We start from the raw sequence: 118,147 nt of genomic DNA, 5'->3' as shown, positions 1-118,147 counted from the left end.
GGTCAAAATTCAGGCAACAATATGGGCATGTCATCAATTCACATAGTACCACGTGGCAGATGACAGAATTGCCAAGTGTTCACTTCGAAACATGATCTAAAGGTTGCTTTTGTGGATAGTGTTATTCATGCACGTCTTTTTACCTTTTACATACCTTTATAAACTTTTGTCGATTGATTTTATTCTATTAATTTGATTCGACGATAAAAAATTTTAAAAAAAAAAATGTAAGAAGTAAAAATGGGTAGGTGGATAGCACCACCCTAGTAGAAAGGTGGCCTCCAAATACTAAATAGAATTCCCCTAAACCTAGCAACATTTTTCTTCCCTTGGAGATGGGAAAGAATGTAGCGTTGCCACATGCACAAGCTCATTGATTATGAAAAAGAAAATGTGAAATTAGAGCAAGAATTTTGCAAAAATTAAAATTTAAGTTTTTAAGAAAAAGAGAGAAGTTTGTGTATTAATTGGTTAAATGTATTTAATTTTACGCCTGAGATTTTGAATTTGACGTGTATGACACACACCGCATTGGTTTTGAAAACCAAATGAACATGGCATCGCAAACAAAGGCAAACATGTTGGTTGTCGCTCAACATGTGGTCAGTCTACATATTAAGGATTATCTTCCCACTTCCAATTTCCAACGCAAATATTCAGTAGTGTTTTTCCAATCAACTAAGTAGCTCTTCGTCTAGCCATATTTCTCTTCTCAATATCAGATCTCCTCTGTTCCCTTCCCGGTTTACCAAAACAGTAGAATGCATGGACGAGGGTATCGAATTTTTCAAGGTTGCAACAAAAACACAAGAATTATGCACTGCAAACTGCAAGGTTTTCCACTGCTTCAAAATAAATTCTTTCTGGAACTGGTTCAGGTGCATGGTAGGAACATATTCAACTATTGAGTCATATAACACAAAAATTTGTATAGTTTATCTCATAGCAACGAGCAGCGCAACTGTAACGACCCCTCACTAAAATAATAAAGACAATCACATGTGAGATAATATTACACCTCGGTGAACAGAGAAACTACGACGGAGGATCAACTCTAAAACCGTCGAATGTCTTTCGGGGGCCTAAAGTTGAGAGGGTGGGTTTCTGGAGTGGCATTTTCATCTTGCCTCCACATCTTGATAGTCTTATCGGCTTCACAACTGACCAGCCTCGTACCCGTGATGTCGTATGAAAGAGCATATATACCAGCTTCACTATCCAGCGAGCCTGTAATAAAAGCACATCTAGGGGTTAGCATCCCTTCTTGCTACAATCAACCGCAAAAGTAGGGCGCCAGCAAAATAAACATACCAGGCTGTACAATTGTTTGGGATTGCTGAAAATTGTGACCGCTCTTCCAATCCCAGAACCACATGCTCCCATTATCGCCTTCAATAAAACAAACGCGCAAAAGATTAGAATTACCAAGTTTTATGAAACGAAAATAGGAATCAAAATAGTTTCGGGTCGTTTATTTGTAAAAGAAAATTGAAATTATCCCATATGGCATATTGTCATTGGTAAGCAAATATTGAACTAATATATTCCCCCAACTGTGGGGAGAAATAAAATGTGAACAAACCAAGATCATTCCCTTATTGCCCTTTCATATGTAAAAAATTCATACCTCCAGTGGCCATAACTCCATCCTCGTTGACAGCCATTGCATTGATTATTGTTTTCTGCTGAGAGCTGTCCATACACAAGGAAAATTTTTGGAACGTTGTGATAAAAAAAATTATCCCAAAGAGTTCATATAGTTCATATTAATCAGCAATATACTCAATTCACGATACATTCAGTTTGTCAGAAAAAGGTAACCAACTCTAAATACATACAAGACAGATCACATCCATTGCAATTTCAAAGTGCTACACCACTAATACTTTAAAATGCTAATAGCATGAGTAGAAAGCAACTATAAGGCTTGGCATGCATTTCTCCAGGCCATGAATCTAAATTATATAACACACTTAAGAACTGATGAGAAAACAATAACAAGCACATCCAAGTAGTAACACAAACCACCTCAGCATATGCTTATGACTCAAAATTGTTCAATTGGTGAACCATGTGTAAGTTTTCGGTTTCAATGGATCCATCGCAAGCAAAACAATTCCTATTATGCTCCAGATCAGAGGTTTTGCATTGCATCTTGGCTGACGCTATGGTGCCTGTGCGTTGAGCAGCCTAATTGACTTGCTACAAAGGGAATGTGTGCATAAAAAAGAACAAGAAAAAGGAGCGCAATACCTTATCAAACACAAAGACACATTGGCACAACTATTTATCCATGACAAGTTCATTACCTAGCTAGGCTTAAGCAGAGAAACATACGAACCATCAATCTTAATATCGCTTATCATTCTTCAAATAAAGAATACATCACAGACATATAATAGGAAAGAAGAGCAAATGGTAAATCTATCATTCCAGGAACAACATATATGAAAAGATACGGTTTATTCAAATACTCACAGCATGTTGTGTAAAAACATATATGAAAAGATACCGTTTATTCAAATACTCACAGCATGTTGTGTAAAAATTCGCCTCTTGGGAGGCTGAACTTCTTAATATTATCAGCTGATGCAGATGCAAAACATTGCCTGAAAACCGAACACAATTAGAAAGAGCAAAGCATATAATTTACAAGGGCATAATAACAAACACAACCAGGATTATTCACTACACGTGAAGCACTAAATACATGAATCAGCACATACTCTTTAGGATGCTGGGCCATTGCACGCACAGACTTTTTATGGTGTGTCAGAGTTGACATTGTTTTTCCTGAGACAAATGAAAATTGATACTTGAAAAAGAAGGAAATACCAAAACTGAAATGAGTTTAACTTACAGAACATAAATTACCATATCTAAGGTCCCAGAACTTGATGGTTGTGTCATGAGAGCCAGTAACAACTTGTGGATCCTGCAAACAGTAGACAATAAACTATAAGGAATATTGCCTCTCTTAACAATAAAATGAGAAGTGGCCAGAAAACCGTCAAAAGAGTTTTCTAGCTATCAACCTAAAAAAAAAACCTCAGAGATGTAATGTTTAACACAAAACTAGAAATTCAAAGTGCCAGTGAATTCAATTCACTGCAGCTTATTAATTAACTTCTATAGAAAAGAAATGAGGACTACGGTTTACAGGACTCAAAATATTTAAAAGAATGATGTAACACTGAAGGATACCTAACATAAACATAATACTTTCTCAGGACATGACAATATGAATTGCTAAACATTTGAATGTTTTGCCAGATGGGGAGACCAAGAATTAAACAATGAAAAACCATGACCTTGAATCCCAATCTCTAAAGAAGACACCAATAACAATATAAGCTATCATTATGAATTGTTTGGATCTAAAATATTGTCAGCATGCATACTCCACAATATAGTAAGAACATGGTAAAGAAAACAGAAGAGTTTTCATACTGTTGGTCGAGTAAAAACAGAACAAACTGTGTTGTCATGCCCTGACAACGCATGAACTTGCATCTTGCTTCGAATATCCCAAACCTGAAAGATTTATTGCACCAAAACAAAGGTATTATTAACACAGTACCACTCTGATAAATATTACAACAATCACTTTGCTCAATCCCCAAGAGTGCTTCCTCCACTATAGTATGCAGGATTTGAATTTTAATAGGATAATTACATACCCGGCATACAGAATCACGTCCCCCGGTAAGTAAAACATCAAGAGTGGGATGAAGAGCCAAGCAGTAAACACCACTTAGATGACCATGATATGAACGGATAACCTACACAACAATTTATCTGTTGTAACAACCAGCATTACTTACAGAACACAACCGCAATAAAGATCTCAAAAATATTAAGTAGAAGTATTAACCTTATTCTGTTCAAGATCCCAGCATTTAACTAGTTTGTCATCTCCAGCAGAGAACATATAGGTATGCCTGCTGCTAACCGCAAGGCCTGCAAAAACCCAAGCACTTATTGTTACCAACAGCATCATTAACCACAGCATGGTTAACCAAAATAAACGAACAGCCAAGAGAAACCAACCTCGTATTTGCTCGATGTGTCCTGTCACTGTCAGTTGTAGAGTTCCAGTTGCAACATCCCAAATCTGATAAACCAAAATCAGAAGACAATCCAAAAGAACATGAAATAAACACTCACACGACAAGAAAAGAGAACACAAAATAATAATAAAAAATGACAAGTGATTTTAACTTTCTGCAGAGGAGGAAATGAGAAAACATAGCAAGAAAAAGGGGAAGGAAAACAACTCAGACGGACCAACTCAGACAAATGAAGCATAAAGTTGCATACCTTGATGGTACGGTCTGCTGAGCCAGTGCAGAACCATTTATTACTTGGATCAAAGGCAATAGCTCGTACCCATCCTAAGTGGCCGCTAATGACCTACATAATCAAATGGAACAATTTAACAATGGCTTGTAAGAAACATTATGCATAACCTTTTCCTTTCTTCAGATACGAGACAATAGCATAATGGCAAGTTACAACTCATGTTCAATCATAGAAGGGGTGCAGGTCAATCTTATCAACCCGTTAACCAAGAAAGAGCCAAACAAAGGACAACAAAAATTGAAAGACACACCCATATAACATATATTCCCATGTCGGTTCCTAACATTTCCATCTAATCAGAATCTCCAAGTTACCTAGATGCTATAATCCCAACTACTTTCCCCACTGCTCCTAACTGTCTATCATAAACAACGCATTATACTTACTCTGTAGATTTTCCAAGGAGCATGCCAATCAGGACGTGGCCATCTGCTGGAAATCCTTTCCATCATGGCCGATGTTGAAAACCTATACAAGAGAAAAGTAACAGTTAAAGCAAAAATGGGATATGTTTTCCGTAGTAGTATTATCAGGATTAGAGAAAATGCAACAAGATGGGATACATCATCATGCAGCTTGTAATATTTAGTATATTCAGTTCACCTAAAATATCCCATAAAAAACCTAATAAAAACTTCAATCTAACAACACCATAGAAGCACATCATATGGTACATTAATACGACTTCAACCCCACGTAATACATGCAGATGGTGCAAAATGGTAAGGGCATTCCTAAAACAAAAAGAATTCAACCGTATCAAAGGGATTCAAACCACTGTGAAACTTTACTCTTAAAAAATATCTCTCTCTTTTGAATATTTTAACTGGTCTTTTATATTTCCAAGAACATTTCTAAGAACTTATATGTTTCCCATAACAACCCTAAGACAAAAATTCATAGTAAACTAATTAGATGAAATACTGATAGCTCTCTTATATGGACTACATTCTGAAATAAAAACAAAAACTAAAGCAGGCTGTATTCAGAGAAACTAATTTGACCACAACCCCCTTAAAGCAAATCAGAGGAGGACAAAACTCAAACCTTTCAGATGACCCTGGAGCAGAAACAGCTAAAGTGCCTTTACCCGAAATACCAACAGTATTCCTGAAATAAAGAATATGATTAAACAATTCAGTCCACAATAAAAGGCATCATCATTACAAGAAATCATAATAAACCATTTGCACTCCAGCATCATTAGAACTAAAAAACTGTCAAATTTCACAAATCACTCACATGATTCTCATAAATGGTCCAAATATTTAGCCCAATCACTTTGAAATAAAGAATCTAATAGTTGCAAGCCATAGTCCGAGAGTGTGCAAATATATATGGGAAGAGGGATAAGTTGAAACATGTGCAACATAGAAATACTAAATAAACATGAAAACAGCCATTAATACACCTGCAAGGAAGAAACTACTTACAGTGCCCTTGGTGCAGAAGGACCGACAACCAAAGAGTTTTGAGCTCCTCCCGTCTGCGCATCCTTAGAATCTTCATGACACACATGGTATTAAACCAACAAAATAATTTAGCATGTTACAATTGCAATATAGAATACCCAATTAGGGATAACTTTCCCAAAACAATAAGCTGAACCTTCCCTACTTCTAACTGCTTATTAGAAAGTTCAATTATTAAAAATGATACCTGTAAGGGCAAGGGCATTGGAAGGCCCTTCAGAACCAGTTACTGGTGCACCCGACTCAGCCCGGCGAGGTGGTTTTTGGCTAGGTGTGGGTTGAATTCCTCCATATTCCATGCTTATCTAATAATTCAGATCAAAATTTTAACTCCAATGCAACATTCTTCAAATCAATAACTTCACAAAGCTCATAGTTCACAAAAATGAAAAAATAGAACACAAAAACTAACAATTTCAACTCAGTAATTTCACTAACCTTGTGACTCATGCGAATTCTCTTACTGCAAAGAAAAAAAATAAAAAGAGTAAGCAATAATTAACGCACAAATTAAAATTTAAAAAAACAAAAAAAACCTAAATTCAACTCAATAATTTCACAAACCCTAAAAATTACAGAAATTAAAGGCAACCGCGGTACCTCTCGGGGTCGGGAGGGGGGAGTTCGCCGTGGGCGGGGGAGAAGAGATCGAGGGATCGTTTGAGGGATTTGAGACTGAGCTTCTTCAGCGACTGTGGCTCCACTGGTTCCATCTCCAAGGTGGGCCCGGGCATGATCTTCTTCTTCTATATACTAAGGATACGGCGCGGATTCTTTCTGGCCCCCAAAAGCCCTAGAAGTTGGAGGAAGGGGAAGCGAAGAGAGACCAAGTGCCTGATTAGTTCGATTTACGGTACGGTGTTGTGCTTAGGAGTCCCGCCAAAGACAGCCCTGGGTTCCTGTAGTTCAATATATAACATCAACAACATACAAGCTAATTACATTTTCGGTGGTAACGATTGATATAAGGAGGAAGAGAGAGCTATTTGCGGGACAAACAATAATATAATTCAAATTTATTTTTAATAAGAATCGAACTTATAACATTTTATTTATCAGTAAAAAAAATACATTTAGGCCATTGTAGTAAGTAGCGCATTACTTTGTTTAATGCTATATGATTGTCACGTTATCTAAACTACTTATTGTTAAAATCATGTTTGCCAACCAAAACTTCAAAAAATTATTCATTCAAATTTTCTCACTAAAATTGAACAAAAATAAAAAATATGGACAATCTAGTAAGTACATACAACATAAATTGTACTATTTTTTACATCAACCTCAGAACCATGCAAACATAGCATGCCTTATCTAAAAACTAAACATAAGATAACAAAAAAAATAAAAATATGCCCACCATCATTATCCCATTTGTGATTTTTTTATAATAATTTAAAAATTAATCACACTCTTTAATAACAAAAAATAAAATAAATTATTCACACATACAGTGTGCGTGAATATATTTTAGTTTGACTTATATTTTGTACGATTACAAATTCAGTTTTGTGTTGAAACAATTTTATTCATTTCCATCATTTGATTCACTAATGTTAACAACGAAAGCTTAAACAATCAAAAAACTTATTTGTGAAAACACTGAATGTCACATCCTGGCCCGAGGTCCACCATATCTCAGGCCCGCTCCACCACCGTAGCATGATATTGTCCGCTTTGGGCCCTGACCACACCCTCACGATTTTGTTTCTGGGAACTCACACGAGAACTTCCCAGTGGTTCACCCATTATGGGAGTGCTCTCGCGCACTACTCGTTTAACTTCGGAGTTCCCATGGAACCCGAAGCCAGTGAGCTTCCAAAAGGCCTCATGCTAGGTAGGGATAGAAATATAATATAAGGATCACTCCCCTGGACGATGTGGGATCTTACACTGAAAATATGACCAAAAAGTTATACTAATCATGCTTTTCTACCTTAATTGATAAATGAACCGTTTGCATGATATGCTGTAACAATGGCGCAGCCAAAAATTATTCGGTGGGTGAGCTAAGTTAAAATTATTACTACGAAATCCAATTTTTAATCTTATGTTGCCTACATAAAGTTATATAATAGTAAAAACTTGAATGTAGTAATTTGAAGTAAGAATTTTATGCTATGTTTTCTAGGTTTCTAGCTTCAAAACTTTTAAGTGGATAAAATAAGAAACCATTTGTGGTATGGAAGTTTTAATTTATTACTATTAAATATAATATTGGTTAATGTAATGAGTTTATTTAACATATATCAGCTCTTATTATTCTTAAAAACAGTCTTATTAATAAAAAAAAATTCATTTGTTAAATGAAATATGACAATTAAAAATCATAAACTAACACAAAAATTAATATTTTTAAGCTTGAAGAACCAAACTCTCCCTATGCTATAGCCTAGGGGAGCCTTGTACTTGGCTACGCCCTTGTGCTGGAACAAATAAAGCATTGTACGCTTGTTGGAATTGATATGTTTGAGTACAAAAAGATGTTCGCTATTTGTAGATATTTTGTTAAATTGAAACTTTGATTCATATAAGATATTGAAGTAAACTAGACATGTTTGGCAAAACTTACAAAATGGGGTATAAACTATTTATTGGAATGAACGGCATATGTATGGCTGGTCCTCTCTCACCCAAGGAGGCCGGCCACTCTCCTATTTAAACTTCATCATTCTCCTCAAATTTGACTTCGAATTATCTTGCAAAATTCTATAAAATTATCCCACTTTTCCCTCAAAATACTAACTTTGGCATCGGAGGTTCTTCAGCCAAAGCCCCCCTCCAATTGATTGTGGGCGCGTGAGCCTTTTGGCCTTGACCTAAGGTGTGATTTGTTTTGTAGGTGCAATTTTGTCTAAGATCAAGGAGGAAGAAATCTGCATCCACAATTATGGCGTGACATAAATGGAAGGGAAATCAGGACCATAGAGAATCCCAATGATAAGAACCAATACCAGACTAATTCAACCCCAACTCATTACAATTTAACCCCAATTCATTACAAAAGAAATGCAAATTACACTTTAACTAGCAAAATCACAAAAAATACTGAATTGTTGTTGTTCATCTTCTCCGTTCTTCCATCCTTCATTTATGGAAATCTTGCAACAAGGTTAAGGTTGAATCATAAAAATTACACTTTTTTTGTTGAATAGAGAGTCACAAAATCATAAAAACTAACTCCACAAAAAAAATACAAATTACACTTCAACCCCAATTCATTTCAATTTAACCCCAAAACAATTAGTTTGTGACTAAGTCATTCATAAGAACATAACATATTACACATGCATATATACATTTTTTTTTAACAAACGATATTATCTACATTAAAGGGAGGGGTGGGTTTAGCTTTACAATGAGCTATCAATAATGTGGTTCACATATTTTTTTTGTTATTATAAATAAATGCTTATTCCGTACTAATTTCAAAAATGCGGTAATATACGTGACTTTTTAATCATAAATGTTTAATACCCGTTTTATACAAAAAAACAGTATTATAGGACTGAAAAAGTTCTCCAAATAGAAACCCGTCTCTACCGCCTAGAAAACTCATCACCTCTCCCCTCAGACTTGTGCGTGGCAATATGAGATGATACAGTTGTTGTTGGCAAATAATATGAGGTGATACCAGAGTCATTGTTGGAAACATATTAATTTGCCATTTTTCGTATTTTATGGCCGAACTTTTCAAAGTACTAATGAAAAAAAACTATCGAACTAAACATGTATGTATTGTTCCCTTTATATTAATTATGTATTTTAGTAACTATGGTAATAAGTATTGTGATATTCTTTTTGGGGAGAAGTAGTACTACCTTAACGATCATGGATCAACGAGAACCGGTAAGATAAGGCAAGCACCACCAACAAGAAGAGCGCCACCAAGTTCACCAACAAGAGCATACAAAAACGATATGGGATGAAAGGAAAACTATGTCAGTCTCAAAATGGGTCTCAACCAAGTGGCAATTGGGCCAGCGATTTCAGGATCCCTTGGTCATTCTTGATTTGTTGTGAGCGTGTCAACTCCCGACCTGATGGTTAGGCGAACAAAGATTGTAGTTGCACGTTGGTTTAACTTCTTTCAAAATAATTGTGGGTCAAGGAAAAAATGTGTTTCGAATGACGGTTATCGGTGCCTTGGGTGCAAGGATTTTAGAATATGCGTTAAGTGAACGTTGAGGTGGGTTTTGTCTATGTAGATATAATGAGTGAATGGACAGATGGAAGGGAGTTTGGTGATTGATACGGTGAGATGGAATGTATGAGAAGGTGAATTGCATCAACCCAAATGAACTAGTCAAATAGCTCAATTAATAAGTAACTAAATTATAATACTCGCATTTAAATTACAAAATTTCTATTGTACAAATAAATAAAAATTATTCTATGTGTGAAAAATAATTTATAGAAATTGAAAACTAATTTAAGTATAAAGCTATGTAATGCTAATTTTTAATAGAAAAATAAAATAAAAGCACGCGGAGTGTAGAGAAACTAAAAAGATAAGTTGAATGTGTTCGTCAAAAACCTCTTTCAATAACCTAGAGTTTCCTTTTTTATACTAGGTTAATTAAGGTCTGTTTAGGAAAGGGAGCAAAAAATAAAATAAACTGAAAATGACTTTAACCCCTGAAACTCAAGTTTGTTTACATAAAACCCGACATAGTCTTTTTACCTGAATAAAACCCAATGACTAGACTCCACATAAGCAAATTCATTAATTATATTTGTCTTTACACATTTTGCATTTTTTAGATGCCTAAAACACCCCGAATTACAGTTTTAATGTATACATTAAATTCTATGCAGATTTGAAGAGAGGGATTAATGAAAAAAAATTGTCACATCCCGGGCTTAACTCTACCGTAGCACGATATTATCCGCTTTGGGCCCCGACCACACCCTCACGGTTTTGTTTCTGGGAACTCACACGAGAACTCCCATGAGTGTGGATCCTCTAAGCCTTATATGTATATTCCCATCTCTACCTAGCACGAGGCCTTTTGGGAGCTCATTGGCTTCGGGTTCCGCAGAAACTTCGAAGTTAAGCGAGTAGTGCGTGAGAGCAATCCCATGATGGGTGACCCACTGGGAAATTCTTGTGTGAGTTCCCAGAAACAAAACTGTGAGGGCGTGGTCGAGGAAAGAAATATCATAACAAATTGTATGTTAATGCTTCTGGAAAGAAAAAAAACACTAATGTTATACTTTCCTTAAGATTTCGTAATTGTTTTTCAAATTTGCGTAAAATTTGACAATTTTAATTCAATCTTGTCATTTTCTTACCCAAATGAAAATCTGAAAGGGCAATATAAAATTTGTCCAATAATAATACATGCAAAATAATTTACTTATAAAATTAAAGAAATGTTATTAGATTCAAAAGAAATTTATCTATATTTTATATAATAATATAGATGAATCATTGCACAAATATATATTAGGAATAAAATGTGACAATCCGTCCCTAAATTTATTTTTTTATTTATTTTAATTGAGGGAATTGATGGAAATGCCTTAGGGGGCAAAACGTAATTTTCAAAGGACGTATTTGATCCTTGTATATTTTGTCATGTTTGTTGACATATTTGGATAGTGCTTGACCTCATGAACGCGTAGGTGCAAACCGTTCATGAAATGGAGTTATAACGAAGGAGTTATTAACAAGTGAAGTGGAGGGCAAAATAGATAATTTACCATTTAAGTGGAAGGCTCCAGAAAATTTGGAGTAATGGGATAAGCCACATGTGTGGCTGAGATTGAAAAAGGAAGTGAGAGATGGACGGTTGGGATGAGAAGGAGAGAAGAGAAAGGAGGAATGGAACCGGCCAAGGAGGAAGAAAGGAAAGGAGGGAAAGGAAGGAAGGAAGAAGGAGAGAACCGGCCAAACCTGGTTTCTCCATCCGACCCGCCAACTTGACTCGCTCATATCTCTTTCACACGAACTCCATTTTGGGTGATCTTGGTGTCCATGGAAAGCCCTTGACGAGCCCTACATCTCTGTAGTATTAGATTTCCCAATTTCTTTCCCATTTTTCAATTCAAAGCCACAAAACCCACGACCTTTCCAACGGCTTTAATCTTTTTCCGGTGGCTCCGGTGAGCTTCACCATTGATGACCACTGCCAAAAGACTTCTCTCAACTCCAGGAGCAAGGCCCAAGCCTTGGATGAGGCATCGTAGTTCGTTTTGGTGACAAATCAACAACTACCCAAATCAAGGGTTTTCGGAGGGTTTGAGTCAATTTGGAGAATTTCCCGGCCAAATTAGACTTGGCTACAGGTATAAAAATTGGTCTGCTCATTGAGATCTTCATTCCTATAAATTTTGGTAATTTTTGGAAATAGTTGGATTTTCCGACGAGTTGAGGCGACCGACCGCCACGTGCGGCGGTGCGTGGGCTGAGGTATCCCCTGACCTTCCTAGGCTAAATTTGATACCCCAATTCCATATGTGAAGTCCAATTGATGAAATTTCATTGTTTGAACATAGTTATGATAGAGACCGTCACTTGATCCTTATATGAATTGACAATCCAACCGTTGGATCGTCACCAAACTTTAATACGTTATAATACGTAATATTTGAGGACAATAGGAACTGATGGATCGGGAATCTGACCTACGGATCTTCCCGAACTGAATTTGTAAGCTCGTAAAATAAAACGTCAGCCACCACTTAATTCTAGCAATTGGTAGAGATCCAACCGTTGGATCGTAATGAAATTTTAGTATGATGTTCTAGAAGCATAATGTGGATCTTTGGAAGTTACGGATTGGAAATTTGAGTGTGAATCTTCTGGATTGAGTTACGTAGGATTGTGGACCCTACTGTTAACCTTTGACCGACGGTTGACTTTTGGTCAATGAGTTTCAAATCATTCTAAAATGTCATTGGGGATGTATTTTATGTAAGTTACGTGTTCTATCGATAAGAATTCTGAGACGTTATTTGATAATTGTTCTAGGCAATGATGGTTCGTGACGTCTCGATATTCGTGCTAGAGAATTGTAGCGCTGACTTCAGGTTAGTGGGTCTTTTCCTGTTTATAGTATATATATGATTGATAGTTCCACAAATGCTTTTAAATTGATTTATGCATTTTATGCCATGTCATATATTTTAAATACTATGATATGGTTGAGTTTTAGATTGCATCATGGCATATCCATATGCATATTACCTGTATATAATTGTTGTGAATGCTTGGAAGTGCTAAGGTGAAAGCGGGACGCGCGAGTAAGTTCAGGTGAATTTATGGCGTTATTTGAAATGATTGAGTTATGGCATGACTATATTTATGTTTTATGCAACTCCGACATTGTCGTACATGTTGCAATAATAGGCAAGTCCGACATTGTTGTACATGTTGCAATAATAGGCAACTCCAACACTGTTGTACAGGTTGTAATAATAAGCAACTCCAACACTATCGTACAGGTTGCCTATGAGTTGTACATGTTGCATTAGGCAACTCCGACTTGTGTGTTATCATAGATTAATTTATGAGTAGTATAGGTTGCCTTAGGCAACTTCGACTCGTGTGTCAGCATAGATTGATGAGCACCTGATTTTATTATGATGCTGCTGATATGTAGTGATTTGGAATATTTCTGGATTTACTGTTGATTTGCATTTGATTTCATACTTATACGTAGTATGATTTTCTGGAAACTATGCAGGTTTTACAGTGAGGGGTTACAACGTTTTCAAAAGGTTTTTATGAAAATTACTTTATTTTCAGGCCCACTCACCCTTGTTTTTTTTGCCCCTCCAGGTTTTAATAGCTAAGCTTTCTTATCGAAAAGCATTCATGGCAAATCTTGGTATTAGAGATTACCTTTGATGGTATGATTCTCAATCCACACTACTGTACTTTACTTATGCTCTGACGGCACGTGTGAAATGAGTTCTTTCCCACTCACAACACACTCTTGTATTTAGGCACTTTTAGGTCTAAATTCATTCACATTTTCCACATCACTACTTTATGGCTTCGTCACATTCCAGGTGTCGGCCAGCACAACTCTATTCGGAGTCCTAGTGGACAATTTGGGTCGGGATGTGTCATAAAATGTGCCCAATATATATATATATATATATATATATATATATATATATATAAAATAATGCATGCAAATAATTCACCTACAATATAATTTACCTATTGTTTAATCAAATAAAAAATTAATGTAGCTATTGTTTCATTTTAATGGCGATCATATGTCATGGTTTAGTTTTTACGAAATAATTTAGGCACTGTTTAACTTGACCAAAATAATGTAACTACTATTTTAATTTACCTACAAAATAAATGCTATTTGATTCAAAATTAATTTACTTATATTTTACATATAAATATAGATAAATTATTTTTAACACGCATATATAATAACAAATAAAAAATGTCTAATGTATGTAATAATCTATGTAAACTAATTTACCTACAAGGCTACAACATAAAGAATATTAATTGGTTTGTTTTTTTATCAAACAATATTAATTGCTAATCATAATTAGGGTGAGTAATAATATTTATTGACATAATTAGGGTTTTGTGGTATAAGTTGTAAATATGTTGTAATAATTGGTTACGTATTTGTCTACATGGTAGTCTATTTGAATTTTGGGTTTTATTTGAATATTTACTATTAGGTGGGTTTTTGTTTGGAAAGTAGGAGTTTCAAGGGCCTTTCTCTAAAACACCCTAAAATAAACTAATTAAATTTAATGTTAAATGATGTGTTATATTTTAACTCATCTAGAATGGTTAAGATATAGCAAAATATGGATAAATGCACAACAACTAAATATAAAAACTCGGAATCCGCTATATTCATACCGTGAGACGCATCACAAAATTTGGCATTACCTCTAAGGCTCTAACCATAAAACCACTAGAATTACGGATAATCACCCTGAATGGCATGTTTTGATTGTTTTCCATTGAATCATATTTATCAATTGATGAACATATTCTGGCATTCTATTAGTCGAGATAATTCTATGCACAAACATTCACATATTACATATAGCACACTCAATGACTCAACATTTCTCTTTCTTCGTTAAATGCTGCACACTGCTTAGCTCTTTACATATAACGTAACTAGAAAACAAGGCATAAACATGAAGCATCATCCTTCTTTGCTCTCGCGTACTTGCCTGCTGGTTGATGAATTTGATGCTATAAGGGGATCCAGGCCTGTTTTAGTTTCAAATTATAGCATAATTAGGATGAAAACCCCTTGTAAACCTCAACTTCACACACAGAAAACTGTTTAGTCCTTAACTAATGGATACGTATGATTTATATTACACGGGTTTAATGTGCACACCTTGATTAATCCTGTCTCGGTACCACATAAGATAATGTCGTTTGCTGTGAGTAGGCTGGTGATTCTACTTCCTGCTGAAATTCTTCCCACTTTCTGCTGTGACCCTCTTAACCATATCTGTTTTCGCAAAGCGTTTGTTTCTCAACAAAATTGGACATGCTGAAATTTTCATTTTGGAACATTTTGCGTGCGATAACGGAGTACACTTACCTGAATGCAGTTTGTTGCTGGGCTGCAGTTAAGGTACATGAAGTCTTCCACTATTCCCATTTCCTTTACTCGTTCTCTTTTCCCGGTTTTTAGTGACATTTGAGGTCTGATGTGTCTTCTCCATTCCTGAATATTATACACAGTTTAATCAAGTGAAAGGCTCTCTCTCTCTCTCTGTGGGCTTCCAATTGTAATCCTTACCTTCAAATTTGAACCTTCCACGATCGAACTTGCACTGTAAAGCCAATCTTTGTATGTTACAATTGCAGTGATAGGCCTTTTTTGCAGCTTCCAGAACTTCCTTGCTGCTTTGATCTCTTGTGCCCGGTTGTTCATGATGGAAAACTCCTAAACACAGTGAGATGTCACTTAATGTTGTTTTAACGAGAGCACGAGCGCATGATTTAGTATATACAAGACCTTTAAACTGACCTGTATACTTGAGTCCTTGCACCCTGCAAAAATCTTCCCCTGAACCACTGCCATGCACTTCACCCTTTTACTCTTGCAATTATATTTGGCCTTTCTTGATGCATCAAACACCTGGAAAAAGATACGTCGTTCGTAGCTTGACACTTATTCAGTAATAAGTTTCCAAGGATTTATCAGTAATGTGGCATTGTAAGTACCTTAATTCCATGGCCATTGGTAGTTGCAAATATCATTTGACCGTGCGTATTAAGGTGCTGAACTGGTTTCTTTGCTGCTATCACCTCAATGCACTCCAATTTCCTGTGAACCACTTGCCAGACCTGCAGAAAGAAGTCGCATTTTGCAATTTAATTTATTTTTGTATTGCATACAAAGTGAAGAAACGTAAGTGTCGCTGCTGCAAAAATTTACCATACCCTAATGGTTTTGTCCAGTGATCCGCTTATAAGGCTGTCCCCCGGTTCAACAAGCGAAAAACACGTTACTGCCTTCTTGTGCTCTTTCACGTCCCATACAAGGGTGGCTGATTGCCCCTTGATGTTCCATACCTGTTGGATGAACTCACAGACACGTAAATGATCACGCCATCATATAAAATTATATTCAAAACGTTTGATCGATATAGATTCTTCACCAAGAAATAAGAATATGCATACATTATATGATTACTGAGTGTCTGAAGCACATAATTTTAAAATATCATACCTTAATAGAACCATCTGAGTATCCACTGCAAAGAAATCCCTTGTAATAGATGAGGGCACATACAGCTCCACTGCAACTGACACCGACCTCAAGGATTTGTGTGTGAACACACGAAATACGCTGCTTTACCGTTATAATGATTCCAACAAAGACAATATATAAATCTGTTAGTAATGCTCACTACTTCAAAAAGGAAAAGAAATCGCTGAAATTGCACCGGATAGACTGATGGCAGACTAATCCGAAAGCTCTCGAGTAATTCTGCAGACAAAGTTTGAGTACTTACTGATAAAAATGGCTGAACATAATCAGCTACTTTATGTAATTCTTCCGCCATCCATGTTACACTCGACAAGCGTCTTAGTGATTCTCGCACTCCTTCCGAGAAATGAACTAATTTTTTCATCCCTACATGATCAAACCATTTGAGTTTGCATAGAATGAACTGTGTTCTTCACGTTATGTTACCAATCTGAAATTATAAACATGTGCTACTCGTTGAACGTTCACACTTGACAATCTCGTGCTTTTCAGTTACAAATGAGAAGCATTACCTTTACCAGAAGCATAGTTGTATATGCAGAGACATGCTAGAACTCTTTCTTCTAGCTCCATTCCGGGATGCAAAAATTGCTCAACTCCGCTAAGCAAGATCTCACAAGCGGTAAATTTTACGCTCTCTGGACTCTTCACGATTTCAAATCCAAGCCATGCAACAGTTGTTAGACAATCCCTTGAAACACTCCTTATTGTACTCTTTAGGCCCTTTGCTAACGAATGGAAAACCGGATTCCCAATGTTAATGATGCTTCTGGCAATTTTGCTGCACCATGTGTCTGTTCCAGCATCCTGTAAATTTGTGCAATTTTCTCTATTGGCACATTTTGTATTGATTGATTGTAGTTTATATTATAACAAATTCAAGTTCAAGCCTCACCTCTAAGCAATCATCCGACCAACAAATGTTCTTGATCATATTTCGTTGATACGAGGAAGTCAAGCATGCCTTTTTAACCAACCATCCTATTGTGTATGGTTCCCCTGTCCAAGAATATGTTCCACCGAGATTCGATATAATGAATGCAGATAATTGTTGTGCACCACAGGTTTCTTCAGATGCCACTGACTTGAGAAGAACCTGCACTGCTTCTTCTCTGAATATACTCTTACAAGTGGAGTTATCCTGCAGATATTCATTCGCTGTCAATAGGAGTGTGTGTTGTGTTAGATTCCTACATAGCTTGATGATTTTTGTTCTACTTACTAGTGTATCTAAATGAAGCAGCAAATTTGCTGCCAAAACTTGGTATTCGGGTTCAAATTGTTCGATACACAGCATGAGTGAGTTCATGACGTTCGTGTTTCCTTCGCGTTGTAGCCTCTTCAGCAAGGTAATCGTTGATGACCTGAAAAATTAGAATTTGATGTTGGACAGCCTCATAATTATTTAAAATTTTACATTTCTTGATTTCATTCACAAACTTTAAATGACTTGAATTGTTGTCATAAAATCTATTGGAATTTGAAGAATATTTTCATACCGTGGCATGCAAAGAGCATGATGGAAAAATTCGAGTGCTATGAACTTGGCATGCTTGTTGTTACTTTCCAGAAGCCGGACAAATGGAGCCACAGGAGCTAATTTCGATATATATCTTCGGCTATCTCCCTCATATTGTATGCATTTTACAAGAATAGTTGCCAAGGAGATCAATTCTTCAATGTTGGTGTCTCTTGCAACATCTAGGAGCCCTTCAAGAACATTAGGAGAACTGATTTCAGCCAAGTGCACGTTGTTCGTGGCATGGTCGAATGCAGTTACTAAAATTTCAGTAATCATCAGGCATGCTGTCATTGGAGATGGCAGTGATCCTGACCTACACTTGTAACTATTCGAAGTGCACATGATCCCCGCCAATGTAGGTAAAAGTTCGAAAGTCTTAATTTCTGCAGGAGTTGGATTCATTAAATAAAATAGTACTGCTGCCTCCTGCACATTTCTTTTGAGAGCACTTGCGAGATCAGACAGCTGCAGACCCTTCTTCTTGACATCTTCTATAACCGACTTATTTGCTGCAGCAATGCTGGTTAGTATCGAAATTGATGCCCTTATAACAATGTCCTCTGTCGAACTAGAAATGCCTGCTAGCAATTGATCCAAGATCATGTCTTTCAAGACAGCGCAGTTTTCTCCGTTCTTTTTGCCCAATATTTCGTATATTGTTGTCACTTCTACAACATGATCTTCCTCCCATTTTCCTAATCCTTCCGAGTACAATAATTTTGATATTGCCTTTTCGGTCATATGAAATAGTTCACTTTTGGAGTCTTTTGCAGGGTGTGAACTTACTTCGTGACCACGAAAATTATGCTTTCTTCGTGCACCACTCTGTTGGTGATCCATCTGGTTGATCATACAATGCTGCCGAAAGGTCTTTGATTTTTTATCTCTGTGTTCGAACAGGGTTAAGTTTAAACTTTTGATTGAACTGGCGAATCCACTGGCAAGTAACGCAGAGTTATTTACTTCCAGGACTTCTTTACGCACTGACTCCTGCAGCTTCCTGTACAGTCAGTGCTTGTAAATTAGTACAATATATTGAGTTCGGACATTAAATTTTGGGTGGTGACTTTTACACTCGCGTTTTCTTCTTCTGAAAAAAGAGAAAAACAAAACAAAAAATAGGTAGATTTGAGAGTATGAACTAACCAGTCACAAATTTCTGACCTGGGAAAATCTGCACTACTTCTTGTGGTTGTCAGTGAACATTCGCCGTAATCCATGACCTGCGAAACAAAGAAATTATGAAATCTTAAAACGAAAGCTTACTGGTTTATTGTAGTAACTAAATTTTGTTAAGATAGTAATGTCGTTCGAAGAAAACCTCTGACTCAATGTCATAAGCAGAAAAATCGGAGCATGAACCCACTGAAGTTCGCATATCAGATTGCGAGTCATTCAACATATCGTGGAGTCTTTTGATACTGGAGCCCCTTTGAAGCTTCTCGACATTAAAACTTGTCACTTGATCTAAATCCTTTGCAGTTTTCTCATATTCTTCAAATTCCCGGATGTAGATGGAAAAAGTCTTCATTTCATCTCCCATGCCACCGCCAATATCCTCTCGAGGATCAAAAGGGTGCACCTTTACATGGCATCACAGCAAACAAATTAAACATAATATGCAAAAGGGTTTTTCTGATCCAAACTTCTACAGAAAGTGCGTAAGAGAAAATCTTTCGAACTTGTGTCGCGTGTTGAATTTAGACATTGATATTAGGCTTACCTCCCAGTGCTCAATTGTACTCGAAGAAAACGAGCTGGTAGATTTTTCATGCCTGTTACAAGGAGTGATTATTCAGTTTTAGTTATAATTAAGGCCTTTAACATCCAAATATACTCGAGAAGTACTCACATAGAATATTGAGGCTCAGTGTCACATTCCCACCGAGGAGTCTCTCCGTACAACATGACCTGATAATACATCAGCCAATCTCTCCACACCCTCGCCATCCGCCCTATTGCTTCATCTTCCTCCTGTTCCACGTAGGGAAAATTTGACCCCGCGTTCCCCCTCCCCCTTGTTGCTTGCTTCCCACACTTGGCGGTGCGTGATGGGAAGAGCCTTTCGCAGAGTTCGGGTGCGAATTCTGTTTGAACAAGCCCCGGGGACACCAGCACTGCCTGCAGGAAATGCAGCGCAACCTGCCACTCGTCCTCCTGGAGCTTCCTGACCAATGAGAGGTAAAAGTAAGAGCAGCAGACCAAATACCGGTTGTGAATTCCAGCTGTGACACCGTGCTCGTCGAGCAGCGCGGGAACCTGCAGCATTTGCTCTGCCTTCTTCAGCAGAGCTGCTTTCTCATCCAAACACTTTTCTTGAATTGCGGCTTCGATGCTGTCAATGCCCCAGTAAAAATTCGATAACACAGACTGCTCAGAGAACTCAAAGAATTTGTGTTTTCTAGCAGTGGTAAACTTGGTGGCGCATCTCATCCGGATAGAGTTTCTGGTTTTGGCATTTGATATGAGTTTGTGGATGAAGTTGTTGACCGAAACGACAACCCCCCATATGGATTTCAAGTTCAGTCTCTCTTGATCGTGGGATGAAACCGACCCCAAAACCATTGAAGCAGAAGAAGAGCTGGCTTCCATTTCCAAGTCTGATTTCTTAAGAGAAGAAAGAGTATTGCCTTGGAGGATAAGGGCGGGAGAGATGAATGAGACAACTATAGGCTCTAATTATTCTAGAGTACATTAATGCATGACATACGCCGTAGAGTTTAACGATTTTAGGTGCGCTCAAGAGTTCAAGGAAACTTAACGTCGTTAACGAGTGGATGTGATTCACTTACAAGGCAATGTATGTCGTATACTACACATGGATGTACAATCAAAAGATCGTTGATGAGAGAGAGATTGAATGTTTAGTATATAAATAGTAGTGTCAGTTGAGTCTTTTCTTTTGCTGTCGAGGTTGAAATTTGGATCCATTTTTTTTTTCCCGTGACTTTGATCCAGGAAGTTCCAGCCTCCAATGGACCCCCAAATTTGTTTGCTTGCTGCAGAAGACAAAAAATAGACCGTTGCCACCATTGATGGAGGGAAAGATGATAAAAGAAAACATCATTCTTGTGGTCACCTTTCACACATCCTAAGAAATTTCTTAACCCAAACCGCCCATCCCCTCCCATCTTTGCTTTGCACAAGCAACCTAAACCAAGTTTGATTGTACATAATATTGGTATTATTCTCTCATCGAACTTATACTGTGTGACGAATATTTGTATTGTCAAACTATGAAACTGTATTGTTCATTTAAACGAAAACTATATAACCTGGTTGATAGTCCTATTTTAGAACTTAACAATATAAACACGTTACATTGTTACACAACTTACCAAGAAAACTTCTATAGTATTTAATTATTCGAAAGGGGTACTTTGACGTGTATCTATGTATGACACGAGAAATTGTGAAGACCGTACTGTTGATTAATACGAGAGAACTGAGCTTAAACTTTTTTTAACAATGAGAAGATAAGTATTACGAAACCAGCTTAGAATTTAATAGGAAATTAATAATATAATTGCTAATGGTTTCAGAAGAGTGCAGCAAATTGTACTAATTCTCCGTTGGCGTGAATTGACAATGGTGCACTACGGAATCACAGATAGCATATTGACTTGTCAGAACAGCCGAACAGGCCATGTCATGTGCGCCAGACCATCTGATTCTGATTAACAAACTTTTATTATCTTTTAGGGTACTGCAATGAAGATCAATTATTTAAATTATATATTGTAAATTATATAATGTTGTTGTTGATGAATGAATTATTATTATGTGTTGATTAACATGTTTATTTTCTATTGATGACATATCTAGTGGCGTATCCAAAATTCGAACATTGGAGGGTCCAATGTTAAAGATTTAAGTTTTTTAATAGAAACAGAGCGTGAAGTGCGCAAAAAAATTTCAATTTATTCGTTGAGGAATTTTGTTGATCACTTGGTAGACTTATTGTCGTCAGTCAAACCATGTCGCGCACATATTAACAAATATCGACATATGCTAAAGCGATATGATGAGTGTTTTCAGGAGAATATTTCGAGTGTCATCGATACAATGCTGCCGAGATATGCCTAACAGATGTTACATCAAACACTTGATAGACACAAAAGGGAATCGTACCAAACATCCAAAAGGTTCTCAAAAGACATTTACATGTATATATTTCGAACTCTACGTGAACCCAGGACCACCTTGGTCCAATGTATATCTGCCACTGCATCTGAACACATTACATAATTTACCAATTTAGTCTAAAAAATTAATCTACCTAACATAGCCTATATTTTATTCTTTACTGAATTTCCACTGAGATCGTTTTATTCTGCTGATAGAATGATTAGTTCAGAGACTTGGCCAGGTTAAGATTCCTTTTACTAGTTTAAGCCCTATGAAATCTTGAGAGTTATAGACCTAACTATAACTTTATAGTTTATACTATCAGTTGAATGTGCCGCAGTGACATCTCTCCAGAGATGCATGCATGCAAGTCCTTTGCCTGAATACGGTAAAATATGCTTGTATTAACATGCAAGTGCACGGCAACCATATTCCAAATTTCAATGTCCGCCTAAAATCTGGGTCCTCAATTTCGTATTTGGTGTGATGAAGGCCTGCGTTGTTGAAGCTGTCACGAAAGGGACATGACTCCATGCAGCTGCACAACCCCATCCCCAAGCTACTAGTGAGCGAAATAAGAAACAAATCAAAACAACGAGTAGTTTTACGTAGATCACGCTATTAATCACATCTTTTATAAAGTTGAGAATTGGTTGTATAAGTTAGTTCTACCTTAAATTATATTCTACGAAGATTTCGTGAATTATTTGTCAAATGTTTGCATTAAGTTAACCAATTATTATTTAACAAAAAAAAATGTCTAATCGATTATTAAGTCCGTGATTTATCATATAATTAGTTTAGTTTATATTGAATTGGTGTCTAAGACTAAAAGAGGTCGCTATAGCACAGATTGGATTTGGACACTTTGTCTGTCACGGGCACAACACGTAAATGTTAGCTTCTAAAAAAATAGAAGTTGCAATCACATGCATCTGCCAAATCAACAACTTGGGAATGATGTGATTTTTCTTTATTTTATATTTTACAATATTTGCTCAAAATACACTATTGCATTTCTTTCATCAACATTTCATCAATTTAATCACTTTTCATCTTTCGTTTTCAATCATAGCAAACATAGTGGATCTGTGACTCTTATAAAGTCTTTAAATATGGTAGACCTGAATTTATTCAAGTCACTTCGAGCAGTATGTTCTTCTTTCTGCATTTAAACTGAAATTCGCATTCCTACAGTTTAGATCAATTTGATGTAAAATGTTGATTGTATAAAAAAAAGTCCTTAAATATGCAATTCGATGAATTACATTTCCTACTATACATATGAAACTCATGTGAGCGCAATCACTTTGATTAAAGTTGATATACTCTTCCCTCATGCACACCCGAGTTTGAATTCCACTAATTTCATGCTATCTATCATTAAAACTTCTATACCCAATGTTTGAACTTCTAAAATGTTTCAAGTTCGAATATCTTTTATCTCATTGATTAAGTTCTTTTTATAGTCAAAGCAATGAGGTTTAAGGTTTTCAATGATAGAAGAAGAGTTACGGTCAGTGATTAATTAAGCCCACATGATAACATGATTAACAATTCCTTTCAAGCAATGATCCCAGAAACACATGAAAATATTAATTAGCATTAATCTGTGAATGGTTTTAACTAGCATTATGGAATATTAAGCAGACCACTTACATAAATCATATTTTGTAAAACATATGACACAATTATTAATGATTGAAATGTTATTTAAGTATTCATTAACATTTTTTTTTTTTTTTTGATAACACATCACATATTTTATAAATTTAGTCTTAAAAATTAACATTACTCCTTTTAAAAATATATGTGGCCAGGCAGGGGTGGGCTCTGACCATTTTCAGTTGGACCTAGACTGGACTGTATCAGAAACTTCAGTCTAAAGCCTGGCTCAAATTAAAAAGGTCAGTTGGGGCCATACGAAAAATTAGGAGCACGTAGCTAAGCCAGTGTCATATCAAAGCTCCTGGTTGAAAATGATAAAAGCTATCAAGCTCACTTTATTTAATCAATTTTTTTTAGGTAAATTACATTTTTATTTTTGCAGATTAAGGCACGTAACAATTTGGTCCTTGTCTTTTATTTTTCAAAAGTTTCGAGTTGTAACACTATTGATTATTTTTCTGCCAAACTATCAAGTTAACCATTATTTTTTTTTTGTTACACAGCATTAGATAAGATTACTTTCTACTTTCATATTGATGTTATCGGTCGTTATTCATTTCTTTCTTTTTTTGATCGATTTTTATTTCTATCTATATCTAGAAGTTGAGATTTTATAAGAAAATGTTAATAGTTGTTGTCCTTCGATATGACATCGTTTAACAAAAAAGGGCCTACTAAGTGCCACATTGAGAAAGTAAAGTTAACCGTAACCGTAGACCTTCAAGCCAAAGACCTAACTTTGTGGTTTGCTATTTCATTCGCATTGAGAGTCGGTGCCACCTTTTCACTCGTTATGGTTGCTTTTCTGATCTACGTCTCAAATTTGTGCTTTTGTTCTCTTTGTTTTCAGTTGGTGTCCCTTCTTTTAAGCCCCAATTTTTGAACCCCTATATCTCTATTCTTTCTTTTTCTCCTTCTACACCCACCACCACCGTATCTTTGTCTCGTCTCCCTTTTTTTCATCTCTCTTGTCCGTCCTCTGTTGTGGCCCCCTCCTTCGCCCATTGACAAAGGCTGTTGAGAGTATGAGTTTAAAGAAGGAACTTTGAATATGCTTATAAATAATTGGATTGCTTCTCATATTACCAGTTGATTTTATAGTGAAAGTCCAACTTTCCTCATGATATCAGAGCATATTGTCTCATATGTGAAACCCACGACCACACGTGCTCTCGTATTGTCTAAGTACTAGGCTTGAAAATTCGCCACACGTGAAGGAGTTTGTTGAGAAACCTTGCACATGCTTATATGTCAATGAACTATTATACGTATTGCCAATTGATTTTATGGTAAAACTTCAACTTTCTTTTATTTCTCAACCACTACTCTCCGCTTCTCGGACCAACAGCTGCCTCCATCAAGAATCTTGCTCGATGGTGCATTTTGGCGCCAAGCTGCATTTAAAGTGCAAGTTGCAAGATTTGGTTGGATTATGGAAGCGTGTTTTGCGCTGGTGGTTAGTTCATTTCCATTTTCCGTTCGTGCCTTTGGCTCTTCCGTTTACAGGGTTATCTTTGGTGATTATGGATTTTGGTCGGATGGCTGTGCGGCTGCGATGTACCGGATAGAGGTGCTGCTGGCGTGTTGCTTGCTAGATTTAGGGTTTTCTATTTTGTGTTGTTGTGGGCTGAGGCGAGCTTTACTTTTTCTGTTTATGCGTACTTTTTAGCCTTTGTAATTATCTGGGATGTCTTGTTTGGCTTTTAATGAATGTTTTATTGACAAAAAAAGACGTGGGCAGTGTAATTGGCATTTGATTTTCCAAATATTTGGTGATCCCACTGTCATTATGATGTGGTAGCCCATGCTGCTTTGAACAGTATTTTTTTTTTTTTTAATTCAAGATTATTTTTTGTATTTTGAACAAATTAAATTCAAATATATTAATAATAGCTGCATTTCTGCCTTTGTGGTTAGGGTTTATTTCCAAGTAGTGAAAGCCTAACGTTTGATTTACATTCGACTAGGCAAAACTCTAGTTATGTGAAATGTTATCATAGAGGCGAGTTGAAGGTCCAGCTTCAACAACTCCAACTTGGTAATTATCACATGCACAATCCGTCAGGTGTGTGATGTTATCACAAAATACCTTGATGTTAGTTAGAGTGAAATTAGGATATTTAAACTATTACTTCTCTTTTTCTACGGCCGATGTGGAATTCAACAATGTTCGACTCCTCCATCCACAAATATCGCTCGTATAAAAAAAAAATTTACGTAAAACTTGCAAATCCCAAAGTTCGATGCTCTTAATTCCCATGTTCACTTCTCAGTTCCCAGCACTTTCGTTTGAATGTGACTCCAACATGGCAAGCTGTGTGCCCAATATTTGTGGTTGTGGCTGCAGCCTGCACTAAGCAGGTACCTTCCTAAGTTCCTAGTCCTCCTTCCTTAACGCGTCAATCCTCTTCTATGTCCACAAACGGACTCGGTTTGACAAAAAAACACACATATGTTTTAAACTTTTCACATTTGTCGAACACCATTTATCAGAGTCCGGCGAATAAAATCAAAATAAATCTATTTCTTTTTCTGAGAATTTCTTACCACACAGAAAAATAGTCCAAAACCATGTCCCCTTAACAACTGACCAGAAAAATATGTCCCTTGGCTTTTACGTTATTTTTTCTCTTTGTTTTGGCCAAGTTTCACTTTGACCCATACCGTTTCAAGTTTTGTGATTTTATATTGTAATTTTAGCGCCCAATAACTTAATTTAATCAAACATCTCGATAAAATTATCGTTGCAAACTAAAACTATAGTGACCAAAATAATAACTCGGTCCTTTTATTTTTCTAACAAACTAAGATTTAAAAATAATTCGGTCCTTTTCTTTCTAACCAAAGTACAAAAAGAAAGTTCCATTTGAATTTCGAATGCTGCCCTCCCTTATCATCGTCATCCACCCAAATAAATAAAATTAAAAAAAAATTCAAATTTAGATCTCCGAATCGGAACCCAAATAGCATTCATATAATAACACATCAACTTTCTCGTTCTCCAAGCACTCCTTTCAAAAGCACTTCCTTCACGCTCCTCGCCCAAACGCGTCACAGCCAACCCTATTTTAATCCCTCCAACCCACCAAACCAAAAACACAAAAGTCATACCAGAAAATACAAACACAAAAATGATAGATCAAGAGAGGCCAGCCGGAACTCCCCCTCACGGGATTCTGCTAGCTGTGGTGGTCGTGGCGGTGATCATGGTGCCGTACTTTCTAGGTGACCAAGGAGAGGCCATTACCGAAGGTATCTCCGAGCTTTTGAGCCCGTTGGGTCTTCTCCTTCTCCCCATTATTCTCCTACTCACCATTCAGTTTCTGTCATCGGACAGCGGCTCATTCGTCTCCTCCTTGTTCTCGACCGGGGAGCCCGACACCATCCACAGAGTCAGTGGCTCGCCGGTTGGGGTTGCATTGTTTCTCGTCCTCGTCATATTCCTTCTTTACAATAGGGTTTCGATCTTTGGCGGCGGCGACGACGGGGATGATTAGTTACGGCGTGAATCCGGCCGAGTTTTAATGCTTGTATTTGTGTATTACAGTTAATTATACAGCTTAGAGGGGATGTAGGAGTATTAGTATTGGGGTACGTACTCAAACTTCTTTTCATGTATGAATGAACCTGGCTTGGGGGTGGGGTTGAATTGTAATTAGAGGAAATAACGAGGTGACGAATGGAATTTCAGGTTGATAACATGAGGATATTTTGATCATTTAAAATAGTTGAGGGACAGTGTCGGTGCGAGGAGCGTCTTGCCTGCCATCTTCGCTCCGTACTTTATGGCCTTATTTGTTGAAATTAGTGATTTCTGCACATTCCGTTTTTACTTTATGCACTCTGGTTGAATTTTAGCTTTTGATTTTTATTTAATTTGTTCGATTGCTCAATTAAAAAATCATGTTCAAAAGTGAAAAATGGTGACAGAAATGAGTGATTTCTGCTCATTCCGTTTTTACTTTATGCATTCTGGTTGAATTTTAGCTTTTGATTTTTATTTAATTTGTCCGATTGCTCAATTAAAAAATCATGTTCAAAAGTGAAAAATGGTGACAGAAATTACCTCCCTTATTCATTCTTTCACGCGGGCATGTGGGTGCTTTTTATTTTTTTATTTTTAAGAAATAATAATTTATATTAAGGAAGAGAGAAATGAGCTTAACTTCATAATATACCAGTAATAATGTAATTCATGTTCAAAAGTGAAAAATGGTGGACAAAAATTACCTCCCTTATTCATTCTTTCATGCGGACATGTGGATGCTCTTTATTTATTTATTTTTTAAATAACAAATAATAATTTATATTAAGGAAGAGAGAAATGAGCTTAGCTTTACAATAGACTAATAATAATGTAATTCAAATTCGTTTTTGTGAGAATTGAATCTAAGACTTCTCATTTACAAATGAAAGAGAATATAACTTGACCGTAGTACTAAGTATTTTGCGAATGCTCCTTTTGATTTGATCTAATTTACTTTTAGATGCATTGGGCTCAAGATTGATAATTTTCTTTTTAAGTAATAAGTTTCATTAGTCATGTCATTATATTTATATTTAATAAATTATCTTGTAGTTATATTTGTCAACAATGTATTTATAGGCAGCAACAATGGAGGAAAAGTATCGAAGAGCCAAAGCAAACAAAGAGAGAAAGAGAGGAGGGAAACTTTCAATTGTTTTTTTCATTTCTTTCAATTGTGACCAACCTGTCTTATAAATATCACACTCTTAACTAACTCCACCAATACATTTGTGACACATGGCTATATCCTCCACACACACATATCACACACTTATATCCTAACATTCCCCTTCAATCTTATGGGAGGTACTACCAAGCATAAGATTGTTACAATGAGAACTAAACAAAGGAAAACACAATCCTTTGGTGAAAATATCAGCATGCTGATCTGCAGAATTGACAAACTGCAACATAATGGAGCCTTGCTGAACACGTTCATGAACGAAATGACAATCGATTTCTATATGTTTGGCTTTTGAATGTAAGACAGGATTCGTGGCCAATGCCATGGCAGAGATGTTGTCACAGTGAAGAAGAGGAATATCAGGACACGGAAGATGTAAATCCTGGAGTAACTGCTGTAACCAAACCACCTCTGCAGTGGTGGTCGCCATAGCACGGTATTCAGCTTCAGTGGAGGATCTACTAACAGTATGCTGCTTCTTAGAACTCCATGAGATAGGATTACACCCCAAAAACACGACAAACCCCGTGGTGGACCTCCTGTCATTGGGATCACCCGCCCAATCAGCATCTGTGTAGGCTTTAATATCCAACAGACCAGGTTTAAAACATAAACCAAGAGACATGGAACCTCTGAGATATTGTAAAATTCGTTTAACAGCAACAAAATGACTCTCGAGAGGAGAGTGCATGAACTGGGAAACCTGATTGACTGAATAAGCGATATCCGGTCGAGTAAATGTCAAATATTGAAGGGCCCCAACAATACTCCGATAAAGGCCTGAATCAAGAAAGGGAGGACTGCCATGATTGAGTAGCTTGTGGTTTGGATGACAAGGAGTAGTACAAGGCTTGCTATCCAACATGTTGGTCTTCTTGAGTAAATCAGAAACATGTTTGGATTGATGCATAAATAAACCATGAGTCTGATATTCAATTTGAAGACCGAGGAAATAATGAAGAAGTCCTAAATCCTTCATATCAAATTCACTAGTCAACTGATTTATCACAGCTTGAACTTTAGTCTCATCATCACGACTGAGAATTATATCATCAACATACAATAATAAGACAACCACAGACTGTCCATCATGCTTCACATATAAAGAAGGATCAGCAATATGAAGACTGGAAACCCAAGGTAAGAAGAAACCTGGTAAAACGTTCATTCCAAGCTCGAGGGGCCTGTTTAAGGCCATAGAGAGACCTTTCCAATTTGCACACAAGTTCCGGGTGATCCGGATCAATAAATCCTTTGGGCTGACACATATACACCTCTTCATTAAGAAAACCATGCAGAAACGCGTTTTTAACATCAAGCTGTTTTAATCTCCATCCTTTAGTTGCAGCTAAAGATAACATGAGCTACACTGTGGTTGGCTTAACCATGGGACTTAAGGTTTCATAATAATCAAGACCTGCTTCTTGGGAAAAACCTTTGGCCACCAACCGGGCCTTGTATCGAGCAACTGTACCATCAGGATTGGTTTTGACCTTGTAGATCCATTTACAACCAACCAAATTCTTGTTAGGTGGAAGGGGAACCAACTGCCATGTTTTCTGTTTAACCAAAGCTGCCATTTCTTCTTCCATGGCAGTCCTCCACTCAATAGACTTGGCTGCAGCTGTGAAAGATTGTGGTTCTTTGACAGAAGACACATGAACCTGAGCAAGAATGACCTTTTTCTTGAAAATGCCAGACTTTGACCTGGTTTGCATTGGATGAGTAGGAATCTGAGACACTGAAACAGGTTGTAGTTCGGGGACTTGAGAAACAGTGACATCAGGATGAATGTCAGACTGTTCCACTGATGGTGAACATGTATCCACATAGGAAGAAGTGGAATCAGGGACAAGATCACCATGTCTTGAAGGGGAGGACTGAGTAACATTATGAGTGGCAGACATATGGGGAGGTATAAAATCAATAGGAGGAAAGGGAATAGGAATAAGAGAGGGATGCTGAAAAGTATTAGGATGAGGAACCGGAGAGTGGGACACATGTGATCGTGAACTAGATGAATGCATTGGTACACTGGGAAAATTATCTTCATCAAAGACAACATGCCTAGAGACAATGAGCTTATGATCTTTAACATCATAACAAATATACCCTTTGTAGTGAGCTCATACCCTAAAAATATGCACTGTGTGGTTTTTGGTGCCAGCTTATTTGGTCTATATGGTTTCAAAGTAGGATAGCAAGCACACCCAAACACCTTGAGATGATCAAGGCGAGGTGGAGAGTGATACAATACTTCAAAAGGAGATTGCATTTTCAAGACAGGAGTAGGCATTCGATTAATAAGATAAGTGGCTGTGGCACAAGCATGAAACCAAAATTTAGAGGAAAGGGATGCTTGCTGAAGTAAGGTGATTGCAGTCTCAACTAGGTGTCTATTTTTCCTTTCAGCCAACCCATTCTGTTCAGGAGTGTAAGGACAGGACATTTGATGCAAAATGCCTTTGGTTTTGAGAAACTTTTGAAAAACAGACCCAACAAATTCCCCACCACCATCACTTTGCAACACTTTGATATTAACAGAGAAGAAATTGTGAATGAAAGCATGAAATTGAATGAAAATATCACAAACTGCAGCTTTATTTATCATGGGAAAAATCCATGTATATCGGGTACACTCATCGACAAAGGACACATAATATCTATGACCTTCAATAGACATGACAGGTGCAGGTCCCCACACATCCGTGTGTATGACTTCAAAGGGTACATTGGATTTGGCTGCTACTAATGGAAACGGCAATTTGGTAAACTTGCCTTTCAAACAAGAAATACATGTTTGAGGTATGGAATTACAAGGAAAGGAAATAGCTGACTTACTAAGAGCTAACTGAACTATAGAATTGGTTGGGTGACCCAATCTGCAATGCCAAAGAGTAGCATGCACTTTCTGTCCAAGATATGCTGTAGGTTGAAATCTGGATGGTTTGAACAAGGGAAGAAGGTAAACGGCATTGTTACTCAGTTCGTGGAAGAGTACTTTGTTGGTGACCTTGTCTTGTATACACACAGAAAATTCATCAACAATACAGCGACAGTTATTGTCTTTGCATAACTGATACATAGAAAGTAAATGTTGAGATAGATGCGGAACACAAAGCACGTTGTTTAACTGGAATTTATGAGAATGAGTAGGAATACAAGATTGCCCTATATGAGAAATAGGTAAACCTTCTCCATTAGCTCCAGTGACCAATTCATTAGATGGATATGAAGTAGAGGCTTGCAAATTGGACAACTCGGAGGTCATATGATTGGTTGCACCTGAGTCAAGCAACCAAAACTCTTGTTGTGGTGCAGAGGGAGAAGGATTGGTCCTTGCAGTGAAAGCCATAGGAGACTGAGCTTGTGGTGCCATAGATGAATTGTTCATATACTTGGAATTCATATGTTGCACAGGGTGAATCTGGGAACCAGACAGCTGAAACGGCTGAGAGTACATAGGCTGGGACATACCAGATGCCTGAAACTGCTGAGAGTACAGAGGCGGAGACATTGCTGAATTTCCCCTATCAAAACATGTAGCCGCAGTGTGACCCACTCGATTGCATATTTGACAACCACGTTGAAAGCAATGAAGCGCAGAATAACCCTTTTTGTCACAAATCTGACAGATGAACAAAGGATTATAAGGTTGCACCGAAGATGATTGAGGGCTAACATTGTGAAAATTAGCTTGAGCCTGAACATTTGTGGGAGAAGAACCCTGAAATCTAGCATTAAACTTCGGCCCTTTGCCTTTATTTTTGAAATTATTCCTCCTGAAATTATTATAAGTCCCAGATCCAGTTTGTGATACAAAAGCATACGGTCCTGGAAGAGGCAACTGCTGAAATTGTGTGTACTGAGGTACTTGACCCAGTGGAACCATATTAGTCATTTGAACCAGCTGTGGCATATTAGGCATTGGAGCACCTTGCATCATTTGAGAACCAGAGAGATATTGATAAGTAGAAGAGTTAGTACCAGATGTCCCACCGGACTCATACACAGAACCTGAATTAGTGGCATACATTGCAGTCATCAGTGGCTGTTTAAAGCCCTCTTCAAGTGTTGCTTCTTCAGCCTTTAACTGCGACCTGAGTTCCTTCAAGGAAACAAGGTTTTCTCTCCCTTAAATAACAGCCTTTATAGTATTGTACTCTGGTGGTAAACCTCTCAGAGCAACAATAACAATGTTTTCATCAGACATGTTTACACCAACCGCAGCTAACTGATCTCTACTATCTTTGATCCTTTGAAGATAAAGATCAATAGATTCAGCCCCTTTCTTAATGTTCTGTAAATCAATCTTCAGTTGTACAATATTCGTTCGAGTCATGCTAGAGAATCGTTCTTTCAAATTAACCCACATTTCCTTGGAACTGTGACAGCCGATAACACAGGATAAGGCAGCAGGTGACAAAGTGGCAGTAATGAGAGTCATCAAAGCTCTATCATGAATTTTCCAAACTTTGTAATCATCAGTTAGAGAGGAGGTATCAATCACAGTACCGGTAGCAGTTTCAATTGCATTATGTTGGGCAGGACAGGGAATAGACTCATCAAGAAATCCCATAATGCCATTGCCCTCCAAGAGCAATTCAATTTGAAAGTTCCAAGTAACATAGTTAGAATCATCTAACTTGACCGTAATAGTATTTCCAACACTCGGTATGAGGGAGGAAATGGGGGATTGAGTAAGAGCTAACTGTGCAGACGTCACCATGATTAATCACCAACGAACAATTTTTGCAAGAACCGTAAGAAATCAATACTATCAACAATCTTTGACAAATCAGCAATTAACTAGTCGAGATAAACGATCAACACCACAATCAACAACAAGATTCACAAACATAAGCAAGAAATGAACAATCCTCAAGAAATTAACAACTTCACCGACAATCTTCGACAAATCAACAATCAACGATTCACAACACTGTAATCCACACCAAGATTCTCAAACAGAAGCAAGAAATCAAGAAACGCAACTGATACCTTCAACCAAAACGACAAATGGCAATAGTCTCCAAGAAACCCCAAATGTTAGGGTTTGAGAAGGCAACCGACTGTAACAAGAAGAAAACCGAGAGAACACTATCGAAAGAGCGACGAAAAGCGGAAGCACCGAGATCGGCAAGATCGTCAGACGACGGCGTCAGCCATGACCGGCGATGATACCATGTCAACAATGTATTTATAAGTAGTGTGCAGCAACAATGGAGGAAAAGTATCGAAGAGCCAAAGCAAACAAAGAGAGAAAGAGAGGAGGGAAACTTTCAATTGTTTTTTTCATTTCTTTCAATTGTGACCAACCTGTCTTATAAATACCACACTCTTAACTAACTCCACCAATACATTTGTGACACATGGCTATATCCTCCACACACACATATCACACACTTATATCCTAACAATATTTATGTTTAATAAGTTAAGTAGTGAAGAATTTGGGATGCAATCTTTGTGTATCTATCCTGAAGAAAGTGAAGTGGGAACGTGATACAAAATTAAAAAATGGCGGAGAAATAAGCAAACGATCCTTCCTTCTTTGTATTATATTATAATTAAGCATATGCAGATGCAGATGCAGTGGACCGACATGAATATGTGCAGGGTTTGCAGGGGCCAGGTTTGGCAAATTCAACTATTATAACCTTTTTAGGCCAAATTTGAGTGATGGATTTCCAAGAGACAAGAGATTGATATCAAGTTAGTAATGAACGGATCACAAAATTTTAGATGAGAAAGTGAGATATAGACATTACAAAGTCATGTGATCAAAATTCAGACCCAAAGACCTTGAATGGAATGAATGGTCGATCGCCCCTAAACCGGCAGCTGCCCACTCTTGCCCTAACGTGCGTACCCCTACTTATAAGGATGGCCCGAGCTCATAAAAGAAATCGAGCAAGGAGGTATCTCAATTTCTGACATTGAACATTTGATGAAGTTCTAATGAGCAGTAGCAAGTAGCAACCATGCATTTTCACTCAGGACTAAATTTGTGAAGATATCATGTACTCCCAGACCATCTCCAACCCCTAGGCTAAAAGCTAAATTTTTAGCCCAAAAAATTTAGCTTTTAGCCCAGAAACAGTTTTTCTACGCCAACCCTTTTGACCTAAATTTTTAATTCAAACAACATTCAATAATTTTGACAACCTACTAGACAAAAGACTTTGCACAAGAAAACACTTCAATTTATTACTAGAAAATACCAACATAGTACACTTAAAATTATTACATAAAATAACAACATATCATACTTAAAATTAACACAAGAACACATTAATACACCAACATCATCAACGTTCACCTTTTTGGCGCCATATATGCTCAACCAAATCTTTTGCAGAGTGTGTCATGACCTTGAGGAGCTTGAATTCTATTTAAATGTTTCATATACTCACCCAATGTGACCTTATCCTGTCGGGTCTCATATGTGGTTGCAGCGAGATATTCTACATCTCTTGCCATAGCTCTCACATGTGTTGGTTGGTCATCATCCACATCTTTATCTGAATCTTCTTCAATTTCGATGTACTCATCTTCTACAATCATATTGTGCAAAATTATGCATGTCATCATGATTGAATGGAGGTATTCAGTATGTCACAATCGTGCAACCCCTCTAACAATGGCACATTGAGCTTGTGAGACCCCGAATGCTCTCTCCACATCTTTCTTGTAAGACTCTTGCCTTTGTGAAAATAATTTCTTCTTCGCACTATCGGGATGAGAATAACTTTTGACAAAGGTAGACAAACTAGGATAAATATCACCAGTAGGTAGTAACCTAGCTCATACATATTACCATTTACCTTGTATTGATATTCTGGTGCCCATCATGAAATTAATTTCGAACCTCTCTTGCTCCTTATTCCCTTCTTCCTTCATGGCCAAACACATTCGGGCCGCTTATTCTTGCTAAGAGCTATGGCTTTCGAACAATCTTGCAAATGCGATAGCAATGTGTCCACTCATCGGTTCTTGGGACTTCCCTTTTCTATTTGCTTTCTTTTGCTTATCTCTTCCCGAAGGCCTTGCAATAGAAGAAGTTGGGGTCATTTCATCGACACCTTCATTGACACCTTCATCTCCATCATTTGTCGATGCGACTTCACGTTGAAATAATCTTCCCCATTGTTGGTCTGCATCGGTTGCCCACCTTGGACGATCCTTGAGGACGTCCCAAGCATGATGCAACTTAAAAGGTTGATTTTTTGCTGTTACTCTTGTCCTGTAAATTGCCATTACTTTGTCTCCCTATGCAAAAAATACATAAAAACAATTAATTGCAAAATAATATTATGTACATGACAAATAAAATATCAACAAAAAAACTCACAATTTCTGCGGCGCTCTTTCCACTAGCCATGTCAGTCATGGCTCTCTCCAAGCTTCCCTTCCATAAAGTGCATGCTTTGTTGATAGTCTTCCATTGATTGTAAACACCACCACCTTCCCTCCCGCCTTTGCAATTTTCATGGAACTTTTCAATGATTTTATCCCACAAAACCTTTTTTATTTTGATTCGTGCCAACTGCACCATCTTCGCTAATAGAAACTCATGCCAAGTATAAAGTAACATCTTCCTCACAGGTCCAATTACGACCTCTAATATGCTCTCTTGTCATCTTGAAAAATTTGGAAATGGTAGAAAGAACAATTGGAAGAATTGTAGGAGAAAAGTGAGTTTTGTGTGAATGTTTGAACAAATACATAGGTATTTATAGAGTTTTTGGGTGAATTTTAAGTTAAATATTTTTTTTAATTATTTTAGCCATTGAATTTAAATTTGGGCTGTTATATATATATTTGTTGGGTGAATTTTAAGTTAAATATTTGTTGGATTCAACAAATATATAAATATATATATATATATAAAGTTTGAATCTAGGCTGTTGGATCAACCAACGGCCTGTTGATTCCATCCGTCGGATCAATAGAGTCGTTGGAGCGCCTAGGGAACGTGGCCGACAGGCTGATAGCTCACGCATCGCGTGCGTTTAGCTAGTGGATGGGGGTGGGGGGGGGGGGGGGTGTGGCGCACAAACGCCGGGTTTCAAGTGCACTGGCGGGGTCCACGTTGATTTCTGGGCTAAATTTTGGGTGGAATTTGGCTTGGGTTTGGCTTTTAGCCCAAACATTTAGGTTGGGTTGGGTTGAGTTTTCGGGGGGCGGGGGGAATAAATGTGAAAATTTGGCTTTTAGCCCAGGGTTGGGTTTGGTCTTAGAGATGTTCTTACTCATCCATAGGACACTAGTGACCTTCTGTTTTGATCCCCTGAACAGGTCCAAGGCAAGCAGACTCTTGCGCTATACATGTCACATGCATACTCGGAGGAGGAGGACTCGTCTATGCGGTACACGGAGCCAGGAGTCCGCGACAGTGAGGATTAAACTGTTCTCTAACAACTCTATGACACTGACATAAGACAATAGTGCTAAATCAAAGCAACATAGTTTCCTCCACACTCAAAAAGACGCAAGAAACGATATAAATTCTTCGAAACAACAAATAACCAACAATAAAGGCAGATGCTTAAGTTGCATGGATCGCTACTTGCATACAGACATGCTTTCTATCTGAACCAAATAAAAGGAAACAGTAAACAGCAACTGCATAGTCTGATAAAAAGAATACAAAGAAAACTGTAGGGTTTTAAAGCGGAAATAATCACTATCACAAACCTATTGCTCAACTTTTCATAAACTTTCGTAACTAGTATTGACCTCACAGGTTATTTCAAGAGTTGTGTACACTGTTATTTCTAGCCAAATGATATGCCATTCGGGTGCTGAAAACCCTCGATACCACTATCCTGGACCACATTCCCGAACAGCTGTGTGGCCAGCTAGTAATATCGGAGAGGATATGCAATCCTTGGTCACTTCCAAAGAAGTCGACAGGAGCATTTACAATATCAACCAGCTATACTTTGAGTCCACGTTTGACATGGTCCACTTCAGCCGTATAGCCTCTGCTTAATAAATAGTCAAAATACAGAATGTCGTTAAATGGTTAACTTGAAATATGATACCAAATTACCAACCAACAAAGAAACAAGACACATGGATTCAAATTAACATTTTTGGCCAGGGTTAGAAACAAGGCTGGGAAGGATCTACAGTTCTACACTAAAACGAAAGCACTCAAAGTACCCAAACACGGAAAACTGCTTTTAGTGTTTGGCACTGCAACTTACGTATTGTCCATGAATTATGCTTCAAAAGACTTAAATTTCAAAACTGCACGGTTGCTGAGAAATAAGTAGGGGTCAGTAATTTGTGCTGAATATGAATTTGTGCTGAAAACACACATAGCAGGAAAAGGAAAGAGCAACGTTAAACTCCCGTAGAGGATCATGCAATTCACACAATAGGTCCACAAGGTAAAGCTGCTTAAAAAAGATGAGGATTCAGCACCCGGCTACAAGGCAACTGTTTGAGTTGATAATTCAACCAGTAGGCTGAATTCAGTAAAAGCTAAGGTTAGGACAGTGGAAGACGTGTTCTAATCAAGCAGACAATGAACAAGCAAAAGTTATAGATCTTTCTTTTTTGAAAAATAAAATATCTAACCTTCATGCTACTCCAAGGTTATTCAATTTGTCGCAGTGAGGAGTAGGTAGATTCTTACTCCAGTGACGCCTTTGAAGCTCAACCCGACAGTAGTGTACAAGCACATTTTTGTAATCCTTGATAACGCTGTTCTCTATGTTATCTCGAGCAACACTTCCAACAGGATAACTCTCATCAAATGCTTGCGATTTAACAAAAAACTCCACTCCATATTTCTCTGTCGTCTTGGGAATCTGGTAGTTGTAATTCTTCTGCAACGAGTAGACAGGCTCCGAGAAGGGCAGATATGCTAACAACACAATTACCAAGAATGGTAATATTTGAACAAGAAGCATGATGTTAGGTCCCCCTCCCTGAGACTCCTCCCTCTGATGGCCAGCTGGTCTACTAGTCCTATAAACACGACCTGTCCGAAACATGTCTGATTGACCAAAGAACGCCCTGAATATCTCATCGGGGTCAAAATCATCGTCAAAAAAGTCATTCCCACCTCTCCTCCTCCTCCTCATATTATTGTGCTGCTGGTTGTACTCAAATTCATCAACCAGTCCAGTCTGATCATACTGCCTCCTCGAATCTCCATCACTCAAACACTTGAAGGCCTTGCTCACTATCTTAAAAGCCTCTTCTGAACCAGGAGCCTTGTTCTTATCAGGATGAACTTTCAGTGACAATTTCCTATAAGCCTTCCTAATGTCCTCACCCGAGCAAGTCTTCTCCACGCCAAGAATTGCGTAATAGTCTTTGTTTCTCTTAATCTTCCTAACCAACTGAATATGCTCTTCGGTATAACTAACCTCCCCATTCAAACCGCGGTCCAACTTTTCCACACCGGCCCCCTTCCTAATCTCACTAGAACCCTTCTCATCAACAGAAGATGCGGAAGACCCCGAATTAATCGCCTCACACTTAACCAAAAGTGCATCAACTTGCAAATTCTGATTAAGCCGTTGTGCTATCTTAATAAATTTCAACGCACGCCCTTTGTTGCCAGAAGCAATTGCTTCTTCGGCAATTCGAACACACCTCAAAGCTTCATCCTTATTACCTTCCATTGTCAAAAACCTACTGCTGATTCAACAATTCAAAAAACCCAATGCCCAAAACTCGGTAACAAGAACAAGAGATGCTGGCATGGACGAACCAGCGTTCGAATTGGACAAATCCGAATATCAATTCGAATCCCCAAATGGGGGTTTTCGGTTCCGATTATCCAATCGGTGAATTCAATTTGTCCTAATTTAAAGGAAATAATGCAGATTAAAGATTCTGATGCATACACATTGAAACAAAATTAAGGTCCAAATTGTTGAAATAATTACGGAGACAATTACCTGAGAAATGGATCGGAAACTCGAAAGGTGAGTGCTTGAATGCGTGTGAGAGAGAAGGTTTCCGAGTTTTGGACACGAAGGGACCAACAGCAGAGGACTCAAACAGCGAGTCTCCATTTGATCGCCACCATTGAATGGTCATCGGGCCAATTAGACCACGCCACGTCGGTACTTGGTGCAGAAGAATTTTTCCACTTATTACAAATGTTTTTTCGGTCAGAATTATTATTACAGAGGTTCAGTCGATTGTTTTCTTTCTTTTTTATTTTAATAAAAGGGAGTTTTAACGAATCATTCTTAGTACGGTTCACTTTTAATGTTAATGATATTTTTACTTTAAAAAATCATTCATGGTACTATTCACTTACAAGACATTTTTGTTATTTTGATTAAAACTCAGTTTTCAAGTATTTTTCATTAATTTTCCTTTAATACAATTATATTTGACGGTCGAACATTATATTTAATATCAATGTGATGATTATATTATACTTGTAAACATTAATTTAAAATTATTATCAATTTATTATGAGTGATACATTATGTAGTTTTGCCCATATTTCCACTATTTACCATAAACTAAATATATAATTGTATAAAAAAAAGGTTTTAATTGCCATAGTTTTTTTTTATTTTGAACAATATTTCAATCTCATTTAGATTACGAGAGCAAAATTCAATCTGTGTTGCATAGGAGAGTGTATATTGTTCCTTGTCAAGGTTTTAAAAGGCGTTAGGCGCTAATAGGGTGGCAGGTGCGAGTCTTGCACCTAGACGTTTAGGCAGTGGCCTAGACGGTTTTTTTTTAATTATAATTAAATTTATTATATAACATATAAATAAAGTATATTTATACTTAAAAAAAATACATAATATTGTATTGGGGTTAATTAAAAAATAAAATGACATATAAACTATAGAGTATCAAAACATATTACAAACATGGGGAACAAGTATATAACGAGTGTTCATCCAAATATTTATAAGTCTCTTATAATTTAGTGAAAAAATAAAATGCAAAATGAAACTTATTTATTTTTTTATTTTAGTGAGAGTCGCGACCCGCTAGTGCCTATGTAGAGTGCCTAGGCAGTCCTAAGTTCAATTTCTTAATTTTCAAACGTCTAAGAATTAATCAAGGTATAACAACTCCTCGTATACATATAAAATGACATTTTTACTCTCTTAAATGGTGATAAGTCAGTCTTTTGGGCTTGTGGGATAAACAGGCCAAATTCAGGGTCCATGGCGGAAGGGCATGATGTTTAGCCCTCCTTCAATATCATTTGTATCAAAAAAAAAAAAAACAAAAGAAATGCATAAAACAAGCACGAAATAACAATTTACAAGGCATTCCCCCCTTCGGACCAAACCCTATTTTATTGGTTTTTGCTTCGGTTGCTTACATAAAACAAGCATGAAATAACAACTTTATAATATATAGAAAGTTTATGCTTCTCATAGAAACAAACGATGCAGTTGCGGTAATAAGTATTAGTTATTGAAGGGGTAGCAACAAAGCCATTTTCTGCTCTGGCATCGGCTTACTGATTTACGTCGGGGAAAAAAGAAGTTAAAGAACCGGCATCTTCTGGAAACAGTCGTTGAGGTTGGACCCCGTTTCCTTCCTGGACAAGGTGATGACCGTTGGTTGCTGATGACAGGCTAGAGTTCATGTTCACAGAAAATGGAATGGAGTCTGCAGTCTGTCCAAGTGAAGTTGTTGTATGCCCTGCCCGAAGCCAGTGCATCAAGTCATTTGATCTTCCCATGGAAGCGTGCGCCGCTTGTGAAGGGAAATTGGTTGGCAGCTGCTGCATCATTGGGAAGTTGGGATGAGGGGGATCATTGCTTCCTTGATAAGCGAAACCAAATGGGGATTCATAACTGGTTTGAGCACGCACGAGACACGGAAAAGGTGCATGTAATTAAGATACAAGACGGTATTTAAGAAAAATGAAGGACAATGAACACAATGCAGTTTTCAATATGACTTGGGAGATTTGAGTATATCGATAGCTTACCCGCCCTCAACAACTCGAGGAACCAATGGTGCATTTGGCATGCCAATATAATCAATCCCGGAACTCAAGGTTGCCGATGGATATGAAGACCAATTAGCACCGCCGGTATAGTCACCAGTTGAAAACAAATTGGTACAGCTATCACAAATTAAAGGTTCGGGTCCCCAGTCAATCCGGGAAGGATTCGAAGGAAATACCTCGGTGGGTACGGGAAGGCCAGTCCATTGATTGTAGGTATAAGGATTACCAGAAAAGACCGAATAAGGGTCGAGCAAATCCGCTTCAAAGGGTGGTTCTGAGCCTGTCGTGAAACTAGTTTTATATCAACTGATAATTTGAACTTAAGGTGAAAGCAAAAGAAGATGAACTTACCGTGACGGGTAGGCGATAACCATCCCGTTTCCCTACAAGGTTTGAAACATACATATATAAGGCAAAGATCCAAAGAGGCACTAATCATGTTGTGAAGTTCAGTAAACTGCTTGGAGAGTCGAAACAGTGCTTACCATTCACCATGATGGAAACGGCGTAGCATGGTTCCCTGTTGCCCCTGAAACATCCACAAACGTATTTACGATAAGAAATATTTGTACAAAGAGCATTAAACATCCAAGTATGGTGTGCAATGGACAATGCTACTCACGAAATGGATGAGATTTACAGTCTAACAATATAAATTGGTTTTATCTATTTACAGATTTATAAACTACGCGCATTAGTTATCGCATCTTGTTCTGCAGGGGTGTGCACATCGTATTGTATCTTGGCTCGTACTCGCGATTCACTCAAATTTTACAACTTCTGTGAAGCTTGTTTGATTTGAAAGAAGAGAAAAAAAAAAAAAAAAAAAAAAACAATATTGATAAATGCTGTGATTACTTTTACCATGTCAAGGAACTCTATAGGACTGTCCTCATAATCCATCTCGTCCTCAGATAGGTCGAGCTCACGGTCAGGGCTACGAGATACATAGTACCTCCATTCGCCATTCTCAATTTCGCGACAATTAGGGCATTCCATGACACCCTTTACATTGAATGCAGAACCAATGCAATCTGAAGAGAAAAGCCATAAACCAGCATATGAATGGTAAGCATAAACCAGCACACTACATTTAGACCAAAAGCCATTTGAAATAGCTCCAACCAAGTTTAGTGAGAAAACCAACAACTATTAATTAACTCAATTTAAACACCCTTGAGTTCTAAGGTTTACATCAATGCTTTTGAAACAGCCGATTCTCGAACAACTTAGGCACACAGAATCGCAAAGCAAATTTCGGACAACCCGATTTTTCGAAGTCCTCCAGTGTTTTCCTGATCCACATTTAAACAACACAGATAGCCTTGTTTTTCATGAACACACATTCAGGACATTGACTATTGAACTCGTAGTGTCGGTAGTTCCAGCATCAACACACATCAGGAAATAACAAAACAATAATTGTGAACAAATATTAATTCCATAAGGAAAAATTAGTATCTGGTCCCTAATTACTAATGTTCATTGATTGATCAGTTCCCTAACATTAATGTATTAATTAATTTATATGTCAGTTACATAATTTTTTTGAAATAAAAATTAGTAATTGATTTAGGATCTTAATGCTCACACCCTTGTTAAACTCCTAATTAATTTTCAATTCAAAACATTTCCCCCCCCCCAAAAAAAAAAAAGGATAAGTTTGTACCCATTAATTTTTTATAAAATGATTTTCAAATTTTTAATCTTAAATGTGCCCATTCTTAAATACACATATTTATTACATGTAAAATGTATCATTTTTTAATATAAAATGTACGCATTTTTATATAAAATTCATTCATTGATTAAAGAATGTATCCATTCAAGTTTAATGGAAGAAATTTAATAATGTTATTAAGCCTTTATTTATTTATTATTTTATTTTTATTTTTATTTTTATTTTTTTGTGTTTTTGAAAAATGTACTCATGTTTTGGTACAATAATTTTTTGGTTAGTTTTGATGAACATACCCATGCTTACACACACACACACACACACACACACAATATATATTAGAGAGTATAATTTATTCTTTAATATTTTTAATCTCATACATTATGAATTTTAATTAAAATCTCATTCATATAAAACAACCACAAATTTCAGTTTTTAATTTTAAAATATAATAATCCAAATAGAAATACATTATTACATTAATGTCTTGGATCAAAAATTGAAAACCACCAAAGTTTCAATAAAATAACATTAGTAGTTAGGGACTGCATCTAAGGTCTCCCACTCCATAGTTATATTTACATACACAAGTATATGTGTGTGTATATATATAGCAAATCCCAAAAACTGGAATTTTTAACATGTTGTGCTGACCGCTAAAAGAGGAGTGTCAAAATCGATATCCTATAAATATACAAAGGATACACATACACAACATTAGGAAAATTTTTAGTTAAATAAAAAAAAATTGTTCAAAAGTAAAGGAAATTAAATTAAAGAAAATGATTTTTTTTTGGTCACGCTTTTTTCTCATTTGACACATCACGGTTATTTTTGTTCATTGATTCTTCTTCAAACTCAGCTCGATTGAAATGTCAAAAATAAACTGGGTGTGCATGCGAAAAAAATAGTATGAAAATTAGCTCACCGAGGTGAAACAAGTGAGAGCACTGAAGCTTGACGATAGTGCGGCCACAGTTGTCAGAGACTCCCTCCATGCAGATGGAACATTTCACGGCTGTGGCATCGTCGGATGACAAAACGGACGACGGAGAATCCATTTGCGCTCTTCAAGCACACGAGAAACGGCAGGGAGAAATAGTGTAAAGAGGAGCAAAGAAGCAGAGATGAGCAAAAAGACAGAGATATTTATACGGCCAGAGTACCAAAGTTGAACAAATTTGGGTTTCTCCCGCGTCTGTATATGGTAACTTGTTTTATCAGAGTGGCAGGTGTATCAATGCAAATTAAAAGAGTGTTTGGTTTCCCTGTGGTTGAGTCTATGAGGGTCGTTGAGGCGGTGGAATAGGCGGCTGACACGTGGAGGGGTTTTTGATATGTCGGATGGTGATTGGCTGGTTGATGTTTGGATTTGTAGGCTTGGTGATGTTTGAACATTTTAAAGTTGTATTGATGATGAGTGGGCCAAGGATAATCTGACGGTTGTGATTCAATCTTCGATGTGCTCTAGAAAATACATGGAATTTTTATTTAAAAAATTATGTGTACATGTGAGCGTTACGGTAGTGTAATGCGTTCCACGTAATTGTTATCAGAGTCATAATATTAAATGCGGGAGGATATTATTCGCTTAACAATTGACGTATGTCTGTCAATACGTGAACAATGTATTGGCTTTATTTGCATCCTCGTGAAATTTGTGTGACAATCAAAGTCATATAATGTAATTTCCTTGTTTGCCTTGCGCAATTGAAAAAGGATAAGAAATTTGGTTATAAAAATTTTTAAATTGTAATCGCGGTCGGTTTTTGTTGTTGATACTCAATTTCAACAAAGGTTCGATTAAATGACTTGAATAACCTCAAAAGGAACAACGAAGAACATGTGACGATTTTGACCAAACCAAAAATTACATGCATACATATGGGTGGAAAGTTAAGCAAATCTTAATAATTGAGCAACTGAGTACTTAAGGCTGAATTAACTCTAACAATGAAGTAATTAAGGATAAAAGAAAAATATAAGGACAAACATGATATATTTAGGAAATGGTTGAGAAACCCTGTATATAGATAAATGTGCAAACTATTCCACCAAAAACAATAAAAAGATTATTGTTCAAATTAGTAGATAACGTCCTTTAACAAAAAAAAAAAGAAGTAAATAATGTCCTAATTAAATTTGAATTAATTGCTTTGACAAAACAAAAAAAGGAATTGTAATTGACACTCCAAAAATCTCATTCTACACTCCAAATTTTCTATATTTGGAAAGAAAAATACACTTGTGAGGAGTGTAAAATGAGATTTTTGGAGTACCAATAACACTTTCTAAAAAAATTGAATTAATTGGGCCCTGTTTTATTACAATTCAACAGGCCTTTTTACGGCCCAAATTAAAGTCCAGAAACTCCTAATAAAGCTAGAACTAGTCGGACCCAATCATCCAAAAATCCTCGTTCTACTCGGACTTGGAAACGAATATCCCCAATGGCTTAGAAGAAATTTTACAGAAAAGTGAGTACATTCCCGTAATTTCACAGTTGCCCACGATCCTGCCATTCCGTGTTCTTCCCAAACCCTCGCCTCGCCTATATATATCGGTTACCAGGGCGTTCTCAAACCCTCTCATTCCCTTGCTGCGCCGCTCTCTGCCCTCCTCTCAAATCCTAATCTTTGTTGTTGGAGCGATCCGAGCCGCAATTATGTTGGTTTACCAAGACCTCCTCACCGGTACAAGTTTTTTCCTTAATCTTGTCCTGCTTATGTTCAAATTAGGGTTTTGGGTTTTGTTTTTCTTTTTTTCGGTTCCAAAATTTGGGTTTCGATTCGTTAGTTCTAATCTGTATGAAAAAAATACGAAGTTGGATCTCTGTTTAATCTCCAAATTTTAGGTTATGGTACGGATCTGGCGCCAAATTGTTGCTTTCTCGCCGTGTAAATTGTTTTACAAATCCTTCGATTTATTGCTGCGCTAATTGTTTTGATTTATTTAGTGGTGATTGTGTGCATGTAATTTGTTTGTGGGTGCTTTTGCATGTTGTTTATAATTTATGAAGCTTCGGTGATTTATGGTTTTCGAACTCTTTCGGTATATATTTTATGTAATTGGGTACTGGTACGCATGTTAATTATATTGTGCGAAGCTTTTGAATTTTAAGTTAGACTTGCTAATTTATAATTTTGATATGTTGTTGGGATAGTCGTGTAATTAGAAAATATTGGGATTGGATATATCTTTGGATATGGTGGATATTGTGACGCAATTTTTGAACTTATTGTGTAAACTACTTGAACAGTTGAACTTAGTAAAGTTTATAGATTTGTTTATGATGTCTGCTGGATCTGTTTTTATTTATTTATTTATTTTAATTTTAAATATGATGTTCTTGGTTTCTTTAACTAATTTATTTAGTTGAATTTCTTTTATCAAGTTGTTGACCAAATTCATGCTTCTATTTTAGGCGATGAGCTTCTCTCGGACTCGTTTCCATACAGGGAAATCCACAATGGAATGCTCTGGGAAGTTGATGGCAAGGTGAGTTGGTTGATTCTTTAGTTTTTTTTATTTTCGTTCCCCACTTGTTGAACTGTCTTTGTAATTTTATTGTAAGTTTAACCACTCGTTAGAAATATTTAGCTTTGTTTGCAATGTAATTTGAAAGTCGAATGTATAAGTTTAAGCTTTTTTCCTGCGGGGTGTAGTCAAGGTGGTTGTTATTGAACTTTGTGGTTATAGGTTTATTCTGATACGGATCACTTGTGTAAGGTTAATATGTTGATTGTTATGAATTGCGTAGTTGATTAACTGTAAGTTGTTTGAATGATTTTTGGTTTGCAGTGGGTTGTTCAAGGAGCTGTTGATGTAGACATTGGTGCAAATCCATCTGCTGAAGGTGGAGGTGAGGATGAGGGTGTTGATGATCAAGCCGTCAAGGTTGTTGACATTGTTGACACATTTAGACTTCAGGTATGTGGTGCTTACTGTACTGTTGCTCTCCAAGGTTCGTTGTGAGTAGAAATTGATGGTTATTGTCTGATGCTTGCAGGAGCAACCTCCATACGACAAGAAGCAGTTTGTCACATGGGTGAAGAGGTATATCAAACTGTTGACACCCAAGTTGGAGGGGGAGAGCCAAGAGGTGTTCAAGAAGAACATTGAGGCAGCAACCAAGTTTCTGATTGGGAAGCTCAGCGACCTCCAATTGTAAGTTTTGTTGATATTGCGCCCATGGTGATTGATTGTTCCGTAATCATAATCTGATGTCGTGATCCTATCAGTTGGGGGTTCACTCGTTTCTATGTTACTTAAATGATATTAACATTGAATCGGATGTTGTTTGCAGCTTTGTTGGGGAGAGCATGCATGATGATGGCGTTTTGGTCTTTGCCTACTACAAGGAGGGCGCGACCGACCCAACATTTATCTACTTTGCTCATGGTTTGAAGGAGGTCAAGTGCTAAGCAATTGGCAGAGAAAGTTCAGAATGCATGTTGTAATCCTAGTCTATATTATTGCTTTCTTTACTTTCTATGTTTAAAATTGGGGGATGAAGTCTATTTTTGTGCTTTGTTTTGTTAGAATATTGCGCGTTTGTTGACTCGGCTTTTTGCCTATCTTGGTTTTAATGGTCTTTCGACTTGGATTTCTTATTTATGTGGTTCTAAATTTTGATTGAGAAATAACATTGTGTTCTACATTTTCTTCACGCTTTTTCCGGAGGTCTGGAGAGAGCTGCAATCAATAGGATTTTCCTAATCCTCCATTCCCGAAAGGAAGAATGCGAAATTCTTTTTTTTTTTCTTTTTTTCGCAGGAAGGTAAGAAGTTTGCTCGGTTAATAAATGAGTACTGAGCTTGTTTGTCCTTGTCAAACCTTTGCGATTTCACTGTGATTTGAATGCCTCCGGTGGTTTGGAATATTCCGAGGATAATCGGTCCTTGTTTACAAATATACGCTGACGGTCCTCGTTTACGAATATACCATCTGACTTTGGACAGAGAAACTCTAGCATTACGGTTAATAATATTCATCTCCATCAGGAATTTATAGATTTTATGTTCGATTCTCATAGAAAATTCTCATTATTGTTGCTTAGTGATTTTTTTATTTACTTGTGAGTAAATAAATCTTAAGTTTGAATGTCGTAAATGATAAGTTCGTAATCAATTTATTCTCTCCACCCTCTTTAAGTGTAAATACTAAATATGAATGATCAGTCGCGCACACGAATGTGAGGGTTTAGGGTTAAAGGTCTTAAGCTCAACTTGCTCCTCCCTATCACCGCTTATACAAAAAGAAATCAAATAAAAATAACAAGAAAATGTATTTTCCTGCTCAGCTTTCTGTAGGTAGCAACTCGAGACTTCAAATCAAAAGTGTTAGCTGAAGTCGATTTCTGAACTTATGGAACACACTCACGCATTTAGGATATCTTTCAACCACATTTTATATGTGGGATTCAGCTTTCAAGGTTACAAAATATAGATTGTTTGAGAACATCCGTTCGGATACTGAATTAGATACTCAATGGGTACGTGTAGTGGTGGATTTAAGATTCGAATCTTAAGGGATCACAATGTTAAAGGTTCCAAGTTTTTTAAGACAGAAAAGAATGTGGAGCGCGCAAAAATAAAAATAAAAAAAAATCAGTTTATTCACTGAGAAATTTCTTCGAACACTTGATAAGCTTGTTGTTGTTAGCCGAACAAAAAACAATCTTATGAGTATTCTTGAGAGAATTTGAAGAGTGTTGTTGACGCAACATGCGGGAGGCATTTCGTCAAACACTTGGTTTGCACAAAAAAAAACTCGTACCATACATTTAGAGGATCCTTGGAAGACCTTCACATGTATGTTTCTCGGACTCCGACTAGTCTTAAGACGATCTAAGTCCCAATATGCATTTGCCACTGGATACGTGAGACCATCTTCATGTTTGGTAAAACCAGTTGTGGGATTTATGAAACCTGCTACATATCAAAGCCATGAAGGAGGAAGCTCAAACCCCTTGGACACCCTAGATTTTGTGGAAAAATGAGCTTGGGAACGATATATTGTTGTATTTTCATGTTTGGGAAATTATTTTTTGATGCACGAGAAAATAGAGAAAAAGTGCAATTATCCATCAACTTGATTTTTATTTTGAAAAACTAAAAAAATATGGCTTGCTTTTTATTTACAACACTTAATTCACCTGTAATGTAGTTGAATTATTTATTTATAAAATTATATTAGAGAGGGGTCTACAGGAGCCAATATTACGAAATTTGATTACCAAAATAAAGGACGGTGGGGGAGCTAATTAGCCTAATTTGATGTGGAAATTAATTAATGTTTAATTAAACTTTAATTGAAATGAAAAGACTCCATCTGATCTCAACCTAATCACATGCTTTAAGTTAAAGCAATCGTTGTTCCCCAAAAAAAAAAAGTGTACCAGAAGGATGATAGGTTGAGATATATATCAAGGGTGATAGGGATCAGTTAGAGAAAAATTAGATGAAGCTAATTAAATTCAATGTTAAATGATGTGTCATATTTTAGGTTAGATTATTATTATAGAGATTCGGATTCCATTAGCATGTATGACTGTAGACCCAATTTACCAGAAAAATTAAATTAATTAATTAAATAAAGACCAAAAGTAAAGAATGAGTTTTTTTTTTTTTTTGAACAAATGAGATTATTTACCGTAAGAGATGGGAGGTGGGCGAGTTAAGCCTCGCAATGTGCTAGTAATAATGTGGTTTAAATCTGTCCTTAGCGAGAATCGAACTTAAGACCTCTCACTTATAAATAAATTAAAAAAAATCATTAAATTATAATATTAAGTGAACAAAAGTGTGTTACAAGTAAAAATTAGGAATTAGATATCAAATCAATCGATTCATTCCTACGTTAATTAAAGTATATATGGGCTTCCAAAAAAAACAAAAATTAAAGTATATATGGAGCCAAAAGTGTGTTTGATGATGTATATGTTTCGTGGCCTTTTCGATTCCAAGAGGGCATGATGAGGACGATAAAGTATTTCGATTGTGTTATTGCGTACAGAACAATCTCATGTATTACTCATTAATTAATGGATGTCTTACTCGTCTGATTTATATAGTAATTATATCAAGTTTATATTTATCCGGTCTAGTATATCGTATTCATATTGAAATACATATTTTTACCAATGAGTCTTTAGTACAGTAGTAGTTGTCTTTACTTGATTAGAGGAGGTCGCATGTCGAACTTATAAGAATATGAAAAAGATACATATCTAGAGTAAGTTTGATACCTAATTGTTTTGTTCTGACGATGTTTGTGAAGATCTTGAGTGAGTTAACCCCCATCAAAAGATTAAGAAATCTTACAAGGGTGCTGAGAAAACTAGTTTACACCTAGTCAATAAGCTTTAGATTGAAACTTCAGCTTTCTTAACAGTATTAGTGACTCGTGTCCCACATCACCCAAATATATCCACATTCTCATTGAAGTTGGTTATTGTATTACCACCCCCGACTCCCGATTCCTTGAAAATGAGAAATTGAATTTCTAATTTGGTGTAGACCTTACTTCTCTTTTGATTCCTCTATAGTTAATGAATACATGAATTATCCATAATCAAGTCCAATTCCTTAACAAGTCATGGATTTTTTTTCATATTAAAAAGAAATTTCTTTATAAATTGTAAAAAATTTACATAAGATAAACATGTCAAGGTAGAGCAAACCAAGAGGCTACACATGCCAAATACAATACAATTACTTAAACACAATGGATCTAAATCCAACCAATAGGAAAGAAATTCATGATAACTACATATTGCAAGTAGGAGAACTATCATAAATGCACCAAAAGGGGAAACCCACAGCATCATATGGTGCAATTGTTGACAAAGAAGTTATATTATGAGTCATCTGCAATCAATGTTGAGCTTTCCCCTCATAGTTCTTTGCCTAGTGCACAAACCAAAACCGGCGTTACAAAGAACTCACCTTGACAAAACGAGAAAACAACTACAACCATAACCACAAAGACTCCTCAATAAAGTGAGAGTGCGACTACAATTACGAATGATTTCCTTAATAGAGTGAGAAAACAATCACTCAATAAAGTAGGAGTGCAACTATAACTGTAACAGCCCGTTCCGAGAATTTTAAAAACGTACGCGTGAAAAGATAGTTTTGCCCCTAGTGCGTTTCCTTTACGTTTTGTGGTTGTTTTTGGGTTCCTTGTTGGCATGTTTTGGGCCACACACCATAATCTGCACCCACATCCTTTCCTTTACCCTGTACCCCCTATCCCGTGCCCAGTTCCCTTCCCATTTTCCCCTCCATTGTACGGACACACACACAAACACATCAAACCTCTACAGATCGAAGAAACCAAGCACATATCCATGCTCGTGAGGCTCGTAGGAGTCCAACCATACCTATTTCAGGTGAGAATACCTTCGTTTTCACGTCGAACTCACGATGCTCGATTTTGGTACTGTTCATGCACACGTGATTTCTCACGTTTTTGGGAATTTCAAGCTTGTAGAAAGCTTGGTGAGGTCCCTAGGAGGCTCGAGGTGGTTCGTTTGAAGGTTTTGGACGTCGGGATCACGAGTTTCGAGGTTGGCCGGAGTTGGGGTGATTTTCCAGGTGAGATTTTGTGGATTTTAGCACTTGAAAGTAGTATGATTGTGTTCCTCTTGTTGTAAGCTTCATTTTGGTTCCAATTTTGTGAAATTTGGGTGAAAAACGAAGAAGTTACAAAGGTTTGAAAATTTCCCGATTTTCCGGCGCCGGCGACGGCGCCAGAGTCTCGCCGGAGAAGACGATGGAATATTCCGTCAAATCTGACGGAATATTCCTAACGCCGTTGACGGAATCTGTTAGGGATAACGGAATATTCCTGACGGCGTCAACTGACGCCGTCAGCGTGCCAAGCACGTGCCTGCGCGTGGCCGGCGCGTGGGGGCGCGTGCGGCGGTGAAAAATTATTTTAAAAATATGGGGATGTTCCTGAGGTTGAGTAGATCACGTTGGTGTATTCATACACCCCATTTGAGCATTGTATGAGAAGTTATTTCTAAAGGTTGGTTATGTGTTGTAAAATTAACATTTTTGTAGTTGTTTCGCATATAGGTAATACCTATCCTGAGGATGAGCGTGGTCACTCAAGGCAGGGGGGTTACGACCCTTCCACATACCAGTGAGTGGGCTTTTGGTTTTCCGTATATACCTATATACTTATATTTTTCCCAGAAAGTTATTTTAAGACGTTTATTCGTTATATGACATATTTATATTGCCGGTTGTTATGCATGATTAGTTGCATTATTAATTGTTTATATATATGCATATTTGGTGCTGCGGACGCACAGGTAAGTGCCAGGTCAGTGTTATTCATGTTTACATTCAGTAGTGATTTTAGATGCTTAGAGAGCTCATAACCTGCACCCCCGGTGTTAGTGCTCCCGCCCAGAGTTAGGCACAGTCCTTCACGTGATGTTCACCTCCCGCACCACACGCTCAGCTTGGATCCAAGTTAGGTGCACAGTCCTGTCGTACAGACCACTTTAGGTGGTTCCGACTCGTAGGTGACCCGCGATTATTCGCCCAGCCTTCACGTGATCGTAGCACTTGAGCATATATATATGTTACACCCATGCCTGTCGTACAGACCACTTTAGGTGGTTCCGACTCGTGTGCAGGTCTAGTTAGTGAGATTGAGATTTTAGCTCTAGATTCAGCCGTACAAGTTACGTTAGGTGACTCCGGCTGCCAGATTATATGATAGTGATATGATTATACCTGAGCACTTGCATTTTATTTTGAGGCTTTGGCATGACATATTCTTGAGCATGATTGGTATATATATATATGTATATCTATTTTCTGGGAAGTATACAGGTTTTACGACGAGAGGTTAGAACTTATTTATTAAATGGTTTTCGAAAAGCTTTGTTTTTGCCCACTCACGCTTTTGTTTTGCGCCCCTCCAGGTTCTAGTTGACTAGCAGGTTTGGTGGTTTCCCAGAGGATTTTCCTGGCATTTCTGACGGACGATCACCAGCGTAAGGCCACCTTCGGATGTACTTTTGTTGCGACATTTTCTTTTGGACTGCTTTAGGTTTTATGCTCTGAACTTAGCGTCACACTTACGCTTGCATTTGTTATTACTTTATGTAAAACCAGTTTTTATTTATTCGTATCACTATTTCCATTATCATTTTATTAGCTTCCACACTGTGCACATGGTTACGTCACTTCCACGTGACGCCCAACATGCCCTGATCTAGATCGGGGTGTGTCAATAACCACGAATGCTTTCCTTAATAGAGTGAGAAAACGATGACTACCAAACACACAAGAAGGAAAAGCGAAGAGATGATGGATGCTTAGATTTGTGTGGAAAAGTGAACAATTTTCCTCATTAATTTTATGTTGAGTTCATATTGTATATGTCATGGACACCTCCGTAAAATAGCAAAGTAAACATATAAAAACATAAAGGTAGGGGCCATATGATAACTTTTATTTTTAATTTTTTTTTTGTCGGTTTGCACTTTTTACTTTTTTGAAAATTGAAATTTGTTTGATAATTACCTTCAGTTTTCAAAACAATGAAAATTGAAAACAAGACTAATGTGACTTTCAGTTTTTGGTTTTCATTATTTAATTTTTTTTTAAACTGAAAATTAACAGAAGACTTAAAGTAGTTACTCAATAAAATCAATTTTCAATTAAAAAAACAAAAATGAAAAACTGAAAACGAACTGCTTATCAACTGAACACTTAGAAAAGCAAGGTTTTTTTAAGAATTATTAATTTTTATCTCAAAAGGTCCACCTAGAAAGCTACAGGGTTCGTTTTTATGTGTATCTTTGCTGTCATCATCTTTATCACTAGTATGAATGATTATACAAACCCATAATTAATCATACAAATTACGTGGGGCTATCCTTCGTGGGTATCATCGACAAAAAAAAAGGTTTGATGAGCGTAAATGCATAAATATGAAATGTTTAATTAGGTAAGCTTTTTTTTTATTTTTATTTTTATTTTTATTTTATATGAAAGTTAGGTAAGTTTAACATCTCAAATCTTGAATCATTGAGTGTTTGCCCGGTTGTATTTTGGGTGACGCTTGTAATTGCTTTGATCTGCACCAATAGTATCTCAAGATTCAAGAACCTTTTTTTTTTTTTTTTTTTTACAATTTATTCTATTCTAAATCACTCTAGTTAAGTGTAAAGCGAATAAACACATTGTCCAACCAAAAAGACATGAATAAATTTCTTTCATATTGTTCGTGATCAGCGTCAATGCCTCCATGAGACGAACTTAGGATTAAAAAACATTTTTTTTGGTCAAACGTACATACTAGTAGCAACAACAAAATATGAGAGGGAAGTCATGGAGGAGTGATATGCTAAGGAAAATTTTTTTTGGGTAATTTTTGAGGAATGATTTAAGTAATATTTAGATAATGAAAATCTTTTTCGTAAGGATTCCAGACATCCTTCAATTATATTTATTCATCGTATATCGTGTGGTCAGACATCATGGTAAATTTTTTTGTTTAAAATTAAATATAAACAATACCTGACGAAAACTGACCGTACAATATACGGTGAACCAATGTGATTAAAGAATTATCAGAATTCTCACAAAGAAAATCCGGAAAAGATCCTCGTTCAATGTAAAATAACATAAAGAAATAACAATGTACAAACTTTCATGTGTTCATCGTTTTCGGTGGAGGGTGCAAATCTCTAATTAAACCGACCCGCACTACGACTTATTGTGTTGCCGGCTGCCATAGTGCCAAGCCTGCAACTGTGTGTACATACATGTATTTTAGTATTACCAAATTTAGCACATTGCTTTTTTATACGTGTGATTATTCTATTTCATGAAGCCTCGTGTGTGCATGATTTCAGAGCCAGAACTTGCAGTTCCCACCGTCCTACTTCTGAATTTCAGAAAAGATTCCAGCCATACTATCTTCACGCTAATTTTTATGGGGTCTGGAAGTACGAGATATTTTAGGTTTGTTTAAGCGTCAAATTTTTTATTCGATGTAAAAGATTTAAGAGATAATATTTATGTATTTTGATGCGAAAAAATAATTTATATGAAACGAATTTACCATTATGTGACGTTCTAATTCGATAAACAAATTGTTATATGGGGTAAAACGTATACATGATACCACATTATTGAACAAGGAACCGCACAAACGGTGCACTTGTTCTATGTAAACCTCTCTATTAGTGCGAGTTTGACCCCCACCATCCTCCTCCCTCTTAACATTTAACAATTTAATCCAACAACACTATCATTTGTCAAAAGATTTAAAGTGTAAAAAACTTGAAACATCTCATACTCTGAAACACCATAATATTTTAAAAGATTTTTGACTAGCAATAGATATTGGGTTAAATTTAGCCCAAGAAAAAGATTGAATTATATTCATCTTTTCGCCAATCATAAGGAAAGTTACAGGTGATCATGAGCCCATTTATTTGGACCATACTTTATCAATTCCGAAACTATCAAGCACCGATCATCTCCATATTCTTAGGGGCCCCTTGGCCACCATCGTGCAGTTCACTAGTAGCAGGAATCGAACTTAAGAAGTGTCGTGTGAAATATGAGTCTGAAATTCGTTATCAACCTCTGAGCTGTCCCATGATAGTTACCCTTCAATGTGCTGTAGATATGGTGCCGGTTGATTCAAAACCTTAGAGATGGCGCTGGTTGATTCACCTACTATATCATCATATTCACCAAAATTCTAAAAATTATTTTAACTCCATATATAGAAGTTTTGTAAAACCTCAGGAAAAGCCAAATGAGAAAAAATGTATTTTCTGTTTAGGAAGGGAAGAGAAAAATGAAAAAAAATCTTTTCCGTTCAAAAGTTGGTGCATTGATGGGTGTAGAAAGAACGACAACCAAACACGGCCTTAGCCTTCGGGTCCCCCTGTTGGAATTGGTTCCAAACCCAAGGCCCATATAAACTTTTAAAAATCCAGGTTATTTCCGTCAATTACACTATTTATACAAAAAGTCTCTCTTCCAGTTCCGGAACGACGCATTCGAAAATTAAAAAAATCCGAGGACCAATTAGTCCTTTCAAAGTAATTTCAATTTTGTAAATAGCCGTTTAATAATTTTGAAATTTATATCGACATCGTTGTCCTCTCTCTCTCTCTGACTTTCTCTCTCTTGTTGTCGCAGAAAGATTATTTTATAATCCAAGCAAGCCGTCCAAATCTCTCTCTCTCTCTCTCTCTCTCTCTCTTCCGTGGAGCCTCTTACCATCATCAAACCCATTTCCGAAACCAAATTCCAACAAACCCTCCCTCCCTCCTTACAATCAAAATTAGGGTTTTGCTTTCTCCCAATTCGCTCGCAGATCTGATCGAAATTGCTATTCTTTTCTTTTGATCAATTGATAACCGCAGATCTTGGTTGCGTGGTTTCTTCTATTTCATCCGGTCCGGTTCGTCGGATTGCGAATGCAAGAATTTGATTGATTTTTTGCATTGTTCGGTGTGGAATTTCTGAGATCGGATTCGATCGAACTGCAGATTCTGAGGGTTCGAAATCGCATTTCCGTTGGTTTTACTTTCATGTCCCGCTTCGAATTCGACTTTTCTCCACCCTGTGAGTATATGTAGTTTCATGCAGGTCATCGTGCTTCTATTCGTTTGAAATTCTTGTGCTTTTTGCGTTTTACGTGTTTATATAAACGCATTTTGGTTCTGTGTTTTTGTGGAGCAGTTGTTGGTATTTAGATCCTGAAAATTGGCTCCTCAAAGACGGTCGCAGCGCCATATGGGTGGCCAGATGCAGCAGAGCAATGCCGCCGCGGCAACCGCTCTGTACGATCATGCCACCGGCGCTGCTGCGGGGCCTCTGCACAATGCAGGGCCGACAGGTGATGCTGGTGATGCGGTCATGGCCCGTTGGCTCCAGTCCGCCGGGTTGCAGCATCTGGCCTCACCAGCTTCCACGGGCATTGACAATCGTCTCCTTCCCAATCTCCTCATGCAGGTATTGTTAACTTGTATTTATAACCATTACCAATAAGATTGTGCTATCTTATGATTCTTATCCTCCTTTTACATGTAAGAATACGTGATCATTGATGTCTAAGTGTTTGATATTGTCCAAGGGTTATGGAGCTCAATCTGCCGAAGAGAAGCAGAGGCTTTTCAAATTAATGCGAAACCTCAATTTCAATGGGGAGTCTGGTTCTGAGCCATACACACCTACTGCCCAATCTCTGGGAGGAGCTGCATCGGATGGTTTATATTCTCCGGAATTCAGGGGTGATTTTGGAGCGGGGTTGTTGGATCTTCATGCTATGGATGATACAGAGCTTCTGTCCGAGGTATAGTTCTTAATTAATTAATGAATATTCTGCCTTTAACTCAACTTGCAATGTTCTACATGAATTGATTCTGTAAATTCATAACAACAGAAGCCAGTACATCATTAACTCTTGTGTCTACTAGGTATCAGAGGATGAGGTAGATAACTAATCGGTGACAGAGTCAGTTTATTTGAAGTTGCCTTACAACGCTTTATGCTATTATTCAATATCTGCAGAATTCTGACCAGTTGTGCACCTTGGTATATCAAGTTGTGACACCATTATTTTGGTCTGAACTTACGGCCCAGCTCTTATGAGCTAAAATAAATTGAAAATTCAGGGTGGGATGATGGGATTCCCTGGAAATGTCTCACTTGTTTTGATGGGATACCCAAATACTAAAACTCAAATTTGGGTTTTGACTCTAAATATGGATTGGTCAAGGAAAAGTTTTATTTTATGTTATTTCTACCCGACCATCTTGGATTTGGCAAAAAACTTATATTTGGGTTTTGAGATTCTGGTGCATTGGAGAAGGAAAAAGTTTTTTATTCAGACCCAAATCTAACATCTATGCTGCAGATGGCCAATATTGGATTCTATGGCTAGCATGGTTCCATTATTGTTTCCTTTATCTATCTGTAATTGGTCTGTGTTTTAGATTTGATATATATTTAGTTATAGCTGCAGAAAAACTGTTTGTTCCTTTGTTGGAAACTAGGAAGCAAGAGGAGTTCAATTCTCACTTACTTTGGAAATGTTGTACATAACGATTACAGCTATCGGGCCATAGGAAGAAAAGAACTACAATTTCTGTTCTTTCTTGTTCTGTTCCTTTCTTTGTCAATAAAGTGCGGTATTGTTTACATGTGCAGCATGTCATCTCTGAACCCTTTGAGCCATCACCATTTATGCCTGGTGGTAAAGAATTTGAGGATGAGTTGAATTTGACAAGTAATAGGCAGCAAAGAGTGCTACCTGATCCAGATCCATCATTTCCATTAGCCCAGAGTGAAAAGGAGAGCACAAAGGAAAACAATGTGGCTAAGATTAAAGTTGTGGTATGTGTGCTTATATCAAGTTTTTGGTGACTTGGTTCCTTATTTCTGTATGAATGCTTTGTGTCATATATCATTTTTGGCATCTTCTGTTGTGTGATTTGGAGGCATATGATGGAATGTCATGTCTATTACTCTTCATGGAAATTTTGAAAGATTTGTGCTCTAATGGTTAATATTAGGTACGCAAAAGACCTTTGAACAAGAAGGAGCTTTCACGGAAGGAGGAGGATATTGTAACCGTTTATGACAATGCTTATTTGACAGTCCATGAACCCAAACTAAAGGTTTGTTCTCAGCATTCACAAGGCACCAGATGCTACTTGAACTTTTAGCTGAATTTTATTTTTGGGATTGAAGTCTCTTTTCCTCACATATCTTCTTTGGGTTTTACTTTTTGTTCTCATATGATAGGTGGACTTGACTGCATACGTGGAGAAGCATGAATTTTGTTTTGATGCTGTACTGAATGAGCAAGTTTCAAATGATGAGGTAACAGTTTTTCTGTAGACTAAAATTTTCCATGTACACAAGTGTCTAAATGTTACCTAATTCCTGTAGTGTTGAGGATACTGTTGCATATTGGGCACGGTCTGTTCCTCTACGATTGTTTATCAGTTCGACAGAATAAGTTTGATGACTTTAAATGCTTTTTGGAACAGGTATACCGGGCTACTGTAGAACCAATCATTCCCATAATTTTTGAGCGAACAAAGGCTACATGTTTTGCTTATGGTCAAACAGGTAGGTTCATATGATCTTCCCTTTTAATACACTACATGATTATCAGCTTATCCTTGTTGATACTTTATTCTTTTCCATACATGTATTAGACAGTCATCAAAATGCAGTATCTTTTCATTGGTTATTAATTGTACTGAGCTTGTGATAAACTGGAGTTTAGATCTGAGACATTATATTAGTGGTTTTACTTAATGCTATGTGATCCTTTTCAACGAAGTTAAATGTCTGCATTGTTGAAGTACTAATGAGGTTTGAACTATAGGTAGTGGTAAGACATTCACAATGCAACCGTTACCTATCAGAGCTGCAGAAGACCTTGTCAGATTGTTACATCAGCCAGTTTACCGTAACCAGAGATTCAAATTGTGGCTTAGCTATTTTGAGATTTATGGTGGAAAGCTCTTTGATCTTCTCAGTGATAGGAAGTACATCTCTTTGCTTCATTGATTCTTTTATTTTGATGTTATGAACATATTCAAGTTCATTGTTTAATTTTTTTTCTTTTAAATTTTTAAATTTAAATTGCTACTATATTCGAATGGGATTTGAACCCAAGATCTCGTTAGAGGAGGTATAGGCTTGTAGATACTTTGGGGAATAGGCTATGTTAGTGCATTATAATAGTCTGATGAGTAAAAAGATTGGGTGCAAGTTAGATTCTGTGGAATCATTATGGAATTTGGGTTCTGATTATGTGCAATTCTGGGTTCAACATGCATTGTGCATCATTTTCTTTTATATGCAACACATTTCTTTTCATGTCATTTAGACATAATGGACATATGTATATGTATATGTGAATTTTGGTTCACTTGGCGGTGTACTTCTATAACTGTGTTATGACATGAATGACTTCATTCCTTTACAATAGGAAACTATGTATGAGAGAAGATGGACGACAACAAGTTTGCATTGTTGGACTGCAAGAGTTTGAAGTTTCAGATGTACAAATTGTTAAAGAATTTATTGAGAGGGGGAATGCTTCTAGAAGTACTGGGTCGACTGGTGCTAATGAGGAGTCTTCTCGGTCTCATGCTATTTTACAACTTGTTGTTAAAAAGCACACCGAGGTAAAAGATTCCAGGCGAAACATTGATGTAAATGAATCTAGAAGTGGGAAGGTTGTGGGAAAGATCTCTTTTATTGATCTTGCTGGTAGTGAAAGGGGTGCCGACACCACTGATAATGACCGACAAACAAGGTAATCTTCCAAATTTATCATTTTTTTGGGCTGTACCTCTTCCATCAGGATAATGCTTCTTAGGCTATAAAATAAACCCTTATTGTTTTTCACATTCATTATAATGCAAATGTTCTATTGGCATGATGATTTACTGACTACTGCAGTTTCTTTAATTAAAATGGGTTATTGCAGAATTGAAGGAGCAGAAATTAACAAGAGCCTTTTGGCGCTTAAGGAGTGCATTCGTGCCCTGGACAATGATCAGATCCATATACCTTTCCGTGGAAGCAAACTCACAGAAGTGCTCCGTGACTCCTTTGTTGGAAATTCAAGGACTGTTATGATATCTTGCATTTCTCCAAATGCAGGGTCATGCGAGCATACACTTAATACTTTGAGATATGCAGATCGGTATGCTTTATGCTATTGTCAACTTAAATAACTCTAATGACTTTGCTACTGGCTAATGATTACACTTATGTTTCAAACTAAAAGATTATTTTAAACAAACAGCGTGAAAAGTCTTTCAAAAGGTGGCAATGCTAGAAAGGATCAAGCCGTAAATTCATTACCACCAGCGAATAAGGATGTTTCATTAGCATCTTCTACACTGGTTTCTTCTGAGGTAGAGGATGTCCGTGAGCAACATCAAGAAGTTAAAGTAGCTGATACAGGTAGAAGAGCTGTGGAGAAAGAAAGTTTCTCATATATCCCTCCTACTCCAGAGTTTGACAAGCAGCCAGCAAAGTCATCATCAAGTAATCCCATCAATGTTCGGGAAGAAAGTGGGGTGCCTTCTGGTTCAATGGACAGGGAGAGATTTGAAATGAATAATTCATATGGTGATAATTACAGTCAGAAGTTGCCCAATTATTCTAAAAACTCGGTTGATACAGAAGAGAGAGTACAAAAGGTGTCACCACCTCGTAGGAAAGTAACCAAGGATGAAAAATCAGAAAGGTTGGGGAACTGGCCGAAAAAAGGTGGTTCGGATCTTTCCACTACAAGCACTAAGCAGCAAAGTACAGGAATTTATAACGCAAGCAATGCTGGATCCAGACAATCTGAGCCTGAAGTTCCTGATGGGAATATCAATGCCATTCTTGAGGTTGGTACTCTGTGGCCTCACTCATTTTAACTGTGTAGTTATTTTTTAAGTTCTCCTGCACCCCCTGCTAATTTTTAGAGTTCTTTCGACTGTTTAGGAGGAAGAGGCCCTTATTGCTGCCCATAGAAAAGAAATTGAGGATACAATGGAAATTGTTCGCGAAGTAAGTGAAAATTTTCATCTTTTGATTTTAAAGATAGTGATTTTCTATTGGCTATTATCAGTCGTGCATAACATGCAAACTCTCCGTTTTAAGTTATTGTTTGGTTTTGTACGTTCATGAACTTTGAATGGCATTTTTTTTTCATCTTTTCACATGGTGCTCATCCGTGTTGTTTGGTTACCAGGAAATGAAACTGTTGGCGGCAGTGGACCAACCGGGGAGCCGCATAGACGACTATGTGACCCAGTTGAATTTTGTTCTTTCCCGCAAGGCAGCCGGTCTGGTTAGCCTTCAAGCCCGCCTTGCAAGATTCCAGCACAGACTAAAGGAACAGGAAATACTAAGTCGGAAAAGAGTACCTCGTTAAGGCAGGCACCTTCTTTCGCTGCACACTGTATCTTGTATTGTAATCTGAACTCTCGTATACATGTTCGTTTTCATTTTTTAAACGGGCCCCTGGTGGAAAGGATTTATAGTAAACTGCATCCTTGTTAATTTCAGCTTATTCTTTCGTGTTATGGTCCCGGTACAGTTACAAAGCAGGAGGCCTGTGGGGGAGGATTTGAGGCATTGCAGACGCCGGACTTTGTTCACATCCAGACTTCTGGCTTGAAGCACGGGAATGGGGATAGGATTCGTGTCTTTTGCCGGTAATTTGTGTTTTCTTTTGTAATTCTTTAGATAAGTCCGTCGATGTGTTCTTGCCGAGTTCCTCTGGATTTTGGATTTCGGCTGTTGTGTAATGGTGACCGGGGATTTGATTGCACAATGTATTTTCTAGTAAAGGAAAAAAAAAATGAAAATATAAGGTTTATATTTTATTTTGTTTGGTTTTTACTGTTCCTCGAGTACCCATGTCAGAGAGCTTCGTTAAGGGGCTTGCAACTCGAGTGCTAAAAACGCGTTTACTCTTGCATCCGAGGTTTTGAGCCCGTTTCTTTTTACCACAATTTTAACCACTCGAAGGGTTTCAAAAGCACTTGAGCAATGGTTTGAAGGTGCCCTTGAGTGGCTATATTTCTAAATCTTGGAAAACAAAACAGAATATTAGCATAACTGAATTCCCAAATCATTAGCAGGTTGGGCAAAACAAACGAAACGTTTGTTTTATAAATAGATATATTTCTCACTAAACTTATACAATTGTTAAACCAGTAGGATCAAGATACAAGGACCAAAAAGAAACCTGCAGTCTAGGATTTGTTCGGGCTCTCAACATTTATGTCATAAATCAAGGTTCCCACTTGTATTGTATATACAAGTAACTATTTCCGCATCGTGCTCTGATAAGCCTTTAGACTTACAGGACTCACCTCGCCAGGACAACTCTCAAATCACTAAAAAAAAAAAAACGAAGCTGGCACGACCGGCAATAACACTATGAATCAAATGTAGACATTGATGGGCACACCTACTTCATGATAACATCTATTGGTCGCTAATCGCTAATTCTTGATTGGTACAACAGCATGTCAAAAGCTTGCTTCGTAGACGCAATCAGTCTGCTCTCAATTTCAGGATCTCCTTCGCTGTTCTCAATCGAAAATATGGCATGTGTTCCTGCAATGACAATAAAAACAGGGTTGAATCATACTAACTAAAAGTTGTTCAGCAGAACGAGGAATGGTTGGTAGTGCGAGTTTTTCATGGAAAACTATCCAAGAGCAGGCCATACATGGAGCCAGTACCGAGATTCTTCCCCCTAGAATATTGGCTATAATTTCCCATTTTAAAGGTTTGAATGCATGTGCAGTCAAATAAATATGAATTAGCAACAGAAACATCTCTATACGCGTTACCTGTTTGAAACAGAGCCCAATATCCCTGCTATAAAAGTCAGCATATTTAACCATGAAAACACCACAGTCATACCTGTTATAAAGAAATTGATCAGAACAGTTAATTATAAAGAGTTCGCAAAAAAAAAATATCAATAATAATTTCCAGCAAGTGTCAAGACATGCAAATGTTAGCCTACCCATTCTCCTGCTCAGGAAGGTTGTCAACATATTCTAATTCCCAAGAACTCAAATCAATATCCTCTCCACTCTTGTCCTTCACTTCATCAACATAGTATTTAGCCTGCAAATATACACAGTGAACGTTAACTGCAACTCAATTGATTGAAGGGATTTACTACTTTTCCTACCATTTTCTGAGGGCCTGCCATAAGAATCGAGAAAAGGAAAAAGAAAAAGATGAATAAACTAACAGGTGGGCCTAATATCTTCTGGCCTACACAGAATATACTGTTTTTCTTTTGGCCGTCAAAATGAGGCAAATAAACAATAGTACCGGATGGATCAGCTAAATGAACAAAAGGGAAAATAGTTGATACTTCTAACTATGATGTTAAAATCGAAGTTCTGACAAGCCATTGTTTCCAGAGATGTGAAGTCCATATAGACAGTGGTGGAGCCAGAACTTCATATGGGTGGGCAGACAACCTAAATTTAGTAGCCATTTCCTAAAACTGCACAATTCAAAGCCATATACCTTGAGGTGGGAGACAAGACCACTAGCAGTCTTAACATTGAGACGGCATGGTAGCCATAGTGTTCAAAGGGTTGGTTGCGAAATCATTATGTGCAACTACGTAACAAATGAGAAGTGTATTGTCTGCACTACTTTTCGGCCTTCAAGCTTCTAGACAATTAATTCAAATATCACTTGCCACCAATTAAGATTTTTTACTATGAAGAGTTAATTGATGGTAGATGATTGATGAAATGGTTGCTCAGACATCATGAACACTAAAATGTTTCTGAGTGGAGAATGGCTTTGGATTCAATAATTTGATGTGCAGATTGCATACCACGTTAAGAGTGCAGGGAGGGACATTCTTCCCAAGTTCCACAGGCAAGGCTGACAATATGATTTTATACACTTTTTAAAACCCAGACAGTTCCCACAGATGGTTTAGAAAAGAGTAGCAGGAAATTATAAGGTACTGACAATGGCAAGAATTTTAGTATTATCAAAAAAAAAAATACCAATGTCCCATACCCCTTACCACAAAAAATAAAATAAAACAGGTGTTATCGAGGGTAAGCACCATGCATCAATAAATTATATCAACAGCCAAACAAAAGATGACTACAAAACGTACCAATATTCTCATCACTTGGGTATCCCTTCCCTTGAGTGAATCAAGATACTGTAACTTCTGATCTACCTTGTTAATAACTGCCAAGCACCAATGTATTTCTTTGTGGATGGGGACAAATATCTGAAAAGAAAACCACTTATGAAATAAATGTGATTTCAGTAGAATTGAGTATATGGTGTAAGGAAAAAGGTTGGATTAAAGTTACTTTGTCGCAATCAATGAGGTAGTATCCCAGCTTTCTTTCGGTAGTCCACCTTCTGACAGATTTATAATCATAGCCACCTTTCCCACTTATCAACTGCACATTAAATTTCAGAAAAATAAGAGTATGGAAAATCTTAAATCGGACAGCAAAGATGGTACCCAATCTAGGCAAATTATTACTAGGAGTGTGAATGCACGGGTTGAGTTGACAGGCCTTGCCTGCAGTTAGCCTAATGAGCACATGGCTGAGCTCTCAACCCAGCCCAACTTTAAGGCCTAAAGTTGATCAAAATGTAATATACGTAAACAATGGGACAAACAACTGGGGCATTTCGGGTCAGGCTTATATCAGGCTGATTTATTTTCTAAACTTCAAATCAAATGTTTTAAATCAGCCACAACTTGTCCTAAAGATCGATGAAATTGCAGCACAATGTGACCAATTGAAAATAAACTGGAATTAGAGCTTCATGTATTATTAACATTTTCAAAACATAAATTGTCTCGACTCTCAAGGAAGTTTCATAAATCAAGGAGTGACTATATAATTCATAATAGTGCGCACTTATCTAGACAAGAAACTAATCATATCAGCAAATATTTGCCAAACTCTTCTGACTGTAAAAAAAAATAAAAAAATAAAAAACATAAAGAAAGGAAAAAAGAGAAAAAGAGAGAAACAAACAGGATATGTATATACAAATATGTGCCGAGAACCATGACTAAAAGATATAAGAAGACTACATGCAAATTACAAACCTTTGTATAGAAAAATGTGTTGAAGAAGTGACATTTTAAGAACTTTTGTGGTTCTCTCTTCTCCCTCTCTTTCAGCAATTCAAGGTACACGTTTATGACCTGAAAGCAAGAAAGTGCACGTTATCAAGAAACTAAATTACCAGTTTGGTAAGCCCGTATAAGTCCACATCAACCATTAAAAACAAAATCTAATGACGAAACTTAATCTTCGTCATTGCTAAAAAAAAATGTAAATACATAACCTAAGAATACCTCATCCTTCAACCACGCGCCTGGTCTAAGGCACTGCAGAAGTTCTCCTGTTATCTCTATGTTTGAGTTCTCATGAGTTACCAAGATCCTCTTCCTGTTGAAGGAACCCCAACAATGTTATAGTTTACCATACACCAATTTTAAAATGAACCAATATATATGCATAAATCCATACCGGTTAGAGGAAGAAAATGCTTGCTCAATCTCCGCCACTTCCTCCTTTCTAAGAGGGACAAATGGTTCAACGGGCACAACCTAAAAAGAAATGGGAATAGCTTATTAAGACTCTCAACCACATAATTCGTTACCAATCATTACTTACAGGTTGATACAAGCTTTTTAACTTTAGAATTAGTAACAATTCTTCAAACTACATACCAAGCATATCCCCAGATAACCAAAGAAATGAAAATTATACTTTATAGTTAATAACAGGTAGAAAGTTAATGCAAAATGATAAAACATTCACCTCCACTGGTTTCTTTTGTGGACGCAGCGATTCAAGCATAGACCGTTTCTTCCAATGGAAGTCAATTTGGACATCCAAATATTTCAGTTTCGGAGCCCGCCTCTCTACACTCTCAATCAACAGCTTGTATGCTGCCTTACTTGGCACACCCGCCTCACGATTCAGCGTCAGTGAGTCCAACATCTTCCCTGCACTGTCCTCTTTGAAAGCAGTATTCGTAGTTGTGGTCAAGTCTGAAACCACTGAAGAAGCCGATGGATGAGTAGCCTGAGTTCCATAATCCACCATCTTCGTATCCAATTCCTGCCCATAATCCACCACAGAAGGCCCTTCTTGGTCATCTTCCTCTATAGCCACAACTTCTTCTATGCTTGAATCCTCGGAAACCCGATCATCTTCAACCTCCTTATCCAATTCAATCACCTCCTTGTCCTTGCTCGAATACCGAAAGGCACCGAAGGCGGCGTTCTTTGCCTTGTCCAAACGGTTACTCGGTACATTGCCCATCGACCGCTCTTCAGGAACCCCTCTAGTTTTCGGACTCAAACCACGAAAGGACCCGAATTTTTGTGTTCTGCAAGGGGCGTGAACTCTAGGCAATGGGGGCTTTATATCCGGGTACCGAGAGAGCCTCGAACTGGCGCTTTTAGACGAGACGATGAGTTGGTTCGGGCTCTGATTCACGTGAGACAATCTGGGTCGCTTCGAGCTTTGAAAATTAGGCAAATTCGGAGATGGGTGCGCACAACTGAAGCTCAAACACTCGTCCCCTCGCTTACGGTTGCTGGTTAGCGCTCCCATTGATAGACCCGGAGCTCAAAAACCCTAGAAATTCACATCTCATCTGATGAAAACCATGTTAGGGCAAACAATCACCTGGCGAAACTTAAAACCCTAAATGTAGCGCAATCGGAATTCAAAATTAGGGTTTTTGGAAAGCAGCGAAGAAGGAAAAGTGGGGAGAGAATGGTTCGATTGGAGCTTGTTGAAATCGGAAATTTGAAGGGAGCAAAAACCCTAGAAACGCACCAGAAAATCTGTGGAGACAAAAGTGTTCCCGCTTCAATGAAGGGGTTGAGTAGAATTTTTTGATTTTGTTTGGTTGGAGAGTAATTTTAATTTTGACGCAGTTTGTGTTGGGATCAGCATTTCCCAATTTTGCTTGTGTGCTTTTTACGAAACTTTTCGGTTTTAAGCCCGCTTATTACTATGTAGTGTATTATTTCTCACTTAAAAATAAGAAATTTTAAATTTGAATCTCATAAATAACAAATAACGAATACGATATCAAATTAGACTGTCTATTATGTGGTTTAATCGAACTTCCCTTCGTTATAATGTAAAAATATAAATGTATTAAAAAAAATTAGAAAAAGCAGCATGTGTTTTAAAACACTTTAAGGATTTTTTAAAAGAAGCACTATATATGTGTTTTTTGCATGAAGTTTTTAAAATGTTTTTCAAAAATCTACTTGGATTTTTATTAAAAATTAATTTTAAAAACATTTTTACTAAAAACTTTTTTAATTATTTTATAAACATTTCCAGACAAACTATACATTAAGAAAGAAAAAAAAAACGACTCACCCATAAGTTTTAACAACTTCCGTCTTGACTTTCTTAATGTTTACGAATAATGAGTAGTTCAAATCTTAACAAGTAAATAATAAATTAATTAGGAGAAAAATTAGTTTCGAACTAATTTCTAACTTGGTTGATCATTAATTATATAAACATGCCTACTTGAAGAAATGTGTATGAAAATCGTATACGTTAAAGAGCAAGTGCGAAAGAAATTTTTCATTATATTATGTGATAAACATAATTTTATGGCTTGAATGTCAAAATGATCAATGTGTTATAGTCATATGGCTAATTTAGTCTCCGTGTTTTCGATTTGGCTAATTTAGTCATCGTATTTATCTCTGTTAGCCAATTAAGGACATTTTATTTTATCTCTATTAAAAAATTCATAAAAAAAATTATAAGAGATATAATTACCTTTTCTCCTTAAAGAAAAATGATTTGAGAAATAACACATATAAGAGATAAAACTTCCAATATGAAAAAATGATTAAGGTTGTGATATAGAAAAGAGAGGGGGTAACGTTAGGGTCGGGAGTTGGGAGGATAATAAATTTTCTTTTAATTTATTTTATTTTATTTCATTTTAGATATTTTAAATCAAGTAAATTATTTTATAAACAAGTTTATAATAATTTATAATTTTTTTTTTTTACAAAAATTAGATAAAAATGTCCTTAATTGACTAATAGAGATAAATACAAATACCAAATTAGCCAAATTGAAAACAGATGGACTAAATTAACCCAATGACTAAAACATAGGGACACAAGATGTTTTTTTTTTTTTTTTTTTTTTTTGTCGAAGCACGAGGCATGTATCTCAATATATGCAGGGAGTCAAAACTATTTAGTACTACAAAAATGAACAGTCATGATTGAATTGGAGAAATATTACTTTTGACAAATATTTTTGCTTGTCAATAAAATCGGACTATCCAGTAGTCCGAAAACCTAGAAATATTGAATGCTTACCGTGTTCCTTCATGTGAAAGAAGACAAGAAAAGTGAGACGAGAAATTTGGTTGAATGTTGCTCAATAGATATAGCCATAGGTTTGAATAGACGTCTAGCAGCCGAACAAGACTGCTACTAAAACAAACATCGAATGCTACAGAACTCACCTGTACCCTTTTGCATCAGTGAACGTAAAGATTGCAAGTCTTCGCTGCTCTCTAAGCGCGAGTATAAGCACGTAACAAAGATCGAAAGATGTATCAAATGCCCACCCGCAATCCAGCAGATAAAATACATTACATAGTCCACTTAGGGCAACACCACACATACAACGATATAGGTGAATATTTGACTAGCTAGCATAGCATTTGAGGTGCGAGCTTAACCAAATCCACTGCACACATTGTTTACTCAAACATTCGAAAAATAATACAAAGACAATTTTTCAAGGGAAAGGACTTTAACACACCATTTTTCTCCACATGCACACCCCACGCGTGTTACCGACTGTTTGATCAAACGAATACAGAAAATCAACGAACAAAACCAAACAGAGGATGCAAATGGAGAAAAATGGTGTAAACATTTCCCTCTTTCTTTCCCTCAATACAATATTTCTTCGCAAGAGAATCCTTAAATAAACAAAAGACAACTACTTGTCAACACAGCAAAAAAGTCCAATTGTCACCTCGTATGTCGAAAGCCAACTTATTCGGTTGTGGCTTTTATCTGAAAAATAAGAAAATATCTGTGTCAGCAAGGAGGATAGTTACCATCATGTTCCAGATAAATTTACCACTGAAACTACCTCTGTATAATTCATTATTCATACAAGCTGTACAACAGCAGCCACTCTTAGGGCCCCGTTTTGGAGAAGATCAGCAAGCTCATCAAACAGTAGAGCCGATCGCCATCCCCAGCCCTTGGGAGCTTTTGGTAAAAGCGTGCCTGTTTGCTTGAAACTCCCAAACACCATGACTTCCCTCTTTGATGGGCAAATTAACTGCATCATACAGGTATATGAAGCACGGTTTCAATATACAAGGTTCTGGCGTAACATGAAAATGGGCTAAGCTGACAATGTTTGGTCACTTTGGAATGTTACCTGATAGCGGGCTGTAACCTTTTCACGAGAATCAACATACATCTGCACCTGTTTTGGGCATAAACCGTAAAGTATCAATTAACAACTATATGAGTCACAAATGCTGAAAAAGGGTGATCCTTTAAATGTGAAGATAAGAAACATTCTTCTCCATAACTGTGAAGATAAGAAGCATTCTTCTCCATAACTAAAATAACCCAATCATGCTCGAACAATCAAGGGAAGGCTGGCTAACCTTTCTGAATGAATCAGTAATCTCTGCCTTACGTCGGTGAATAAATAATCCTGAAATAACAAATATATGATATGCATTCAGCTTAAGCAACAAATTTAAAATATAATTCAGGAAAGCAAAACAACATGCTTCCAAGGTATATATCATTAAGCCAGGAACAGTACCAAGTGTTCGACGTCCTTGAGGATCTTCATCATTAAAAGCCTGAACGCTAACCTATAAATTGGAACAGAAAACCCAATCTGTCTGAGAGCATGGAAATTGGAAATCGGACAAGCATCACCACATATGTAAATCTTATATCGACAAGAACAATAAGTTTGTACTCAAACACCTTCCATAAAGAACCAGCATAAAAGACTTCTGAAGAATGCTTCACTTGGCCATCACTAAGCCTGTGCACATCCTCAAATTGCACCCTGTAAAAAAAGGGCGACTTGTAATTAGTAGGATAGACAATTGAGCATGATGACCAATCATTACATCCACGTTATAATATTGTTAATGACATTCAGACTTGAGCAGATTCAACTCAACCATCCTCACACACACAAAATCCAGTTCCAAGCAGAAAGGAATTGCATAAGTAGATGTGCAAAAGCACCGATATAATTAGGTAATCAATTTGTAAAGGAGACTTCTGAGCTAGTAGATCATAGGACAGCATCCTAAAAAGAATGTATGATTCTTATTTTCCAAAGAGAGTTCAAAATCTAAAGCGCAGGTGGAAAGGAGTAATGGAAAGAGCTCACATACCCAAAGCGGAAAGGAGGGAAGTGACTTAAAGGTGTTTTCATATCCAATGAGATGGAAGAACTGCTTGCATTATCCCACTCAATCCCAAGCGCATGGTCTGACGACTCTACCATCTGAATGGGTACACCACTAGTACTTGGCACTGACATGGACGTTCCAGCCATTCTGCTTTGCATATCCATCTCATAGCCTCTCTCTGTTTGCTCCCCATGAGAATTAGCTACATTGTTCCCTCCTTGGCTTAGCCCAACTAAAGCTGTTAATCCATCTCCAGACAGGTCCCCATTATGGTCAGCTCTAGCCTCTGAATCATCATTAGCAAGAGACTGCTGGCAATTTCTGTTGCCCATGCCAAATGGCACACGGGAAAAGACAAACCGAGTTGGAGGCCAGGCAGTTGCTGGTACAAATGTAGTTCCGCGTCCGATACCAGCAAGCCCATCAATAGGACCCCTGACATGCACACGTACAGGCCTAAAGAGACCATTTCCTTCACCTGCAGCAGACTCAGCAACATATACACCAGGAGAATTATTCTGATTATGCTCTTGCATGTAGTATCCGGTAGTAACTCCTTGTGAGAATGAAAATTGCTGTCTGCAACTGCACGCTATACTTGTAAGACAGCAATTTTTGCACGTATCAGCACCAACTTCTTGGACTCTCTGGCTTAAAAGCATCTACATGATTGCATACCAAACAATTAAGTTAGTAAAAAAATAAACAGATAGGTTTTCTTTGCGACATATTGATATTTAAACACACAAATAAACAAATAAGACATCTCTTCAAAAGCATAACCACGGGCAACAATGTGTGTATGGAAGAAAGAGATGCCTGGCTTTCTCATGGTGAGAGGTGGGCAGAGAGCCCTTGCAGTCAGTCTGCCAGGGCCTGTAAAAATAGTTTCTTCGACTGAATCAATTTATCAGCACTATGGTTTATAAGATATTTTTCCAAATGGTTAACTATACCAATTAATAGGGATACCATGTAAGAAACTGTAATGATTGCTCTTTCATTTCCCCCACACTTGTATAGCAAAAGAAAGATGGAATTAAAAAGAAAACAGATATAGAAAGAAACCTGCAGCCAAAGACCATCGTTTACAGCTTTGCAGGGGAACCCCAGTTCCTCAAGTTGCTTTCGTACATTCAAAAGTGCCTCAAAAGACATGTTGCAGTATAAAAGAGATCCGCCTTCAAATATATTAACAAATGCATCATATTCCTCCCCACCAACCCCAAAGTTCCCTTTAGCATAACCTTTAACCTGTCTTCTCCCTACAACCCTGCCACCCCATGAAAGAGGAGGCATGCCACATCTTCCCCAATCATTTGGCATGAGCTCACTAGTGGAAGAGTTCATTGAAGAGCATTGCCTTGACTGGTCCCTGGCAAACCAACTGTTGTTATTTAAGTGATAGCATGATCCTTCATCAGATGGCCCTTCCATAGCCACTCCATTTGCCCCCAGTCTACTTGCTCCAACACCAACAGGCATTTCAGCATAACATGAGGTTCTCATGACATCTATTTCCGATAGTGAATTTTTTAATGATGAAGGACCACCCATGCTGCAGTTGTATCCTGGCTCCAAATTGGCTTGAGGGTCCGCAACTTGTTGGACTTGCTGTTTGGAATTTGAAACTCTTGTTTGGAAATCAACCACACAGTCTGCAAGCTCTATCAAAAGACTACGAGCAGTATTATGGCCCTCTACATCATCTTTTATAGTTAAGCGCCCGACTTCAGACTCCAACCTTTTGTTAGCAAAGCTATCAATCAGATTCTTTCCCTTTGCGTTAGAAGAATCAGATGGAGTATCCGTTCCTGCCTCAGAACTGGAACTTCCATGATCATAGTCTTCCTGTTTGCTTTGAGCACCTTTTGCAAGGAATGCATAGAATGCCAGCTCAAACCTTTCCACAAAGGAAAAATAAAGAACACATCAAAAGGAACTCAAGCTGTAATTAATAAACCCGAGTTAGAGGCCGTCAATGCTCCTTACCGTTTCTCTTCACTGGGTACCCAGAGCTCATCAGAGGTCAGCAATGCAAGCAGGGTCTGAGCTGAAAGTTTTGGAAGCACCTGTCCATGACCATGTCAGGAAATAGAATATGTAGCAGTAGGTTTGCATTAACAAAACTGAAAAACCTTAAAATATACTTAATCCTTATAAAATCAAATAAACTGAGTCATTGACAATGGACAGATCCAAGAGAGAAGAAAAAATTGAGCTATGCTATCATAATTAAATAAAATAACAGAGCTTAAGCCATATTTTTCTAGACTGGGTAAGGTTAAGTATGCTAATATTACAAAGAAAAACAAATATATTCCTTCGGCATCCACTGTTTTTTCCTTCTCTCTCATCTTTTCTTATGTTGTCATGTTATATGATCTCAAAGGAAAACAGAAGGAAGAAGAAAATGTGAGCAAAACCCACAAGTGATTACTACAAAATAAGCACACCATCTTTTACCTCTTTCAACTCCATGGAACCACTTTGACAAAGGTAGCCCCAGCAAGCATTTCTTACCCGTTCTCCATGTATGCCATAATCTTGGCTCTCCGCGAACACCTAAAAGCACAAGTAGACATTCTCAATTACAAAAGAAAATGGTAGCATGTGGGTCATACATAAACAAAGAAGCGGCACAAGCATTTTCAAACCTGATAGGCTAAGAAGTTTGAAGTCCATAATTCAGATATAATGAAGTCTGTGCATATTGCACATAAATCCTGCATCAAAAGAACATCAAGCCGTAACCTAAATGCACATAAAGGGACGGGACTTCTAGAGTGGAAAAGAAAATAGTCACGCAAAGTAAAAGAAGACATCAAAACGAGAAAATGATACCTGAAGGTCAAGAAAAGAAGCGGCAGCCAAAACACGAAATGCATTGTTATCATTAAGCTTGGGGTGGTGACCGTACAGATACGCCAAAGCCATTGCAATTGCTTCTCCGTTAACATTCTTATCGTCAATATGTAAGGTTAAAACAGGGGCACTGGCTTCTTTCCAAGGTCCATGAAGCATGTTCCTGCCAGACACATTACAGTCCAGCATATGAAGATTGCACAAGGTGATTAGTCACCTAATTGCTACATAATTACGCGTGCATTATCGAAAACAAAAGTAATTTCACCAACTCCCCACTGCCAAGCTCAAGCTTAACAGTCCAAATGCTAATCTAGGTACTCTCCATATTTACATACATCCACATAACTAATCAAATTAACAATAAAACCCCACAATTATCAATTCAACATCATCCAATAACCCCGACGAAGCCGGCGAGGGGGCGAATTCAAGTTGCATTTTGGTAAATTGACAAAAGGGGTTTAGGGAATTTGGGACAACGGACCTGAAGTAGGGGCTGCGGGAGAGAATGAGGCGGTGGAGGTGGTAGGTGGAGCCCATGGCGTGGACGACCATATCGGAGAAGGCACCGGAATTGAAGCCCTCCGTCTGTATGTGGTCGCAGAGGGCGGTGAGGTTGCAATCCAGCGCGCGCAGCTCGCCGCTGGACCGGTCGTTGTCGGAGTGCTGCGAGGGCTGAATCGTCATTTTAATCTGCGGCCCGTACGACCGCGCCGGCTTGGTCGGGTATTGCGGGTCCATGTGAGCCGCAGCACCACTGGATTTTTTCCGATTGCGAAGTCTATGAGAGTGTCGATGGGAGTGAGAGAATGGTGTTAGGCATCAGAGAGACAGTGTTTGTTGATGCGCTGCCGTTGTTACTTGGTGTACACGAGAAACGCGACATGGATGGCGTGGGTCGGATCCGCTTGACTTGACCCGTTTAGATCGCCCCGAACCATCTTCGTATATTGTGCTTTTCATTGCACAAACACCACGTGGAATATATTTTTGGCAATTCCACACCCACGCACTCCAATTTTAGGACGTGCTATTCACACATCCTATTGTACTTCTCACACACATTTTCATAATTTTTGTTTATTGATCTTTTTCAATTCATCTGATCCGACGGTCGAAAATTAAAAAGGTATGTGAAAAATAAAATGGGATATGTGGATATCACAATCCCTGATTTTAATGCCACTGTCAATATAGTAATAATGTAATATGGTAATCTACGTTTGAATTTTGATTAAAATTCACTCATTACACATCACGTGACACGTGGGCCTTTCAAACAATTTTTTCAACATTGATGACCTAAGGTGAAAATCAATCATGTTGAACTAAACTCGTGCTAACATATCTTTTTTCTTTCACAAAGCTCTAAAACAAAATTTAGATTTCAAAAGCACTTGATGTCACATCCCCGCCCGGGGCGGATCACTTCCCGGGCCCGCTTCACCACCGTAGCACGATATTGTCCGCTTTGGGCTTACCATGCCCTCACGGTTTTGTTTTTGGGAACTCACGAGCAACTTCCCAGTGGGTCACCCATCATGGGATTGCTCAAGCCCCCTTCTCGCTTAACTTCGGAGTTCCTACGGAACCCGAAGCCAGTGAGCTCCCAAAAGGTCTCGCGCTAGGTAGGGATGGGAATATACATTTAAGGATCGCTCCCCTGGGCGATGTGGGATGTCACAATCCACCCCCCTTAAGGGTCCGACGTCCTCGTCGGCACATACGCGGCCAGGGTTAGGCTCTGATACCAAATTGTCACATCCCGGCCCGGGGCGGATCACTTCCCAGGCCCGCTCCACCACCGTAGCACGATATTGTCCGCTTTGGGCCCCGACCATGCCCTCACGGTTTTGTTTTTGGGAACTCACGAGCAACTTCCCAGTGGGTCACCCATCATGGGATTGCTCAAGCCCCCTTCTCGCTTAACTTCGGAGTTCCTACGGAACCCGAAGCCAGTGAGCTCCCAAAAGGCCTCGCGCTAGGTAGGGATGAGAATATACATTTAAGGATCGCTCCCTTGGGCGATGTGGGATGTCACACTTGAAGTATCAGTTACAAGGGTAGAAAAAATTACGTACAAAATTGGTTGTGTTGTAGTCTAGCTCAAATTTGGTGAATAATAAACAGTAGGTATGTTAGACATTGCCAATTAGGTTTATATATTCATTGGAATTTTGAATTCGCTTTAGATACAGAGTTAGTGACGACAACTCAGTGAGGAATATGATGATATGTCATATTTCTTATAATACAAAATGTTGTCGTTTAAAGATTTGTCTAGCTTTGCTTTGTTATCCGGTTTATTTTTGTTAGGAAGTTGAAACCAAATGCCTAATAAAAAGGGTAAGGCTTTAATGCTACGTATCATCCAGGCTAAAACCAAAGCAACCCACCATTATAGATGGTGGGTTGTTTCATGGCCATCTTGTGGTCATTCGAGCTATCACCAAAAAATTCTTATATTTTATTAGCACTCCACATATTGTTGAATAAACCCTTTGAAAATCAAATACAACACCATCGGTCCTTCAGCGGCTCTCTCTCTTTGTTTCTCTCTAGAAACCCAGATCCTCAAGCTCCATCCCCAACTTCAAGCTCAACCGTTGACCCTTGCTTTTGCTTGGGGTAGGCAATAGCCCGCTACTCTTTCTTCCCTCCTCGTTCCCTTTTTCCCTTCTCTCTCCTCTGCCTTTTCCATATATTTCCTTCGCTCTCATCTCATCTGCTCTATCCCCTTCCCTGCATCCACCTCCTATTTCTCTCCCTTTTCCAGTCTCCTTCCTTCGTTTTTATTCCTAATTTTCACCTGGGTTTATCTTAGTTTCCATTGAGTTGAGTCTCAACTATCCCCTGAGCTTGTCTTAGATTTGGGTTTCATGCCCTTTATTCGACGTTTTTTGCCTACTTTTACGGCTTTCTCTCTTTTAATTTTATTTCCACCTTCCTCATTAGTAGTGATACTCCATCCCCATCCCACCATGTACTCAAATCTGCGGGCTCCGATCCAAAATTGGATTCTAGATCAATTACCCTCCTTCACTTTCCCTCATTCAACCGGCATGTCGGATCCCTATCGAGGCCAAGTGTTAGGTATTTTACATACCCCCTTAGCCTCACTCTCTATCCATATGATATTTTGTTTGTATATATTTGCAGGGGTTTGTGAAGGGACTTTGGATCTGGTGTCTATTCTCTCGGTTCGAAGTTTGGCTTCCTCCAAGGGTGTGGCGGCAGCGGCGGTCTGGTTTATGTTGCTTGAGACTAGGGTTTTTTTGTTGTTTGTTATTGCAGCCTACGGGCCTAAGTTTGTAAGGGCCTCCCGTTGTATCTTGGGTTGCTATTGTCACTTTGCTTGGGCCTTTTACTTTATTTGTTGTAGTTTATCAGGTTCCTCTTGGGTTTTTTTAGAGAATTGTTATTAGCACTCCAAAAATCTTATTTAGCACTTCAAACTCTTTCTATGATTAGAAAGAAAAATACACTTGTAAGGAGTATGTAATGTGATTTTTGGAGTGCTAATAACAATTCCCTTTTTATAAAGAGAATTTTAACGAAAAGCTCTCGGTATTGTTCAATTTAATGAAAAATCACATTTTTACACTAAAAAGTCACATCATGGTACTATTCACTTTACCCTTTATTTTATCCTTATCGTTAAAACTCAAAATTTTCAAGTCATTTTCATTAGTTTTCCTTTTTATAAAAGGAAAAATTAGGTTCGCATCCCTCATTTTGCTATTTCATTGATTAAAACCTTATTCCTTTTCAATTTTTGATCAAGGTCATTGGGTATTAATAACATCATTAATTATTTTAATAATGATTTATTTTTATTTTTAAATATATTCCTTTAGTGTTCAAAATGTTATAATTAGTATATTTATATTTATAGCTAAATTTTTTTATCATATATTTTTATTTTTAGTTTGTACCTATTTTTAATTTGCAAACCTTTTTAAATTTGTACCAATTTTCTTTTCAGTTTTACTTTGTACCCATATATTAATTTCTTTTTGTGCCCATATGTTTTAAAGTTTTATTTGTATTTGTGCCCATGTGTTTATTGTCACGTGACATTGTATAATTAATCAATGATAGAAAAATTAGATATGGTATATGTTTTATAGCTAAACTTTGTATCATATATTCATATTTTTAGTTTGTACCACTTTTAATTTGCACCCTTTTTTTAAATTTGTAGTATTTTCTTCTTAGTTTTAATTTGTACCCATGTATTAATTTCTTTTTGAGCCCAAATTTTTAAAAATTTCATTTGTACTCATATTTTTTTAATCTTTTATTTGTACCCTAATATATTTATAATGTACCCATTCTTGTACCACTTTGTTATAAGTGAAAAGTACCAATTTTTTTTTGACACTATGTCAATCAAAATGTTTGAATTTTTTTATTGTAGCCGTTTCTAATAGTATTATAATGAGAGATTTTAAATTTATAGGATTATAAATCTCATAAAATATCAAACAATTAATGTCAAAACTATAAAACTATAAATACTAATAGTAATATAATGAGGTATACAAAGTCAAGGGACTTTGATCAAACTTTGAATACCATTTAAGGTTTTAGTCAAAGAGTGTTAGAGATTAGGAACCGCATCCAAAGTATCCCTTTATAAAATGACTACGTAAGCCTAATAAGATTTTAAAAGAGAAAATCCGCAAATATTAAGAAAAATGATATTATCACTAGGCAATTCAACCACATCAAATTTAGTAACAATTATTGAATTGTTTTGTTGTAGATGAAACTAAAGGAAGCCAATACGGTGGATGAGAAACCTAATGTTCTTCACCTAATGACACTTATGCAATCATCCTAATTGACTCTCAAACCAACTAAGGCCTTACCAATCATCTTATTTCCAACTAAGGGCTTAACATGTGATTGCGAAGGATTTGAAAAAATCAAGGTATTATGCAACTGCACTGCAAGAAAGTAAAATGATCCCTAATTGACAAAAACCCCAAAATATATAGAAAACGAAACTTTAAAATCCATAATTGACAAAGAGTATGGGGTGCGAGGGTAATATTAGAAAATAAGTATGGTGTGTTAAGATAAATTTTAATTAAAAAGATAGATATGAGGCGTATAAAGCACGTGGGTTGTGGTCAACAAATTATGGAGTGTATATACCAAAAAAAAAAAAGGCTTAATTGGATTAATAGTTTCTATGGTAATAAGATAGTTGGAAGATAGCCCTGTGGTAAAAAAAAAAACAAAAAGAATTTAAGCTTATAAAGTGTGTTAGGATTTATGCCAAAAAATGAAAATTCCATCAAATTTTTGTTAATTATTAGCACGTGAGCTAGCCCCACGTGTTATCAATTAACAGAAGGTCCATTTTAGCCTAATATGTGTATGAAGAGTTGGTCAATTTTGAGTATAAATCCTAACAAACTTTACCACAAGGGCTTAAATCTCTTTATTTATTTATTTATTTTTTATTTTTACCACATATCTCTCTTTCAACTACCGACTGTCAATCCAAATAGATAACAGAACAATACGCCGCCGTATATGTTCCTGTACCGAAACGCCGTGTTTTAGCACTATTTTCGTGCCATCGTCTTTTGCTCTTCTGATTTCCGTAGCAGATTTTGGGTTTAAACCTTAAACCCTAAACCTCCATTGCCCTGCGCTTCAAGATTGGCCGGTACGTGAATTTACAAGTACATAATATCTGTCAGAATTTGTTCTTCGGTTGATTGCGTGCTATTTTGTACTGTGAAATGTTCGGAATTTCGTGTTTCTGCAATCAAAGCTCGGCCCTCACCAATGAATTAATTCCAATTTTCTCATGCTTTCTCATCAAATTTGAAAAATGCATGCAAAATCTCAAATATAGATCATTGGTTCCTAGTTCCTATGCATTCATATGAGTTTGCACATTAAAGTTGTAGGAAGCGTGGGACGTTATTCCTTAATTCAACATTGTAGCTCAAGTGGTTACGAGCGTTAACCCGTGCAATCGGGGGTTCTGTGTTCGATTCCCCTGGCCCAGTATATAAAAAATATAACTAATATTGAGCTGTGTTCCTCTTGGCAGATGTTTTTATTTGCTTACTGGATTGCGCTTTTGGTGTTTACTATTTATGTCCCAATGTTAACACAACTTAGCTTGCACTGTGTGATGTTTAAGTAGCGGTTTTCTGACATGGGTTATGTCTTAAACTTATTGAATTGGATATTTGGAAGGCAAAGAGCATACACGGTGATAGATTGGGCATGCATTTGTGAAGATGCTCCTAAGACAACAAGGTAATCTTGACTCGCATAGATTGTTTATTCTCGATTGAGTGAAGTGTTTTGGACTTTGGTATATTCATTGATCAGATAGATAATATATTCACAAGTCTCTTTGGCTTCAATGATGTTCGTCAGTTATTACTATTTGCTTGATCTTTTTCCTTGTTGCAGTTGCAGGGATACGACGTGGCTTTCATTTGAACATTTACACATTTTTGAAAAGGTTTTCATCCTTGTCAAATGAGCCTCCGTCTGAAGAGAAAGTTGTGTCTTCGATTGATGTGAGACAAGTAGTTGATGATGTGTGCCGAGTCTTGGAGCGTGGTCCTTGGGGACCCCCCCTTGAGAATGCTCTATTGGCGCTTGACAAAACGCCTCAATCAGAATCAGTTATTGGAGTTTTAAGGAGGTTGAAAGATGTCAGTTTAGCACTTAATTATTTTCGGTGGTGTGAGAAACAAACTGACCAAGCACACTGTCCCGAAGCATACAATTCACTTCTCATGGTCATGGCCAGGAGTAGAAATCTTAATTATTTGGAACAGGTCCTGGAAGAAATGAGTGTAGCAGGAATTGGCCCATTCAATACCACATGTATTGAGTTAGTTGTGAGCTGTATCAGGTCACAGAAGCTGAAAGATGGTTTCAATCTACTGCAAACAATGAGGAAATTCAAATTCCGCCCAGCATTTTCAGCCTATACAACTCTTATCGGGGCTTTGTCTACAGTTCCTGAATCTGATCTCATGCTGACTCTCTTTCATCAAATGCAGGAGCTAGGTTATGAAGTTACTGTGCATTTATTTACAACTATTATTCGTGTATTTGCCAAGGAAGGACGAGTTGATGCTGCCCTCTCCTTGTTGGATGAGATGAAGAGCAACTCTTTTAGTGCAGATGTTGTGCTTTATAATGTCTGTATAGATTGCTTTGGCAAGGTCGGTAAGGTGGATATGGCCTGGAAATTCTTTCATGAAATGAGAATGCATGGCTTGGTGCCTGATGATGTGACATATACTAGCATGATAGGAGTTCTCTGCCAAGCTGCGAGACTAGACGAAGCGGTGGAGCTATTTGAGGAGATGGACAGACATAGGAAAGTGCCTTGTGTGTATGCGTATAACACCATGATCATGGGCTATGGCTCTGCTGGAAGGTTTGAAGAAGCATACAGCTTGTTTGAGAGGCAAAGAAGAAAGGGGTGCATTCCGAGTGTGATTGCATATAATTGTGTTCTCACCTGCCTAGGGAAGAAGAGACGAGCAGTAGAAGCGTTAAGGGTTTTTGATGAGATGAAGAAAGATGCAGCTCCCAATCTTCCAACTTATAACATTCTAATAGACATGCTTTGTAAGGCTGGTAACCTCAAGGATGCTCTGCAGGTTCGGGATGCCATGAAAGAAGCTGGTTTATATCCTAATGTCATGACTGTAAACATAATGATTGATCGACTCTGTAAAGCTCAAAAACTTGATGATGCTTGTTCTATATTTGAAGGAATGGATCACAAAGTCTGCACACCAGATGCAGTTACATTTTGTTCTCTTATAGATGGCTTGGGAAAACAAGGAAGAGTAGATGATGCCTATAGGCTTTATGAAAAGATGCTGGACGCTGATCAGACTCCAAATGCCATTGTATACACATCCCTCATCAGGAACTTCTTCAAATGTGGCAGGAAGGAGGATGGTCACAAAATATACAAAGAAATGCAGCGTAGGGGCTGTTCTCCTGATCTCATGCTTCTTAATACCTATATGGATTGTGTTTTAAAGGCCGGAGAAATTGAAAAAGGTAGATCTTTGTTTGGGGAGATTAAGACTCAAGGATTCATTCCTGATGTGCGAAGTTATTCAATCTTAATTCATGGCCTTGTAAAAGGAGGCTTTGCACATCAAACATATGAATTATACCATGCAATGAAGGATCAAGGCTGTGTATTGGACACCCGTGCTTACAACGCCATCATTGATGGATTCTGCAAAAGTGGAAAGGTGAATAAAGCATACCAGCTTCTGGAGGAAATGAAAACTAAGGGTCACCAACCCACCGTCGTTACTTATGGTTCTGTCATTGATGGTCTTGCCAAGATTGACAGGCTTGATGAAGCATACATGCTTTTTGAAGAAGCAAAGTCAAAAGGAGTAGAACTGAATGTAATCATTTATAGTAGTCTTGTTGATGGGTTTGGGAAGGTAGGTAGAATAGATGAAGCATATCTAGTCATGGAAGAGTTGATGCAGAAAGGTTTGTCACCTAACGTTTACACATATAATTGCTTGCTTGATGGACTTGTGAAAGCTGGTGAAATTGATGAAGCAATTGTCTGCTTTCAATCGATGAAGGATATGAAATGTACACCCAACCATGTAACGTATAGCATTCTCATAAATGGTCTTTGTAGGGTTAGAAAATTCAATAAGGCTTTTGTATACTGGCAAGAGATGAAGAAACAAGGGTTAAACCCTAATACAATCACCTACACTACCATGATCTCTGGACTTGCAAGGGCTGGGAACATAAGGGATGCTAGTGGGCTTTTTGAGAAGTTTAAGGCCAGTGGTGGCATTCCCGATTCTGCTTGTTATAATGCTATGATAGAAGGGTTGAGCAATGCAGAAAGGGCAATGGACGCATATACACTTTTTGAGGAAACTCGGCGGAAAGGTTGTAATATTCATTCCAAGACATGTGTTGTTCTGTTGGATGCCTTGCACAAGGCTGAATGCCTTGAGCAGGCAGGAATTGTTGGTGCTGTTCTTCGAGAAACTGCAAAGTCTCAACATGCGTCAAGATCATGGTAAAGTCGTGTGTCATGCAATTTACTGGAAGGATTTAGATGTGTCGTACTCAGTGAGTGGTGACACACAACTGACACAAGGTGCCTTCTCGTTCATTCACGTTGACAGAGCAAATATTGGGGAACGAGAGATTTTTTTCCTGAAAGGTCTTCGTCTCATCAATTTCTTAACAAGATTGAAGGCACTCTGTGGAGGTAATGAGACTTCAAATGGAGTTACTGAAATTCTATACATGTATCTGCAAAAAGAGTCATGACTTTAGGGAGCATGCCAACATGTTATTCCTGTGATTCACATTTGATAAAATGCTTTGATGAATTGAATGTTCGGGTTGTAACTTTTAAAATATCGGATTCTACTGTGTTGTACACGGTAAGGTAAACAAAAGCTGGGTGAATGACGTGCATGCATGATATGCACAATAGCTGGGTGAAATATGCATTTTTTTTCTGGCAAATATTGGCTTTTTTTCTTTCCCATTTTTCCTGTTGATGTGCTTCTGGCAGATTTTCGATTTCAGTGATTCTGAATTCTCAAAACAAACATTCATGTAATGATCTTGTGCAGCAAGTGTTCTATTTGCAACTCATATGCATCCCTTTTCATAATTTCTCAAGTTCCACAGGTACTTGCATTTGACTAAATACTTGTGGATGCAGGTATAGAGTATCAAATTTGTCTCAGCTGCAGGATGTCGAAGAAACCGAGTTATAATTGTAGCATTAACTTCAGTAGCAGTTATTCAGGAGCATGAGTTTAGCTTCGAGAACCATCGATGCTTTAATATAGTGTTTTGCCAATTGTTCAGGTTACCTGGTTCAGTTGAGAATTGCAGATGTGTGTTGGGAGTTGATGACCCTCACTGGTGGACGCCCGCCTCCCCAGCCATTAGAGGACCTTTATCGTTTGTTACAGTAGATGAAATCAAACTTTTGGCCTAGAGAGCAAATTTTTGTGCTGTATGGCGAATTGCCTGTGTTGAATATGGTTGTTGGGCGCGCATACTGGTGAATAACCACACATTTTCCCTTCATATGAGTATGGTCTCTTATTTCGCAATTCAAAATGCTTTACAGTTTCTGTTATATAACTATGTAAGGGGCATACATTGCGGATTTGATGATCATCATCATTCTATATGCTGCTGGAAATTGTGAAAGTTGAACCTGCTTCATACATTGATCAGTTTGATTTGGACGGTTTTTGAAATTTAATTGATTGCTTACCCCTTACCCTTGGGGGATATTGTGTCCCACCTGTCATGTGCGGCCCGAGACACAAGATTTCGGGTGCCTGGCCCTTACATGCGAGAGGGTCCTTTGTTTGGACACAAGACTAAGGGCAAAGACAGGGGTGGGACCAGAGAGTGGGCCATGGTCAGCCTGCAAATCAGAGAAGTACGTAGGAATTGCATAATTTGGATGCCGGATCAAAGAATTTCTTCTTACATGCAGATGTGCGAGAGGGAAACTTTTTGTTTCAAAGTCGGAGGAATATTTTAATTCGACCATCGAACTTCAGAATTTCTCCTTACCCTAGGCCCCCAAACGGCAATTGCCTTTTCTCATGAGGACTTCCATAGTAAAAAAACATCAACTTCATGCTACGTATCTTAAGGGGTGTATTCAATTGAAAATTTGAGAGAGTTTAATGGATTTATAAATCCATGGATTTTTATGAAGTTTAATTGATTTGTAGAGATTCCATATAAAATTTTGATTCAATTCCCTCGAAATCTCATGGGGAGATGTGAGATTTGTGGATGCTTAAAATACATTACAAAATCTTTCCAATTCCATCTAATTCCTCAACTTTCTCAAATTCTTTAAAATCAATTTCTAATTGAATACACCTAGAATGTTATAAACTTCTTTAAAATCCTAATTAAATACACCCAGATTTCTAAGGATTTTAATAAACTATCTTAAAATTCTAAACGAATACACGTTGAATTTCAGAAAATCGCTTAAAATCCTGATTGAATACTTGTAGATTCGTTAAAAGAATTAAAATCCCTTAAAATCTCAATTGAATACACCCGACTTAATACAGCAGACTCCAGTTCTTAATACAGCAGACTCACCAGAGTATAATCCGTTTTGTTGAATGTGACCGTTACAAAGGGGAAAGATCCAACGGAGCTTTCTACGGCTTTTCAAAATTTAAAATTTAAAATTTAAAAGGTAAACAAACAATTTCTTCCCCTCCTTTCTTTATCTCTATCACACACACACCAACCCTCATTCATCATCGAAACCCAGAGATTTTCAATCTCAATCTCACATCTCTTTCTCTCTCTCTCTTCTATCTTCTTTGCTCCATCACCGCGTTCGGTCTCCGATTTCAATGGCAATGGCTCTCAGACCCATCGACAATGCTCTCCCAACCACACCGGAAAGACCCAAAAAGCAAACCAAAGTTGCTGTTCCAATGCAAAAGCAGCAATCCGGCCTCGTAAATGACGAAAATCAGGCTCCGCTTCCTGCAACCGCGGATTCCGCCATCGATTACATCTCCTCTGAGAATCTCAAACCCTTCTCAGACCCGGATCTCAAGATCCAGGTAATTCTCTATCTCATCGGATGTCCCTTGCACGCGAATTCGACTCCCTTCGCCTGTGTATTAAAGTAATTTATTTGAAATTTCAGAGCTTGAGTGAGGGATTGGAATCAAAGGATTGGGTGAAGGTGTGTGAGTCTCTGAACAATGTTAGGCGTTTTGCACTCCACCACTCTGCTCTTCTGGCTCCTACTCTGTGAGTGCTTTTCTTCCTTGTTCCAACATTCGATTCTCTTCTGTAACAAGTCCACTAAAACGACGTCATTTTTGTATGGGCAGAGAGAATGTTGTAGTGGTGCTGGTGAAGGCAATGAAGAATCCGAGAAGTGCCTTAATCAAGACCTCGATTATGGCTTCTTCGGACATCTTCACCGCCTTTGGTGATGGTTTACTTGACTCCGCAGCCTCTAATGCATTTGACCAATTGGTGTGTACCCAAACTTTTCTTGTTTTCTTAAATTTAGGGATCGTTTGACAACAATTTCGTTTTCATTTTTTTATGTTCTGATGAACGGCTTGGATTGCTCAATGGGTTCACAGCTGCTGCAATTGCTGCTCAAGGCATCTCAAGACAAACGTTTTGTGTGTGAAGAAGCAGACAGGGCACTGAGCTCGATGGTGCAGTCCTTGACCCCTCTTCCTCTGCTTCAGAAGCTCCGAGCTTACGCTTCCCATGGCAACCCTAGAGTCAGGGCCAAAGCTGCCATTTCCATCGCATCTTGTGTCGCCAAGATGGTATATACTATGAAACCAAAATGTTCTCTTGAGTTTTGACGTTGGACATGCCATTTTTCTTGTTAACCTTGTTACGGAAAATGGGATTTTGGTACCGATTTTCAGGGCCTTGAAGGAATGAAGGATTATGGGCTGGTTTCTCTGGTGCAAATGGCTGCAGATTTGTTGAATGATAGGCTGCCTGAGGCGAGAGAAGCAGCGCGGGGAATTGTAATGTCGGTATACAATGCCTATACAGAGAATGAAGCGGAGAAGCTGCGGGAGAATGAAGAGGAGAAGTTGCGGGAAATTGAAGAGGAGAAACCGGAGAAGCAGCAGATTTGGCTAAACTTTTGCCAGTCTAATTTGTCAACGATTCATGCTCAGTCCATGGTCAAAATTACTTCTTCTCAGTAGAAAGGTTAGAAGAAGACGGTGGATTAGGGTTTGGGTTTTGCTGGTGGTAGAAGCTATATTGGGAGTGTTCGTTTGGTTTGTGATTCTGCTGGTAACCTTTTAGCTGCAGTTAGAGTTTCAGAGTGCTATGAATTTACATCTTCCAGCTTCGTCTAAAAGCTGTTTTTACGTTGTTGATGAATTTCTTCGTTTAATAAAATTTTCGTTCTTGATAACATCAGAAATAGCGAAAGAGTTGCAGAACGGTAATAATTTACTGGCAGTGCAAGTAACCAAACCAAACCCTCTCCGACTCTCTCAAAGAATATCTTTGAGATCTACAGGGAAGCAAGCGGGCGGTTATATACAGGGCGACTCAAAGACTTCACTGTAAAGAAATTTTCAGCTGTGTTCTGGTGTCTGCGATTAGAACGTGCCACAATGAAAGTCAGCAATTAATTTCACCAAAAATCGAAATCATTTAAGCTCTATTCCCACAATATATTGTCTCTCAGTACGAACAAATACATGGATTCCTACATTTGAACTATTTCCTATTCATTTGAAAGAAGAGAAATATCATAAGACAGAAATACCAAAATCTCTATAACTGCCTTTCACTATATTTTCCTACAACGGGGGGTCATTCAACGCTTCCCTTGCACGTTACCAAAACCACGAGGAGACCTTCACTTGAGATCAGCAGACCCAAGCCATCGTAATATCAGGAATGTGACAGAACTCTGAAACCAAAAGCGATCCTGATTGGCGGAAGAACTCTGAAGGAGGAAAAAAGTCTAAGCACTTCACTCTTGTTCAACCAGAGAGCGCAACGCTGTCTCAACTTCTTCAAAAGGTTGCCCGGCATACAGCTGAAGCTGCCCTCTCTTCACAAAAATCAGCTTCATGTTATCTGACTTTATGGCTTTGCGAAGTTCCTGCAAAACATAAAGTTGCTTTATCATCTTAACACTGATGACTTGAATGAAGGAAAATGCATGTCTAATGGGAAAAATTGTATTTTGAACACTTTTAAAAGTTGAAACGCCGACTCCGTTGTCCTCATGCAATGTTCAGCAGCTTCAGACTCATAAATATTGAATTTTGTGAAATCAAATTAGAATTATTACTTTGTTTGGTAAAGGAACAATATCAGCCCTGAAATCACCCAGATCTTCGAAAAAAGTTTCCAACAGTATACAGAAGTTATTGGCATCAGTGCGGTGTTCGAAAGCGACAGTATAGGAAAAATCACTCTTGCTTTGGTGCTGAGAACTGAGCTTTAAGGTATAGAGTCCGCCTTGCCCCTCACTACCAGAACCTCTACGGATCATAATAACCTGACATTGGATACATAGCAATTTGATGGTTAGTTGTAGACAAAAAGCTTACCCAAATACCAAAATAAGACACAAAAAGAAGAGCTTATTGATCCGATAAGTAAAACTTGTGAACGTAATTCATAACGGAGCATAAAAGGGAAAATATACAGCTAAAATGGCATAACTATAGAATGAGTGACTGAATCATAAAGCATAAGATAAAGATTGCAAGTATCCATTTTATGATAGCATCAATGAGTACTTAAAGTTAAATAGTTGGCCATGGTTTGGTCAAATGCAACAAAGTTCAATTGCTAAACAGGCAGCACAACTTAAAAAATGAAAAAAGAAAAAAAGTAAAGATAGAAAATTAAGAAAAGTTTATACCAGAACATAAGGAAGATCCAACCACCATGGATCAATATCATTCTTTGATCGATTGCCACTGACTTTGTTAGCCACTGGTTCCTTTTCAGCTTCTTTGTTTTTTGAACTGCCATTTACACTCAATGCAGCATTATCACCAGATTTTATGGTAGTTTCCTGAATTTCTTTCTTTGAGGGAGACTTTTTCTTCCCCAACGCCCTTGATTTTCTTGACTTTACCCCTTCAGAGGACTTCCCTCGTCTTGTCTTCTGGACGGTACCTACAAAGTTTAACAAATTAACAAAAGAGCCAAACTAACAACAAAGTATGCAGTCTTTGTGCAATTCAAAAGCTTTACCATTTTGTGGCTCAAAAGCTCCAGCTCCTATGTCCTTTCCGCTATCCATACTCCGAGTTCCTTTCTCCAAATGTTTCCCGTCATTTTGCAACAACTTGGGCTCGTCCTCTACGGTCTTGGAAACACCTTGTCCAATATCACTCTTTCGCCGGTTTTCATCATTATCCGAATCCAACAATTCTTTACCATCACTACCAACACTTGCATCTCCCGCCACTGTATCTACACCGCCCGAACCTCTCTTTATCCTCCTAGATTCACCATGCTCATCCAAACCCCCAAACCCCTTGGGATTGCTTTTCGCCTCGGCCTTAAACTTGACCTTTTTCTTAAATAGCAATGTCCCATCCTCCTCTTTAGAATTCCCAGCTTCTACATTCTCATTCTTTTCCATATTACTCACATATGGACCCTGCAACTTCTCCCTTTTAGAATTCAAACTCCTCTGCAACCTAACCAACCGCTCTCCGACCTCTTTTTCGATACCTATTCTATTCCTTGCATCAGAAACATCATCTTCATCACCAATACTTCCCTTCTTCAACTCCCTTTTCTCCGACTTTCGTGCTTCCCTCGCCATTGCTCTAATTTCTTCTATCCTCTCGTCCAATTGTATCTCGTCCAAATAAATCACATTGCCCAATTCAGACCCAACATTCGAATACAAAGCCTTCCCTTTCGATTTGCTTAAAGTTTTCGACTTCCCAGTTTCCTGATCAGGATTATCATTTCCCAGCAACCAAACGGTGAAAAAAGCCTGAAACAAATAAGCCCCAACCAAATACGCCCCAAATTTAAGGACGGACTTGGCAGAAAATTTACCAACAATGCCATTTTGCTCCGGGGTCGCCACAGACACGCTCAGTTCTTCAACTTTATCGCCTTCTGCGGCAACGACGTCGCTTCGGTCAGAGCTAAGTTCGGTGTTGGAGTCGTTCTCGGAAGGAGTTACCGGGCACTCAGTGGGAATTACAGGTTCCGTCGGGGGCAGTTCGGGAAGGAGAGGGGTTTTGGGTGGCGGGTAGGGTCGAGTTAGGGTTTTGAGGATTTTGGGGCGTAAATGGTTTCTCCGTCGGGTGGGTTTTGACGGTACGGAAACGGAGGCTGAGAGGATTGGTTTGACTGGTTTGGCGGTGGAGTGGATTGGGTGTGCGATGACAAGGGAGGCGGCGCAGTGCGCACCCGCCATTGGTGGTTCAAGAAAGGAAAGGAAATGCTGCTTTGGTTTGAATTTCAGCTGGAAACTGTACTTGGAGGGGCTGGTGCGAGCTAATTTGCGCCATGTGTGAACGTTTGGGAACTTAGCAGGTGAAAGGTCAAAGATCGACCGAAGGATTGGGTGTTGTCATATTGTGGGCCAATCTTTTCTTTTGTTGTGGCCCAATATTTTGGTTTCCTTTCAAGGCGAGCCCATCTAATTTCTAAGCCTAATTGACAAAAGAGTAGGATTCTCTCATCTCTTAATCTCTTTTTCATTCTCTTCCCCGTATTTAAAGGGTTACGAATAAGACATGTCACATTTTGTGTTGACTTTTTTATAGAGAGAAAGACAAAGATGAAAGTGTGAAAGAAGGGGAGAGAAGGGGATAAAATTAGGAGGGGAGGAGAGGGAATGTGATAGAATTAGGAGGGAAGATAACCTCACTTATCGACAAAAGGACGAAAAAAAGAAAAATCGAAGAGAGAATTCACTTTGTCAACTAAAGAGAATGTCTTTTAACATTAAAAAAGTTGTATCAATAACGAGTTTGCAACCAATTTATTCCCTACCATTTAGTGTAAGTATATCAAACTTTGAAAATTGTGGATTTTTTTACCACAAGATTGAGGATTTGGAACTCAAAATTCTAATAATTTTTGTTTTGTGTTGATCCAGTGTTAATCAAGTTAATGATGAATTCAATAAGTTTTCTTACTGATTACAAGATGAAATTCGCACGTCACTTTACGTAGTTGTTATTAGCTCCTTACCCTTGCTTATTCTCTTCAATGTAATGGCTACATAGTAGCTTTCCTTAAAGAGAACATCAAAAGAACATTGTGAAATGTCATGAACTTTATGTAGACCCGCCAAGTTTTATGAAGTTAGTATTAAGTTACAACTTAGTTTGAGATGATTACATGTATAAATGTACATTTACTATCTCTAATAGGAAGCTTATATTTGAGGCACCTATTATATATTTCAAGTCAAATGTGAGAGGTTTTATTTAGAGTATTAAAAAAAAAAGGAAGTGAATAAAACGACAAAGAATTTTGTACCGAGTTTGACATTTTTTACTTTTGATGCATTAGAATGCGGTTGTGGATGTTGAAGTCCCAAATTATAGTGTAGCAATTAACAACCCAAGAATCGATCATTGGATGAGACCTAGCATCAACTTGGATGATAATAATGTTTTGTCAAGTTTATATGGAGTAAAAGAAATGAATTTTTTTAACAGAGTATATCAATTGCTTTGTGATTCGTCAGAATACATATGTAAGAGTAGAAATTATCTTTGTTTAATCATAAACATTTGATCGCTATCCACAAATATATGTATATATAACCCCAAATAATTCTGGCCAAATGTTAGTTCAAGTTCAGAGATGATTCACAAGTAGCAGCTCTCGCGGCAAAACGTTTTGCCTTTAAGAGTTAGAGTCCCACATCAACCGTGGAAGAGAATTGAGCAAGCAAACAGGCCTATAAAATGAACATCCCAACTTTGAACTAATCATACCTTTCTCGGCCTTTTGGCTAAGATCAAGTGTAGTATCTGTTCTTATCAGTTTAATATTTGATACGTGGACCAATGGTCCACACGATATTAAATTAATTTTTTTGGGAGAAAGGTCTACCACAGTAGCTTGCTACTGAGATCTTTGCGTGTCGTCCGAGCGTTGCACTATTGCTTGGGCAGGCGCACTCCACCAATTCAAGTTAAAGTTCTAATCACCGTTATTCAAAATTAGAAATTCCGTCTCAGATGTAAAGTGTAAATTCCGTTTCAAAACCCAAATGAAAAAGAAAGCAGAAAACCCCATACAATTTATTCTTACAAAAAATAGAGACCGGCAGATAGGATATGATCATATCGTTTGGGACCATACTCATTTGACCCATCTCGTTGAACAATTAGTCATTTGCAGAAACCGACGCCAGATCTGACCAGCGAGAGAGGAGAGATTTCAGTGAAGTCGAGCGCGGTTGTTGCAGAGGGGATGGAGGCCATGGTCCATGGAGATATCGAACAACAAGACTGTTGTCGTTGCCAACGGCGGTGGTGGCCAGGCTGTTGCCACCGGCGGCGACGGTTGCGATGTCGCTACAGCTGAAAGACGAAGAAGCTGAAGATAAAGAATTAGATTGTACTGAAAAAAACGACGGCTTAGCGCCATTGTCGGTGATGGCCGCATGCCTAAGGCGAAGAACGAGATTTGGGCGGCTGCGTTTGGGAATTTTTTTAGAAAACTAATGAAAAGATTTGAATTATGATAAAAAGTAAAATGAATGGTAAAATAAATTGGTTATTTTAGTATAAAAATATGATTTATCGTTAAAATAAATAGTACCGAAAATCTTTCATTAAAGTTCTTAATTTTTTTTTGTTTCCAGTTGGGGGTAAGGGTTCCTCATGTGCTTTGGACAGTGTTGTGGCACAATTTGTGACGTGTCGAATCAAATGGGCAATGGAGTGGGCCCCGCGATGGCCATGTAGTCAGTTAATTGAAAAGGAGACGAAAAATGCGATGGATGTATGATATTGAAATGAAATTATGAGTCTGCGTAAAATTGTATGTTTTAATCATGAAATTGTAATGTTTTAAATCTTAATGTTGTAGACAGATTGATGTGTCCGTTGCAGTCTTAAGTTTTTATGCTGATTGTCCACAAATTCAATGGTTTAGCTATTTAGACTAGGCGCTTTTGTAAGAAATTTTTGCTGTTTACAAGCATTTTAGTCCCACATCGACCAAAAAACAAAGAAAGCCTTTATGCTAAGGTCAAGTGGACCGCCTGATTAGATGATTGGTGACAGCTTCTTGTTGAGAAGTTTGGTAGATGATGTAAGTGGGTGATGAGGATGATTGATCGTCAAAATCTGTTGTTGCCAAGTGCAAAACTCATGAGGGCTAAGCTAATTATCTTGACTTGAAGATTAAAGAAATGGAAAAATGAATGATAGTTTTGATCTGGATTAAGAATTGTTACATCTATGTAAAAGCTAGATTGTATATATTTAATTTTTGTTTCTTTACACTAATGACAATTTTTATAATTAGTATTTTTAATAACGCTTAGGCTGTTTCGAAGGCAGGGCGACCATTAAAATGTCTCTATTCAGTGGGAGTAGGCTTGAACTCGTCTAGACGTGGTCGATGCGCGCCTGAAAAGTTGCCTAAATATGGAATTTTATCAGTTGAAATCTGAAGGTTTTAGTTGCAAAGTCATTGCACTTTGAAAAAGACGACCTCATTTAGAGTGATTTCTTTTGCTAAAGTTTCGTTTTCTTTAACTTTTTTTTCTCTTTAAACTAACCCACCGATTGTTGTTTCTCACTTGTTCATCATATTGTTTTAATATATTCTCTCATCACATTTCCGTAAAAGCATCTTACATCTTTATATTATTCTTTTCTTAAAAACGTGATTGGCCGACATAAAAAAAAAAGGATCTTTTTATTTTTATTCTTTTTTTGTACTGTTAAATATCAAACTCTTTTCTCAAATGTTATATTATCCTTGTTTTCTTACCAAAAAATTTGTTAACACTTAACATACATGCCAGTATCTTACTGAAAGATCAAATTCTACCTGTGAATTTAGATTTTATGGTGTGAATTGAGTTTTAATATCAAATACTCTTTTCTTAAACGTTAAATTTCGTTTGGGAATGCTTAGCAAGCAATTCTGCCTAAAAGCACAATACGATTTCAAATAAAGCGCTTGTTTGAAAGTGCTATTAAAATGAATGAAATGTTTTTAGTGAAAATATTTTTAGATTCTAAAAGCATTTAAAGTGCTTCTTGCAAGAAGTACATAACTTTGCTTCTTATAGGAAGCATTTAAGTGCTTTTTGAAGATTCACATGCATTTTTACTAAAAATTGGCTCCAAAAACATTTCCATCCAAAATGTTTTCAGTTATTTTAAAAACACTTCTAAACAAATTCGAAGTGAAACGCATTTTGTTGTCAAATAGATTTTGAATGAAAACCCTACTATTGAGAAAATAAATAAATAAATGAAACGGGTTGAGCCCCGTTTCTTTGGCGGGTCGGAACCGGAAAAAACAAACGGCTGTAAGGTTTTGGCTGGTTTTATCCGCATTCCGCATGGTGTTTCCCTCTTTCTGCTGACACTTCAGTGGTAGTCACAGTCCCCAGAAATGGCGAAGAAGCTGCTCTTCCGATGAACTTCAAATCCTTCGCCGCCCACTCTTTGGCGCTCCAACCCAGGGAAGCCGCCATGGCTGCTATTCAAACCTCTCCCTACCGGGTATACACACTCACACAAGAAATATAACTGTATTGGATATACACGCACACACCAGCACTTATTCTGAGCTCACAGTTGAGTGTTCACTTTCTGTTTGGTTCCCGAGAAAATGTTAGGAAGGACTAGAAACACTTGGAAGTTTCGGCAGGGCCTTTAAATTGTTCTGCTTTCTGTTTGAGATTTCGAGCTTCGTCTTCTTCCTACGTTTGTCCCATGGTTCCCGGGAAAAGGAACGCAGTTTTCAACTGTTTGAAGAACCTTTTGGGATATTTGTGATGAGTTTTAAAGTTGCGATTTTTGCTCCTTCTTCAGTTGTTCTAGTGGTGAAGTGATGATGTACTTGAATTCGGAATTTCAGTTTGAGTTTATACGAAAGTGGATTACAATTCGGTTTCATGTGTCTGCATAAAGTTGCGATTTTTATCGGCATATGAGAGTATGAGCCATTGTTAGAATTTTTATTGTGGCGCATCAGTTGCTTGATGGAATGTCACACAAAGACTTTCGATGGAGTTCTCTATGGTCGGAGTTTTGAGCGTCTTTTTTCTTTAATTCGGTAGAAGATTCAGATAGAGCAAATAAAAATTACGAAATGTATGCAATGTCTTGTTTATTGTAAGTGAAATTCAAAAGTGAGAGCTGACAGAACTGATTTTGTCAAAATGTGGAAACTGCCACCCATTGTTTTTTTCTTTCTATTTTACAAAGTGCAAAGACAACTCTATAAATGCTCTTAACTTCTAATTGGAATTCAACAACCAAACCAAATCGCAATAATGGTAATAACCAACTGCGAACAAATTGTAACTTACTATTAACCAATAAATTTAGATTCCCTTCCACAGTTCTGAATTGTTCTGTTTCTTTTCTTCTTCTGAACTTCTTTCGACATAATTTTACTTGAAATAAACGGCTTGATTCATGATTGAGTTCAAATTTGTCATTTGAACATTAGATTATTCTATCTCATTTAACTCCATCTTAAATCTTTTTACTATTTTCTAATAAACAGAACTGACAAATTGGGTTGTACATGGATCAGGTTCTATCGCAAGGAACCTGCGCATCTTTTAGGAGCACAGCTTCCGTTGGCCTATTTTATTTCAGAGATAGGTCTTCAGTTAAAGTATTCTCCCTCCTTAACATGGTGCACTATTCTACCTTTTCCAATGACGAGTTTGGTTTGTCCTCAAAGCGAAGATCTCGAGGACCTGTTATGGCCGCAAAGAAAGCAGCTGAAGGTGTTTTTCTGTGTTATTATTCTTATTTCAAATTTGGTGCTTGTAGCGTTGGTCTGTCACACGATTTCTAGAGAAGTCCCTTTGAAGTATTTCTAATTTTTGTCTGAAAACCAAACGCAATATTCCTTTTATTCTTCTCCTAATTATTTGGGTTGATTGTTGTTGTTTAGGAAAAAAGCAAGAAGACGGAAAATACAAGCACACAGTTGAGCTGCCAAAGACATCATTTAGCATGAGAGCAAACTCTTTAACGCGAGAGCCTGAAATCCAAAAGATATGGGATGACAATCAAGTGTTCAAAAGAGTTATTGGTAAAAATACAGGGGTGAGTTTCATACATGCCTTAGATTTAGGTATCTGTGACCTGGCGTGAATTATTGCAGACTTTTTCTTTCTTGGTCAGGAAAATTTCATTCTTCACGATGGTCCTCCGTATGCCAATGGAGATCTTCACATAGGCCATGCTTTAAATAAGATTTTAAAGGATTTTATCAATCGTTACAAGGTATTTATTCCTTCTCTACTTATCCGTTCGCAATGATATTTTTACATATATTTCACATTCATTTTCAGCTTGGGTGAGGTATAACATTTCAACTTTGGATGCTGCTTAAGAAAATAAAAATGCATGAGAGTTTCATGCTGCTTCACAGTTATTTATTCAACTAATATTTTGATGAACTCTGCTTATAACATACTAAAATAAATAAAACAAAACAGCTTTAGTTACATAAACCCAGATCCTATCCTCTTTATACGTGCAAACTAAGCTACATTTGATTGTTTATCAAAGCTAATGACCCTCTCACAAAAATAAGTAAAGTTCATTCCTGTATTCTTTTTCTGTGGGCAGCTTCTTCAAAATTATAAGGTTCATTATGTGCCTGGTTGGGATTGTCATGGCTTACCAATTGAGTTGAAAGGCAAGTAATGTTTCGATCATATTCATTTATGTATCATGAAAACCACTTTCAGAGGGAAAATAAGTTGAAGAAGCGTTCTATAGAATCCTCTCAGTTTTTCCTAATGTGGCCTTAATTGGTAAAAATCAAGGTTTTAATTTTTTTAATTTTTTTAATTTTTTTTTTATCGAGAAGTAGAAATCCAGTTTGAGTACATTTGGTTTATTTTCCTGGGTGAATGTGCTGATTAACTTGGGCATCATTTCGATCATTTCAGTTCTGCAATCACTTGATCAAGCTGCTCGAAAGGATCTAACACCCATAAAGTTGAGAGCAAAGGCAGCTAAATTTGCCAAGCAAACCGTTAAAACTCAGATGGAATCATTTAAGGTAAATACCCTTTGTCATCTCTCACAACAACTGTTTGTTTCTTGGCTATATAAGAGTGATTCTTTGCAGATTATTTTCTTGACCCTTAAGGCTTAGTTTGCAATTTAATTATGTTGAATCCACTGCTTGAAATAATCTTGAACATTGATTGTTTCATCTGATTGCAGCGTTATGGAGTGTGGGCAGACTGGAATAATCCTTACCTAACTCTTGATCCAGAATATGAAGCTGCTCAGGTACTTACAATGTTCATGATTAATTTGTAGACAATTTAAAGTTTTAAACTGAATGTAACCTCTAGAAGATGGTCAACAATCCTATACTGTGGTAAAAAGATGTCTACTAATGGACTTCAGATAGCATTTTTTTTGTCTAACAAACCTTAAAAGGAGAAATGAAATATATTAAAAAAGGCTAAACTTGCTCATTTGTATCGTATCATTTCCTAGATAGAAGTATTTGGCCAGATGGTCCTTCAAGGTTTCATCTACAGAGGCAGGAAACCAGTTCACTGGAGCCCCTCATCACGAACTGCTCTTGCAGAGGCTGAGTTGGAGGTAAATTCTTATCTGCTTAACATAACTATATAGAAAATGTCACAGCTATGACGTGCAGTTTGTTACTCTGTGTTGCTTCTGAACAGTTCCAAATTCTGACCAGGCTTAGATTGTGCTTATCTCATGTTCACATCTATGTATAAATGTGCTTCATTTATCCAGAGAAAACAGTTCATTTGGATAAAAACAGTTCATATGGCCTTCAAGATTTTCCAGTTTATTAATATTATAGATCTGGTTAGAAGCATAGATTCCTTCATGTATTCTTTTCATAATGTATTTTCCATCCTTCTGTAAATGTTGTCGCTTTTTTTTTGTGATGCTTTTGTAAAAGGATGTCAATTTTCATGTTTTATCTCATTTTGCTTTCTTACATTGTATTGGTATAGTTCCTATTTATTTGACCGAAACTTTTATATGCAGTATCCAGAGGGGCATGTTTCAAGAAGCATATACGCCATTTTCAAATTGGTCAGTGCCTCTCCAACTTCAGGTGGCTTATTAAATGAGTATTTCCCAGATGTGTGCTTGGCCATTTGGACAACAACTCCCTGGACTATTCCAGCCAATGCTGGTGGGTTTCTTTGCTGCCTATTCCAAAAATCTAAATTATTGGTAGCAGCATATTACTTACAGTATTTTTGTACAGTCTTTACTCATTATATTAGTTTCTTTTTCATTTGTATGGATCTCAAGGTGATAACAGCATACTAAACTATAGTATTTGTTTAAACTCATCAGGAAAGTACCACAAATAGAAAGCTCTATGCTTATATCCTTCTCTATTCTTTACAAATAAGCTGTTTACTGAAGCTGCCCGTAGTTATTTTGCTAAAATTTTCTTCAGCCTAGATTTTGCAAAAGAAACTTCTTGATCTTAACTCTTAAGTCGTTATTAGTCAGTCATCTTTGTTCTTAATCCGTTTTATGCCTTGTATATAGGAATAGTGTCAACTGTTTGTAATTAAGCATTAGCTTGATTTGGAAATTTGGATTAACTTACTTTGAAGAGAATGTAACATTAATATCCTCACCTCTTGTCACTTGTAAATTGTAATATAACCTGCTACACAGTTGTTTGTAATTAAACATTAGCTTGATTTGGAAATTGGATGAACTGACTTTGAAGAGAATGTACCATTAAAATCTTTGCCTCTTCTCACTTGTAAATTGTAATATAACTTGCTACACAATTATGGATTCTCATCTTGCTGGTAATTGGTGTTAATTAATATGTGTTTTCCTACATAATGAAGCATTCCCACTTGTAGATATGACATATGAGCACCTTCCTTGGTCATTTAAGTAATAATTTTACTCTCCCTGTTTCATTTCACAGCGGTGGCAGTGAATGCCAAGCTTTTATATGCCATCGTTGAAGTACAGTCACTCCCAGAAGATTCTTTATCTGATGGAAACAAAAAGGGAAGGCCAGGAAATCTTTTGAAGGAAGAAAAGAAGCCTTTCCTTATTGTTGCTTCAGATCTTGTGCCAGCGTTAGAATCAAAATGGGGTGTGAAGCTTGTTGTTAGGAAAAGGGTGCCAGGTTCAGATCTTGAAAACTGCAGGTTATGGATTTAAAATGATACCTATGAAGAAGATGTATTTATTTAACATAATTACCTCCCTTTTTCCATCACTGATGAAACTGAAAACTATTGACTGAGGTGTGATTTCTAATTTTCATTTCAGGTGTTTCCATCCGGTTTTTAATAGGGAATGCCCGGTTGTCATTGGAGGAGATTATATTACGACAGAATCAGGAACAGGACTGGTCCATACAGCTCCTGGACATGGCCAGGAGGATTATGTCACTGGCCAGAAGTACGGACTACCTATGCTTTCTCCTGTAGATGATGATGGAAAGTTCACTGAAGAAGCTGGAAAATTTTGTGGGCTTGATGTACTTGCAGATGGTAATATTGCTGTCATGAAATACTTGGATGAACATTTATCAATTATCATGGAAGAATCCTACCGTAAGTTCTTTCTTTCCCTTGAGCGGATGATAAGGGAACTTTCCTATTATTTTTTCTTTTGGGTTATAGCAAGCTGAGTCAGTGACAAGCTCTTCCTTCTGTTATGCAGAGCATAAGTATCCATATGACTGGAGAACTAAAAAACCCACAATATTTAGGGCAACTGAGCAATGGTTTGCTTCAGTAGAAGGGTTTCGCGAGGCTGTTATGGATGCAATTGGTCATGTAAAATGGATTCCACCTAAGGTATTCGTGGGGACGGCGTCTTGTATGACTTTATTTATTGTATGCATAAGAAGGTCATTTTAGTTATCTCGGACTCTAACATAGTTATTGTGCCCTTTGCCAGCTTGTTCTTTCTATTCAATGTTGCTTCATCATCTAGCAGAATTTGAATCCTTGTTTTTGCAGTGTTTCCCAGTACTATATGACATCTTCAACCGCATTTCCTCAACTTACACTAAGTTTCATAATTATTTCACTCATATTTAGCACAAGTCCCAATTCGCCTTCATTAAACTTAATAAGCGGTTCAGTTCAGCCAGCCTAGAAGGAAAATGTGCTTGGAATTGTGAAGTTTATGTATTATGTTTTCCTAGGAGTTTTACTGATTTAGCAGTTTTAGATTTGGTCATTATTTATAGGTCTGGATTTACATTAGTTTACATGCTATTGTTCAGGCAGAAAACAGAATTTCTGCAATGACTTCTAGCCGCTCTGATTGGTGTATATCGCGGCAAAGGACATGGGGTGTTCCAATTCCAGTCTTTTATCATGTGGAGTCAAAGGAACCTCTGATGAATGAAGAGACTATTGACCATATCAAGTGTAAGAGCCAGTTAGATATACACTTCCTCTTTCTGTCTACTTATTTCCAAATATTAGTGTCTAATTAAGATCTTATATAAATTAATATTTGCTTTAATTTTGAGCATCAGTTGGGAATATTTCCAACTGCATATGAGATGAGGGTTTTCTCACTCTTTCTAATGCACGGTGTCTGTCTGTGCACACACAGGTGTGTATTTGTGTGCTTTTTGTACATATAAGAAGATAGCTATATAGATCAATGAATGAATATCCATATGTACAAAGACTGCTCAAATGATTAGCCTAATTTTAATTATTTTAAAGATGAATGGTGTATTTAATAGATTAAATTTTGATTCTTTCAGTCCTCTGTTTTTGCAGCGATAATATCCGAAAAGGGTAGTGATGCGTGGTGGTACATGAAGGTGGAGGATCTTCTCCCCGATAAATATCGTGATAAAGCATCTGAATATGAAAAGGGGACTGATACAATGGACGTATGGTTTGATTCAGGTATTGATGTAGCTTTTATTTAACCTTGTCAGCTCTACCTTGTGCTGCTATATAGGAATATTCTCTATTACTCGGTAATGGCATGAATATAGATAGATAATTTCATCATTGATGATTTTTTTCCCTTACAGAAGGGTAGTCTGGAAATATCTCATTTTGCATCTCAATCCATTTGTATCTTCATGGTCATTTTTATCATATTGAAATATGCAACTTCACTTGTTTGGTTGAAACATATAGTGGTTCGTTGTTGTTTCTGTTGTATAGTTGCCTTGCCTATTCCAGAACATAATTTTTCTCAGTCAAATATTCCAGAGCATAATTGAATTTTGTCTTTTCGCTTACCATATTATCTATTGGGATTAGTAGGTGTTTACTACTTTGGATGCATGTACATAACTGCATCTAACTTTTTCAGTTCTGTAATTTAATCTTTTATGTTTCTTTACATGGATTTAAGTAAATTGTTAAGTTCTATTTCAGGCTCTTCTTGGGCTGCAGTGTTGGGGAAAAGAAATAGCCATAGTCTTCCTGCAGATTTGTACCTTGAAGGTATGGATCAGCATCGTGGGTGGTTCCAGAGTTCTTTGCTAACAAGTGTTGCTACTAAAGGTAACGAGAATCTGGGCATGTTCATTTATCTTCACTATGCAATATAACATTAAATATGTTTTTCTTAATAATAATCAATAAAAAAAAGAGAGGTTGATTTGTATCTTTTTTATTTTTATTCTGTGTAACTAGCACATTTGTGCATTACTCCTCATGTTTGAATTGTGATTAATTTTGGGGAGGTTTCACACACACATTTTCACTGGAGGTCTTGTTCTTTATTTAAGACAATTAAACATCATGTGGTTCCCTTCACTCATACCTGATGGGGTTTGTAATTTGTACTGTTCGCAGTTAGTTGAGTCTTTTGACAGAAAAAAAGAATCACATGTCGTAAATAACATGTGCATTATTTTTGTGTGCAAGATTTATGTAGGATGAATATGTTTAAAATGGCTGCGTTAATCCTTCCATTGCATTATCTTCTTACCCTTGACTTTGAGTATTGGCGTCATAGCTGAGCTGAATAAAAATAGTACATTGAGAATGCAAACCAGACTTAGATTGGTTGCTGGGTAAGATCCTTCGAATTAAATATCTTGACTGCCGCGTTGTAGCGACTACAATGTACTCTAGTCTCTAACTATAGTAGTCGAACGTTGAGGGAAATGGTATGTAATTTAAATAGTTTCAGCAATGCTAGTATATACTTGTTTATGTCCAGTTGTTCATTCTTCTGTATGGATTTTAAGCCACGGAGGATGATTTCATTTTACAGAGAAGTATTTGTTTCAAACGGTGACTACATGAATCTATTATTTTTCTTCAATACAGGAAAGGCTCCATATTCCAGTGTTATAACACATGGATTTGTATTGGATGACAAAGGTTTGAAAATGAGCAAATCTTTGGGTAATGTAGTAGATCCACGGACTGTGATTGAAGGAGGGAAGAACCAAAAGGTAAGTGATTGTTTTAAGGTAAATTTAAACCTACTAATTACCACCTGAACCCATCCTTCAACAGTATCTGGATACTAAACTCTTGTTTCCCTGCTGGCAGGATGGCTATGGAGCAGATGTCCTGCGTCTCTGGGTTTCTAGTGTAGATTATACAGGCGATGTAACAATCGGCCCTCAAATTCTCCGTCAAATGTCAGACATTTATAGGAAGACGCGGGGAACATTGAGATACCTTTTGGGAAATCTTCATGATTGGAATGTATGTTCAACATTCACAATCAGTGCTTTGGAATTCAGACGTCTCACCCTATAAAAAATTCTACATGTTTAGTCATCTTAAGACTCCCATCTTTACTACCGCTTGCTGGATAAATATTTTTACTCTCTCCTGACCCCGAATACACAGATTGGTGCACATGCACACAACTTATGTATAAAACCTGTTTATTGCTTCTTTTTATAAGTTTATGCTCTGTTTCAGGCAGTTTTATCTCTTGGTCTGTTGTTTTCACTTATATATAACTACATCATGTTGGCAGGCTGATAGTGCTATCTCATACCACGATCTTCCCATGATTGATCAGTACGCACTGTTTCAGCTTGAAAATTTTGTGAAGATCAGTAAAGAGTGCTATGAAAACTATCAGTTCTTTAAGATATTTCAGGTGAACTTTCTCTTAACCCTGTTGATTTGATTAAGTTATGTTTCTGTTTAAAGTGTATTGTTTTATGCTCAATTAGATGACAGCATTTTGGATTATCTTACGGTTGCTACTGTATCCTGATTGTATGTCAACTTAGCCCCCTTAATTTAGCTGGAATTCCATGCAACTATCTAATTAGCTTTCTTCATATTCTCAGATCATACAGCGGTTTGTTGTCGTTGACCTGTCAAACTTCTATTTTGATGTCGCCAAAGATCGCCTTTATGTTGGGTAATTCATCTCCTGCTCAATCTACCAGTTTCTAAGCACCTGCATTACTTTTGTGCCCTCCATTGGTCTGTCGGCCTCATGATGTTTATATGCTTTTACATTACAAGTCTTCATGTTCTAGAATTAGTGATGAAGCATAGTTTATCATTTCAGGGGCACAACAAGTTTTACTAGGAGAAGTTGTCAAACAGTTCTTGCAGCGCTTCTCCTATCTGTAGTGAGAGTGATTGCCCCGATATTACCTCATTTGGCTGAAGATGTATGGCAAAACCTTCCGTTCCAGTACACTGACGAAGATGGCTCTGCTGCCGAATTTGTTTTTGAATCAAGATGGCCAGCTTTGAACAACACATGGCTCTCTCTTTCGAAAGAGGAAACTAATTTCTGGGAAAAAGTTCTTGAGGTAATCACCATTTTGTTTAATGTTCTTCACACATTAGTACAATTTGGGGTTTGTGCAGTCCGTGTCCTTGTGCCATATTACAACTGAGTTGTTTAAGGGAAAACCTTCTTGGAAAATTTAAACTCCTTTCTTATTGATTGTCAGTGAAAAAATTAACGATATCATAAACTTGATGCTCTTGAATCTCATCATCATTGTTCCTCTCTAAGCCAAAATTAACGATATCATAAACTTGATGCTCTTGGTTGTCTGGCTTTGACGTTTCGTTCTTGTTTACTTTCTTTTCCTGACAATGGTTTATTCACCTGTAAAATAATCAGATAAATCTAGATTCTAATGTTAGAAGTGCTCTTAGAACAATGAAAGAAATGCCACGGTTGATATCCGTCTCTGATGTATTTCACTTGTTTCTAATGCGTATGCACTTGTGAGCAGTTGAGAACTGAGGTGAACAAAGTCCTGGAGGTTGCTCGTACGGAAAAGCTAATTGGCTCTAGTTTAGATGCCAAGGTCTACCTCCACACTTACGATTCCGGCCTGGCCTCTAGATTAGGTGAAATGTCTGCGGCCAACAACGACGCAGACACACTGCATCGCATATTCATAACATCTCAGGTAAGTTCAATTCCTAACCACTGGTTCACCTGGTGGCTAAACAGACATGATCCGCCCTCTGATCACTATTTACATTTGTCTATATGAATGCAGGCAGAGGTTCTTCCTTCGTTGGAAAATGAGCTGATTGCGAACATACCTCACAAAGGAGAATACCTCATCGGAGAAAACGTCAGAGTCTGGATTGGAGTGGCTCGTGCCGAGGGCCTAAAGTGCGAAAGATGCTGGAATTATTCACCTCAAGTTGGTTCCTTTCCAGAGCACAGCACGCTTTGCGGCCGCTGCTATAATGTGGTAAATGTTCAACACTCTCCATCTCCGGCCGTAGCTGTGGTCAGTTGAGATTCCGTCAGTTCGACATTTGCTCCGATTCCCTTCCTTTCTGGGTTGAGCAGACAAGTGTAGTGCATATTGCTTAGAGCTGCATTTGTACAGACTACAGAGCATCATTGAAGATTTTGACGAATATTTCAAGCAATACAATAATCCAAGTGTTGTACGGAAAATTCCCTACTTTTTTTTAGGAAACTACAAGGTCCAACTATAATGGTACGTTAATGCAGGATCTAACAGTTGATTTTTCGGACCAATCAGTAGCAAATTTGGAAACTATGCACCGCATCCTCCGTCTTACTGTGTAAAGCAAAAAGGACATGGAAATGTGTGTCAACCTAACTTTGCATAGCATTCAGGGAGTCAACCCTAACAAGTATTATTTTAACTGAAGGTGAGGCCATAACTTGTTAGAAAACCGAGAGTTTAACCGGACAAGGAATGCGATTGGGTTTTTTTAACCCCAATCTAAGTTGGGTCAAACTAGGTGACTGGTTAATTAGCATTCTAAAATACTAGGTCATACGTGTCACAATCTTAAAGGTCAACTGAAGTTCTAGGGACATTTTTGTTATTTCTCGCTTTCAAGAATTAAATTACAGTAAAATGATCGTAACATTTATTCTTTTGAGAAGGAGAAGGCTAGAAGGATCATATTTTTATACCAAATTTGTGTATCATCTACCATGATAAATGAAGTGTATATATATGCCACATCAATTAAGAAATTTTTCTGACTGGATGTCGACTATACACATCACTTGTCACATTAGATATTTCGAGAATATAGTGTAAATATGTGGTTTCCCTGGCCATTACAGGCTTCAGTTTTATATACGAATTTTATCAGTGCACGTAAGACTGAATCTGGGACGCACCCAGTAATGTCATAAGATGGTTGTCTTGTCTAAAAATAAACAGTATATTTCTTTGCAAAAGATCACCATCTCAAGTTAGCTCCTTTCCAGCCGCTGCTATAATGTGGTTAATATTCAACGATCTCCATCTCCAGCCGTGGCTGCGGTCAGTCAAGATTCCGTTGGTTCGACATCTGCTCGAATTTCTTTCTGGGTTGTGCAGACTGGTGGCTTTTGTACAGCATATTGCTTAGAGCAACATTTGTACAGAGCACCAATTGAAGATTTCGACGAATATTTCAACCAATACAATAAACCAAGTGTTGGACATGGAGTCCAACTAGAAAGGTACGTTCCATGCGAGATTTGACAGGAGCAATGATCCATCAGATCTCTATATGCAAAATCTAACTGTTAATTTCTCGAAGAACCAACAGTGGTACATACCATGAATTCTTTGTTTTACTGTGTAATGCAAAAGGACATCGAAATGTCTATCAACCTAACATTGCATAACATCCGGGGAGTCAACTCTATTGGAAAACTGAAGACATTACTTTCCATGGATCATCAATGCCAGACAACCGGGTGGCCATGTAGCAACCCTAAACCCTACAGGGTAAAAATACCAACGTTCAGGGAAGCAACCCTAATGGACAGAGGAACAAGGCTTATCACAGGTGGTCCGAGCCCCCAAATCAGTTCTTAAAACGTAAGACATTTGGGTACACTCGCAACGGTGTCTTATTGATAAGCTGGTGAAATCAAGATAAAATTGCATAAATATGCTGCACAAGCCACTCAAATGAATATCTAATTTACAGGGGTTAAACCCGAGGACATGGAGGAAGTGAGAGACCAGTTAAACGGGAAGTGGTGGACGACTAACAGGGAACCCTAGCACTTGCTAGAGTAAAACAGTTTATGTTACAAACAAACAGAGATCAAATGTTCTTCAAAGCCCCCGCGGATTTGGCAAATTCTTCCAGTAAGATCTTTGAGCCTGAAGTCGGTGAGGGTTGTGCAATAAATTCAGAATCGTCCAAATCCTGGGAGTTAATGGGTATAATGTAAGACCACAAACCAAGTTAGTATATACTCTAACAGCTAGAGCAACGGCATTTTTCTAGTAAACGATTGCAGGACAAAACCTGGTATATCTACATTTTTTTTTTTGTTGCTCCTAGAAGACGGTAGTGATTTAATTAATCATTATGCTTTGAACCGAACTACAATAATTCAAATATTCAGAAGGACAGGGTCCTGTTGACCGTGATAGCCCTTACCTGTGTCTGTATTTGCTGATGTGGTTGCTGATCTTGGGCAATTGTGTAGGCTTGCGGTTGCGACATTCTATAGTACGGCTCTTTGAGATCAAGTTTACAAGAAGACTGCTGAATTACACCTCCTAGCTCAGCCCCAGGGCCCCACATTTTAGCTGAAGGTGAGGCCATAACTCGTTAGAAAACCGGAAAAAGAAATCTGAAGCCAAAACAAGTATTATATTAGACACTGACCTGCCAAAGTGAGATATATTGTGTAACTCTGAGAATTGTGGGCAACCATGTGGAGTCGGCCAGTGATTTCTTGTCCTGCCATCACATAAATTGGCTGAGAGAGAACGCAGCGTAATTGGTACCAATGGGTCGTTGGTGCACCAGGCGCGGTGGTAAGCCACCTTTGTACGGTACTGTAAATAAGCAATGTGAAAGCAGTTATGAGACCCACAAATTTGCTTAAAAAATGAAATGCAGAAGATTATATTCATTCCACAAGATCATTGATTCAGATGATTACCTCCCATCAAACAAGACATCGAACCAGCATGCTAACCCATGCACTCTAGTGCCTACAGCAGCTGTAAACCGTAAAGGTATGTCGATTTCATACAGGTCCTCTTCGCTTGTTTTGGTAAAGTCAATCACATGAGACATTGAAGGAGCCACCAGTAATCTTGGATCAAAAGCATCTACCACAGGCTGTTCGAGAATAAAACAGAATAATTCAGCACATCCTCAAGTCCTAGCAACCCAAAACAACCACCAATAAAATGTCTTGCACAGATATAATTTTGGATCCTGGAAGTTTTAAATAATCCCTCACCAAGGAAATTCAGCCATTTCGGTCTGAGGGGTTTGCAAAAGCCTTGGAAAGTTATTGATGTTGCAAATGTCCAATTATTTTTGTTGTTTCATTTAAGAGATGCATAAACCCTTAGCTCAAAGGCCTAGGCAAGTCAATAAAAGTAGCTGGGTTCTTAAAAAACCATACCGATCAACTAAGGGAATTAGATTCTTAAATAGTGATGGCAGAGGGTATGTAGCTATCCCTTATTTCACTAGACCATGAAAAGTGAAGAGCACACCAAGAGTTTACCAAGAACAGGATGAATGGGAGATGCACAGAGTGACAAATCAAGTTTGATTAGGTTTATCGTCAAGCGTAATTTCATGGAATAGGAAATAGGAAGAATCCAGGAAATCCTAAAACTAAAATTCAATTTAACAAGTTAAAAAAAAAAAAAAAAATAGTTTAATTACTCAAGTTCTTATTTAACCTACACATGTAAACGATGGTTGCAAAACACAGCAATATCTCAAAGTAGGCAAATAATATCAGTTGCAGACAACAAGCTTTGTTCAACCCAAAATTGAATAACATACAAGTTTTGCAATACTTTTAAGTTATGCGTAAGAAATATATAGACCTGTGAAAAATATCCCTGGAATGCAGATCCATACAACGGTTGCAAATCAACTCCATAATAATTTTGTTGCTGCCAGAAGAGGGCCTGTATATTTACAAAACAAGAACATTAATCTACATCAAATAAGAGAGGAAACTGATTGCACTACACGTTTATAACAGCAATCTAATAGAACTTTTAGATCAGCTGCATTGTGCATGGCTTGTAGGTTACAAGTTTCTGAATGGTTATCCATGCATAATGTCCTTCCTTATATAAATTAACGAAAAATGATGACGACATACGCACCTTATTTGCTATTTCAACAAACAAATATTCATCACTGAAAGGTGCCATGTGAATCCTGCGGAAGTAATCAACTTGAATTGATGAGAAAAACAAAAGTAACAGATATAATGATTTTGAATAGGTACTAATAGTAATCAATATACACTAGGACCACAAGCAAATGAAATGAAAGATCTAACATAGCAATATAGCATCACCGAACAACCCAAGAGAAAAATAATGTGACCAGGCAACATGTAGGTAATATGATATAGAATATTTTATCATGACTATTAACTAACATTACCTAACTAATCCTGATCTGAACTAAAATAATTTTACTGCTGGGAACCCACTTCTTGTCTTAAAAAAAGGGTAAATATCCCACAGCTGACATCTTCTTTTTTTTTCTACCCAGAGTTGATATTTTCAAAGAGTGTCCCATGATACAAGTAAAATAACGTACACAAGAGATACCAGAAAACAAAACATAGAAGAAATTCAAAGGTTAAATTACCTTCCCAATGTGGGGAACATTTTCCCATTTGGTTGAAGAAACCGATCTCTTGCAATCACATAGGTTTCCAGCATTCTTTCATTAATTAACAAAGTGCCTAAAGCCATGACAAAGAAAAGTTTACATTAGGACTAGTTTCAGACTATCAGCGGAGCAGATACATCAAGAAGAGCAGGGCAACATCCATTTGAATGTCTATAGCAAATATATATAGAGGCTTACCCATTGGCTCTGAGATAAGGATATCTGCTTTCTCTGGCAAGTCAACCTCCTCAATTTTACCTTTGATTACCTACATGTTGACATATGGTCCCATTAGAGGACAGGAATGAAGAAAAAAAGGACAAAACATTCAGAAATGACATCAAAAGTCTCACAGTTATCCTTTCACCAAGTGAAGGGTTCCCTGCAATTAGCTTGCGTGCATAATCTGCCATTTCAGATGCTTCCACAGCATAAACATGTTTAGCACCAGCCTATATTGGGAAGAAAAGAAATAGAAGATCGAGAAGAGGTATGCCAAAACAAAATATGCAAGATTACTATACACAAACTTAATTGATCAAAGAGCTGAGTGTACCTGTGCAGCAAATAATGACAAAATACCACTACCAGCACCAACATCAACAACCACGCGACCATTAAAATCCACACGATTTTCTATGACAGCAGCATAATAGGTTCCTGAAGAAGAAAAACAGGGCACTTACTAACATATTCATCATCAACTCATTGGATATTTTTAGTGAAACTAATAAAATTTAGTGTAAATACTAAATTTACAAATGGATTCTGAAGCTCAAGAATACGTCTCAACTCCAAAACAAAAGAAACGTGAAGTTGAAAATGAACAAGAATATAGTTAGTGAACTAACCTGTCCTAACATAATCCTGTAACATGTTCTGTTGATGTAGCAATTGTCCATAGTAATGGAAATACATTTTAGCAGAAGATGGCTCTATTTTGTCGTCAAACTTGCTTTTGGTAGATGACAGTTCTCCATTTGGTAACTTTTGTCCTGCAAGAGTGCACAAAAACGGATTAATTGACAAGAATGCAATGCCGCACGACAAGGAGCAAGACAGTCAAAGTATAGGAGTATTTGCATGGAAGAAATCATAAGACATAATCATGTCACAACAGAATAGCTACGTTCTAGATGTGCAATGATATTCATCTAGTACTTCTTCGGTCAATTCATCCACAAACAAAAGAAATACATCCATAAGTAAACTTTTGGAACAGAACCTTGATCAACAAGGTCCTTCTTCCATTGCTCGAATGCATGATGGAAGGCTGCACTCTCCTCCTCGTTATTAAAACGAATAGTGACTCCCCTTGAATACGATTTCTGGTTCAAAAGAAGTAATGTTAAAAGAAACAAACATCTGACAGATATTGAATGAATCCTATAACAATGTTGCGCACAAAGGTACAAACAACGAACAATGTTGCACGAAAAAGTACAATCAACGTGAAAATCCACTGCGATACATATTTGGCACTGTAAAAGTTTGCAAAGTAAAATCATCAAAATGCAAACGCGTAAAGTTATTTCGGCTACCTCTTCATCGGTATCAGAACTTTCTGTTATGCAAACTGACTGCACCGGGCCTAACTTGAATAGCTACGAACGAAAAAACACATACCAAAATCAAACAACAAACTTAGTTACAACATTATATCAAATATTATACTACCGACTAAATCAGGTATAATTAAAATTTTAAAGCAGTAAAGCCAGGGTAAACTGTTATCAACTAGATATTTACTTTCCTTCACTTTCTCGGCAACCAAACAAAGCTGAATACTTCTCAACTTAAAAGGCTAAACTGAAACAGCATACTCCAAATAAAAGGCAAACCTTAGCAGTTTGGAGATCGATATTGAGGCGGGCATCGGACTCAGCCTCCTGCTGAAACCGGAGCTCTGCAACTCCGTCTTCGGGACTGAACCGAGCCACCGCCGGTGCCAGAGTAGTAGAAGACGACAACGAAGCGAGCTCGGAGGCGGATGCCAAAGCAAACTCCTGCTGCTTCTTCGCTGCTTCTCCTACAGAGCTCTCCATTATCTCCTTCTCCAACCTCAATCGGGATATTTACTAAATTAAAAAATCAAAAGAATAAAGGAAAAAGAAAAAAAGGAAAAAAAAAAAAGAAAAAAGAAAAAGCAGCGACTGATTATTCGAAGACAGTGGAGGAGTGAGAAAATTAGGGTTTGGTTAAAGAGAGAAAGTGAAGGAGGGAAGGGGCTGGAAAATTTGGAGAGCCGCCAGAGAACGAAACATACAAGAGAGTTGGGATTTTATACTGAGAGAGCGAGCTTTGAGGAGAGTTGAGTTCACACTCTTCAGAGAAAGGTTCCAATGTCGACATGTGCTGACGTGTCCATTGTGTTGGCGGTGAGTTGAGAATTCCAATTCTCGCGGAATCTTCTTTATGAAAATTTTGGAATTCATAAATTATATCCGTTTATCGTATATTATGTAATTAAAATTTTATATTTTGTTTAAAATAAAACATAAAACTGATCGTATGATTTACTATAAAGAAACACAATTTATAAATCCACACAAAAAAAATTCGGAGATGATGAGTTGAGGTGAGGTGATGTGGTTACTTTGCGATTGCTGGATTCGGTTGTGGGACCCAGGGTGAAGCGGAAGGGTTTCTTTGCTTGTTCGGGGAGTCGAAATTTTAAAGGCAGTGGGGTTTTGGGTGTGTTAACGGTTTGTATGGCCCAAATTTAACAGCTTGCATTCTTTTGCTTTTGAGATCTTCTTTTGCTACTGGGATGTTCATGGGCTGGACTCACCACCACTAACTTGTACAATACACTGTGTTGGGCTGGGTCAGGAATCCGAGCCCAAAAACTTAGGTAAATTTTAGAATATGTTACAGAAAATTACTTCAGCTATTGGATTAATCATAATTTCATATCCTATCGTTAAAACATTTCAATTTCATACATTATCTTTGAATTTGTTACAATATCATACCTTCTGTCAATTTGTCTGTCAACTCATATGTTAAATACTGACGTGGCTTGAAACGAAACTCATTTTCTATTAAAAAATTAATTAAATATTAAAATTAATTTAAAAAAAAAACCTCTTTCTCTCTCGTTTCTTCCCGGATGCCCTCTCCTTCCCTCACCCTTGTTCATCGCATCCCAAAATCCCATCACTCCCTCCTTCTCATACCATCGCATCCCAAACTCAGAAATATAATATCATACCACATCCCCACCCTCCCCCGTCTCCTTCACCTATTCTCTCCATCCAATTCCCCATCCTCACCTCACTCCCTTCCCGGGCCACCATTCACAGATCCGACAAACCCACACACCTTGGGTGTGGGATTCAGTAGGCAGAGTCCGCGAGCTCAGCTTAAGACGTCGGCGAAGTCCGGGAGCTCGACTGGCGGGACTAGAAAGATGTCGTCTACGTCCGCATCGGGGGCGTCGAAGCCGGCGGCTTCGGTGTTTCCCATTCTGCCGTCGTCGCTGGGGTTGAATAGAACAAGACGAGATCGGGTCCGATGCCACAGGGAGCCTTTTTGGGGTTAGGGGTGACAAGGGGTCGGCGCTGGGCTCGAGCAATTTGTCGAGGCTGGGCGTCGGCGGTCGGAGTTTACGGTCGGGAATTGGGAGGAAGAAGAAAGTTGCTGCAAGTCAGAGTAGTATTGGGTTTGGGATGGGATGGTATGAAGAGAGGAGGGAGTGCTGGAGGACGAAACAGCATCTGGGAAGAAAGGAGAGCGAAAGAGGTTTTTTTTTTTTAATTAATTTTTTAAAAGAAAATGAGTATTGCCTCAAGCCACGTATTTAACAGATGAATTGACAAACAAATTGGCGAAATGTATCACATTACAATAAATTCAAAGATAAAGTATAACATTGATATGTTTTAAAGATAGGGTATGAAACTGTAATTAGACCAATAATTAAGGTAATTTTTTGTAATTTACCCTAAATTTTATATAGGAATATGTTATATCTTGATCATTAGATTCTTAATAAAAAAATCCCATGATTTTAAATCAATGAAGTAACAACATTGGTGTTTGTTGAGAGAATTTTACGTTGGATATCGTCATTTGATTTTCAGATAAATGCTCATATTATAACATGGTTTCAAACAAATTATTAATATATGAGACTTAACAATCACACATACTATGCGTGTCACAAAAGAAAAACTAAAGACGAAGGTATGATGAGAGTATCCCTGAAAAAGCATGTTGAGCATTCTCTGGTAACTAGGAAAATAGATTGTTACAACTATGACATGTGGACCATCTCCAATGTAGATGTTAAATTTAGTTTTTACAACTAATGGGACAAAATAACATTTTATAAAGTTTTATATTCTAACCGAGATGTCAAATTATAATGTTTTTTGGTTATTTATAAAATCAAGTGGGTCAGAACTCAATAATAAAATAATCAATAAGTGAAAAAAAAATAAAAAAAATAAACATTAAAATAAAACAAAACAAAATTTTGACGTTGTCTTCAAATTTGATAGATGTAACGAGCCGTTGACATGTTATAAGTTTTCGTTTATTTTATTTTTGTAGCCCTTGTTGATACGGACGCGCTGGCGTGAATGGAATCGAATTTGGAGCTAAAACAAAGCTTCTTCGATTTTTGAACGTCAAGGGCATTTTTTGGTAATTTCACAAGTGGAGATATTTCTCCACTTTAGGCCTCTACATGGCTGACAAATGGCATTTCCCCACCCCATTTTTGGGGTATTTTATTACCCCACTCATGAACCCTTTATCTAGAACACTCTCACACTCTTATTGTCTTTTATTTTCACTATCTCTTTGTCTCTCTCACCTTCACCTCGAACCCTCTCCGAGAACCAACTACCGAGACCACCAACACTGGCCTTTCTCCCTCCGGCGACCACCACACCACCATCACTTTTTCCCCTACGAGTTCTACGAACCTAGAACAAAGAGAAACCTTCACTTTTCTCTCTCTTCTTCGTTGCATAGTACCTTCCTTGTGCAAAAAGTTGATCCGGCAAGTTCTCACCATTTTCCGACGAGGTAAGCTTGATAACAACTCTAAATCTTCGTAGATCGTGTTTAGGTAGTTTTTGCAACATTTTTGTGACATTTGATGCAGAAACCAACTCGGAAACCATTCTCCCAGTTTTTTCCTCGAATGATTGTGGGTTGCAGGCCATTTTCTAGTCGATCCTAACCTCGACTCGACCTCATCTTGGTATGACTCGAATCCTCACTCTCATAGCTTCATTTTGTTTTTGAATGGCGAGTTTTGGTTAAGTTTTGACCCCAAAACAGAGTTGAGGAAGTTTCTTGGTCAAAACTCACAAATTCCGGCCTTCCTTTTCGCTAGTGACCCTACGATCCGATTCAAAACCTGGCCCAAACCTTGGGCCTATGTAACCCAAGCCCAAACCCGTACCAAGCCTAATTTATTAGCCCTAAACCGGATCCAAACCCAATATCCCAGGCCAAGTCCTACACCCAGCCTAATCCAGTTATCCAAGCCCAAACCCAACCCTGATCCGACTAGAACCGGACCCAATTCCAGTTTCCTGAGCTGGCGCGTGGGTGCATGTCATGGTTGGCGCGTGGAGCACATGCACCTCCATCGTCGTCGACAAAGGCGCCAGCGAGGTTTCCGTCGACTCAACTCAGTGTGTGGCATGCCGAATCTGAATCCGCTATCCATTTTTCTAAATTCCATCGTTTTAGTAAAGTTTCATTTAATTGTCTTCATTTGTGTTTAGGTGCATCGGTTGGAAGTGATCCAATCCTCTCTAGTTCGAGCGGCTCTCTGGTAGTGGAATACTTATGAGTAGACCCCTTCTTAATTGCACGTTTTTATAAAATATTAGGTTTGCATGCATTTCATATTTCATGATTTGAGTATGTTTTATATTATGTTTTTACAGATTTCTATAATTATGTTTTGAGGAGAATTTATGAATTATTTAAATTGCTTTTAAGGAAATATTAATGATCTATCGAATTGACATTTTATTAAAGGTTATGAATCTTCGGATTTACATAATTGAAATTCTCTGGATTTACGAATGTGAATTATCATGGATTTGTGTGTTGAGGCTTTGAGCTTTTGAGCTTCAGTGATTGGATATGAGTTTTAAGGTATGTTTCGGTGCTTATATAGCTGGTTATCAGCTTTGAGCTTTTGAGCTTCAGTGATTGGATATGAGTTTTAAGGTATGTTTCGGTGCTTATATAGCGGGTTATCATACAACACATACACTCAACCGGGTATGTAAATGTCAATGGTCATAGGACACAGTTGATGATATTAATGATATACCCCTAGCTTCACTAGCCCGGGGCTAGTGTTGGTGTGATGTGTTATATGTATATGTTTCTTCTCCGGCGTAACCCGAAGTCATACAATTTCACCTTTGAGTGATGGACCCCCCATTTCTTCTTCAGCGTAACTTGGAGTGTACATCTTCACCTTCGGGTGATGGACCCACTGCATATACATATATATGTTATATCCTCTTCTATGGCGTAACTCGAAGTCGTATAGCTTCACCTTAGGGTTATGGACCATGGTTTCTTCACTAGTGTAACCCAGTGTCGTACAACTTCACCTTTGGTGATGGTTATGCCTTCAGGCCATTATGATACTCCTAGCTAAGTATACCATTGATTTGAGTTATAAGATTCTTGGGTTTTGCCTCTGAGCAGTTCGGTACCACTTTTAGAGATGATTTTATTGCTACAATTATTTTGACATGCTAGAGTTTTTGGCAAAAACCCAATTGTAGTATTATATATACATTTTCAAAACAGAGGGTTAGTATGTTCATAAATAAAATGGTTTTCGTATTATTAGTATTATTATAAACTTATGGTCCACTCACCTTTTCTGTTTTTGTGCCCCCTCGGGACATAATGACTATGAGTATGACCCGAGCATCAAGGCATTTTCTTACCAGTGACCTTGCATCCCTCCACTTGAGTATGGTTTCCTTTTATGATCATTTGATACTCGATGCCTTACCTTTCTCTATCACTTTTGTTTTGTGGTATGCTTTGGAGATATTCGTACATCTTAAAATTAAGCAGAAACTATACCTGATAAAAACTGATCACATGATGTACTATAAACGAACACAATTTACAAATCTACACAACAAAAAAAATCCGAAGAGGGTGAGTTGAGGTGAGGTGATGTGGGGATTTGGATCCTCGCTGGATGCCCTCCCTGACAATCCTAGGGATCAACGAACACGGACCATTGATAAAAAATCCTGCGGTCCCAATTAAATGTTTTTTATATTTTTAAAAGTAAAACACCATCATTTTGCGTGAAAAATATTAAAAAAAAAAAATTGTAGCCGCACGATTTTTTATCAACTATCTGTGTTCGCTCATCCTAGGATCCCTAGGGAAGGAGTCCAGCAAGGATCTAAATCCGTGATGTTGTTACTTTGCGATTGCTGGATTCGGTTGTGGGACCCAGGGGGAAGCGGAAGGGGTTTCCTTGCTTGTTCGGGGAGTTGGAAATTTTAAAGGTAGTGGGGTTTTGGGTGTGTTAAAGGTTTGTTTGGCCCAAATTTACCAACTTACATGCTTTTGCTTTTGCTTTTGAGATCTTCTTTTGCTAGTGGGATGTTCATGGGCTGGACCCACCACTACTAACTTGTACAATACACTGTGTTGGGCTGGGTCAGGCATCAGAGCCCAAAAACTTAGGTAAATTTTATATAAGAAATTTGACCGTTGTATCTTCCGTCGTTAGATTCTTAATAAAAAAAAATCCCACGATTTTAAATCAATGAAGTAACTACATTGGTGTTTGCTTAGAGCATTTTACGTTGGATATCGTCATTTGATTTTCAGTGAAATGCTCATATTATAACATGGTATCAAAACAAATTATTAATATATGAGACTTAAAATGTGTTACAAAAGAAAAATTAAAGACGAAGGTACGATGAGAGTATCCCAGAAAAAGCATGTTGAGCATTCTCTAGTAACTAGAAAAATAGATTGCTTCAACTATGACATGTGGACCATTTCCAATGTAGATGTTAAATTTAATTTTTACAGCTAATGGGACAAAATAACATTTTATAAAGTCTCATATTCTAACCAAGATGTCAAATTATAATGTTTTTTTGGCCATTTATAAAATTAAGTCGGTTCAAATTCAATAATAAAATAATCAATAAGTGAAAGAACAATAAAAAAAATTATGTGGGCCAACATTAAAATAAAACAAAAGAAAATTTTTACATTGCCTTCAAATTTGGTAACAAAGTGGAAAATGTCAATTCATTTAGGATTTTAACATCTTATCTGAAATTAGAAAACCACATTTTTTTTTTTGTCAAAATAATCCCGTAAGATTTTTTACATATCCTTTGGAAATACTCTTATGCAATTAAAATGTGTTAATCACAATTAAGGTTATGTTTGAGTAAGAAGTTGTTAGTTTTAAGAGACTGAAATCAAGTTAGTAAACAATGAACAACAAAATGATTTTCATGAAAATTACAAATGTATGTATAAAGAATTGCAAATCTGTACGTGAAATCATTTACAAATTCCTCCTACATACATTTGCATTTAACCTTAAATGAAGTTGTTTTGAGTCCATTCAAAACCGTCTCAATCAAACACACCCGCCTAATTAAACATCAAATTCATCACTCCAAAGAGAAAGGAGGAACTCAATATATGGCATATGCATTTTTTTTCCAAACAAAACCCGGGAATCAATACTAAGGGGTGTATTCAATTGTGATTTTGAGAGATTTTTAATTCTTTTAATGAATATAGGGGTATTCAATTAGAATTTAAAGTGATTCTCTGAAATTCAAGCTGTATTCAATTAGAATTTTAAGATAGCTTATTAAAATCCTTATAAATCAGGGGTATTTAATTAGGATTTTAAAGAAGTTTATAACATTCAAGGTGTATTCAATTAGCAATTCATTTTAAAGAATTTGAGAAAGTTGAGGAATTAGAGGGAATTAGAGAGATTTCGTAGTGTATTTTAAGCATCTACAAATCTCACATCTTCCCTTGATATTTCGAGGGAATTGAATCAAAATTTTATATAGAATCTCTACAAATCAATTAAACTCTATAAAAATCCATAGATTTATAAGGGGGTGTATTCAATTGAGATTTTGAAGGATTT

The 118,147-nt window shown here is 37.5% G+C and overlaps 15 protein-coding genes and 1 non-coding gene across 23 annotated transcripts; 7 read left to right on the top strand and 9 right to left on the bottom strand.

The window, feature by feature from the left end:
- Window positions 1-812: 812 nt before the first annotated feature.
- On the bottom strand, window positions 813-6,778 carry LOC137736804 (protein pleiotropic regulatory locus 1-like). The gene is made up of 17 exons (XM_068476075.1): window positions 6,435-6,778; window positions 6,273-6,297; window positions 6,022-6,139; window positions 5,796-5,865; window positions 5,410-5,472; window positions 4,749-4,830; window positions 4,321-4,413; window positions 4,051-4,114; window positions 3,875-3,960; window positions 3,681-3,782; window positions 3,451-3,534; window positions 2,875-2,935; window positions 2,727-2,793; window positions 2,532-2,609; window positions 1,628-1,692; window positions 1,312-1,389; window positions 813-1,227 (listed from the first exon to the last, which is right to left on the bottom strand). Exons 1-17 carry the CDS (start codon window positions 6,566-6,568, stop codon window positions 1,055-1,057), a joined length of 1,443 nt encoding a protein of 480 aa, XP_068332176.1. The 5' UTR covers window positions 6,569-6,778; the 3' UTR covers window positions 813-1,054.
- Window positions 6,779-14,813: 8,035 nt separating this feature from the next.
- LOC137737920 (putative E3 ubiquitin-protein ligase LIN-1) lies at window positions 14,814-20,711 on the bottom strand. Of its 3 annotated transcripts, none has more exons than XM_068477504.1 (17): window positions 19,945-20,711; window positions 19,816-19,867; window positions 19,414-19,674; window positions 19,239-19,315; window positions 18,070-19,092; window positions 17,793-17,934; window positions 17,466-17,711; window positions 17,083-17,377; window positions 16,815-16,936; window positions 16,529-16,651; window positions 16,240-16,371; window positions 16,021-16,143; window positions 15,824-15,934; window positions 15,593-15,739; window positions 15,392-15,517; window positions 15,182-15,298; window positions 14,814-15,048 (listed from the first exon to the last, which is right to left on the bottom strand). In XM_068477504.1, the coding sequence occupies exons 1-17, from the start codon at window positions 20,682-20,684 to the stop codon at window positions 15,031-15,033; spliced, it is 3,855 nt and encodes a 1,284-aa protein (XP_068333605.1). In that variant the 5' UTR covers window positions 20,685-20,711; the 3' UTR covers window positions 14,814-15,030. The 3 variants fall into 3 exon arrangements, with proteins under 3 accessions (XP_068333605.1, XP_068333606.1, XP_068333607.1); XM_068477505.1 differs by having other exon boundaries at window positions 16,529-16,648; XM_068477506.1 differs by having other exon boundaries at window positions 19,257-19,315.
- A 6,191-nt stretch (window positions 20,712-26,902) lies between these two features.
- On the top strand, window positions 26,903-27,729 carry LOC137738045 (uncharacterized). Its single transcript, XM_068477649.1, has one exon. The coding sequence runs from the start codon at window positions 27,020-27,022 to the stop codon at window positions 27,383-27,385; it is 366 nt and encodes a 121-aa protein (XP_068333750.1). The 5' UTR covers window positions 26,903-27,019; the 3' UTR covers window positions 27,386-27,729.
- A 965-nt stretch (window positions 27,730-28,694) lies between these two features.
- Window positions 28,695-29,798, bottom strand: LOC137736184 (uncharacterized mitochondrial protein AtMg00810-like). Its single transcript, XM_068475508.1, has one exon. It carries the CDS (start codon window positions 29,796-29,798, stop codon window positions 28,695-28,697), a length of 1,104 nt encoding a protein of 367 aa, XP_068331609.1.
- A 7,400-nt stretch (window positions 29,799-37,198) lies between these two features.
- LOC137737418 (chaperone protein dnaJ 49-like) lies at window positions 37,199-39,647 on the bottom strand. 2 transcript variants are annotated; one of them, XM_068476877.1, is made up of 3 exons: window positions 39,526-39,647; window positions 38,192-39,427; window positions 37,199-37,590 (listed from the first exon to the last, which is right to left on the bottom strand). In XM_068476877.1, exon 2 carries the CDS (start codon window positions 39,244-39,246, stop codon window positions 38,194-38,196), a length of 1,053 nt encoding a protein of 350 aa, XP_068332978.1. In that variant the 5' UTR covers window positions 39,247-39,427; window positions 39,526-39,647; the 3' UTR covers window positions 37,199-37,590; window positions 38,192-38,193. The 2 variants fall into 2 exon arrangements, with proteins under 2 accessions (XP_068332978.1, XP_068332980.1); XM_068476879.1 differs by having other exon boundaries at window positions 38,192-39,600.
- A 1,422-nt stretch (window positions 39,648-41,069) lies between these two features.
- On the bottom strand, window positions 41,070-44,309 carry LOC137736183 (uncharacterized). The gene is made up of 6 exons (XM_068475507.1): window positions 44,177-44,309; window positions 42,435-42,604; window positions 42,056-42,099; window positions 41,922-41,953; window positions 41,550-41,850; window positions 41,070-41,412 (listed from the first exon to the last, which is right to left on the bottom strand). Exons 1-6 carry the CDS (start codon window positions 44,307-44,309, stop codon window positions 41,070-41,072), a joined length of 1,023 nt encoding a protein of 340 aa, XP_068331608.1.
- A 1,480-nt stretch (window positions 44,310-45,789) lies between these two features.
- LOC137737022 (translationally-controlled tumor protein homolog) lies at window positions 45,790-47,912 on the top strand. Its single transcript, XM_068476366.1, has 5 exons — window positions 45,790-45,941; window positions 46,673-46,746; window positions 47,050-47,178; window positions 47,258-47,415; window positions 47,555-47,912. Exons 1-5 carry the CDS (start codon window positions 45,914-45,916, stop codon window positions 47,670-47,672), a joined length of 507 nt encoding a protein of 168 aa, XP_068332467.1. The 5' UTR covers window positions 45,790-45,913; the 3' UTR covers window positions 47,673-47,912.
- Window positions 47,913-56,460: 8,548 nt separating this feature from the next.
- On the top strand, window positions 56,461-62,656 carry LOC137737458 (kinesin-like protein KIN-13A). Of its 5 annotated transcripts, none has more exons than XM_068476941.1 (14): window positions 56,461-56,867; window positions 56,985-57,257; window positions 57,379-57,597; window positions 58,455-58,640; window positions 58,820-58,924; window positions 59,052-59,129; window positions 59,300-59,385; window positions 59,648-59,806; window positions 60,253-60,582; window positions 60,757-60,975; window positions 61,078-61,672; window positions 61,770-61,835; window positions 62,020-62,203; window positions 62,337-62,656. In XM_068476941.1, the coding sequence occupies exons 2-13, from the start codon at window positions 57,039-57,041 to the stop codon at window positions 62,200-62,202; spliced, it is 2,445 nt and encodes an 814-aa protein (XP_068333042.1). In that variant the 5' UTR covers window positions 56,461-56,867; window positions 56,985-57,038; the 3' UTR covers window position 62,203; window positions 62,337-62,656. The 5 variants fall into 5 exon arrangements, with proteins under 5 accessions (XP_068333042.1, XP_068333039.1, XP_068333038.1 ...); XM_068476938.1 differs by having other exon boundaries at window positions 56,462-56,867; window positions 62,368-62,656; XM_068476937.1 differs by having other exon boundaries at window positions 56,462-56,867; window positions 62,020-62,236; window positions 62,368-62,656.
- A 259-nt stretch (window positions 62,657-62,915) lies between these two features.
- LOC137737207 (ubiquitin-like-specific protease ESD4) lies at window positions 62,916-67,776 on the bottom strand. The gene is made up of 9 exons (XM_068476621.1): window positions 66,629-67,776; window positions 66,335-66,414; window positions 66,160-66,253; window positions 65,908-66,006; window positions 65,150-65,242; window positions 64,945-65,064; window positions 63,814-63,917; window positions 63,635-63,707; window positions 62,916-63,395 (listed from the first exon to the last, which is right to left on the bottom strand). The coding sequence occupies exons 1-9, from the start codon at window positions 67,427-67,429 to the stop codon at window positions 63,333-63,335; spliced, it is 1,527 nt and encodes a 508-aa protein (XP_068332722.1). The 5' UTR covers window positions 67,430-67,776; the 3' UTR covers window positions 62,916-63,332.
- A 1,668-nt stretch (window positions 67,777-69,444) lies between these two features.
- Window positions 69,445-75,052, bottom strand: LOC137737061 (uncharacterized). Its single transcript, XM_068476413.1, has 13 exons — window positions 74,635-75,052; window positions 74,127-74,310; window positions 73,940-74,008; window positions 73,749-73,847; window positions 73,275-73,354; window positions 72,351-73,185; window positions 71,265-71,944; window positions 70,843-70,927; window positions 70,673-70,724; window positions 70,509-70,558; window positions 70,274-70,321; window positions 69,977-70,171; window positions 69,445-69,897 (listed from the first exon to the last, which is right to left on the bottom strand). Exons 1-12 carry the CDS (start codon window positions 74,889-74,891, stop codon window positions 69,995-69,997), a joined length of 2,616 nt encoding a protein of 871 aa, XP_068332514.1. The 5' UTR covers window positions 74,892-75,052; the 3' UTR covers window positions 69,445-69,897; window positions 69,977-69,994.
- Window positions 75,053-80,304: 5,252 nt separating this feature from the next.
- On the top strand, window positions 80,305-84,798 carry LOC137737746 (pentatricopeptide repeat-containing protein At3g06920). The gene is made up of 3 exons (XM_068477298.1): window positions 80,305-80,438; window positions 80,598-83,421; window positions 83,887-84,798. Exons 1-2 carry the CDS (start codon window positions 80,420-80,422, stop codon window positions 83,228-83,230), a joined length of 2,652 nt encoding a protein of 883 aa, XP_068333399.1. The 5' UTR covers window positions 80,305-80,419; the 3' UTR covers window positions 83,231-83,421; window positions 83,887-84,798.
- A 639-nt stretch (window positions 84,799-85,437) lies between these two features.
- LOC137737002 (uncharacterized) lies at window positions 85,438-87,192 on the top strand. Its single transcript, XM_068476342.1, has 5 exons — window positions 85,438-85,789; window positions 85,876-85,982; window positions 86,066-86,213; window positions 86,327-86,521; window positions 86,627-87,192. Exons 1-5 carry the CDS (start codon window positions 85,574-85,576, stop codon window positions 86,915-86,917), a joined length of 957 nt encoding a protein of 318 aa, XP_068332443.1. The 5' UTR covers window positions 85,438-85,573; the 3' UTR covers window positions 86,918-87,192.
- A 163-nt stretch (window positions 87,193-87,355) lies between these two features.
- On the bottom strand, window positions 87,356-90,232 carry LOC137737001 (uncharacterized). The gene is made up of 4 exons (XM_068476341.1): window positions 88,944-90,232; window positions 88,606-88,865; window positions 88,027-88,236; window positions 87,356-87,834 (listed from the first exon to the last, which is right to left on the bottom strand). The coding sequence occupies exons 1-4, from the start codon at window positions 90,130-90,132 to the stop codon at window positions 87,703-87,705; spliced, it is 1,791 nt and encodes a 596-aa protein (XP_068332442.1). The 5' UTR covers window positions 90,133-90,232; the 3' UTR covers window positions 87,356-87,702.
- Window positions 90,233-91,665: 1,433 nt separating this feature from the next.
- On the top strand, window positions 91,666-91,860 carry LOC137738504 (U2 spliceosomal RNA). The gene has a single exon (XR_011068953.1). It is a non-coding gene; the product is annotated as a U2 spliceosomal RNA (small nuclear RNA).
- A 2,388-nt stretch (window positions 91,861-94,248) lies between these two features.
- LOC137736798 (isoleucine--tRNA ligase, chloroplastic/mitochondrial-like) lies at window positions 94,249-104,901 on the top strand. The gene is made up of 22 exons (XM_068476068.1): window positions 94,249-94,426; window positions 95,469-95,667; window positions 95,838-95,992; window positions 96,071-96,172; window positions 96,521-96,590; window positions 96,847-96,959; window positions 97,127-97,195; window positions 97,409-97,516; window positions 97,940-98,090; window positions 98,856-99,084; window positions 99,209-99,495; window positions 99,605-99,741; window positions 100,176-100,323; window positions 100,687-100,818; window positions 101,302-101,430; window positions 102,205-102,332; window positions 102,433-102,591; window positions 102,872-102,997; window positions 103,194-103,267; window positions 103,421-103,670; window positions 104,106-104,285; window positions 104,379-104,901. The coding sequence occupies exons 1-22, from the start codon at window positions 94,340-94,342 to the stop codon at window positions 104,625-104,627; spliced, it is 3,282 nt and encodes a 1,093-aa protein (XP_068332169.1). The 5' UTR covers window positions 94,249-94,339; the 3' UTR covers window positions 104,628-104,901.
- Window positions 104,902-106,201: 1,300 nt separating this feature from the next.
- LOC137736799 (probable histone-arginine methyltransferase 1.4) lies at window positions 106,202-111,255 on the bottom strand. Its single transcript, XM_068476069.1, has 14 exons — window positions 110,832-111,255; window positions 110,532-110,594; window positions 110,216-110,318; window positions 109,842-109,985; window positions 109,547-109,650; window positions 109,344-109,442; window positions 109,189-109,258; window positions 108,967-109,063; window positions 108,471-108,525; window positions 108,183-108,266; window positions 107,273-107,454; window positions 106,993-107,165; window positions 106,762-106,913; window positions 106,202-106,524 (listed from the first exon to the last, which is right to left on the bottom strand). Exons 1-14 carry the CDS (start codon window positions 111,033-111,035, stop codon window positions 106,420-106,422), a joined length of 1,635 nt encoding a protein of 544 aa, XP_068332170.1. The 5' UTR covers window positions 111,036-111,255; the 3' UTR covers window positions 106,202-106,419.
- Between the last annotated feature and the right edge of the window lie 6,892 nt (window positions 111,256-118,147).

The sequence above is a fragment of the Pyrus communis genome, chromosome 6 (assembly GCF_963583255.1).
Source record: "Pyrus communis chromosome 6, drPyrComm1.1, whole genome shotgun sequence".
NCBI lineage: Eukaryota > Viridiplantae > Streptophyta > Magnoliopsida > Rosales > Rosaceae > Pyrus > Pyrus communis.
The sequence above is the reverse complement of the archived record's forward strand: the minus strand, read 5'-3'. Positions and strand labels throughout refer to the sequence as shown.

Excerpts from the sequence above, each read along its gene's own strand:
- LOC137737418 (XM_068476877.1), bottom strand. The coding sequence starts at position 39,246 with ATGGAAGGTAATAAGGATGAAGCTTTGAGGTGTGTTCGAATTGCCGAA.
- LOC137737001 (XM_068476341.1), bottom strand. The coding sequence starts at position 90,132 with ATGGCGGGTGCGCACTGCGCCGCCTCCCTTGTCATCGCACACCCAATC. Across the intron at positions 88,866-88,943 it reads AGCTTTTGAGCCACAAAATG|GTACCGTCCAGAAGACAAGA; the intron begins GTAAAGCTTTTG and ends TAAACTTTGTAG. Across the intron at positions 88,237-88,605 it reads TGGATCTTCCTTATGTTCTG|GTTATTATGATCCGTAGAGG; the intron begins GTATAAACTTTT and ends ATCCAATGTCAG.
- LOC137737207 (XM_068476621.1), bottom strand. The coding sequence starts at position 67,429 with ATGGGAGCGCTAACCAGCAACCGTAAGCGAGGGGACGAGTGTTTGAGC. Across the intron at positions 66,415-66,628 it reads CACAAAAGAAACCAGTGGAG|GTTGTGCCCGTTGAACCATT; the intron begins GTGAATGTTTTA and ends ATTTCTTTTTAG. Across the intron at positions 63,396-63,634 it reads TTGGGCTCTGTTTCAAACAG|GAACACATGCCATATTTTCG; the intron begins GTAACGCGTATA and ends TTGTCATTGCAG.
- LOC137737022 (XM_068476366.1), top strand. The coding sequence starts at position 45,914 with ATGTTGGTTTACCAAGACCTCCTCACCG. Across the intron at positions 47,179-47,257 it reads TTGACACATTTAGACTTCAG|GAGCAACCTCCATACGACAA; the intron begins GTATGTGGTGCT and ends TGATGCTTGCAG. Across the intron at positions 47,416-47,554 it reads AAGCTCAGCGACCTCCAATT|CTTTGTTGGGGAGAGCATGC; the intron begins GTAAGTTTTGTT and ends TGTTGTTTGCAG.
- LOC137737458 (XM_068476941.1), top strand. The coding sequence starts at position 57,039 with ATGGGTGGCCAGATGCAGCAGAGCAATGCCGCCGCGGCAACCGCTCTG. Across the intron at positions 58,925-59,051 it reads TCCATGAACCCAAACTAAAG|GTGGACTTGACTGCATACGT; the intron begins GTTTGTTCTCAG and ends CTCATATGATAG. Across the intron at positions 59,807-60,252 it reads GATCTTCTCAGTGATAGGAA|GAAACTATGTATGAGAGAAG; the intron begins GTACATCTCTTT and ends CCTTTACAATAG.
- LOC137736184 (XM_068475508.1), bottom strand. The coding sequence starts at position 29,798 with ATGGCCTTAAACAGGCCCCTCGAGCTTGGAATGAACGTTTTACCAGGT.
- LOC137737061 (XM_068476413.1), bottom strand. The coding sequence starts at position 74,891 with ATGGACCCGCAATACCCGACCAAGCCGGCGCGGTCGTACGGGCCGCAG. Across the intron at positions 73,186-73,274 it reads GTACCCAGTGAAGAGAAACG|GTTTGAGCTGGCATTCTATG; the intron begins GTAAGGAGCATT and ends CTTTGTGGAAAG. Across the intron at positions 70,322-70,508 it reads TTACTGATTCATTCAGAAAG|GTGCAGATGTATGTTGATTC; the intron begins GTTAGCCAGCCT and ends TGCCCAAAACAG.
- LOC137738045 (XM_068477649.1), top strand. The coding sequence starts at position 27,020 with ATGATAGATCAAGAGAGGCCAGCCGGAACTCCCCCTCACGGGATTCTG.
- LOC137737002 (XM_068476342.1), top strand. The coding sequence starts at position 85,574 with ATGGCAATGGCTCTCAGACCCATCGACAATGCTCTCCCAACCACACCG. Across the intron at positions 85,983-86,065 it reads GCTCTTCTGGCTCCTACTCT|AGAGAATGTTGTAGTGGTGC; the intron begins GTGAGTGCTTTT and ends TTGTATGGGCAG. Across the intron at positions 86,214-86,326 it reads CTAATGCATTTGACCAATTG|CTGCTGCAATTGCTGCTCAA; the intron begins GTGTGTACCCAA and ends ATGGGTTCACAG.
- LOC137736183 (XM_068475507.1), bottom strand. The coding sequence starts at position 44,309 with ATGGATTCTCCGTCGTCCGTTTTGTCATCCGACGATGCCACAGCCGTG. Across the intron at positions 42,605-44,176 it reads CTCTCACTTGTTTCACCTCG|ATTGCATTGGTTCTGCATTC; the intron begins GTGAGCTAATTT and ends TTTTCTCTTCAG. Across the intron at positions 41,851-41,921 it reads GTTATCGCCTACCCGTCACG|GCTCAGAACCACCCTTTGAA; the intron begins GTAAGTTCATCT and ends GTTTCACGACAG.
- LOC137736798 (XM_068476068.1), top strand. The coding sequence starts at position 94,340 with ATGAACTTCAAATCCTTCGCCGCCCACTCTTTGGCGCTCCAACCCAGG. Across the intron at positions 94,427-95,468 it reads TTCAAACCTCTCCCTACCGG|GTTCTATCGCAAGGAACCTG; the intron begins GTATACACACTC and ends TACATGGATCAG. Across the intron at positions 104,286-104,378 it reads GCATATTCATAACATCTCAG|GCAGAGGTTCTTCCTTCGTT; the intron begins GTAAGTTCAATT and ends ATATGAATGCAG.
- LOC137737920 (XM_068477504.1), bottom strand. The coding sequence starts at position 20,684 with ATGGAAGCCAGCTCTTCTTCTGCTTCAATGGTTTTGGGGTCGGTTTCA. Across the intron at positions 19,093-19,238 it reads AGGTCAGAAATTTGTGACTG|GAAGCTGCAGGAGTCAGTGC; the intron begins GTTAGTTCATAC and ends CTGACTGTACAG. Across the intron at positions 15,518-15,592 it reads TGGAAGGTTCAAATTTGAAG|GAATGGAGAAGACACATCAG; the intron begins GTAAGGATTACA and ends TATAATATTCAG.
- LOC137736799 (XM_068476069.1), bottom strand. The coding sequence starts at position 111,035 with ATGGAGAGCTCTGTAGGAGAAGCAGCGAAGAAGCAGCAGGAGTTTGCT. Across the intron at positions 109,443-109,546 it reads TGTCATTATTTGCTGCACAG|GCTGGTGCTAAACATGTTTA; the intron begins GTACACTCAGCT and ends TTCCCAATATAG. Across the intron at positions 106,525-106,761 it reads ATCAGCAAATACAGACACAG|GATTTGGACGATTCTGAATT; the intron begins GTAAGGGCTATC and ends ATTAACTCCCAG.
- LOC137736804 (XM_068476075.1), bottom strand. The coding sequence starts at position 6,568 with ATGCCCGGGCCCACCTTGGAGATGGAACCAGTGGAGCCACAGTCGCTG. Across the intron at positions 5,866-6,021 it reads CAATGCCCTTGCCCTTACAG|ATTCTAAGGATGCGCAGACG; the intron begins GTATCATTTTTA and ends TGTGTCATGAAG. Across the intron at positions 2,936-3,450 it reads CTGTTTTTACTCGACCAACA|GATCCACAAGTTGTTACTGG; the intron begins GTATGAAAACTC and ends TACTGTTTGCAG.